Genomic DNA, 144,179 nt, shown 5'->3' with positions numbered 1-144,179 from the left:
GGGTTCCTATTTTTGGTGCCCCAATTCTGCTTCTCTGACCAGTGCAGCACATTTCTGGAGTTTAGAACCAGGCAGGCTTTTCATCAGCTGAAACATAAGTTCTGTTATCTTGCCCAACAATATCTGGGCACACTGATTGCTCTGATTATGTGTATGGATGCTGGGAAGCAGTCTGATGATGTGGGATGAAAACTACTGGCCTAATTTAAGAATGAAATCAAAACTTGTATCTTTGTTTGTCCTTGCTGTGTGTGTACTGGAAGATCTTAGGCATGGAGACCCAGATCAGGGCAGGATTTGAGGAGATGGCAGCAGTTCCCTTCAGTGAATTGCCACCCACCCTCTCTGACATGGGAAGCTAAGCAGCAGTGCTGGAAGCAGGGACTGCACAAGTGCCCCAGTCAAGACTTGGGTGAGGGAGTAGCCACCTCTGTCCTTGCTCTGTGGTCTCCTTGATACAGCTCTGGTCTCACAGGTTTCCCTGGAGAGGCATGGCTCATTTCACCTGCTGTGATGTTCTTCTTGAGCCATTCAGCATGGAAAAGTTGTAAACTGCTGAAGAAAAGCTTCTGGTGGCCATTTAGTTTTGATGGGCAATGATTAAAGAACACTTAAAGAAATAAATCCAGTTGGCAAATCCATTAATCCAATAAATCCAGTTGGTGCACAAAAGGCAGACATTGGTCTGCCAATGTCTGCTCCGCCTCCCCCCGCCCCATGCCTGCCTAACAAATACAGCCTTATATGGCAGTCTTTTTCAGTATCCTGATGACCAATTGTTAGTCCTTGAGGGTCATTTACTTCCTCCCAACACTCCTTTTTGTCCCAAAGATTGCAGTGGAACCAGGGACAATTGGAGAAGTCTCTCCGTGCTCAGATAAGGAAGACAAAGGGGACCATCTTGATGCGTTTGTGGTGTTCCGCTGTTGTTTCTTTTGCCTTGTTAAAGCAGCCCAGCCTTAGGAAGTCTTCCCATCTACAGTACTACATCACAACATCTAAGGGTTACTGTGGTGTTGCAAGTAAGCATTAACAGAATAATTTGTGTGATTACTTCTTCAAATCCATATTCTGATGTATTCCCCCATGGAGGATCAGAAAAAAACAAGGCTCACACTTGGCCTCTGCAATTATTTCCTGCCTTTTCTGCTGTGTCGCTGTAGTGCTGTAGGACAGTCTCCCTGTTGTCTTTTCCTGTAGTTAGTGAACATGAAAAGTATTGTTATGCTAATGACTCTTTGACCAGAATTTCTCTGAAGACTACATTTGCCAAAGGTGCCCTCCTGCTGCCTTCCTGGATGAATGAATTGCACCTTAAGACAAGAGCCACTTTCTCCCTCTGGTTGCCTGACTCACCCTTAAGTATTTCTAAGGCAACAGCGTAGTAATTATTCGCTTCATTTATTACCATAAAAATTGAACTTATTGAAAGAAACGTGATTAGTACCTCTTATTGAAAAGGCGAGAATTCTCCTAAGATGCTGTGCAAATGAAATTGTATATAAAAACATGTCAAAAAATGATAATCATATCAGAAATTGGCTCTGAGTGAATAGGAGTGATGAGATGAGGAAAGGATGCATGTGACAAACCTTGAGTCTCAGGGGAGATGTCTGTGTTGCACAGATAGCTTGGGCTGTCAGGCTAGTTTGTCATAAGCCCTGTGGCTGGAGTATGAGACACCTTAAAACCAGCAGGACTTCCCCATTCAGGGTCTGTTGCGAGGTCCGTGGTGTGGCCTCTTTCTCTGTGTCATTTGTCTCCGGAAAGGCTTCCTTGCCCCTTTCCCTTGAGGATTATCTGGGCTGCATGTAACTGAGGAGGACGTTTGGGCAGGCTGGAGGAGCCAGCAGAAGTGCTGCTGCATGTGTGAATGGGTGGGGAAGGGACTACAGTGCAGAGGTGCGCAGAGAGGAACCCAAGATGTGTGTCTGAGCCCACTGGTCACAGCCAGGCATGCACTGGCCTCCCTGCAGTGCTCTGTTGGAGCACCATGTGGAGCTGACTGGCTGCAGACCTATAAGGTTCAGTTTTACAGTTCTTTGTCAGATTTGTACTGATAGATTCTGAAAACATGTTCAAGGAAGGTATTTCGTAGGTGGAAATTTCTCCCCATGCCTTTGGTTATTGAGCTCATTATCTACATTCAATAAAGCCTTTAAATGTGCCAGGGAAAGAACTGCTGAGCTGCGAAGTGGAGCCGAATGAGATTTTTTTCCTTTGTGTTAGTGCTGCAAATAGAGGCTTGAAGAACAACAAACAAATGAACAAAAACTTCTAAACGAAACCTCTTCCCCTGGGCCATCCTCTGTCTTCTATCTGCTATTTCCTCACTGTAATCGCACTATTTCTGCCCATGCATAGTTCCATTGTATCCTTTGTCATATGGGGTGAGTCATTCTGGACCAAATTTTAAACTGTGTTCAGGCAACAGACCATGCAGCTACAGAGTGAACCAGGGTGCTACATGGGTGCAACCCCCACCTTGTTGTGAGGTAGGGTTTGTTATGCTGGGAACTGGTGGAGCATCATACTACTTTGGCAGGTCTTGTCTGTGTCTCTAGAGAGAGGTCTTTTTTTTCACATGTGGAGCTAAGTTGTTTATTTATGTAGGAACACACTTATATGTGCTGTGTAACAGCCAACTCTAAACTGCTGCGTCTAGCCTGTGATCTGTAAAGCTAAGAATTATGAGACAGTTCCCAGGGATTTGTAGACTTCTGAAAACCGAATCCCATTGTAGGAACTTAGTGAATTAAATTGCCCCAACACCTATGGTTTTGAGCATTTGTAAGCCTCCATTCTATGCAGAAAAATGACACACTAAGTAAAGAGAAATTCTGCACGCTGAAGCCAGCAGAGATTCTGCCGCGCTTTACCTATAGTTCTTCAAAAGGTGTTTGATCCTTAGATAAAACATTTGTTAATACTTTAAAGATTTCAGCTTAAGAACTTTAAAGGTTTTTCTCTTTTTCTCTGTTAGAAACCTAATAATATGGTATAATTTTACTTGAATATTAAATTCCTTTTCATATTTGGGGCTAACTATTCACTCTGGGCATCCAGGAACAGCAGTGTAACAGGGTGGAATGGGAAATCGGGGAGTGAAAGGAGGAAAGAAGGGTTGGGGAAATGAGATTGGAGGCTTAGCATCATTTCAGAGATTGGATTTAACTCTGAGGTCCCTGACTCTCTTCTAGCAACATGAAAAAGATAATCTTTTTATGTCATTGATAGGCAAATTGTGGGAAATGCTGAATGCAGGTCACAGAAACTAATTAGAAAAAGAATTAAAAGATGAAAATCTCCCTTCAGACACAAAATCATGTTATTGGATAAACTGAGGTTCTGATAGTCATATTCTCCCCTCCTCCCACCCCCCTTTTTTTCCCTATTTTTTTTATTTCTAAAATATGTTTGCAGGAAATGGAGCAAAGCAAACTGAAATGAGTGGCAGGGTGTTAATTGAGACTTGATAATTAAGGTGAAATATAGCAAAGGAACAGATATCCTATCTTTCAGGATGAAAATCATGACGGGTACCACCTATGGACTCTCAGCACTGTTGCAGTAACCCTGGGAGGCTGCCAGCAGGAGCCTTAGTGACGCACAGCTCTGTGCCTGAGAACAAACATTAGCAGGTGGGGAGTTTCATAAAACGGATTTTTTTAATTGATCATTTTCTCTTTTGCTTTTCTATCTTGGCGTCAGGGCTGTCGATGGCTATGAAATGGCAAGGATGTACTCCCTGGGCATTGACATGCGTGAGTGAACAAGTGGCAGTTGCAGGGTAATGACAGCGGTGCCTTGTGCCAGTCTCAGCTGAGTGCTGTGAGATTAAATAGATTAAATGAAAATAGATGCAAGCTAATTGAATTTAGGGATATAGGAGATGAAATCAGAGTTGTACAAAATTAGGCCCAAGACTGGAACTGCTCTTTTACTTCTTAGAGGCTCTCTCTTTGGATTGCTAGAGTTAGCAGCTCTTTCAGTCAATTAGAAATGAAAATAATACAACAAACATACACAGTAAGACAAGGAGCCTCTTTTCTTCAATCGCAATACAAGTTTGCAAAAGATTTAGTGTTTTGGAAAATTAATAGCTTGAGAACAATCTGAGATTGAAGTTGCTTGGGTTTTCTCAATTTTTTATTTGAAGATGACTTGGGAGTTTGAGTGTCTAAGGAGCTGTTATCCAGATTGATGGTAAGAGTCTCCTTTATGGAGTGGAGATGTTTAGAAGTGTAATGAAGTCTGTGAGACAATTTGACTGTGACTCACTCTGTGGATCTTGTTGTAGTCTCAAAGAGAGGTGGTGGATTAAACCCCCCTTCTATATACCTCACATCTAGACCTTGAAATGAGGGTATTTTACAGAAAGACCTAAATTATGGAGCTGATGAGCTTAATTTGCAGACAGCAAGAGAGAGCACTAATCTTAAGGAACAGTATAGAAAATAAAATAGACACAGAAGGGAGGAGAACATAATAGGAAGAAGGGAAGTTTTAAAATGAATAGAGCAAATTGAGTGCAAAGCTGTAGGTATGTGTTGTGTTTTTCTGGGCCTTGGATATAAAAGAAGAACTGTGAACTTGAAGCAGAGGATGAAGGGTTTGATTTGAATATGAATGTCTGGCAGGGTCTGAGCATCATGAAAAGGATAATTTTAGCAGTAGCTTTTTGAATATGCTGGTTGGATACAAGCTGAGATATAAGTAGGCTAGACAGGCTATAGCGAAGATCAAGAGCAAGGGGAAAAAACATGAAAGGCAGGTGAAATTCACCTATGTGCAAAGAAGTCTGGCAGAAGCATGTGAAACTTTCAGTAATACTGAATCCTGTTTTGTAAATTTAATTGGTGCACTAGGCCTCAGGGAGGCAAACAAAAACTTCACCCAGCGGGTCAGTGTATGTTATGTGGTTAATGCTTACATGCTAAGTACGCTGAGGTTTTTGGAGAGGGTCTGGAGTGGGGAGAAGGTTATCAGATTATGGATTCTGCTGAGATATCTGCCTAAATGGAGGGTGTGTTTGTAATAATGGACTTCAGCAGACTCAGAAGTACTGGTAGAGTACAACAAAAGAGTTAAATACATCTAGCATTGGAGTTAGCTAATGATAGATTTATGGCAAATACCTGGACATTCATTTTCAGAGTTAATCCCTTGTGTTGTTGAATGTCAAAACAAATGTAATATTTAGTGAACTAATGAAAAACGTAATAGTGTGCAGCACTTTTTTCCTCTTACTTTTGAAGCAAATGCTTTTTAAATTCCCCTGTGATGAACAGTACTAGGAAAAAGTACCATGCAAAGGAAAAGAATTTCACAGCTATAGGTGACCACTGGAAAAGGGAGTACACTGTAAGAAGTTTAAGTAATATTTTCAGACAGGCCATTTGGCAGAATATTCTTTCTGTCAGATCCTTTCGATTCCACTTGTTAGACATAACTTTAGGTCACCTTTGGTTTTTAAAAATAAAATTAAAATAAAAATCTTTTATTTTATTCCTGCTCTTTCTTTCATTGAGGAAAATATTGAATTTTGGCACTGACTTGCTAAATTCAGGAGTATACCTTAAACCACTTTGTCCAATTTAAATTGGACCATTTGCAAGGTTAACAATTGATATCTTTCTAGAATTTAAGGATTTTCTTTGTATGCAATGGAATCTATAAAATCCCACTGGAACCTTTATTTGACTTCATGTAGTATGTGGGTGTCATAGGATGGTTTTCATACTTATTAACCAAGTAATGAATGAAAATAGATTTATTTATTTATTTATTTATTTATTAAGAGGTTCAGTTAAGAATTAGAGAGGCTAAGTTCATTTATGGTGTAATGAAAGTCAAAATAATTACTTCAGGAATGTATTCTGTTCTTTTGAGGGCTGCTCCAGAAGAAATGCCTCCCCTTTTATCACATTGGCCCACAAAATCAGAGGCAGAAGTTGTTGGTGTGACAGAAGTTGAACTTTTCTGCCTTTGATTCTATTGTAATTTGTTGCCATGTGACAGATGGCAGCAGAGGGGCAGTCTGACATAATGGTGTATTGTATGGGAAATTGGTAATCACAGCCTGAACTTCTGATTAGTCAGCTGAGGCAAGTGTCAGGTCAGCTATGGGAGTACAGGTGAGAGTAATTTAGCTGCGCTCCCAGAAGGGGTGGAGCTTGACTCTACCTCCTCTAGGCCTCATTTAAGGGCTGACCACCACTAAGACAGCATCTCTTGGAGATTGATCCCTGGTGGAGATTGCCTCAGCAATTCCCAGCGAAGGCATCCATATTGGTGAGTTTTCCTTATAAATAACCTTTTGAATATCTGTCACCATCTTTGTTACCATCTTTGTATCATTCCACCTTGCAGTGTATATATGTTGTGCGCATGAAGCAAAGGTGTCTTTGAATTCCTCCAAGCAGGAAAAAATGGCACTCATTTACATTTATTAATGAATGTGAGCACTAAGTTTTCATTTTCTTCTTTCTTTGGGATTCAGATTGCTTGTAGTTTCAAAACTACAAGTTTCAAAACTTGTGGATGTGAGCAGAGTGAAGTGGAGGGTGGTGCATTTTAGCAGTGGTAACAGTGACAGTGCAGTGCTTCCACACTGGTGCAGATCTGTAGAAGCATGTCTGGCAAAAATGCCGAGCTAATGGTGGTGACTGCGTTGAAAAGAAGGGTTTTGTGACTGAGAATTTGTTCAATCGAATAGTGTTACTGTGTACTCTATTACAGCTTCCATGGAAAAAAACAGGAGGCATTACTTTCAGAGTATGTTCCCTTTAGATACCACTGACCTTAAGTGGATGTTTTTTCAAACTCTTCAGTGTACTGATCAATGAGTTTTACTGTGTTTCATGAGGTACTCCACAACTGATAATTTAAAGCGTGTTCTTTTATTTATATTACTTTATTGCCATGAAATAAATCATCACTGTCATCTGCTCTGTTGCTTAATAATACCAAATGATGCGTGCCATTCCGAAAGTGGATATCTGATTTCAGAATAGAGTAAAATGAATGAGATGAGCATGTTGAATCAGCAGCCCACTACAACTTATCTCCAAGAAATAGCCTTGAAACTAAGAATAGTTATCCTTCCCCACTAACAACAATGAATCTGATCTGAAACTTTCAGCTACAGTGAATTTTCAGTAAATAGGGAATAAAAAATGTTTAACTTGCAGCTTCTCTCTCCCCATTGCCTTTCAAATAATGCAAATAAAACTTTTCATTCACAGTTTGTTGCTTGTTTGCGTCAGAATGTTGAACAGATGACATCTGTAACACGTAAGTAACACGTAAGCTATTCTGAAGTCTGAAAGTCTGTTAGTAAATTCCATAGATTGGAACAATGGAATACTGAGCTATAACAAAAATCTGGCAAGAATTGTATGTGCCAAATACTTAGGAATCTGTCTGACAAAGTGTAGACATAGATTCATGAAAGCAAAAGGATATTTGAGAAGCACTGAGAAATCTTCCTCAGCATCACCCACCCCTTCACGTTTTCAGTATCTAATAGTCCAGCCTGTTCAAGACCACAAGCAAGCCAAAACAGCAGTTCTTTAAATTAAGCTTTGTACTGCGTGCTGTGCTAGGGTACTTTGTGAGTCATAATCAACAAGTAGCAAAACTTCTAAATCTCACCTCATCTCAAAGGATGACATAAATATGTAGAATATTTCAACTGTATCATCACAGCCTTGGGGAAGTGATGGAATCACACACAAATGCAGGTTGGATTTCTTTAGGGTTGAGATGGCTGTTACTTTCCTGCTTTGCAGAAGAAAGCTATCAATTTTGTGTTCTTCCTATTCCTCTAGAGAATGTTTAGTTACATAATACGTTCTCAGATTTTATTTATTTATTATTTTTTTGGTAGTCCTTAGTATGTGTAAATCTGATTACTATTTAGAATTATTTCTTATTTTTGTATTTCCTTTGAGTGACCTGCCATACTATGAGTGCTATGAGTATTCAGAATACAATTAAAGCTTTCTTTGCCTTGTAATTTGTTGCTGGTACTTCCATTAAGGAGTGTGCTATGTCTGACAAGATAGGAAATATGCTGTATTTAATACATAACTAAATGGTTCCACTGATTTACTTTCTTTAAGGTAGAGTTTCTGCATGCTTTAAAGAAACAAGAGGTGATGGTGGGATTCAAGTTCTTTAACCAATGCTGGGAAAAGCAGAAAGTACAAGATACTCATTTTTACTGACAAAATTGTTGATCAATTGTGCTGAGATCTGTCAGTCTTTTACTACCGAGGATGGTAAAATCTGTTTATTAGAGATATGCAAATTTGACTGTGCATGTCACCATTGCCTGTGTTCTTATTGAGAAACAGAAGTTTTGCTGCTCAAACAAAGCTTGTCCCTCTTCAGATCAGAGTAAAGATGAAACAGACAATCAGAGCTGGCTAGTAGTACAGTCCTCTAGGTACTGGAGAAGGAAAGCACGAACAAGGGAATAACTGGCTTTTTGGAAAGAGTTTGGTGTGACCTGCTCTTTGTAAGATTAATGAAGATGGCAAATGAAGATAAAGGAAGGCATCCAAGGAACTCTTATGAAAATTAAGATGACTGGATGCACGTTGTGAGAGCTGTGGTGTAAGCATGATTGTTTTAGGGTAGAAGGTGTGTATGAATGCGCCTTGGTAGGCTTCTGGAGAGAAACTGTAACAATTTGACATGTAGCAAACTGAGTGCTGAGGAGATTTCTCTGATGTCTGTTGCTGACTGAAAACTGATAGTTCTTATTGACGTCCATGGGATACTTAAATTTGGGTTTTCTCTTCATTTACATCAATGTAGACAGAGAACAAACCAGTTCCATTATCAAAGTTGTCCTTTAGACCTTATGTTATTGTGTTTCAATGATACCAGAAAGCACCTTGTATAAAAATGAAATCCGGAGATTAGAAGAAAATGTATTTGGTCATAAGTTTTACATTTCTATGGAAGACAAGTAACTAAAAAAAAACAAAACAAAACAAAAAAACAACAAAAACTGTTTTGAAACCAACTCCTGGGCTGTGTTCATCAGAGAACAGGAAATGCTTCTGAAAAGATAACAGCCTTAGAATGGAATTAATCATTCAGTTCCAGAGAAGGCTAAAATGCTGATGGAAACAGCTGTTCAGGTGAACAGTGCCTGCAAACCATTCTGTAGGATAACTCCATGAAACTGACGAGATCTCCTGTGGGTGCAATAAATTTCCAGCATTTGACAAAAGAGTGGTGGCCAGTAAATCACTGCTGTTCATGCTTTCTTTTGGCTTTGTGGCTGTGGCTCCAATTAAGCATCACTTGATAAAATCTGAATTCTTTTTTGTCTTTTCACCAACTTTCAATCAGCATTAGAAATTTTAAAAATGTGACTTTTTTAATGGTTATAATAAATAGGAAAGCATAATGATATGTAAAGTGCCTTGTGTTATGCAAATAACTGTGAAAAACAAGTATTTTCAGTTCACAGTAATGTTATTTCGTTTTAGTGTTCCAATCTTTTTAGACTTTCAGTCTTTTAAAAGTGAAAGGAGGGATCGTAGGTAAAAGGTAATAAATGTGTATCTTGAAATCATTTTAAGGGGCGAATTGTACTCATACAAAATCTTTTGTCATTCAGAGTTTGAGTTAAGGGTATGCAATTTTTGCAGTGATACATCTCTTAATAGAATTGTCATTCTGCATGATAAAAGGTGATACAGTCGGAAGGTGCACACACTATTGTTTACTAGCTGGAAATGTTCTTCTTCATCTCATAACTTGCAGTACTTGTTTGTAGCAAGAAAATGCACATTATTTTATTGTTTTGGAGCTCTGTTTTGTTCTTTGTACTTCTTTTGACATGGGGGGGTACTTATGTGACCCTGTGAAGAATCCACGGCATAAGCTGGAAAGAAGTTTTCCTGTTACTCTGTTCATTTTGCAGTTGGACTTCATAGATGTTAGTAGAAGAAAAATTGTTCATGCAGCCTATTTTAAGATTCACATAATTAATCACTTTTAGATGGCAAGTGTTAAGATATTGCAGAGATTGGGAGTGGCATAGATCCCCGGCAGTGTGTCAGACTGATATACTATTAGTGTGCAATATACTATTTTAATAGGTTCAGATTCTGTGCAAGATGATCTTGTATTGTAAAACGCGGCTAGTTACGTGTGCGGAAAGAAGGAATATTTCATTTTTTAAATCTACTCAGTTTTGGTAATTGGACGAGAGCTTTGCGACGGTTTTGTCTGATATTGCCATAATGTTAGTGGCTCTCTAACTTTGCTGTGGAATGAGAGTCAGGAAATCTGACTGCATGCATTGTTCCTTTTTGAGAGCCTAGATTTTAATTCTGCAGAAGTCCTGTAATGTTACTGTCTTTCAGCAATCTTATCATTAAACTCTGGCAGGGAGAAAAGGAATAGGAAAGAAACACAAAGGGCAATTGCGATCTGAAGATTTCCCTGGGGAAGATGAGCAAGGTACTGTTTGGGATGCCAAGAGGTGAAATCAGAAGAATGACTCTGTTCTAAGCATGTTGGGAATGATTTAATTCTGTCATCATCAGTCAGATGGGAAACATGCTGACAGGCTTTGAACTGCCACTAAAGGAATCAAAGGGCTCTGGGGTCACAGTGTGATTAGCTGGCACAACAAGGGCACCTGTGGTAACTAGCAGTGTGGCTAGTTTAGGGCATTAATTGGTGTGTGGAATGTTTTGATATTGGCTGCATGATATATATATCATATATAAAATGTACATATATACATATTTGTACATGGCTTTCTGCTAGAGTACTGTTTTTACTAATGTTGATTCGCTCTTTTCCGTACAGTATTTTGGGGTCACATTATGTTGTGCAGTCATCCAGATGGATGGAAGTACAGACAAGTGTTTGGTTCTTAATGCACAAAGAAAAGAGTGTCAGCAAAAATACTTGAATTCATGGTGTGTTCATCAGTGCTCCGGTACCGAGGGTTGCAAATATAATATTTTTGTGGGAAGGAGATTGTTTGTTTTCTGATGATATTTCAGATATTCTTGTTATTTTGTGAACTTTATTTGAGCTGCCCTAATACCAAGAGCTTCACCTTTTCCTCAGCCTATTGACACTTCAGGGAATATTCAGTTTCACAACAACGCATATGCCTCCCTGGCTGTACAGAGGAAGAAGCTGTGCGTTATGATCTCTTTTCAAGAAACAAGTCCACACATTTGATCGTGTAACGAGGTCAGCGTGTTCTTCACACGTACTTTTATGGTGTTATGTCCATGACCTGTTATGCCCTAGAAGAGATAAGCAGTTTGTTAACCATTTATTGGTTCTGTGTAGCAAGAGATTACAGTCAGTCAAGCTGTTATTAAAACAGTCTCAACAGGTAATTAAAGCATTTTATTTATGCACAAAACCAAGATGGGAACATTTTAGTTATCCTTCCTTAGAGATCCTCCTTGGGTACATCTCTTCTAGGAGGCAGCAGTGCTCTGGGTTTCGGCCCTTGGGCTCACATGTGTGATATTTCTGTATTTCAGGAGAATTTATCCTACCTTTCCTTACAGAAAGCTGGTTCAACTTTTTTGCCACCATTGTAATTTTGTTTAAATAATCCTTGAAATCCTATTCATAGTATCTGGAAGACGGTGAGGTCCTGATAGTCCCTTACTACAAAGTTTATTTATTTTTTTTTTTGTCAGATGGTATTCAGTCCTTGATGATTGGTTGCTAGCCATAAAAATGTGGTAAACTTCTAGCTAATTACAGACAGTAATAAAGTACTTTACATTTCAAATTTTACTTTTTCTATAATTCAACATAAACTGAACAAGTCATGGCTTCATTATGAGTCACCCTATAGAGTGTGCCACAATGTCAGTAATTAAAGGAGTGAAGTCTATAACCTCAACAAGAACTTGGAAATCTCTTCACAATCTCTTGGAATCTCTCTTCACAGAGAAAGCCAAGTATCAGAAATAAAGGATTTCAGAAGAGGCTACGTTTACATATATTACTGCACTGTTGACAGTAGGTCCAATTTAAGTAAATGTTTCCTGCTGCTTTGAGAATGTAGAATCATTTCAGATGCTTTATATTCAAAATCTTGAAGTGGTCTTATTGTAGGAGATAATGTAATAGAAAAAATGTTTTTGTTTTGATTATTTTTAAGAATATCAACTCATACATTGAAATGCTGCCATTTATATAGTTCAATCAGCACCACAGGAATAAATGCTTGCACTGGTTCTGCTAGTAACTGAATAATTTCACCCTCGGGGTCTGTGTTACTCAATGTTTCTTTAGGAGAAGCACACTGTAATCTACTAAAGTGCAAATCCGTAGAATTAGATTTTTCCAAAACGTGTCTCTTGGTTAAAAATAATCTAATTCAACAAGACTTTATCTTACTGAGACAACCATTGTCTTACCAGGTTCTGAAGGACAGGTTAAGCCTTAAAAGTACAATTGTGAGGAGTGAGCAACTATGCTGAATAGCATGATGCTTACGAATGTCTCACTGTAGAAAAGAAGTTTCATACACGGAAAAGTGAAATGTTTTCTGTGGCAAAAGTGACTTTGCAGTAGGAAGCTGGAATTTCTGCCTCCATGATGGACAAGTGCCTTCTCTGTGTCTTATTCTGCCAAGAGAGTGCTCTGGAGCAGACAAGAGGTCTCCCAACATGCAGCTGCTGGCCATTGGAATTTATGCTGTCAGTCTGTTTTAATAGAGTCTGCTTTCCAGGAAATGCATTGTAAAACTTCAAGCTTTTCTCTTTTTCCTTTTTCAAGCATGCAGGCTGTTGACAGTGTTATATTCATTGCAATTTTGCTGTCTTGGCAAAGAATTCAAAAATGTTTGCATGCTTCAGTGAACCACTGATAGACTAAATGATATGTAGCAACAGTAAATGTTTCTTTCTACACTGCAGTCATGTTTCATAGGTTTTGTGGTGGAAAATGAGATCAGTGCTTGAATCTACCTTGGTAGTTAGGTGCTGTTATGCTGCTTTTGAGGCCAGCAGCTCCTGCTTGTGGAGGTGGGAGCCAGGGGAAGGGCTTGGCAGGTTTAAGTGGCCACTGTTCAAGGGAATTTTTCTATTGACTGGAAAGATAGCTTGAGCTTTAACTGGAATGGCAGTCTCATTTGACAAGAGCTGTGTTCCAGTGTGCCGAGAGTGTCCAGCTCTGTTCCCTGGCTGTTGACAGCTCAGGTTCAGGTGACCCAATGTAATGATGTTGCAAATGCAGTGCAGAATGCTTCTGCTCTTTTGAAGAAATGGGGAGCCAAAATATGAGCTTATTCAGACCGGTTGGTGGATGTGAAATCATGTAATTATAAAATACAAAAAATGCCTTCTGAAAATTTGAGTAGCTTACAGAAAGATGTCAGAGATCAAACACTGGGTGAAGATCAGAGATATTGGTGTGAACTTTGTTTTCCATCTAAATTTGGTTCAGTTCATCTCTAACCAACTTAAGCCTTTGACCTCAACTGTAGGCAAAACCAAATCACATTCTAGGCTTAGCCCCATTTTATAACTACTGTACGTCTGCCATTGAAGGCCACAAATAGATTAGGGGTGGGAATATATTCTGCTTATGCCTCAGACTAAATCCTTGATCTTAAACACATGTGTTAATAATGTGTGTTAGACATGTGACAGCTCCACTGGAATCCCACTGATGGTGAGGGGCCTGAGACATCCCATGTTGCCTGTCTCCCTCGCTTTGGTCAGTCTGAGCTGTGTTCTCCCATGTTTCCATTTCAAGTTATGAGGAGAAATGGAGAACTGTAGCTGCAGAATGTGAGATATCCTCTGTAAGGGGACAATTCAGATATAAGCACTGTCTGTAGAGACAGTTAGATACCTCAGGAGAGTGAGGAGAGAACAACTGCTTAATTATAAGCACACTAGCAAACACATCTGCAGGGGAACATGGAATTCACTGCAGAGAATTGTTGCTATGATATAGTCTGCATACAAAAATTGCTAGATATTACTTTTAAATTAGGCAGAAGATCTAAACAAAATGCGGACATGTTGTGACCTTTTAATGGGAAACTGAAACCTATGACACGCTACAGAAAATTCTGACAAATACAATTTAGAAGTGATTTTGCTTCTCTGCAGCAATTCTTAATATCATTATTATTTTTAGGATGACTGCAAGGGAACTACAATCATAGTTTTTGATGTCCTGTTTTCAGAATTCCAAAATGCATGTGAGAACTATGATCATTGACATAAGCTGTTGTATGTGATGATTTTGAGGTTTTTTTTTTAGTGAAGAGATGATGTATTTAAATTTGTGTTCTTTCAGAATTTCCCTCTCATATGCTAACCTATACATAAACTATATCCCAAGTACAAAAAATATATATATATTAATAGATGCAGTGCTACTAGCAACAGGACATTTCCTCTAGTTTAAACTTCTGGATGTTTCTCAGATCTCATTTTGAAGAACATATGGTAATCATCCTACAACTAGCTATGCTTTTTGGGTATGAATTTCTAAAGAAAACAAAGTTGTCTGTTTGAAACTTGGTGAGGGTAGGGTGTGTTAAAGGAGAAGCAAAACATATAAGGAAACATAGCTATCAAAAGCATTGTGATCTGGCTTCTATAACTTCCTGTTCTAGATCATTCTTCTTTTAGTGACTTTGTGACATGATTGTGTGGGTCAGTAGGAGTGCTTCTCTAAAATCCACTAACGTTGCTGTTAACTGAATGCAGTCCAAACATGTTTAATCACCATTATTCTTTGGGATTTTCAGACTACTCAAGTTTTCTGTATGTGAAATTCATGTCTGAGAATTGGCATGTTCCTTATTTATATACAGGACCATGTACCTTGAACTGTTAGCTTCAAAATCTGCTATAGAAGGTTTAATGAAGATTAATAAATCACCTGCTACTTGCTTATAAACTGATACTGAAATTACAGTATCACTTACACCTTTCTTATCAAGATGATAGTAAATTAAACAGAACATCAACTTCTTTCTATACTGCGTCTCTTCTCTGATTCCAAAACATGCATATTAAAGAGAAATATCACATTTTTTTGATGTGATTGCATCAGAAGGAAAGATATGGTGTGATTGATGGCAGTGGGGACTGAGAAATAGCAACTCTACAGAAATTAGACAAAAATTTCCTTCCATATTTCCTCTCAACTGTTCTGCCACTTTGATGAAACGGTAATCTCTCTAATCCATTTCTCTAGCTATAAAAGTATTTCAGAAGCATACTCTTCCCTGCAGTTATTACTGTGATGGATCATTTATTATCCAGCAAATGAGGCATCACATTCTTTGACAATTCTCTTAAAAAAATCATAGGAATAACTGTCCTCTATTGTGCATATCAATTAAAATATCAGAAAATGTCTTGTATACCTGTACAAAATAATGCAAGCTGTTTCACTGATCAATATCAAGTGCAGAAATATTTCAGATCTTGTGTGGATGAAATTCTGTATTGTTCTGAGAGGTGACTTGACATTTCACTTATGTCCTAAGCCATCAAGGCTACAGATTGTAGAGCTGTGAATGATCATTTTCACATGTGTGAGTCCTGGTCAATTTTGCCTTGAAAAATGTATTAATGCACCAAATGATTATGGCTTCTGGACCTGTGTGTTCTGGGGCACTTGCAGATGAGTGAGAAACAGCTCAAAATATCTGCTGCAAAAATCATCTTAGACTTTCTACAGATTCAGCCCCTCTAAATATTTGTTTTTACAAAAGATAAATCAGAAGAACTGAGAACATATGGGAACTCTTAAGCTTAACAGAAAATATATTTAAAACATTTTGATGATCATCTTGGAGTTGAAACTGAAGACATTAATCAGAAAACAGCAAGAGAGATTAATTAGTTTTGTTTGTCCTGGTTTTGAATGTAATGGGGTTATTTGTTTCCTAAAATTGCTGAAGAGTAAAACAAGAAAATATTTGTTGAGAGGTGTGGGTTGTCTCTAATCTCATTTTACGTGTACCAGTTATATATCTGTATATGCTATATGTGAATACATTCAAGTGTATACTGGGTACTGTTTACTGTCTTTACTTCCTTCTTGGTTTCCTTACTGTACTATGTCCTTGTAGCCACGTTATATCTATCCCTTGCAAGTAGTTTCAATGTTGTATGATTTTGTGGCACTGTGTAGCAAAAGTAACCTTGTTGGATTAGTGTTCTCAGTGAAGGCTTTAAGTACAGTTGGCTATTTTAGAATAGTATCTTTTTTGAATAGTATTAAGTTTTCAAAAGTTATTTTAGTATATTTCCTTCCTTGCCATGGCTGATCTTTAAAAAGAAATGGTAACTATCCAGACAATACAAAAGCATGACTGTACAGTGAGAAAATGGAAATTTTTACATTTTTCTATTGTCTTTTCTCTAAGCTCAGAACAAATCTTTGTTTTCTTCCTTAGCTGGAGCAGTGGGATATGTGACTGTTTCCATTTTGCACTCTTTTTAAGAAATTCACTTTGCTGCTTCCTCAACCAGTAGGAACTGCCTTGCTTTTCTTAGTGGCTTATCTGATGGTTGTACAGAAGTACTCAGAGTATGCTGCAAGACCTGTTCCTAAGGAACTGTTTAATTCAAAGTTTGCCCAACTGGAGTTTTTTCCAGGTAGAGGAACTGATTTTGTGATTCATAAGTTGAGATTTCTTTGGCAAATTTTACTTGTTTACACACTATAGAATAAGTGACTTAAGAAAAACCTTCTGGGTCAAGAGTTCTCTGTCCTAATGGCATTTGTGAGAAAGGAACAAAACCTCAAATAATCAGTTTTGGATCACGTTTAGCTGATCATGCTCTGATATTTTTTATATAGTGGAAAACAAATCTGCCATTTCAATAGTCACCATAGTAACTCACTTTATGCTATATTGTTTATGGACATATTGCAACGTATTATTTGTAACACCTTGCTTCTTTCAGAGCAAGTGTTTCTGCTCATGCAACGTTTCCGTGGATGAATGAAAATGCCAGATATTCTCTCTTGCAGCAAGCCAACATTTCTATTCACTCCCAAAAATGTGGTTTGATGTGTTTTTTAAGATTGTGGGAAAAGTCATACTTCATCATAACTTATTCAGATAATTAGGGTAAACTAGGAGAGTAGTGTTTCTTTTATATGTTTATATCTGTATTTACTGTCTGTGCCATCTTCTGGGAGAGGAGGGAGTGTTGCTTGGTAGTCACAAGTAGTGTAGTTCAGATCTCCTGGTAAGAGATAGCCCTTCATTAAAGTCAAATAAAACCAATCCAACACCACAAATTAGATCCACTAAAAGGAAAGCAAGTACAAGATACTAACGTGTGTGCTAAGAAACAGCTGAAAGGCTCTAGACCAAGTGTTTGCCAGTACAGTGGTTTGGATGTATACATCCAAAATTTTCCCACTGTGCGTATTTTTGTGGGGAGGCAGGAATTCAAGGTAGGGAGAAGGATGTATTTTTGTCCATCTACTATCTGATCACTCAGTCTGACTCAGCTTCTCTCTCAGGAATTTTTATAATTGCTGAAATGGAGGGGGGAAATTCATTATTGTGTTGGGGGAATATTTGTTGATTTTTCACTGTTGGATAATACTGAAGTGAAAAGTTACACCGTGCATCTTCTCACAATTGCTATGTGGTTGTTTGTTTTTTTTTTCAACTGGAAATGTTTGTGCCTGAACAAATATGGTCTGGGTTCTGTGTATTTGGGTCTGGGATTGTGATTTGGGGGCTCATGTGTACACCATAGATCTCTAGTTGAAATGTTTTGAAATACGTTCTAGTAGAATTCCTGTGAAAAGTTTTCATTGCTGCACTGCTGTTTGTACTTTACTTTCTTTAATGTTTACTGTTCCTCCTATACCTTTGTTCTTTGAGGCAAAATGTCTTTGAAGCCACCTGGTCTGCTTCATAGTGTTTCTGAATCTGGGAATGCCTGTGTTTATTTGGAATATGTAGCTGGCAAGCAAAACTCTTGAGGCTTAAGAACCACCTTAGAGCATGGCTATTGCGAGATGGTGTCTGATTTATTTTTTCCTACATTGTTCAATGTTTCTTATTTTTAATATAGCTGCTTTCCACAGGATGTGGATAATATCACTGAATTTTTTTGAAAATTCTTCTCAATAACATGTTAAACATGGTGGGGAAAATAAAGTGGAAGGAAGAAATAAAAGAGGGGAAAGGAGAAGATGGCTGGCTGAATTGGAAGGAAATCCCTTTAGCCTCCAACTTATTAGTCTCAACACTTAACACCCTCCAAAATAAAAACAAAGACTGAAGTACTATGCTTATAATGCAATAAATGGAAATAAAGGTCAACTTGAACCAAAAACGGTGTTTATGGTTCTACATCTATATCAGTTTGTCTTTGATTTCTGACATCTTTGCTTCTACTCAAGAAGAAATATCTGCAGAATTTTTTTTATTATTTTTTTTAAACAAAAACAAAAAACAGTTAACTGGTAGTACTTGCACTTTTAAGTCATCCATAGGGACATGGGATTTTATTGTTGATTTTTGTGTGTTTGGATAGTCTTTTTCTTCTGGTGCTTGTTTTCTTTTGGTTTTGACATAATAATTACACCTCTTGTAGCATTCAGTCTTCAACCAGAATTGCTGAGCTTCACTGAAACATTGTTTTTAATTGATACTGTCCTCCTAACTGTAAGTAATAAATGGGGAATTATATCATTTCAATTTAACAAGTAAAGCTTAAAAGTAAAGTTGCTGAGCAAAACAAAGCATTACAATAGAACATACTGAGTTTAATGAGACTACAGTACCACTGTTCTAGTCCACTTCAATAACCAATTGGAGACACCTTAAGAGATGGAGGAAATCTTCCTGATGTCTCTTTGAAAATGCAGTTTCAGTTCTGTTTAAAGGACACTTATGCAAAGAAAGGCTGCAGATTGTGTTCAATAATGCACACGCAATCTGAAATGGATTTTTCTAGAATTACTCAGCAGCTGGTGTATAGTGTGAAAAAGATTCCTTCTTTTATTAGAAACACATAATGTTGTTATACCCATTGCTACCAGAAAAGGTTATGCCTGTATGAAGCAAAGAGAAGGAAGGAAAGAAGATAGCAAGTTTCTCAGCTTTCCACTTCTATGAGATAATGTAACTTAAACATAATTTATTTTCATTACATTACATAATGTATCTTATATATTTTGATCAATTTATTCCCTAAATAGATTGGAAGGTTTTGGACTTGTCAAGGTTTAGTTTTTCTTTCTATGGAGCTGACTGGCTCATCGAAATCAATTAGTGGAATGCTTGCCCATGGCTTTTCTTATGTTTGGGGCTGGGGTTGTAGAGGGGAACTAGTGAACCACAACTCAGCTTCTATGTTTAAATTTCATTTTAATTGCTTATGTAGTGCTGTCTTCATGTTCATCTTGACCTATTTGATGGGTGAAAGCAAGCATAGATTCACTGATCTCAACTTTGCAGTCTGCAAATCTGTTATCTAATACAAAGACTGAAGTTACAATAGGAAAGCATACAAGTGAAAAATATACATTTTAAATTCATATCGATATATATTTTTTATACTTTCTTAATTCTTCCTAGTTTTCTGTAGTCACCATGCCACTCAATAGATGAAGGTTGAAGTGTAGATCTTTGTTAATTAAATTAATTGTGTCTAATAGGGTATACACACTGAATAGATTTTTGTGTTAAATTTCTAGCTATGCCATTATAAAATCATGAAGAGTACTTCTAGGGAGGTGTTGTCTGTCCTATGCAGAACAGTTCATTTTAAGATCTTGATACTTAATGAGCAAACTGCAATACAGATAAAACCATGTTTATCTCATATTGACTCATTTTTCTTGGAGTAAATTAACCTCATTACCTTTGCCACACATTGTCCTTATGTCAGCTGAACTATTACCAACTGCCAGAGAGACGTGAAGATTACCACCAGTACCAACATTCCTAGGGATAAATCAAATTTACACAGGGAACTCCTTTATTCTCCTTCTGACACATGAAGGCAATCTATCCTTTTAGTGTGGGGCACGTAATCATGCTGTACTATGAAGACTTGAGGAGAAAGAGACAAAGGGTGAAGATGAAGAAAAAAGAGCCTGCTGTATTCCAGGAAGGCTGTGATCAGGAGTGAATAGAAAGCACAGCAAAGGCGTCCTTTCATGAAGTTTTTTGGCTACTTTCTGTACTCTGTTCAGGTAGGATTACGTGTACTCCTCTTAGACTCAGAATTAAACCTCAGAACTTGACACCTAATCTCTAAACAAGTTATTTGAAATACTGACACCATCTTAATTTGGCAGTGTACCTGTTTTGTTTTTTTTTTTACTTGCAGTCATCTTACAATCTGCTGTGAATAATGTTGTAGTTAAACTGGGCCCAGTTAATTCAAATACAGTTGTCTTTCTGTAGCTACTTAGATCCAACTTAGCTACATAAATAAGTGACTGTTAACATTAATGACTCAAATAATCAGCATCTTTTCAGGGTATCTAAATGTGGATGATGGGTAAAATCTTCCTTTCCAAAGGCAGGTAATTATTTTGGTCAGGAATGTAAAATTGCTAAGTCTTGTTGCCTTCGTTCATGCAATGAAACCAAGTTAGGGAGATGGGAGATTAAATTCTGTGACCTTTTAAAAGCAGGCAATTATAGCTGCAGGAAAATTAGCATACATGAATTTTTTGTACAGTCACGTAACTAAAACTGTGTGAATGGATTAACATTGATATTACCATTCCCCTGCATGTACGTTTAGCATGGATTAAATATATTACTAATCTTTTAAAAATGTTTTGGTAAATTTAAGTGTTAGTCTGGATATTTTTCATATTCTACTTTTAGTACATAAAATGAAGTGTCATGTTAAATAAAATAATAAACTATTTATTCTAAGTTGCTGGTGACAGCATCAGCAGTATATTAGGATGCAGACCCAGAAAGGACTGATTTCTGTCTCATCTACATTAATGTGAATCTGAAATAAGCTATTTAAAGGTAAGGGATAAGTTAATAGAGTTAAGTCAGTGTAAAATTGGCATGAAAAGCAGATGAAGATGTAATACTGAGTCACTGATTCACAGCAAAATACAAATTCTATTAAATGCAAAATTCATATTGCTGCTGCATCGCACCTGTTTCTAGATTCAAGTTATTCTCCTCTTCTGTTCTACCTGCCACTGGGATATCCTTGTGTTTTTATGCATCTTGAATATTCATGTCTGGGGACTGAAAATATCTGAGTGCTAGAAATTCAAAAGGGTTAGCTGTTCTTTGGAGTAATCTCAGGAGTTCTGAATGTCTATCTAAGCTTACTATGGTATTCCCAGTGTGTGCAAGTATATTTGGTTAGCTGACTACGTATTGTCCTCTAGACTAAGTGACATGGGAAAGAGTTAAATTATGGAATCATTAAGGTTGGAAAAGTCCTCTGAGATCATCCAGTTCAACTGTCCACCTATCAGTAATATTGCCTACTAAACTCTGTGCCTAAGTACTACATCTAACTTTTCCTTAAACACCTCCAGGGATGGTGCAAAGCCTGTTCCAATGCCTTGCCATTCTTTTAGAGAATAAATTTTTCCAAATAGCCAATCTGAACCTTTCCTGATAACACTTGAGGTCATTACCTCTAGTCCTATTGTTGTTACCTGGGAGGCCAGCCCCCACCTTCTTTCAGGTAGTTGTAAAGAGAGATAAGGTTTCCCTTTTGCCTTCTCTTCTGCACACTGAACAGTCCCTGTCTGTCACATGCTTTTCCAAGGATTTTTGTTCCAGGCTTTGTTGTCCAAGACCTCAATATCTTCCTGGTTGTTAGGGGCCCAAAACCTAACAGAATAACTGAGATGTGTCCTTACCTGAGCTGAGAGGTATTATCTCTGGTCCGGTTGAACCTGCAGTGGTCCAACCACAGGACCACTACGCTACTTCTGATGTAAGTCAGAATGTCATTCACCACCAGGGCATGTTGCTGCCAACAGTCCCAGATCCTTTTCCCCCATGCAGCTTTCCAGCCACTCTGCCGAAAAGCTGCAGCATTACTTGGGGTTGTTGTGAACAAAGTGCAGGACCTGGTGCTTGGTCTTGTTGAACTTCATCCTGTTGGTCTCAGCCCATGAATCCAACTCGTTCAGGTCCCTGTGTAGGGCCTTCCTACCCTCAGGAAGGTAGGGCCTTCCTACCCTCAGGCAAATCAACACTTTTCCCCAAGTTGGTGTTGTCTGCAAATGTTTTGAGGATGCACTCAATTCCCACATCCAGAACTCATTTTTACTGACTAAAAATATTAAGCAGGATTGGCCCTAGTACCTACCATTGGAGAATACCATTTGTGAACAAGCTGTTGTGGATGGACGCATGGATGAAGCTAAAAAACAGTAAGATATTAAATACATTAATCAGTTTTTGAGATGAGAAGGGGTAAACTTCAACACATCGGACTATATAACTAGTGCTTTTGGAACAGGGCTCTCAGGGAAGTGGTGGAGTGACCATCAGTAGAGGTTTACAAGAGAAAGGTAAATGTAGCACTTATGGTCATGGTTTAGTGGGTATGTTGGTGATGGGTTGATGGTTGGACTGGATGATCTTAGAGATCTTTTCCAAGATTTATGATTCAAGTCTTATTTAACTTGATTGTATGTTCATAGATACATCCAGTCAGTCAAGTACTGGTAGCAAAACCTCTGTTATAAGGCACTGTGTGACTTTTGCAAGTTCCTCTTGCTGCAGAGAACTGCCCTGCTTGTGTCTCTGGTTATAGGTCCTATTCAGTGCTGGCTTCTTGTCTGTGGGAGGTGGAGAGGCTGTGAACATACCCATACCTCCTGGCTCTGTCCTGCTGGTGGACGTTTGGACAATGGAGGAATCGGCTTCCTTAATCTCAAAATAGTTGCTACAGCTCCCAGGAACCACAGCCCAAATAGATACATTTACAGAGCATCTGTATACAGATTATCAGGTAGCCGTGCTGCTATTTGCCACATCCGTAACCTCATGCAGTCTGTACTCATTCCATGCTAATTTGTTAGCATCTGAAGAAGCTTGGACTTGATCTGCTGTTTGACTGCTGAAAACTATTTCATAACCATGTTGCGTAGCTCGCATCTTTGTTTCCTGTTTCAGCGCATCATGATTATGATTCTAATTAGTTTATTTTAACCACAGTCAATAAACCATGAGAAACACCATGCAGCTAATATGATTTATTACATATTCAGGGAATGTTTGTCTTAGATTTGGCGTTTCTGCTATCTATCTCCAGAATGCCCTGCCTGTTTGACAGCAGCCTGTCAGTACAGTTATGATTGCTGCATGTGGTGACTTTAACTGCCAGCTTTTCTTGCAGACTTGGAGAGTGATCGGTCTTCACTATAATTACAGCAACACAGAATAACTTAACGCCTGCCTATGGCCCTGTCAATTATGAAAGGGTATAGCTTCAATACATATTGCAGTTTGGCACTGTATCACCTACATATCGACACAGAAGACAAAAACGAAGCAGTGGTGACTGTCTTCACGAATGCTTTACTTTCTTCTGAAGCTTTTCTCTTATAAGCGATGTTTTACAAATAGCTCCACTGGAAGATCAAGAGCTGTCTTTATAACCTTAAGTATTCTTGAATGTACCGTAAGTACTGAAGTAGCGGTAAAGAACTCTGATAATACTGAGAATTTTCATAAACTGTTTCAAAACTGTGAAGGCAAAGGTCAGGTGTGGTTGCGGTTTGTTATTATTAATGAGTATAGGAACATGAGAAGTTATTAATGTTTCATTCAAAACACACAGTATTTTACAGCTGACTTTTAAGGCATCTTTTTCAGAACCTCTAGTATGGGTGACGTGACCCTGGTTTTATTGATTAAACTTTTATTCTTCCTCGATGAATAATTTAAGTTATGAGCAGTAGTCTGGCATGATTAGCAGGAGCATACAGGAGGTTTTAAACTAATACACTGTATGCTCTTCCTTCTTCATTGGCTTCTTCTGTGTTATGCCAAACTGATTAGTTTGAAAACTGTGGGCAGTGCAATAAATTGTTTAGCAATTCTCTTCCTTGAGATTCCCAATGAAGCACCAACATTTTTATTCTCCTCTAATGCCTGGAGAAGAGCTGTTGTGGAGTTGATTTTGGTTCCCTGCTTGCAAAAGCCTGTCTCCACCTTTGATGTAATTCATGGCCACAGTTTTACTGATCTTAACAGATGTTTATCAGGTATGTGACAGTAATGTGACCCTGAATATAATGTGTCCCTGTCAGGTGAGAAGGCCGAGACTCCTGGCTCATTCAGAACCCTGTTGTATTAGCTGTGTTTTATGACAGGGAGTTGTCATAGGTAACACGCAGATGTCACAAGTAACCTTGCATTTTAACCTGTAGAGTAAAAAAGAGCAATATTCTGACTTAAAATCTAGCCCTGACTTTGATTCTGGGATGCTGTGCTGGTGAACTGTTGATTTTATATTGTGTGTCATTGTCTTAATAGTGAAAATTTTGATCCTTTAATGCTCTTTCAGGTCATGCCGATGCACCATAGTGTTTGTCAGTGCTGAAGATAACTTCTAGCTTGCTAGTGACTGCATGACTGCAGTGTGTAAGAGACTGAAAGATATGTGTAGGTGGCATGGAGTAAAAATCAGTTTAACAAAGTACCAAATTGTAAATGACTGGGAAGAAAAGTCTGAAAAAAAGTAACAAACAAAACAAATAAACTGCCAGAAACTAGGAAAAGGGTCAAAATAATTGTACAAGATGATAGCATTTCTAACCGCAGTCTTGTACTAGTCAGCCTGATTCTAATAATCTCTATGTTGTGGTTCCACAAAGGGAATCCCTTAGTAGTGGCTTGCAATTCTTGTCTGCTATGTATCCTTACACAAAAGTACTCACCTCCTCAATCTGAATGCTATTTTCAGAATGTTACTTTTGATCTTGAAAGTTATGGAGGATAAACTCACAGGCTCATTCAGTCTTCCCCTTTTTAATCTACCCTTGACCTCTCACCTCTTAATGTGGCAGGTATGATCCTCTTTGGGAGACAAATGTTCCCGATTCCTGTGATAACAGAGCAGAATAAGTTATTGCTGTTGGTTAAATCAAAATGGAGCATGTTTCTGGTGGTGATGTTATTTGTGCTCAGGCACTCAGATGACAGAGCAAGGAAAACAAAGAGCATGATTTCCTGCTTCGGGGATGCTTTAGCCGCAGGAAAGAGGAGAAAAAGAAGAATAAATAATTATTGGGAGTTTAGTGTTGTTAGTAGAGGGGGCAACTCTTTGTCTTTTCCTCTTTTTGCTCTACGATTGCTTTTCTTAAAAATTTTGTGAATGTTTCATTAAGAAAAAAAATTGAAATCTTTAATCATATCATTTTTTAATGAAATGAAGTTATATATTTAATAAAAGCATGCATTTAATGAAAATATACCTTTTTTTTTTTCTTTTTTATTTTTTATTTTTTTTTTTCTTTTTTTCAGCAAGCTGTTTAATGCACTGACACATCTCAGGCTTTAGAACTTGGCGATTTCCAGATGGATTTAGTTTTAACTCAGTCTTAAGCAGCATCTTGCTAAATATTTTTAGACATGTTTAAATCTTGTAATTATTTTAGGCTAAAATGTGCTGTAGCACAAATTCATTTCAAAAGAAAGCTTTAATGGTAATCCCAATTTTAACGTTTCAGAATTGATCTGAAGATGGGGTCAGACAATGTGCTTCATTTTTTCCTATGAAGATGAAATGTCATTGATAAGGAGAAACAGTATCATGTGAAATTCAAGATAGGGTAATCCTACCACTATCCACCTAAAACTTAGGAGTCTACATTAAGAAAAAGCAATGGTATGTCTGTATCTCCAGAATGCTTTTAGTATCACCAGTACTCTCTTCATAAGGTTATCACTATTGAACAGATTTCAGAGAATAATGGGTGTCCATTTCTCATTATTCAAATATGAAAATTAAAATACAATCTCAGATGCTTTTATGTTGTTGTCTCAGATGATTAGACATAAATGCCAGGCAATGTGGGGGAAGGTGATTATGTCTTAGGGGGGTCATAACTAACATCAGGCATTAAAACAGAACTGACGGAACCCAAAGTTGCAGCTTTCTCAAAGCAGTGTGCTAGCCATACAGGTGCTAGTGATGCTTCATTAAATAGTTACCAGAGCATACAAGTTCAGTCCTTTTAGCAAGTTACAATTCACAGTTCAAGCCCTTAAACATTTTTTGATAGCTGAGGTTGGAGCTCTAAAATCCCTTGAAAACTATTATCCTTCACTAATTTTTGCAGAGGAAGAATGAACCTTTCCTATATTTCAGAGCAAGCCAATCCTGCATCTCAGCTGTGATGGATAAGTTTTGCATGCCTTTAAACTTGTGAAAATATGTAGTTTAACATTTCTTCTCACACTGTGGCAGACCAACAGAACAATTTATTAGCCATCTAGGAAAATAGCAGGAGCCCTTCTTTCATTTAGAAGCTAGCAGCTGTGAATTGATGTCCATTTTTATCAATGATCTGCAGTCACTGTGAAAGTGCTTAAAAAATAGAAAGTAAAATACCATGCAAAGAAAAAAGTGTGTCTTATAGATTGAATTTGCACTCATGATATTGGCTGTTATGTATATATTGATTTTTTTTTTCTTTTAATCTTTAATACTCCAATAGGCTATAAGTGATTTGTATGTTGAGGCTGTAAAAAATAAATCAATTTCTTCACAGTGATGTAGTATTTTATTACATCTACATCTATTCAGGCTGTAGAAAAGAAAAGGGAAGAAATTCTGTGTTAGTCCTAGTTAATGCAGTAGTAGTAGATGAGGCCGAGGAACAAACTCAGTTTAAATGCAATTCATTGGGAGCCCTTTCACTAGCAACAACATGGAAATGAAATAAAAATCTTAATTTCAGCTGCAGTTAACTTTACATTTTCTTCCAGACGTTTGAGTATTTGGATGCAAAAATAAAAGGGGAGCAGTTAAACTTTGAGGGTGAATGCAAATATCTAAAATGTGTTTATTTTTAAGAAAGAAATCAGCTCTGCTGTGGTGTTTCTAAATATTTGTGATAAAGGCACCACTTTCTAATTAAAATGCTTGAAGCTAAAAATATCAGCAATGCCTGTAGGTTCTCTACCGTGCCTGGGGACACGTTCTACTTCTGATAAACATATGAATTTCTGGCTGGTGTCATCTGATACAAGTGATCATTCTGCACTACAGCCTGTTTTTATTGGTGTTAATAGATTGTTTTTTTTTTCTCACGTTGGTCACTCAATATGAGGAAGTAGTGGAGTTTTCTTGGTTTTGAGAATTTTCAGCGTCCTTCATCTGAAATGTAGAGTTGTAGTGCAGCTTCTCGTTTCATCAAGGTAACAATTCAACTAACAAAGACTTGAAGAAGTTATGTATAAGATACGAAGTTTGGTTTCAGCTGTCGCCTATGATTTAAGGCTTTTTTTTTATATATATATGAAGTTTTTGTGTTACTTTGGGGATTTTTCTCTGGCTCTGTTACATGGAATTTGTCCCCTTTTCTTGCCACGGATGTCTATTCCCTTATAATTAGAAAAAATAGTGTATGAATAATTATTATTTTGGTTTTGTATTTTAATCATAAAATTAGTTAAATAATTTGATTATATTCATCATCATGATAAAATATAGTATGATATAATACAGTAAATTCTTGTCTGCTACAGCTGAGAAATCATTAAAGGCTAACCAGTTAAAGGACCCTCATGAATCCTGATTATAAATACATTAGCGTCAATTACACAACTGTGTTATTTTGCATTTAAGACATAACAGCACATGGAATAGTGGGACAGTTCTCTGCCAGCAAGTGTTGATCTGACAGGATTCAAATGTACCAGAGGAAAATGATAAATTTTTTGTAAGTGTGCTAAAGCTGAGATAGAGCATCATCCATGTTTTACTTTTTAAAATTTCACAGTATTGAGTCAGTTCTGCTCATTAAATGCTTGAGTATTCAGAAGCTTTTATTTCCCATTCTCACAAAATTAGCTTATTTGACTATTTCTTAGGCAAGACAGTTTGTTACAGTCTTTACACTTGTCACAATTCTTACACTAAGGCAAACCTTTTTCTCCTTTTAGTAAACAGTTCCTTTATACTATGAAAGAAAAGTTAGTTGACGTTCTGAGGTTAAAACTAGAAGTATTTTCATAAAGCGTTCCAGACAGAAAGTGACTTTGTGTTTTTCCTCATGTCAGAACTACCCTATATATGATCTAAGAGTAGCATTTGCAATTCCCTAGTCAGAAATTTGCTGGAAAGAATGGATTGATAAACATAACTACTTTTAACATCTTTGGTATAAGTAACTGATTATTACTGTTAAAACTGTGTCCCTTGATAGTCCCAGAGTGAGGTAATACTTACAGCTCTCTCTTGAGAATTATAAAAATCTTTATAGCTATGTGCATCTGTCAGGCTCTGCTGATCCAAAGCTCCTCTTTGCCCTTGGGTATCTTTGCTTTCTTTAACTAGTGATTCTTATATGCAGCAAACAAACAAACAAACAAAAAAAAAACATTTAAAAAAAAAATCTAGTTTTTTCAAGATAGGCTGTTTCTTGGGTTCACTTCCCGATGTTGATAGCTCTGCATCAAATATCTAAACTTGCAACATCTGTTGGTATTTTTGGGGAGGAGGTGAGCCATTATGGGAGATACAAATTAATTAATGGTCTCTCTAGTCTGTTTCAGATGCTCTCTGTCCTTGAAAATTCTTGAGATCTAATAGATATTTCTTCTGCTCACACCTGTGAACATTGTATATAATCACATAATACAAATCACATTTGAAAAACTCTGGAGATTGGACAGAGCCTCGTTAGAACTAAAAATGATGTACTACAATTAAGTTGTACAGTTAAACTCTAATTTCAGGAGTGATGACCAGTGTTGTCTGATCTATACTATTAAAGAGCAGAAGCAGCAATAAACAACTATTTGTAGTTTACATTTCATACTTGCTGCAGTGATGGAGTGTTCCATGTAGTAATGCATTATGAAGAACTGGAATTATGAGATCTGTAGAATCCTAGTATTTTAAGACATTTTAAAAGTGGAGCCAAATTTACTCAGACATTCTCACTTTCAAATAAACTGGCTTGAGAGATAAAATCTGCTAGTCTTAGCCATGTGTATAAAGGTGGCTTTATTAGAAGTTAATTCAGTGATGTAATACTCATGAAAACAGACAGAGGAATAAAAAGGGAATCTTGATTTCTTGCTGCACTGGATCAGTTTAATCTGCTGAGCTAGTCAATGAGGGTTTCTAATGTTAAATTGTCTATGATGACTTTGCTCTTCAGTCAGGATGTGGGTTATGTGTTAAGATGTTGCTGTACTGTGTAACTGAAGATCTCTTCTGCCATTCATGTTTGCCATGGTTCCTGCAGGCCACTGGAATTACATTAATTAGCGCAGTCTCATTTGAGTGACTGGGGCTCTGCCTTTTGTTTGATTTAACTTTCTTTTTGACGTGACTCCTTTGGGAAAAAAACTTTTGGGGGCTTTCCTGAGAGTTTTTTTTTTTGTTTTTTTTTTGGTTTTTTTTTTTGGTTAAATCATTTCAACAGCCAACAGGGTTCTGCAATGCTGATAATGCCCTTTGGGAATAGGTTTTTCTGCATTGTTTTTGTCTAGTTTTGTGAAATAGAATGGACAGGAATGAACAGAAACTGATTTTTCAGAGTTCTCTGATGTAATCATCAAGGTTTTTGTGAATTTTTGTAGAGGCATTTATGCTCTAGTAATGGAATAGCAATTTCAAAGACAATTGTATAAATATTCTTCAAGTATGATGTCATCTGAGGTAACAGTTGTTAAGGCAGGCTTCTGTTAGGCATAAAGTCATGAACGCATGAATCTACACTCTCTTTCTCTTTGCTTTATTTCCCCTTCTCTAAAATTCAGTGAAGAATAGCCATTTGTTTCATAGAAGAGTGGTAGGATAACTTTACTATTAGCACTTAAATGCAAATTTATGCTGTTATGTTAAGGACAAGTAATTGTTATATGCTGATATTTAAGAAATTCAAATGCAGATGATACTGTTAGAAGAAAGTAGTGGGTATAGCTTTTCAGAGCCAGAGATCAGTATCATCTAATGAGGAAACTGGTAGCAGTTGATGCTAGTGCACTCAGCTCTGTAAATTCCACTGTTATCCCTACTAGTCTAAATACTACCTAAAGATAGGGAATGATGAACTTAATATTGTTTAGTGCATAGATAAATGAGGAGGCTTGTGATTGGGATAGTTGTCTTAGTCTGCTACATCAAACAGTATTCATGATGTATTAAAGAATCTCAGCCAAAGAATTTGCTGGTTTCTGTGTTGTTAGGATATCATTGAAGCTTTCTAGATTATAGAGTGTTTGGTGTTGCACAGGGGTAGTTGGTATTTTTGGTAGTAAAAGAAGGTATGGTCTTTTCAATAGGAAAAATGTTGATGCTTCTCCAAATTCAGGGTGTGGATTGTTTTGTATTTAGATTATCAATGCTGTCTCATAACAAATGGTTTTGTTAGTTCCGAGCATGCTGTGTTGCGACTCAGTGGTTTAATTGCTGACATTGTTCTTAAGGAGTCAGGAAGATGGAGCTTCAAATGTCCTTGAAGCCAACCAGGGCTGTCTCTCTATTCCTCTTCGAACTCTGACCAAAAAAAAAAAAAAAAAAAGTTTTGGTAACTGGTAGGAGTGGCAGACATAGCTTGAACAGAATCTTTCACAGTTAATGAGTTATAAAGATACCAAATACCACAATCATTAGTAGGTTCAAATCTTTTTTTTAATGTAAAATGTAGAGTGTTTATCCTTACAGCGGATAAATCTAGTTTCATTAGCATTTAGAAATCAATGTGTAAGCTGATTCTCTGTTTTGCTGTGTTCTCTGTGATCGAAGTGGTTAATAAACATTCATTATATGGTATGAGAGGGTAATATAAGTATTTTTTTGTTCACTGAAGGATCATTTTCAGGGTTTTCTTTGAAGCAATAGCAACAAAGTTGTCCACTGTCTTTTGCATGAAACACCAATATGCTTTCCTTTCGGTCGCTTGTTTTGATTGAAGAGGAATTGCCGGCGCTGAGAGGGCATAATGAATGTTATTACAAAGATGGTTTTAAGCACAGAGAAAATAATAAAATCTAAAGTCCTTATATTAGCCCTTAGTACAGGAGGTCTGCCTATTACTTCTACAACAGCTGAGTGAGCATACATGAGAGCCATTTATAATGTGTATTGCCGTGTGTCTGCTCTGATTGCTTACTTTGATGAAAGGTTAATAGAACAGTGTCAAGGAGGGCAGTCCCGGTCATGTAAAGAAACTGACAGGATGATAGTAGCAGTCAGTACTTCATTACTTAGAAACAAAATCAGAAATCCTTCATCTTAAGGGTGGTAACTACTGAGCAGTTCAAGAGCAAACGGTTTAACGTGTGGCAGTTTATGAGGTAAAGAGTTTTTATGCTAATGCAGCTTCACTTAACCCTGTGGCAATGTCTCGCTCCTGATTCTTTAGTGTATTTGAACAGACAGACCAGTCCTGCTGTCACATGACAGGGGGATGTCTGCATGTACCATAAAACCAACCTGTTTTACTGTTCCTATATAAATACATTTATGGCTCAGTGTGCATAAAGGAAAATAGGTGTGGCTACAGTGTGCAGGGGTTCAGGCGCTTGCAGCAGGGGCAGCCATTGTGAGAGCATAGAAGGTTCTGGTGGGTGTTGGCTGGTTCCGGTGGGTTCCAGCCAGTTCTGCAGCTGCCCCTACAGGGCACACAGCTAAGACTGGCAGCTGAGCTTGGTGGCACTTCTGTGAAAGTGTATTTAAGAAAAAGAGTAAAAATGCTGGTCAGGCAGCGCAGGGTGAGGTAAAAAGAGTGAGAAACAGCCCTGTGATAACATCAGGTCAGAGAAGCAGAGGAGCAGAGATTTCCTCATAGGCTGTGGAGAGCCCACGCAGCAGCTAGTAATTCTGGAAGAAACTGCAGCCCAGGGAGGGCTGTGCTGGAGGAGGAAAGAAACTGTTCCACAGTGACTGTTACACACTGCCTACCTGCCCTGGGGAGGTGGAGGAATGTAGAAGAGATGGGAATGAAGGAGGCAAGTTCAGTCTGGGAAAGGAGGCGGGGAGGTGTTGCTTTAATTTTTGTCTTTGTATCTCACCATCTAAATCTGTGCTACTTGGAAGTAAATTAATTTTCCCCAATTAATTTTCCCCCAATAGAGTCTTGCAATATGCGATATCCGTATTTTGCACAAGGTTTTTCACCTTATTTACTCCTCCCACTAACTTGTGGGGAGTGACAGAGTGTCTGGCATGCAGCCCAGGCCATCCCTCCCTGCTGTGCTGTGCAGCTGCACCAGCTAATATGGGCAGTGTGTTGGACGGTTCATTTTCTCAAATCCTTCACCAAAAACTGCTTGTAGTCACAAGGAGGTAACAAATACCACTGGCTACTGCATTATTGCTTGACGCTTCTGTCTGGTTCAGTGATCATTGCATCAGTGGGATTTATTTCTTGTGATGGGCTTTGGTACTTTGTTCCACGCTCCTTGCATATACACACCATGGCCCTCTCTAGTCCTCCCTTTTCGTCCATCTGTTAGAAAAAAGAAAGAAATATGGGAAATGCCAGTGTCATATCCCGTGGGATAGTTTGGGCGTTATGTCTCTGTTTATCACCTCACCTGTAGACTAAGTTCACTAGCTGAGGAATATTTCCTATGATGTGTTTTCCTTCATGTAACATAATTACTGCTCTTCAGGGAATTTTTTTGCCTAATGAAAATATGAATTGCACAGATGACACATTTCAACAATTGTCATTTTCTCCTCCTCACTTTACAGGTATTTCATCGTTTTGGAAAAAAACATCAGTTCTCTTTGGGGATGTCCAGCGAACTGGGTATAACAGAAACACCCTGGTGCTGTCAGGCCAGGAATGGGTACTGTCATTATAGTACTTGAACGCTCAGCTGCTCTGTCTCAGATGCTCCCCAGCACAAAGAAAAAGTACCTGCCTTCCTGATCCTTCTGGCCATGGAAGCAGATCTGGCTACAAGGTAAAGTCAAAACAAGGGTATGCGATTATTATCCTGATTCAGTGGACATCATTGAATATGTCATTGGCATTCCTGTTACTGTTTTTTCTGTTTCTTGGCAAGTTTTTTACATCTCTACTTGCTCCCTTTCTTTGCCCTGGTCTCCTCCAAAAAACCCAGCACAGTGTATTGCTTCTTACCCCATAGTCTGTTTGTTATATTACTCAAGATTTGTGCTTCTGATACCAGATAACCTACCCAACCTTGATCTCATATAGTGTTATATGGTTATTCAAGTGCTCCTTGCCTTGTAACATTTTGTTCCCCAAAGTGTACACAGCTCTCTTTCAGTTACCTGTGAAATGCAGCCATTTCACACATTATACTCCCTAAATCACAAGTGAAATTCTGCCATCCCCATGGCACCAGCTGTAAATTTTGTCGGCTTCTCATCCTGTACTCTGTCATCTCTAGCAATTTCTGATGGCACTTCCAGTATATTTTCCCATCCATTTTGGTTACGTGCACCACTCGCACCCTGTCACCTGTGCTTAGCCATAACTGAACACCAGTTCAGGTGGTGCTCTCTGTTGCTGCTTATGTGTAAGGTATTATGCTTCTGTGTGTAAGACATTGGCCTCTTACAACTATCTCTAGCTTTCAAACCCATGTACAAGCATAGAAAAAGGAAGAGAGGTCACAGTATTTTAAAATATTTTTAATGACATAGGAAATTGGATGGATAGTCATGTTAGAGGATTTTTGGCACCGATGCCAACGTAAGTTTAGAAAATAAAATAAAAAGGAGGAAGGACAAACTATCTCAAATTCAGAGTTTCACGTGTTCAGCAAAATGAATAGGAACAAATTTTCAGAAGCAATGACCCATAGTTCTGTTATATAAATGGAAGGTCAAACTTCAAGATATACTTGGTCTCTAGGCACAAAGTTATTTTACAAATCTTACTACTTATTTTACTGCTTTCAGACGTGCTGAGTTCTTCTGAGAATATTGTGGAGCATCTTCTTTAATCCATAGGCTGTATAATGGAAAACTTTCAGACTTAAAGTTTGAAAAGGCTGCTTTTACTATCCTTTTCAGTAGTAGTGAATGTCAGTATTGAATCTTGGCTTCCTTTAGCTGGTCAGTGCCAGTTTCGTTTCTTATCAGCTTTTCTATTTTTATAACTTATTGGATTTGGATGAGTATTTAAGAGTACAAGTGAATTTTCCCATTTACCTTGCATTCAAGAAACCAAGCAATTTTTGTTACCTGGCCAGTTTTTAGTGACTTTTCATTGAAGCAGACTTTAGGAAACTGTAGCTCATGTAAAGACTTAAAGATGGCATAAATCAAATAAGAAGCAATATTAAAGACTTTGGAAAACTTAGATTTAACTCCCAAATGCCTCTATCCAGTGGCTGTTGGTGATGCTTTTTGCTTGCTTGTTTGTTTGTTTAAGATTAGATCTAATTTTAGATTTGAGGTCCAGATCTGAAAGATGCCTCCTGTAGCAGTCCCAAAATTTTCCATCCAAAGAGGATGGAAAGAGAAAGATAACAAACTTCTGGTGGTATTTGCTTAGGTTACTCATTACTCAACTACCACTGGTTACTACTGTTTATTTAATGAGTGGTGTTGGTGATGTTTGGAAGACAAAAGTAATCTATTTTGTCTTTGAAACTCAACATTTAACAAAGTTCCTTATGCTTTCTTTGCTTTCTGTAGTAATGAATTTCAAATACCTAATATTGATGTGAATGTCTTTCCAAATCTTTGATTTTTCTCTGTGCCCCATCAGTTTTGCAATAACCTTTCTTAGATGAAGTGACCAGGACAGTGTTTGAGGGGTTAGGTAAGTGTTGAAATATGTATTGAAATATTCTGAAGTTTTGTTATTGTATTCAGTCCCACTCTTTGATTATTCGAATGTTTCCTTCTTTTACAGTCTCCTTATACACTGGAGAAATATTTTCACTGAGCAGTAGCTCATGGTGTTACTTCTGTCCATTTCTTGTGTTGATTTTTTGTGACTAGTGTAAAATGAATTTGTTTTTTCTCTTCTTCTCTCACCCTGCATTTGTGGACTTGCAGATTTCACTTCCATCATGTCATCTTTCCCTGGAAAATGAATATTCTATGATATCAAAATATTTATCAAGATTACATAGATTGCATCAAAATATTTGATGGAAACCAGGTCTGTCAGGAAGGCTGCCCAGATTGCATAGATTCTAACCAGCCTTTTTTGGCTGTGACAGCGCCAGGTTAATGCGGGACCATGTTGCTCTTTTCAGGCTGTTTTGGTATGAGCACTTTTCCTTTGTGAGACTAAATATTGCATGTCTCTCAGGCTGTACATTTTGACCATTCCCGCTGCAAGCTGGGCTGCTCATGGATCCATGTCTTATGGTAGAGAGCAGCTGCCCAACATCATTGCCCACCAAGTACTTGTTTAGTATCTTGATGTCGTGGGTGAGGGCACTGAGTGCACCCTCAGTAAGTTTGTAGATAACACCAAGTTGAGAAAAGTGTCCAACTCCCTTGAGTTAGGAGGGGGCCCTACAGAGGGATACAGACAGGCTGGGTCGCAGACTCGAGGCCAATGGAATGAAGGTGGACAAGACCAAGTACCAGGTCCTGCACTTTGATCACACCAACCGTTTTAGTTTTATGATTTCTGTTGTTGGCATTCCACATCAGAATATCATGCAGAACACTGGCAGTTAAAGAGTTAATGTTCTGGTTCTGTGTAACCGGCATTTTGGGTTCCGGGAGGGGAGGGGCGGCATCCCTGGAGGACTTGGCGCAAGGAGGAAGCGGGTTGGGGACTCCGGACCGTACCCCAGCCGCTTTCTACCTCTGACCGTCTCAGCTCGCCGTGGAGAAAAGCGCGTGCTTCCCTCGCCCTGTCGTGGTTTGACTCCTACTTTCGGTACTCTTGTTCCGTTTGAGTCGGTTACGTTTAGTAAATTCCTGTTCCTCCTCAGATCGTTGCCATTCTGTTTTCTCTTTGTTAAAACGATCTGCTAACTCTTTGCCCTTTCCCCTCTACCGGAGCGCGTGGCTGGCGCTGGCCGGGTCGCGGCAAACCCCTTCCTTTTTTTTTTTTTTTTTTTTTTTTTCCTCCTTCGCTTCTTTCTCTCTCCTTTTTTTCTTTTCCCGGGGCCGGTGCCCCCCTTTCACGGGCTTGTATCTAGGGGTAACCCTGTGATACCAACCCCAGACAGTGCTGCAGGTTTGGGGCAGACTGTATGAAAGCCTGTGTAGGGGAAATGGAGGTGAGCATCCCTTTGTACTCAGCTTGGGTGAGGCTGCTTCTCGAGGATGGTGGCCAGTTTTGGGTCCCCTCAGTACAAGAAAGACATGGAGGCAGTGGAGTTACCGTACTTGGAACACACAAAACTGGTGAGGGGTCTTATAAGCCTTATACGGAGTGGTTGAGGGAGCTGGGATTGTTTAATCTGGAGAATAAGTGGCTCAGGGTAACCGTATTGCACTCTACAACTCCCTGAATGGAGGTTGTGGTGAGATGGGTTTCAGCCTTTTCTCCCATCTCCCATATAACTAGCAACAGGACTAGAAGAAATCATCTCCAGTTGTACCATGAGAGATTCAGATAGTAGGAAACATTTCTTCTCTGAAAAAGTGGTCAGGCACTGGAATGGGCTGCCCAGTGAGGTGGTTGAGTCACAAACCCCGGAGTTATTCAAGAAATACTTAGATATTGTGCTGAAGGACATGGTTTAGCAGGAAATATTGGTGATAGGTGGACAGTTGGACTGGATCAGAGTTCTTTTCCAGCCTTGATGATTCTGTGATATTTAAACATCTCTTATGTTGTATTGTTATTGATGTCAAATGTTAAGTTACTCTGTAACTTTACTGTTGTTTACTACTGTCATTTTTCACAATTGATTTTTCAGGGCTTTGGCCTATATGTATCCATTTACATAAAATATAAAAATATATCTTTATGTAAATATATATTTAAAGGCAAGAAGCAAGGAATCTGTTACACTTGACATTGAAAATTTTGTCTAGCGGTTTATATGTCAAATAGTTGTGTGACTAGATCTTATTGTTATCCAAACATCACATATTTTATTTGATTTGACTTTGTGGAGATAAATGCCTTGGGTTACAAATAGCACAAGTCATAACAACATAATGCAATTTTGTAAAGGATCTTTTGTAATTGCTTATCCCACATGTCTGTGCATGATAGATAGAAACAATAAAAGAATAAATGAAACTATTTAAACCAAGTAGTGTTATCGAAACAGTGTTTTGGCTGATTTGTCTGAAATGCTGATTACTTTTTTCCCCAATATGTCCTAATCTGAACACTCAGAAGGCATCAGTTTCTCTAGGAATGCATTAGGAACCATGAGATGGAATTGATGAAGAGTTTGCTTTCTGCAGATTTAAGATCAATAGCAGAGACTTCAGGGAAGACTGTTGGCTGCTGAATAGACTATAAGGTGCTCTTCGGAGTGCCTGGGGCAAGGTCATCATATCTAAAGAGTGAATTCTTACTGTGCATTGTTGCTTTTATGGAGTCAGTATAAGAAGAGCAGTTACAAAGCTTTTGGTCTACTTGGTGTGAATACAAAATCTATAAATTGTATTGCATAAGAATCAGGTGAATGATGAGAGACTAACTTGGAAAATATATATATTTACCTACATAAAACATAAGAATTTAAGATTAGTGCTTCAAAATCAAACTTCCATCTGTGCACCTGGATAGCTGCCCATGTGAGCTGCAAGTGGCTAGGCTGTAAGCTTTCATTCATTCCTAAAGACTAAGACCAAGCTATACAGATTAAACTACAGCTTCTCATTGTGTTCTGATTCCTTTGTGATCTGGCTTTTCTAATATCAGTAGTTTGCAGAATACCCTGTTCCATATGGACTGGCTTCTGCTTTTTGGAGCCTGTTGTAACAGAGACCCTATAATAAAATTGGTTGTTGGTAACTGTATTTTCATTTCATCTTGTTCCACCAAGTGCTGAGAAATCCCTCTTTCTCCTTTAAGACATCTGAGATACCAGGAGGTCAAAATTAGCTTAAAAAGTCATATAGAAGAAGCAGGAAAGTTCCATGCAGAGAGCCCTGTCACTTAGATGAAATCCCCATGACAGCCATGGATTCTTATGCACTGGTCATTATTTGCAGGAGATGCATCAGCCCAGTCTAGCAGAAACCTCAGTGAAACCAACAGATGCTATGCTGTGTTTTCTTTTCCTCTGCACTTTATAGGACAAGTGTGGAGTGATGAATATTCCAAAATGACTTGTCAACTGCTAGATCTTAACTGAGTAATATAACTAAGATCAGTACTAGTTCATATTAATCACAAGTTAATTCAACTGCCATTATTCTTGCACCAATGTTTTGTCTTTACCCCTGAATTACTAAAAGTAGGGAAGTAGGGAGTTTTAATATTATAGTTTTGTCTTTTTCTAGATGATCTGTTCATTAACTGATAAAAGAAGCAGATGTACCTGTGTAATGTTTTGTTGTTTCCTTGCTTACTGTGATATAAACTTTCATTTTCTTCATTTATTTATTTATTTATTTATTTATACAATGTAGATAATATTGCTCTTCCTTAACCACAAGGCAATTGTTCTCCTTTCCTCTGTCCTTTAGGAGGCTCTCAGGTTTTTGTGGCTGCTTTTGATCTTTTATTATTATTATATTTTTTGCTAAGCATCTGATCTTGAGATATTTTAAATCATGGCATCATTATATCACATGAAGTTAAAGGAAATGACCTCTTTAGACCCTTTCACCTGGCTTCCCATTTGGTTTAAGTAGATTTGACTATTTGCACTGTAAGAGCAGATACAGTATTTTTTTTTTCCCCCAATTCCATTTCCATTATTCCTGTTAATTTTATTGCTTTGGGCCACGTTAAATCTGCTTTTGCCAGGAATCATCTTTGAAATATCTCATTATGAACAGTGCATTCATTCTCTCAGCATGTCCTTTAGGACATTTCTAAATAGGCAATACTCCATTAATGTTTTAGGCTGTCACATATACGATTATATTATCATATAGCTGTAATACCGTTTTGGCTCTTTCTATCATCGTATATTTTACAACGATGTTGGTTTTGATATGTGTTACCTTTTGCATTTCTTTACAGATGTTCTGAAGTTTCATCTCCTGCTTTCTGAGACTGCTACAAACTGCTTAAAACAGGGTAAGTTTTACTTCTTTGTACGTTTAGGAAAATTGTTTTATTTCTTCTCTCTGATCTTACGTGTGACAAAATATTGGCCCAGAGTTTCAAAATATTGCTTCAGTCCTTATTTTCTCCATTTGACTGTACTTATTTCCTAGAAATAATTCTACTTTTTGTTACCATTTTTATTCAAGAACCATTTAGGTGGTTTTGTTTTTTTTTTGTTTTGTTTTTAAATCAACCCATATTTAAAGTGATGATGAAAATAAATTCCTGCTCCATTTCAGCAATATGAAAAACACAGTAGAGAGAAAAGCTCTGTAATTAAACAGAAAACAAAGGTGGAATGGAGACTAGCTCCCTTATGTTGTGCTCTTTATTCATTTCCTGAGAAACTATCCATTAGCCCTGTGGAATATTTTGCTCTGCGTGCCACAGGGCAGTCAGCTGGTGTGCCTTTAGCAGACATATATTTAAAATAATTTGTGTAATTACCACTTGCCATCACCAACTGCAATTTGAAGGACTCAGCATATAATTAACTTGTTTTCAGAATTATTGGTCTTGTAGATTCTTTGTTGTAACAATTAATATTTTGGTAGTACATATGTATTTTTTATGTCATTTTTTCAAGCATGATCTAGAAACTTGTCACTCAAGGCTAGTACACATATTTATTTTCCAGTCTGAAAAAGTCATTTAGATATATTTCATCTTTTCTGGAGCATTTTGGTGCTCTCTTTCTATTCAGAGTGCAACACACGAGTAGTTACATTTTATTGGACAGTATCACATGTGAGCTGTGTAATGTGCTGCCCATAGGTCTGCCAACTGGTAGGCTCTTGAGCAGATAGGCAGTTAACAAAGCCATTAGTCTGGTGGTTAAATGCAGTCCTTGAAATGACAACAGTTGATACTCTAATAGGACTATTACAATTGGTAGGCTTCACCAAGAGAGACAAAAGGAACTTTCTGCAATCCAAACCAAATAAGCTGTCCAAGAACCATTTGTTATATGAGAAATTTGGAATATTAATTTCGCCAAGCAAATGTTCTAACCTGTCAACTTTCCAGATAAATGATATATTGAGCTGGGGTACAGCAGGGTCTAGAAACACCTTTCAGTTTGCAGTTGACTTCAAAACTAGTGCCAGCTCTACAGGGCCCGTTTCAAATCCTGATCTGATGTAATCAATTACCCAAATCTTATGTGGTTGACAAAACACCAACTTAATCCCCTGTGAGTCATCTATTGGAGAGCTCATCTAACTCTTTTGGCTATCCACCAGAAAACTGAGGCAGGGAGAAATGTTCCTGCAGAGAAGTTAGAATCCTACTGGAGAGCTGAACTTTGCTGTTGTCGGCATCATCTCTTTATTCCTTTCTTTAAAATTTGTTTATATTAACCCCTTTTTAAACTCCATCTTCCATCATTAACATTTCTCCTGTCTCACTGTTCCTCTGCTGTCCTATTTCCCACTCTTTGCATTTTACCTTTAGCTTTTTCATTACTAATTGGTTAGTAAGACCATTTTAACTATTGCAAGTATCTGAATTTAGTTGAGTTTTTCAGAGTTTCATCTTGCTATCATCAACCTATAGACACGACACTTAAAATGAATTTCTAGAAAGTAGGTCCTCAGACTTCATGAAATGAAATTCCAAACCTTAGGAGGGTTTCTCTCTGTTGCTTTGCTTCTGACAAGTTATTTCTTTACATTTAACTTTCAGTATTTCTGCGCATCACTTTTTTAATTTACACTAGGTGTAAGCAGAGAAGAGGTTTCAAATATTATCAAAGTTAATTGCCAGATATAATTTTTTCTGGAATTCCAGAGAAGAACTGCAAAATCTGTGCCTTTTCTTTCAAAGTAGATACATAGCCAAATAAGAAAGCTATTTTCATATTCAAATGAACTTAATACAGTTGGGCACCAAGCCCTTCCTGTATTTTCAAAGAAAATGAGTTGCTATGTTACTGAAACTTCTTTAATGATACTGGTCACCTCATGCAGAGAAAATCCTGTAAAGTTATTTTATATTGTTCTACTCAGTTTTTGAGGGCAAAATGTTGTTATGACTTAAGTAAAGTGAAACTGAGCTCTTTGCCAGAATCTCCGTAGTGGCCCTTTTTAGTGACCTTGGTCAAGTTCATGACAGAAAATGGGAGTAAACTGAATTTCCTCTTACAAAGGAGAAAGAACCATGGCTGAATGCGTAAATGTTTATATACTCATTTGAAATACTTCAACAAAGATTTCTGGCAACCACAAAATGGCCTTGTTTATTGGAATGATTAAGACTAAATGATGAAGATGCTAACACTATTTACTCAATCTGCATACTTGTTAGTGTGACATAAACACAACATTCCCATCAAATATGCTCTTTCTGATATGAATCAAGCTCTTTTATAACAGAGTTCTACAGTATTCATCAATCTGCCTCTGGCCTTGACTGCCAAATACCAAATGCGTGCTGATTTTCAGGGATGTCACTTGACAGCAATCTGCTCTTGGTTTAGAGTAATAGACTCTCAGAAAAACATACACTAAAATAATTACAAGCATTTAGTACTGAATTCTGGGTATATTCTTCATGCCAGAAGTGCAGTTCTGGTACACACATCTGCAGTCAATGGGGTTTGCACTACTTGTATGCACACAATTCATACCTTATTCATCATTAAAGATAATTGAAATGTTTATAAAGAATCATGGTATAATGCCATCAGCGTCATTATCAGGCATAGCAGGGTCTGATTCACCTGAGGGTTTTCATTCATCCACAAACACTCCATGATATTTCTATTTTCTTTTTTTCTCTTTTTCTCTTCTTAAAAATGTAGAGTGCTTTGTGTAGACAGTCCTTACCAGTACAGTGAGTCATTATTACTAACAAGGTATAGATTTATATGGACTTTGATTCCAAGTGATTATCATACCGTATTGGAGACAATAATCAGTCCAGTTTGTAAATGTTTTTTGGCACTAATATAGGCTGTTGGGGGATTTTAGTACTGGGACCCATAGTCCTTAGCACTTAGCTATTTTTTTCTTTGGCTGAACTGTAGCTGAGAGTAAAACTAAAGCTGAAGCCTGCTGTTTCACTGGCTCGATTGCTGTCATCCTAGGATAATTAATCCACGTGTCAGTTCCATAATCTGATAAGGGATTATGTCCAGTGCTGCATGCTAGGTGTTGAGCAGTCAGTCACCTTCACATCATGTGAAAAGTCACACAAAGTGCATTATACCTAGGAGGTGCAAAGAGTCAAGATTTGAAGTAAAGAAACAGCTGTAAATATCACACGTTCTAAGGTGTTTCTTGATGATAGAACACCCGGTGTGTTTTAAGATTGCTGCTTACGAAAGTACAGTAGCCTGGAAGGTATTATGTTTATCTATATTAATAGAAGGTGCACTGTACTTGGATTATTAAAACAAATGTGAGAATCATCATCATTTCTGCTTGAACAGTAATTTCTTTATTTTTGAAGGTAATATTTCTTACTTGAATTAAATGTTGGCTCTTTTGATGTCCGAGATGGTAGATTCTTCTCTGTAACTAATGTTCAAGAAAAGGATGATCTTTTGGTTTTGGTTGCAAAGTTGAACTTGGAAGATGCATACTGAATTTCAACATTTCAGACACTTGCTGAATGGAGGAAAGGAGAGGGTACTGAATGACCAGGGAGGTGCCCAATTTTGGGCAAAGAGCAGATATTAAGGTTGTGCAGCATAAAAGTTACTCTTGCTCGGTGTGGAAACTGATCTTCTGATACTCGTTTGGAAAAGTTTGAGATGAATAGGTGACAAAATCAAGGACATCCATACAAATTCTGTACTTGTTTATATTCTTACATTGGTACAAACAAAACTTTTTAAGCGTTTTGTGGTCTGTCCATTTTTTGTCATTCCCCAATGGAGTAGGTACCTGAAGGGCTTGGTTTCAAAGCACCATTTAGGTGGGAATTATCAGATTGTAAGGTTGTAGGTTTTGTTTTTACTTTTTTCTTTGAAGGTGAGTACAGATGACAAATGGGAGAAAACCCTATTTTGTTCCAAAAGTAGCTGCTCTGCCTATCTGCTGCAAGTTCAATAGTTAACTCTGTGTTCATTTTATTATATATATTTCTATTTAATCACTGAGCTCACTTCTAATCTTTCATTGGTTCTTTTCCAGACAGTGCTTTGGAGCTGCTTATTAGCTCTATCCTTGTAATCCTAGATTTTTGCTGTTAAACTCTTAAATGGAAGTTTAGCTTTAAGACTTGTGGGAATTCATGCTGGCTACAACAGTGTTATCTGTACAGCTGGCTTTATACTATCCTTGATCCTACTGGAGAATTGAGAGTCAATTGAGGTGGATTAGGGGAGATGCTGGACAGAGACTGTTATTCACAGCTGGTAAAGTGAGCATTTCATTTTAAATGCCGTTCTAATGGCCACTGAGCATCTCTGATGTCAGGACAGCATGTGGAGGAGGTGACATGCAGCAGACAATGAAACTGTGGCTGGTGGATGGAGTTGGGCTTGTTTGGGGAATTTATTAACTTCTCGTTAATTTTTCTAGCACTGAATTGAGATCCCGCCGTAGTTCAGCTAGGATTTTATTTCAGCTTTCAAATGAAAATAATCCCACCTCCTTTAAAATTTAATGGAAAAAGAACTAAGTATTGGAAATTATAGTAGTGTGTTAAATAGATGAGTTCTCCTGGGAGGAAGGAAAGAATTATTCCCTAAGGGTTCCTATCAAAGGAAGCTATTAAAAGGGAAAAGGTGTGTTTATCGAGTGTATCTCATTGACTTTCAAGGTGACTCTGCCAAGTGCTGTTGGGAGACTGGTGGGAACCTTTTCAAAGTGTGTGCTCTAGAGAAGCAAAACAGTGCATCTTATTGTGATGCTCTTGAGATGCACACAGGAAGGTGACTAGTATAACCGGGGCAGCTTTCATCTCAGAGATAATGGGGTCCAGTTTTATTCCCTTAGCATTAAATGCGAACATGCTGGCACCAAACTGAACACCCCAACATACAAAGGCAGGAAGAACTGCAGTTGTTGAGAACCACATCAGTGAAGAAGCACTGTAGCTGCTACTTGTACTTACATGGAATTCAGATGCTGTTACCACTGCTGGCTTTGTTAAAAATGTTGACCTGATCTTTGAAGTATTCAGGCTTTTAATTGCTGTGCAGTTAGTTAAGTAGCTCTTGCTTTTCTACTGATTCTGTTTATTGTCTTTCCCAGTGATAAGGCAACTCTTGAAGCGTGGACTGCTAAAATGTGCTAAGGAGATTTTCTGCACAGTGGTACCCTGTGCTGGAGTGCAATCTTGTGTGGGTACAGAAACTGCTAAGAAACCTGGATTCTTCCAGTGTGATATTACGTAGTACAGGATAAATTTATCCCTACTGAATTGTATGTTGTCATGGATACACTGCTATTGATACCTGAACTAGCTAGTATAAAACTAGCTTAGATATGTTGGTGGTCTTGCAGTTTCTGCAAAATTTTTGGTATAGCTGGGAAATTAAGAAAATATGGCTCTTGTGTAGTATGCAAGTGTTAGCTCCAAAACAGCAGACAGTCCTCCTTTTCACCATACATTTCTCTGATACTACTGGTTTTGAGAAATGAGTGCAAAGAAATTTTATTGTAAAGCACTGTGGGGCAATCTTTGGGTGAGATCTTTCATAGTGGACATTTATTTGCATTGCATATTGGAGGATATTCTTGATTGAAGAATAGATTTCTAGTACCATATTCCCTGTGACCATCTTATTCTACCAAATTTCAACATAAACATTTGAGAGAAATATACTGTAAATATTTGTGTTTATTAATGCAAATGGAAATTGCATAACTAAATCCTCAAATGCTGGAATATATATTTACCCTGATACCCTTATAAGTGTGTTGAAGGACAGAAGAGTCATTCTCAATGTTCAGAAACAGTAAAAAATGCCATTCAGGAGTTGTGGATGTTTCTTCATTGACAGCAGGTAGTAGAAATGGAAACTATTATGAAAACTGATATTACAGTGGGTTCTGTGATGTAAGCATTCTCTGCCTTAATCTTTTAAAAGTAATTGTAATACTATTATTTGCTTGATTATCTATGAATACATATAACATCTAGGAAGCTGTTAAAAATCATATGTTAAAAAATACTCAGCTTACAGGATCAGACCCTTCTTGAAGAATTAACAGAATGAGGAGCTGGATGAACAAATATGTTGGGAAAGGAAGTGATGCAAAAGGAGACAGTGTTTTATCTTGTAAAGCTAGCTGGCTGAACCAGAAATGGACCTTTTGTTTTTCAGTCCAAATCTAGCAATATAGATCCGTACAGCCGTAGTTTAAACTGAAAGTGCTGAGCAACCACTCAGGTAGATCATACGAAGTCTCTCAAAATCTGAATCCCAATGGCACTAAGTCTTTTCCTTGACTCTGCTCCTGGATTCCCAAATGGTGCAGAAAGGCCCTTACCTCTCTCTTGCTCCAGATTTCTTTCTGAAACAAGGTCTGACAAATCTCAGTTGTCCCCTGTGTGAGCCAGGATGTATGTCAACAGGGGACTGGCTTTGAGCCGTGATGGAGCAGAGACTGACCTTCCCATCCACTGGAAAGGCACCCCTCACCTAGCATGTCAGCTTTGCAACCCAGAACAGGGTCTCCTGTAATAAGAACTTCTTTTCCTTTGGTGGTATTTTGTACATGACAGTGAGAGAAATATCATCAAACTTTCCCCATTTTGAGACCATAATTCCCTCAGTTATAGTCAATGCTACAGGCTGTACTAGCTTTTGAAGGAGTAAATCACTGCTCTTGTTTTTAAAAACAAATGGCATGTCTTTGCATATACCTTTACTAGCAGATGCCTGATGCAACATTAACATAAGCAGTGAAAAAATGACAAGTAATGACAAGATTTAAGTAGATTAAATATGAAATACCTTGCTGAGCTAGAACTCAGTAAAACCAAAATCCTGTCTGTGATATAATAAGCCAGAAAAATAATTTATAGTTTAGTTTTTATTTCCTTTTTTTGGGGGGGGGGACCTAGGAAGGCTAATACTTTTATAATAACTGTTTGTTGAATGTCTGACTTCATGATCCTGACCATGAAGCACTGATCCATAACGGCTGAACAGGAGACCGCTATGGAGAATTTATGCTTCAAACCAGAATAGTCTCTCAAACTATTATTGAGTTGTAGCACTACAGTATGGCTCACAATAAAGCCTGTAACAGCGTTGAGTTCTTTGCAGCTCTTTCTCTTTAAAATCTCCTGATACACTTTTAAATCAAGTTGTAAGGGGAAAGCCTGTTTTCCAGGACAGTAAATAAGATGTTTATGGAGAACAGAATCCTCTCATTCCCCACTGTGACTGAACAATCCAGGAATTACAGTAGGGTATTACTCCTTTTCTTCACCTTTCGGGGAGATGATGGCTTAGGATATGCTAAATGGTGGCCCTCACCGCTTCACAAATCTTTCCCCAGGCTAGATGACCCAGACTAAGAGGCTGCAGAAATATTTGTAACACTCAGACATGCCCGTAAATTCCATCTTGCAGTGTGCACTAGAGCTTTGTTTTGTGCCACCATGTGTAATTTTTCTTTTAGCTAAAAAAATAAAAGGAAGGTGATTTAATTAATACTTAAATTGATAGTTACAGCAAGTAGGTATTTTTTTTATACTGAACCAGTAGCTGATCTGTAATTTAAAAAATGTGGGGAAATTCATATTCAGCATCAATTTCTGTATTCTCCCTTTTAAATGCACAGTGGTGTTTAGTATCAGCTGTACCTGAAACAAAAAATAAAATCGTGCAGTACCTGTACATCTGCAGTAACATGATGTTAGTTTGTTAATAATGAGAATGGCTTGAAGCATTTGGAGAGGTAAATTGTATTTCTGGGAAAGTGAAAAGTGTCAGTATATATTTTCATTACTTGGTCTTTTCTGAATCAGGAAAAGCCTCTGATCTTATTTTAACAAGCTCAACTATGAATATAATCTAAGTTACATTTCTTATTCACTTAAGGTTCTCTCTCTGTAAGAGATTGAAAAGCCATGTTTCTCCTATATTATTATTCAGCAGCTGCTTACCAGGATTGTAACTTTGTGCTAAGCGTAAAGATAAATAAATTATAGTTAGGAAAGTTTGTCAGAGGAGAAAGTTTGCTCAGTACAGATTAAATGTTCAGGGTTTTAGTCATTCCTTTTTAAGACAGGGTGTAGATAATAACTGAAAGTCTTGCAGAGCAGTGAGGTCTTGTGGGTAAAACAGGGCATCCTACCTGTAATGCAGCCTCCTAAAAATCAAGTTGCCAATGAACTTTGCAAGGTCCTTCTCCAAATCATGAAGTTGTTAAACCTTCTCATGGTTTATTTGTTTTTTTTAACTTAAAACACTGCTTTCTTTGAACTGGATGAATTATTTTTCTAAAACTATTTTCAAAATGATGCTTGGAGGGAGTGTTCTCAGATATTTACAGTGTAGTAATATATACATATTACATATTAGTGTAGTACTACACTAGTACTACACTACTACTATTAGTGTAGTACTACCCTTTTATTACATATTAGTGTAGTAATATATACAGTGTAGTAATATATACAGTATAGTGTAGTATAATGAGAGCAACTGAAAGATAGTTACATTGAAAAGTGCTTTCTAATATTATATTTCTCATATATGTTGTTGTAAGGTGTATCTGTGTTGACAGTGATGTAAGAAGGAGATATAATTCTCTCATTCTTTCTCTCTTTAAAATAAACCCTTGACTGCCTCTTCAAATAGGATTTGTTTCATTTGCTTCTACAGGCAAACTTTTCTGGACTATCACGTTTTTGATTTAATGGACAAATTTCTGTTTAAAGAAATGAATTTCACTCTGGGATTTGAGTGAAAGCTCTGGCTCATTGTGTTCTGCAATAGTAGTATATTTGAGAGCTATGGGCTTTGATGGAGGGCAACCTGCCCTCTGCTCCAAAGAATGCCTCTCAGGGGAATGGGCACTGTAGTACTTTAGATGATAACCACTTTCAGAAAGCATAATGGATGACAAAGCAAATGGTGAGATAGTTTGACCCATGCCAGTTTGAAGGCTTTAAAACTGCTGACCTTACTATGAACTTACAGTTGTTTTTTTTTACTTCCCTATGTAGAAAGTGCAATGCAGGTGCACTGTGATTCTTACCAGAAAGACTTGCAACCATGTGTCCAGTAGCTTCTGTGATGTTTTCTCAGTTAGTATAATTTCCTATATGATACATTTTTCTGAAGACAAAAACATAGATCAGTGTCACAGAGTCGTTATGGGAGAGATTATGCGTTAGAGAAATAGTTCTTGTTTTGGCCAATTGTAAACTTCTGGCTTTCTTTACTATCTAGACATCCCAGAGTGACAGCAAACCTGAAGTGATGCCCTCCACTTTTGTAGGTATTTCAAAGTGGGCTTTCAAGTTTCTTGTTTGGAGCAACTTGTGTTGCGACAAGAAAAAGAACATGTAATGAAAGTCGCTCTAGGATGTGATTTTTCTTTTCTGCTGCCATGGCTCGTGTTGTCTCAGCTAGCAGCTCTGATATATCTTCTAAGCTGTAGATACAGAGGTGTCTGCATTGTTTGTATGTGTCTTGAGTTTTCCTTGGTGCACAATATATGGACAGAATTAAGCAAGGTTCATACATCTGCTTTGCAAACACTACTGTGAAATGTTGCTAATCTAGATGTAAAATATACTATCCTGTTGTTCAGTAAGATGCTAACATTTCATTAATGCATAAAAATACTATTTATAAAAGTAAGGAAGTCAAACTGCAATGTAGAGAAATATATGTCCATCTGCACTTGTATGAAATGTATTGCTTTTGTGACTTCTCATGTCAGCTTCAAGGGGGGGAAGATTATCAAGAAAGATTATCATCAATCAAATGTATCCTATTCTGCAAAACTTTCCTTTTATACTTTTTATTGGCACTGTGTAGACCTTCATAGTGCAGTAGACGTAACTCGCCTTTGGGCTGTACCACTCAGAATTAATGAAGTTGTTCTAAATTTGTGCCTATAAATCTTTATACTTCACACTGCAATACATGCTTTATATAGCATAAAGAAAGAGACGTATAGGCACACGTTTATCCAGCTTATTTCTTTATCTTTAGACTTACAGAGTATAAAGCGTAAGAATTTTTTCCTTTAATTCTTCGGTAATCCTAAAATGTCCGTAACTGTAAAGGTAAATGGCCTGTGAAATGACAAGCTTAGCATCTTTAAAGGAGTAATGTGTTTAGAGACCTGGTGAAATATGGGTAAATCTGTCAATGTAAGATCTAGTTTAGAGAATATGATAATTGCCATTTTTTCTAGAGAATAATAGGAGAGCTGTTATTCAGTTAGATAAAAAGACCATTGGAGGTATTAGAAGAAAGAGGAGGGGCACCAAATATGAATTGTAACTACTTGAATTCAAGAAAGACAGTGAGAAAAAAAATCCTGTTTGGCCAAGCCAGACGCTATTTGTTGTAATACAAATAATTAAGAAAACTCACCCAGCAATGAAAGTGAGTTAGAAATGCCAAGTGCTCCACTGTGAGAGTGATATAAAGGCTTATTGGAAAGAAAAAGAAAAAAAAAAAAAAATCATTCTGAGGGCTTTAAGTTTTCTTTTGTGTTTGATTTTATTGCTAAGCTCAAATGTATTTCAATGCATTAAAAACTGAAGGATCAGTGGGGGAGAATGAAATGTTTATGTTTGAACCAGCTGAGTACTTTGGGAGAAACTGCAAAAATAACAGTGGGTAAGACATCAGCATACATAGATATCTATGTATTCCAACAACAACAAAACCCTCAAAACTTATAGTAATTTGAATGGTAATATAGCAAACAGCAACAGCACACAAAATGTATTTTCCACAATAGAGACGGGAAGCTATCTAGTTCTTGAAAGCACTTTTGCCTGAGGCAGTTTCTGAGATGCAAATTTTGAAACCAGGGAAACGTTCTAGGAAAGTAACCTCTAGCTCTGCCTTGCTATTACAATTTTCCTTTGCCTCTGTTTGTTGGTCAGTGTCCAAGGCAGTACGAACTACGCAGACAACTTACCCACTTGCACTGTTGGGAGTATCAATCTCTAAGCTTTTGACCCATGTAATGATTTCAGAAAAACAACTAAACATGGAGTAAATCTACCACAGTAACTGTTACCCTTGCATAACATTAGGCATGATCTTAAATATCTCTGACAAAGCAAGGACACAAAGTACACTATTATATTATTAGAGTAGTAGACACCAGGTTGTGTGTTTTCAGCACAGGTTTTGGTACTTTTCATAAGCCACAAAAATAAGATATCATCCATTTTGGGCCAACTGGGGCAGATTTGTTTCTGTTAAGACTAATATTTCAGAATTAAATATCAGATCGAGTTCAGTAGTGTATTCAATTCCAAATATGAATGTATCCTTGGAGAGTGAAAATTGAGGGAAAGGCCAGATGATATCATTAGTGTTGCTAAGAACAGCTACAGGGTTTGAGAAGAGGGATGAAGAAAAGGAACACTGTTTGGACTAGAGCCAGATGGTGAAAAAAAATTCTTTGTTCTAAATACATTATTTCAATTTCCTTTTGATAGGGATCTTTGAGGACTGAATCAGCCACCTGCAAGGGTTAAAAATGTCAGTAGTCTTAATGTTCTTGTTTGTCCAGGTTTTGGTAGATAGAAATACTGGTCTGGGTCTTCACAAGTGGTAAGACTCATAAAGACGTGATCAAGTGATTAATCGAGATGTATGTTTGCTCTCATCCTTCATTAGAGGATGGAAATGTTTTAATAGGGTGTGTCTCTAATCATATATGCAGTCTTCAATTACGTAGTTGGATTTGTTGTTTCAGGTATATTTAGGTACCTTTTATGGTACTTCTTTGGTACAAGAAAACATATCAATGTCAAAATGTTTCGAACAAAGTGAGTTCAATTGAGATGCCGTGTCAAAGATTAAAAAACTAAATCTTGAAATTATTACAGTCATAAAGCATGCTATGTAAGAGAACTTAGAAGTATTTTAGAAAATGATTTAGCACCTTTGGTAGTCAGTGGAAGAAAGCAAATGAGATTGGTCCTAATGGGTTTTCTTTGAAAATCAAGGAAGACAACGTGAATTATGAAATCAATCTGAACAAAGTACATAACAGCCTTAAACATGTCCACTGTGCAATGCAGAGAAGTAAGCCCTTGAATGCAGTCACTCTGTGTTGGCATATCTCTGTTGGAGCTATCCAGCCCACTGAAAGGCACTGCATGTCAGCTGTCACATTTTTCTAAAGAAAGCAGTTAACTGCAGGACATCAGCTAATATTTCTGCAGGACTTAGCATGAACTCTGTGAACTCTGACTAGCTTGGAAGTCAAGACACACATGTTCAGCCTGCAGTTACAGATATCCCTTAGTTTCCAAGTTTTATACAAATCTCCAAAGCATAAAATATTATATATTTTCCATAGTGCTTATTTCATTTCACGTGGTGGCTTCCAGTACCCATGCTGCCATTTCTCTTCCCAGCTCTTAGTGAAAATGTGTAGCTTGCTCAATTACCATCTCTCATTATAATCCACAATTTATAAATAAAAGAAAATGACCATTTAAAAAAAAATCAAAGCACTTGGCTGACAATTGAGATGTGTTATTACACATCTCTTTGTTTGTCATGAAGAGCTCATCTTTTTCTTCCAAATGCTAGTCTGATTTCCATAATAACAGTTCTAGCTCACCTTTCCTTTTTTAAAACAGCATTAATTTAAAAAATGGATCTGTTCCAGCGGTCAAATCTGTTGGTAGCAAAACATACTCATTCTTAATGGGAGTATAACCTTGTTAAAGGCTGAGTGAAAGCTAAATGATGTCCTTGCAGAGAGAGAAACAATGCAGTTTGTTTCTAGCATAAATCGAGGGGAAGAGAAACAAGAGCCGTAAACAAATCTGTGCAATGGAGGCGAGCTTAGTGTCTAGCAGGGTAACTGTCTTGAACAAAGGTACGACTGCAAGAGTAGGGACTGATAGAAGTGAATGATTGGCAGATGAGAGGCTGCTGTGGTGACCCTTGAAAACATACGCTTTTCTTCTTTAGAATCTGTGTTCTTCAGTATCCTTGACTGAGGAAAAAAATCACTGCACAGTTCCTAAAATGTATAATAAGGGTTTCTCTAAATGGAAAGTCAGTATTTGGTAATTCCATGTGCACGGTAGGTAAAAGCTTTCTCTCGTTAGTAAATCACACACAGTTGGAAAATTTGCAAATCTGATTCTTAGGTAGGGGGAGATGGAGATTCACTGGAGCTGTGTTGAACTACACAGGCTGACAATCAACATTGTAACATCTGCAGCATTACAAGACAGTAATAGATGTGTCAAAAAACACTTGGTTGTCCCCCTGCAATTCTAAATAATTGTATTAACATCAATTTTTGTAAGTTGAGGCAAATACTTAAAACATGATCAAGATTAAAAAAAAAATTCCTATGAATTTTGAATGAAATTAGAATTTTGGTTTCAAAAGGAAAGGGAAATAATTGGATAGAATTATGTAAATGAATATTTGAATTCATATTTGTCTTTTTAAAGAGTAGAGAGAGAGTTTGGGGAAGTGTTAAAAATAAGATATGTGGACACTAGAATGGGTAACCGTAGCATTACAATGACAAGTCAAAATTAGCCAAATTGGAGAGGAATTCTAGCTCTGAGTTTTTCCTCACAAATATATTTTATTAATGGAGGTTAGCAGTAAATATATATATTGTTATTTATATATATATATATAAATATATATATTGTTTCTATAGATCTCCTTACTGAAATAGGTATGTATCCACTTTGCTGAAGGCATATAAGCAGGTCACAGTTACATGGTGGGATGGGAAGGGATGCCACCCCCTGTGCCAGTGGTGCAGCTTCTGACTGAGTGTTTGTTGATCAGGGTTTGAAACCGTGCTGCTGGACCACTCAGCAAGCAGCATCTAATCATGCTTCACTGTGGGAGAGTTTTGTGATGAATCTAGAGACTAGAAAATGTAGTAAAGAAGTAAATACCAAAAGAAACATTATTGTTTGTAAACTATGGTCAATCATACAGAAGCTCAGTGTTTGAAGGGACAGTTTCATCTGTAACTAAGGAAGTATTCAGTACAATAGCATGTAATAATTGCTATGGCAACATTTTTTTCTTTTCCTGATCAGTAGATGAAATGCTGGTTTTAAACTTATGCCTATAGCTTGTAAATAGATTTGTTTATCCTTGTTTTACTTACCCCATATTCTCAGTCACTACAGTGAAGCTTGTAAAGAGCCCTTGTAGAGCACAATACAAAAGCTGATTAAACATATGTGTTCAATGACTTGTATACTGACACAATTCAGTGAAAAACTAATTATTAATAATAGTAAAACAGTAACAGTTTGTCCTCTGTAGCTTCTTTCATCAGAGCAGCTCAAAGAGCTTTGCAAATATTAATTAAGCCTTAGAAGACCCTGATAAACATCTCTCTCTTCCTCTTTTTTTTTTTTTTTCCTTCTTCCACAACTAATATTAATTTTTGGATTACAGTGAATCAGAACAAAAATCGAGAAGAAATTGGAAGGTAAAAAACATCCTTGTCCTATGTAAGGGTGCCACAGAGTCACAGCCTGTATTATTGAAACCAAATGCTGGGTTTGATGCTATGCAGCATAATCTGTGCACCTGCCTGTACACTTTCATTTACATTAGGCATCTCTCAGGTCCACAGTGTGTGCAACCATGTAATCGGAATTTTTTTTTGTCAACATAACAATCCTTTCCTAAGCAGTAAGCTGTATTGATTGTTCTTACTGCTTGTTCTTACTTGCATTCTAATATGTAGATTTTAGATGAGATTTATTTATTTTTTTCATTATTCTTATTTTAAGGAAATTATTTTAAGAATAAAATTCCCTAAGCTTTTTATATGAAGAGTTCATAATTTTGAGCAGACAGAAGGTTGGTCTCTAGGATCTTGAGATCTAATTCTATTTGCAGATGGCTTGAATGTAGTCTCAGAAAAATATTTTAATCTCATTACTTCAATTTCCTGCTTTGGAGAAGAGATAAAATTATTTTCAGAGGTTCTAGAAGCATTATTTAATTGTTGTTTTAAAGATAGTGTAGCTAAGGGTTATATGCACTGCCTAAGAACAGAAATGAGGCAATAATCTTTTTATTGAGGCATTCATTTATTAATTCCTAATGTTACAAACTTGGCCGCACAGATGAGAGCGTTCCACAGTGCGTGAGGTTTTGATGAGTTCTTTTTTCTACACCTTGTCAACAGCTTCAGCTTTCTAGCCCCATTTTAATCAACTAGAAGAATGCAATAATCTTAATTATTTTCCGGAGTAAAGTCAGATCTAGTCAGGATTATAGCCTGACACAGTGTCATTTCGGAAATGCTGTTTTCTTTTGTTGGACTACCAGTTCCCATTTGGCATTGCTGTTCCTTCCTTCATCATCCCTTTGTACTTTTGGGCCAGCTACAGTTCCTCCAATCTGACATCTGAGCTGCTGCCTATAATCTTTCATGGTAGTTTTCCAAATGCCAAGTTGAGCTGTAACAATCTCTGCATCTTGATCTCATGAAAGGAAGAACATCCGAATCAAAGTTATTCACTGAAAGATTTTTATCTGGTTTATATTGTTATTTCAGGCAATCAAATGATTTCCACTCAACTAAAGACAACTATTTGTGCCAGCGGACAGGCTGTACGCACTTGTTCAGAGCTGTTTGAAAATCACTGATCTAGCAAACAATGCATCTTTCTTCAGTCACATCATTCTCATCTCCTGAGTTCCATGTAGAATTTCATCCTCAATCTAAACTTGAAGATCTTAAAGTAAAGCTCTCCCAAATGGGGAAAGAAAACATTAGTGAGAGGAAGAAGTTGGGTGAGCCGTGGGTAGCCTGTTTTCTGACAAATGTCACGTGATGTAAACTTGAACACAATTTAATATGAATTTTAAAACACAGTTTCCTACCAGGGTGCCTTCTGCAAGCTGGTTCTGTGGCACCGGCTCTGACCTAGTTATTTGCAGCAACTCTTGATAAGGAGAGCAATCATGTTCATCCTGGTTCTCCTGTGGACAATTACAGAGAAACGCAGTATTGCTTAATTCTAATGAATTATATTCAAATATTTGATTAGCCACTGCAGAATAAAATTGCAGATGATCTTTTTCCATCCAGAAGAACATTTGAAACTGTTTATCTACGTGTCCGTGAGCCCAGAATGGGAAGAATATTCAGGACAGATGCCCTCAGAGTGCCTGTGCATGGACAGTAGCTTCCTAAAATTTCTTACTACTATGGGCAATTAGGAGTTTGAGAAAAGCAGTTGAAGAAGACCTAAACTAGTTAGTGCACAAGTTAGCTAGGTGTTTAATGCATTGGGTTATGAATTCCTTAAAGGAATTTGGCTCTTTATAGTCCAAACTGTGTTTTGGAGAAATCTATCCTTACAGTACTATTTTGGGAAATTAGGCTCCCTGACCATGCTCTGAACTGCATGTAAACTCATTCTCTAAAGCAGATGGTCTGAATATGACTCTTGGGTCTAATTCTCTGCTTTCTACTAGCAAAGAGGAAATGTGATATAGGGAAAATCTAAACTGCTGTTGATTCTGTTTGGCAGGGTTGAAAACTAAAAGCTCTTCTTTCAGTGCTACGAGTCTCAATCAAGACTCGTCATAATATCAGAAAGGATTATTTAAGTCCTCAAATTACTGTCAAGAACAACAAAAAAGGCAAATAAAAGCTGTCAGAATCAATTTTCTAAAAGTAAGATTAATAAGCTAGATATTTTGTGTTGCTCTAGGTCCCGGAATTAAGAATAATTAACTTCTCAGATGGAAAGCTTAGTTCACTGAGACTACTCCTTTGTATAAGAAAGAAATGAAGGACTTCTGCAATTCTCTTGAAGTTTGCAGCCCAGTTCTGTGATATTAGCAATCTTTGGGCATTCATGCACATACTTGAAATTCTTCAGAAATATAACGAATAGTTCCAAACTGTCATTCACTGCTTTATGGATCCAAAGAGCAAATTTACAATTAAGTTCAGTCAAAGTTTGTATGCTTCTTTGTAATATCAGAAGTGGAAACTTGTATGACAGCTGTGTTCTCTTGACATGACTCCTGCAGTTTAGAAGTTTTTTAAGTGTTTGGAATTTCGGTGTAAATTAAGGAAAATTTACTTCATCAATTAAATTTATTGTAAAAAAAAAATCTTGCTTGCTGTTGCTGTTAAATCGTTAAATGACAAACACTATGTCAAAAGCTGTTTGTTTAACAGGCACTGGTTACAATATCCAGCTAATGATTTATTTATCCATTTCCTGTGGTTTTGTTGATTTGGCAGGATAACATAACACTTACTAGTAACACATAATATTTAGTGTTATGGCTGAAGTACCTTAGCTGAGCCTTTCTTAAGCATTTCTTTCAGGCTTTGGGTTCCATCACTTTTCTATTTGCATGGATTAATTAGCCTTTCCCAACAGAATGCTGGTGCTGGAATATGAATGAAGTCCTGTAGCATTCCTATTCAAGTGTGGGATCACCAGGTTAATCTCTACATGAAATAGTTTGGTTACTGAATGGAAGAGCTGCCATGTGGGTTGAGGCTGACGAAGTCAATATATTTTAAAAGATTTAGTAAGACACACTCTTCAGTAGTAGCTTCTGCAATGATTTAATAACTCTGAATTAGTTTTATAACTAATTGGAGTGCAGCTTTAATTTCCATCCTTTCCATTTACTGGATGACAAAGACCTGAAGTAATCAAGCATAATCCTTCTGGGCTGTCATCCTGGGAGCTGGCAGAGAGGGGAATGGCACTACTTCAATTTTTTTTTGCTACTACAGAAACATAAAATGAACCCTAAGCTATTCTCTGGCGTTGTTATCTTTCTTCTGACAAAGCACAGCATCCTGAGGCTGGGACCTGTGAGGCATCAGTAATGCCCCATTTTGGTTTGGAGCTGAGATGAACGTGTGGAGAAGTCTCCTGTCCCTTCCCAGCTACCAACTGGTGGTTCAGCCAGAGCTGTATGGTTGGCTTCTCTGTCTGAGTACTGTCATTTGCTTAGCTGTTCAGTTAAGATTTTGGATATCTACGGGTGTGCTCAGTTGCTATGTGTCAAGTGTGCTAACACATGGTCACCTGAGTGGCTTTACTTTGGTGAATGTCCCAGACTGGCAAAGAATGGGATGTTACAGAGCAGTAAGGGAGTGTTGATGGAAAAAAACACAAGTTGCTTGAGCATTTTCCTCAGGAGAGAGAGCAGCCTTGTTTAAAGCTTAACATGTGACTTTTGGCTGGAGTAAAAGCAGGCTTGACTGAAAGCTGAGGGAATGTGATCCACATTGTCAGAAGAAAGAAGAAAATTTCTCAGTGGGTAAAAATTCTTGCTTGCTATATGCTGTCTGTGAGAAATGAGTAGAACAGTTATTTTTGTTTACTTTTTTTTGTTAAATGGTCATTGGCCTACCCAGCTACATGGAACTATTATTACCAGGAGAAAATGCAGAGCGATTACTTAATTTTATTTAAATATGCTTTACTCATACTTGTCCACTCTGAAACAGTTGTTTAACAGGAGCAATTAAAGTGGATCAAACTTGTTTCCCCTGATTACCAAGTGAATTTAGCAAAGTGGATTCAAACACCTAACTCAAATACTCCTTACTTTACCTTCTTAGAGAAGGCCATGAAAGAGGAAGCACAGTTACAGAGAAAAGGAACGGCCTGTGAAATTGACAGTGATAGGGGATATAGAGGAGCCTGTGTTTTTATGCCTGTCTGCTTTGGGTCAGAACCTGATTACAGACTGCACAGATATCTCGGTCTCTACTGTCAATTACCTCACTTGATCATTTCATTTTTAAAATACAGAACTTCTGATACAGTGCTGATAACTGGATTTACCCACTGCTACGCAGGTTGAGAGCAACGCAAGTGATCTAGTGATTATTTTTTAACCAGAATACATTATTCTGCTTTTTTGGTGTTTAGAATTCAAGATAATGAACGACCGGTTCTTGGTTTGGTACTGGCTGGAAATACATACTACTAGCAAGGGAAAAGTTACTAGTAAACAGTAGATGTTATTATGTTCCTAGATCCAAACTTTGGTCTGTTCCTGTCCTGTGAGGCAGTTCCACGAAAGCACCCATTTTTGCTTGCTGAAAAGGGTTGATAAATTCTAATAGGGCTTGAGACACTTCCCCTCTGCTTCAGTGAATGCAAGCCAGCAGAAGAACAAGCCTTTGGTACCTGTGGCTTCAGGATGGTGAACATAGGCAACATCCTTATGCTTCAGAGCTGCAGGGCAGTCTTTTGAAGTGACATCTCTTCTCCACTCTTTCCTGTCTGCTCAATTCTGAAATGCAGGTGAATATGAGATGGCAGCCTGCTCTTCTGGAAGCAGGAGGGTAGGCTCCACTGAAGGACTGACTGGTTAGGCACAGTCAGTTACATAGTTTCTATGTTTTTACCTTTTTTCGCTCATTTATTACAGAGTAATGAAGATACATACAATGTCCTCAGATGCTTTACTGAGCCTTGACTCCTGTTCAGAGTAGTTTTCATGACACCTGAAACATTGCAATAGGTTTTTAAATTGTTTTTTTATTGAATATTTTCAGTTGTGCTGCTTGGATATCTAGAACATCTCTCTTTTTCCCTAGCATGGAATGAAAACCTCTTACTGTGTGGAATAGGCGCATAGGATCAATTAGTCTCTCTGTTCAGTATACAATGTAATTTAGCACCTCAACTACATGAATTTCACTTTCTGTAATTGTTTATGTCTGCATGGGGCTAGATATATGCTTTGGAGCTTAACCTCCATTTATATATTGTACTGCAGATGTACAGTGTTTGCATAATGTTTAGCCAGACTGGTGCAAATCTAAATATTTAGAAAGTCAAATTTGTTTTTCAACATCATTTTAAGTATCCGTAGAGTAGAACTTGAGGCTGTGCTATTCTTATTGGTTTGTAGGGAAGCTTCGAAGTCAAACTAAGTAGAGATTGTGGTTCTGGTTGTAATGTTGTTCTTGATTGTGCTGTGGTTCTTCCATCGTCTAACCAATGTTTTTAAAAAGTGTCAAGTCTGTAGTATATAGAGCTCTGGCCCTACCAGATCATGCAAACAGCAGTGTTAGTGTAGCTTTCTAGATTTTCTTTAGTTCCATGACAGGTACTGAAAGGAGTTAGTGGGTTTTAAATGTGAGGTGGTGGATAAAATAGTATAGTTGAAGAGACACAAGAGTTGCAACAAATTTGATTTGTGAAATAGGTATGATATATACAGCTTCCTATGGTAAACTACAGAGCATCAGCCAGTAGTCAAATGAATTTGCAGGTCTAGATCTACTGTGCTGGCAAAGAACATTCCTTGTGATGCTAAGATATGAAGAGTTTATGGTAGGAAACATTATTCTACTGTCAGTCAGCTGATACCATTGCAATAGTGCTCCTGTGTCTGCTGTTGGGGAATTAAATGAGATTATGTTATTATTCCTCTTCATCTTATGCCATGCTTCGGTCTGACTTAGAGAATTCAGCAAGAATAAGAACAAATGGATATTTTCTTCTACATTGCCAGGTTTCTGGGGGTATAACTTTTTTCCTGCTCTGGAGGTCCTCAAATCTAAACTTGATTATTAGCATTTTCATTGAGTGAAAATGCAGCTGACAGGGAAGATACTGTCTAAGGGAGAAGAAAAGAAGAAGAAAATAATTTTGAGGAAGAAAGACAAAATAATGAGTGAAAGGGAAAAACAGCAAAGCTCTGGTATGGCTACTTTCTGAAAATACTGATGTCGTATGTAGAAAGGAAATTATTATAGTATAATCTTCAAACATGTAATTTCCATGTACTGTTTTTATTCAAGAGCTTGAAGGGAGAGGAATTTTAAGACTTTTAATTCCCTTGGTAAAATAATTATATCAGCTGTTCACCTTTTTCTTTTTTCTTTTTTTTTCTCTAGAACTGTGTTTTGAATTTTTGTTTAAAAGTACCATGAGCACCACAACAGGGATGTATACCTTATTGTTTTTCCTATAATATTTGTCACAAGTCACCATTACAATAAGTTTGAGTGAAAATGCTGTCCACACAACATACTGTATTCTTCTAGAGGCAAGCGATATATGAATAATAGTGTAGCATGAAATGGAAATAAGTGAATTCTGGCTGAAAATAGCAGGCATTGTCTGCTGTACAAAGGAGTAGAGAATAGTTCTGAGGTTTCCAAAATCTCTTATCCGAAGCTCTGGCATTCTGGTCTGCTGAGGAGCCAAAAGAGGATCAAACCACAGGCACAGAAGAGATGATAGTCTTGCACACATTTCCTTTGATGATCTTCTGAGAGAATCATTTGGCTAAATTTCTGAAGCATACTGCATAAGGGCTAAACTCTGACTTCAAGGGGGCTGTCAGCCTATACAAGCAGTGTGCCTGGCTGTAACTGGCTTTTTCTAATTCTTCCAGAAGGCATTCAGTCTCTTCCAAATTTCAAGTCTCTATTTGGAACCAGATAAATTTCATGCACAGCGAAGAATAAAAAGACACTTCAAATGTATTACACTGTTTAAAGCCTTACTTAGGCCTTATGCTTTGCAAAAAGCAATGACCATTCTCTCCAGAGATTCAGTTCACTAATGACTTTATTAGACATTGCCTCTGTCTCTTACTGGGGCTACGAATTCAGTTATAAGACCTAGATGAACAGATGTGCATACAGAAAATTAAATATACAAAACAATTCTCAGTCATAGTGTTTGATTGAAATTTTTCTTGAAAGCATTTTTGTTATGTTTTTGTGATGGTGCTCTCCTTGTTCTCCCTCTGCCCCTCCAGCTTCTTAACTCCCTTTTTCATCTTGGCCTTGCTCTCAAGGCCTTGCGAAGGAAGCCGGAAACCAGCAGTACTGATAACAATCTTGCTAAAGCAGATTAATGACCATAAATCTGTCTCAAGCTAGGGGCTGAAAGATCTGATACCAGTGCCCTGGTTCAACAGCAGAGGACTGCTTGAACTTAGGCCTAAAAGGTGTGTGTGTGTGTTTAATCCTACTCTCTGTGCAGTCAATAAGTGTATCCAGCCATCTGAAGTCTTGTTAAGTCACTGTCTTATTTACAATTCAGCTTTGTTACATCACTGTGTTATATCTGTATTGTATCAATGTGTGTTCTAGCTTCTCTCCTTTGAGCACCGTATAATGTAGTTGTTTTCTATCCGTTATAATTTCACATCAATTCTTAGATGAGCAATCAAGAAAAGACAAAAAAACCCCAAAAAAACAAACAACAAAAAACAAAAGAACCCATGCTAAAATCAGCAGCACAACTAAGATTCCAATTTAGAGAGCTTTGTTAGAAACAAAAGTATTTCAGAATAAATTTCCCTCCTCGTGGAGAGACGTCACTGTAGTCTTGTTATAGAAACAGTAGTATGGACACAATCCATCAGTCTGACATAACTACTCGTCTGTAACCACTGAATGATCCTCTGAAGTCAACTACTTCATAGTGAAATGTGTTTGATACAGACTGTGGGTTGACACCTCAGTGTATGGCTCTGCATATCAGGGAGAAGACATCGGGTGTACGTGTATAATGCAGATGATTTCTTGCTTCATGGAACTGAATAATCTGGAAAAATGCAGTGTGTCAAGAGAGATAAAAAAGAAACAAAAGTGATTCTATTTGCTACATGTGCCATGTATAATGTCATATAAATAACCCTTTTTTTTAAATGTTAGTGATGTTCTCTGGATTTCTGGCTGAGCAGGCACTTTTTCTCTGACTGCTGGAATATTGTGGTAATATTTAAGTTTTCTGGTTTGTAGCAAGAAAAACTATAGCACAAAGACTTCATGGAAGCTATAAAATAGTTTTCATTTCTTTCTTTTGAAAAGGCTGTTCATCATTAAATATCTTCCTAGGACTCTACAGCAGAAATATCAGGACATGAAACATAAGGCTTTAAGATGATATTGCTGTACTGTTGAAAGTCTTTGTAAAAGTGCAGGTGTAAGAAAAGTTTGATCTGTGATTAGCCTAACCAGTCACATTTGTCTGCTAGCTTTAAAGCTTCTTTTAATCACAGGAATACAGCCTTTGATGTGCATGGCTACCTTTCATCCCTTTTCCAAAACTCTCTTCTCTGCCTTCCTTACATGCCAAGAACAAAATTCTCAGTCTTATTAAAATGTGTGCATCAGGTATTTTTATTTATGTACAATTTTAACTTTTCTATTCTTGTCTAAATATAAGTTGTGATTGAATCCTTGCTTTTATCTTTTGCCTGTAAAAATATTCTTATCTATCCTTAGGGTCTGTTTTTGTTGCTGATTGATTAATCTTCTCATTATAATTCCAAGAAAGGTAGAAAAATCTTTTAATGAATTGTTAATACATTTCAAAACTTTACAGTGGACATGTATGTGGATTAAATTCTGCCATTTGGACTAGTATGCTGTGGGTAAACCTGCTGTGGCACTGATTGCTTCTCTTCTTCTTGTCAGGTTTCCATCTATCTTAGCAGACAGTTATGCATATTGCTCGGATTTTCCTGGAAAGACTTTTAGAGTAGTATATTAGCCTGTGTGATCCCATTCCTTGCTATCTAAGAGTTTGTCCAGGTGGCAAATGGAGCATGTCCACAAGAAATGAGCATTAGGGGGCTTGAAGGCTGTGTCATACCTGCTGGGGTTGGCTTGACTTGGTTCTGGAGTATATGGCATAAAGTGCAACAGGTGAGATAGTGTATATGTAATAAAACATGCTTATTTCCCCTGCAGTTTTTGTGACTTGCTTCTGCTTTGATTCAGGCTTTTCTCCAGGTCTTACTTTCTGATCTCCTGGCCCTGAATCCCAGTTCTTGCAATTTTCTCTATGGACTTGGCTGTGCTAGCATTGCTCTTTGTGCCCTCTGCACTTGCAGCAATATTAGGAAGAGAGTAGTGTAAATAAGCACCTGGAGCACAGCTGTCCAGGACCCTTTGGCATTACTGTCACCGCTGCTGCACACAGAAAGCTGTGCTGCTCTTCCTTTTACATTTATTTTTAGATGAGTTTTTAATTCATTGTAGGGTATGAACCTGCTGAGGGACTATTAGACTTAAAAATTGAGTCTTTGGTCTGCCAGACCATACCATCTAGTGATTAATCCTTACTTTGTAATCAGTCTGAACAACAGGGGCCTTACACAGTAACCATCCATTAAGCGTTTATTGCAACAGAGTAAAAGTTATGCATTTCATTACAAGTATTAAAACCTGGGCCTAAGTTTGGAAAATGTACCTGCACTGTGGATGTCTGATTCATTGTCAGAAGCATTTGGTGTCTGGGATCAACTGCTGGAAATCAGAGAAACAATAAGTGGCTCTGAGCTTTCATTTCCCTTTTTCTACCCAGTTGACAGCAAAATCCTACAATAATAGAGTGAGTTACAATGGCATCTAATGATTTTCTGGGAAGCAGGGAATATACTTTGGCAGGGAACCAGGAGCTTTGTCAGGCTGAGGCTTAATGTGTTGAAGTTTAAAACCTCAGGCTTTGGCAGCGAGAGACTAAGGTGTATCGAGGAAGAAATGGATAACCCTGCCATATTCACCACCTCGCTTTTTACAGAAATGTATTATGTCCTAAATTCAAATTGCTGAAAAATAATATGGAACTGTAGAGCAATTTACAGTAATTATAATCCAAATGAGGATTGCAGCCTGACTCTGTGTCAGACATCTTTGGCTTTTCAATATAGACAAATTTCCTGGGATGTTGTTATCAACAGTTTTAAATAAAAAAAATACATAGTCTTTCTAAAGCAGTACTTTAATCAAAGTACATCATTCTGCATAACTAATTGCCAAACTATGGATGAGCAGAGCAGGGAGTTTGCAGCCTTTCCTGGGAAACCAAGGCTGGGTCTGGCTGTGCCTTCATTACAGTGTAGCTGTGGAGTGTTTTCTTTTGCCTTCATTTTGTATCTCCTGGGTTTATATAAAGCATATAGCTATAAAAAGTTTCTGTGTGCGTGCAGTTCCAGAAACAAAAGCTTTCTTTTAATTAAAGTTTATTTATGCATGTTCTGTTAAACACAGGTGTAAAGTAACTAGGTACTTTTCATATGTTGAATTTGGAGGGTTTTTTTTTGTTTGTTTGTTTTTTGTATACTTGTTTGTTTTTGTGCTGTGGCAATTGGATTTATAAGTTTTAAGTGTTTTAAATATCTGCCTACAGCAAGAATTTGTTCTCTTAAAACATTCCTTTTGTATTTGTGATTATACTCTGTATTAATTATCTTTTTTATGAAGTTTGAGATATGGAAATAGCCATATTTTAATGCAAATAATACCCCAAAACAAACAAAAAAGAAAGGCCAACAACTCCAACTGGTGATTTTACATTTGTTTGGCTGTTCCATGAAATGTACCTTCTCAAGCTTTGAGAAGAAGGACTTGGGATTCTGTGTTGAGGTCTACATACATATGACTGATTTCTGAATTTTTTTATATTCTTATGGGTATTGAATCATTTTGGTGTGCTGGCATTCGTGTGCATAACTCCTTATATATGATGATATATGATGATAATATACCCCTAACATTTTTAGTGACAGATGGATTGCTCAGATTGATCCAATTTGGATGATGATGTGCTAATTTGAAATAAAACAAAAACATGACAGGTGTGCTTCGTGTGTGATGCAGAAAGGGTATGTTATATTTGATACTAGAGAGGAAGCAGTCTTGTGGTGTCTCAGATACTTGTCTTACACAAGAGTGTAATTTGTGAGGTGCAAACCTGCAGAAATAACAGTGTTTTGGTATGAGGAGTTGTGTCAATAAATTTTACGTCTCTTATGTGCATCATGGGTAGGCAATGCTTTTGTCTTTTTTTCTTTATTTGCAAATAATGTATTGATTATCCAGTTGGATTTAATAAGAAGGGCCCAATGCAAACTGTTTTCGAATACCTTGCAAACAAATGAAATATAATGCATGGGCTTTTTGAAGTGGATAAATCACGTCATTGAATTTAGTAATTTCTAGCTAAATTAATTTTATTCCTGTATAGATTTTAGTAGCTTTTGTCAGTAGTGGGTCTACCCATTAGTTTGAAGAAACACAGCATTGCTTAATGCTTAAATGTCTAGCAGCGGCATAAAAACCCCAGAGTGGAAAGAGCCATAGTAACCCCTAGGAAGTAGCTGAGGAATGTACCTGAAAGGTGAGAGACCTGTGTTATCTGATTTTGTTATTCCACTGAGTCCTGGTAGGCACCTCCTTGCAGCTATTCTGCTTCTCAAGTTTTCTCTAGTCTCTCAGGCATCAAACAGCTGCCTTCACCTCCACTGAATTTTATTTCATTCTAGAGGACAGAAAATAAAAATCTCAATTTTCTGTACAAATGGGGAAGATACTGCAGATCCTCTCAGAAATAAGTTGTCATAAAGTTCTCATTCTTTGGTTGGGGTTAGCACATACTCTTTGTTTCAGGATTGTTGCTCGTGGTATTGGAACAAAATGTCGGTTTTACTTGATCTATCTTAGATGTTTCTTGGTTCATAATTGCAGACGTGTAGGTAAAGGGATAAAGTTTATCTTGAAATATCTGTGCACACTTCAGGAGTGTGTATTAAAGCTATCTAGAACATTAATGAAGGAAGTGTGAATTTGAGGATATGCATGTTTGTAAATTGAGAAATCACCGGAGGTTTTATAGTGATAGTTCTTATTCTTATTTTATTTTATTTTATTTTATTTTATTTTATTTTATTTTATTTTATTTTATTTTATTTTATTTTATTTTATTTTATTTTATTTTATTTTGTTTTATTTCGTTTTATTTTATTTTATTTTATTTCATTTATTTTTGCAGATAACAAAGGGGCAATAAAAAAAAATAAAATCTATCTGAATGATAGGAATGACTGTGAATAAATAGTACACAGAAATTGGAAATAATTTTATAAACAAATACCAAACTAGAAATCAAGTTAGAAGTTGATGCACATCCGCTGTAATCTGCTTAAAAGCAGTGAACTAGTAAAAGTAACCTTTTTCTTAAAGAATAAGGTATACTTAGGTGCCTCTTCTCTTAATTTCTTTGAAAGTTTATGAAGAAATTTAAAGTTCCATGTCAGATACCTGGAAAAATGGACATAAACCTTGAACATAACATCAGAGATGCTGCATTGCTGTACATAGGATTTCTCCTTTGTCATACAGTGATGTTTTTTTCAAGTATCAATGGATTTCAGTTGACAACTGAAATGTTTTAAGTTGTTAAATAAATAAAAAGAATCACAAAGAGATAGATACCCACAAATGTACATACATACAATGCCCTTTCAAGTTACTGAAATGCAGACAGGAGGGGGAAAAATGCTATGGGAAATCCAGTTTTCAAGTATTACAAATAGCTGATTAGCTTATGTGGTTACTACATTGGTTTACCACAGCTAAGATGGGATTTAAAACTCTGTTAGAGCAGAAAAATGAAAACTTTTAATTTGCTCATCAAAATTCTTATGCATGGTAGTACAGGCGAGTAACTCCAACACCCTACGAGTGTCAGGTGAAGTGTATTTTCAGAGCTGTGTGGAATGTCTTTACTTACAGTGTAATGTTTGCTACCTTGGCTGATCACAGAAATGTTCATTTATGGGGGGAAAAAATGAGAAAAATGGTACTCTTGAACAGAATTGGCATAGTGTACCTAGCAAGATTAGGCATTTTTCTCTCTTGAAGGATAGAATGATTCTCTTGGATAATTTCAAAAGATGGCTGTAAGTCAGAAATAAAAGGAAACATTGCAGCCGATTTGGTTTGGTCTTTATTTGTATTGCATGTTTGTTAGCTTTGTAGTAGATATTCTGCAGAAAATTATTCAGTCTGAATGGAAATAGGCTGTATCACATATGGGCCTGGTGTGTCTAAAAGAAGAATGTAATAGTGTTATCTGAGAGTGTATTACTGAGTGAAAGGATGCTTCTGATCCTACTGAAATAAATGACCTTTGACTTGGAACAGCACAGATCTTATTCTATGATTGTGGGCTCTGCCCAGTGCACCTTTCTCCCTTTTGTGAGGTCAGAGTGGACAAACTCCATTTATTAATACGGGTAGAAGGCAGTGGTGCAATTGTAAATATGATTACTCGGAGCATCAAGTAATTTATTTCAAAATTCATTAGATCCAATAGTTATCCTCCTAGCATTTGAAAATCTTGGGACTAGGTGAGAGGTAAAGTTTTTGGTTAAGTGGCAGACATATTATTTAACATTTTGTAAAATAAAGATTAAAAAAATAATATTCTGGTAATATGTGAGTTTTAAAAGTGTTCAGTTGGCGTGACTGGGGATAAAAGAGAGTTGGCCCTTTATTTTAGTGAGTACAAAATGGATTATATTCTAGTAATGTGCATGCCTCCATTCTTGGGATTCAGTATGAAGCTTCTCCGAATTGCTTGATCTAAAATACAAAAACAAACTAATGTAACTCCTGAAGTAATTTTCCATTAATTTCAAATTATCCGTAACCTTATAATCCCTGTTGTATGACTGCTGTGCCCAATTACTGTTGTAGGTGTGAAGTCTATCTCCTTTCTTCATTTCAGTTATACAATAATAAAAATATGATTAATCTAGATACACTGATCAATCAGTTTTATAGATATATCTTATTTTACTGGAAGCTTTAAAAATATTTTTGAAGTTATCCAATAAGAATTTCTCCACTGTTTTCAGCATCATTTTGGTGTTAATACCTGGTTAATCATTAAGGCTTTGTTATTTGAACTAATACTGCCACTGCCATGGATTTATTTTCCTGTAACTGTACAGAGGTGGGCTAAAATGATTAACCGAATGGCTTAAACAGAATATAATGCAGAATGCAATTGTTTTCCTTTTTTTGTCTAATCTTTCAGATTTGAATACAAACAGGATTTTTTTGCACTTGAAAGAAGGATTGACGAGTAGATTCAATGTGGTGAGATGCTGGTCAGAATAGTAATTGTTGCTCTAGTATTGTATTGCACAGGCTGGTTTCTAGTTTCCAGCATGATAGGAGGAGAAATCTGTTCTTTATTTTATTTTATTTTATTTTATTTTATTTTATTTTATTTTATTTTATTTTATTTTATTTTATTTTATTTTTATTAACGACAATTAAAGAAGCTTATTTTTCAAGCTTCTCTGTGTAAAGGCATCGAGCATTTTTAAATGTTAGTGGGTCTTAAGAGGGGTAGTTTGATACACCTTTTGTGTCATTTCCTTGAAAATTAACTCGTTGAGTTCTGCTGATTAGGTATGTCATTCAGTTCGGAAAGTTACCTATAATGAGCATAATTCATTTCTTCATATGCTTCTAAGCAGTTTCTCTGATACAGACTTAAATCAACATCCTTTTCTGGTGAAGTAAATTAATTTCTGTGCACTATAGAAATGGAATTTGTTGTGGTCACACATTGTTTTTTAATTCCTTTGTTATTTGATAGATTGATCACCTTTCAGAGGACAAATATGCAAATTCTGCACTTGCTTCATCAATTAGAACCTTAAGAACATCTGATCTTGTGTTCTTTCTCCAATTGGGTGTAATTCTAAGCAGACTTGTCAGATTCCCTGTCGATGTTTTCGAGAGTTAGAATAGACTTGTGTTTTTTATCAAGGAGAATACTATTCATATGTATAAGAATACACATACATGAATACATATGCATATCAAACTCACATAAGCTGTCTCTTCCATTGCAAAGCATGTTTTTTTGAGGAAAATGGAAAAAAACCAAAAAACATGTTAAAGGCTTCTAATGTTTTTTTCTTCTATCTCTGGCAGTATATTTATGGATGCATACTTCTGAGCATTTGCTATCACATGAAGTGTTAGCATTTGAAAAGATATTGCAAGTTTAATTGTGTTTTCATGTAGGATGTGGAAATAGGAAAATGTGTTTACTTAAAATGTTTTAACTTCACGTAAAAAAGGTCTGTATAACGTTGCAAATGCAGAACAAATTCAATAAGAAATGTAAAATGATAACATAAAAGATTTGAAAACATTCTCATGTTGCACATTGTGATGTTAAATCATATTACGTAATGGGAGAGTAATACAGTGATAATTGCAGGTGATCTGCTTTGGTGTAGGTGATTTGGGAACAAATATTGACACAACAGTCTTGTCAATCTATTAAGATCCTATTACCTGCACTGATAAGAAAATATAAGCCAGTTTTAATGTGTACATGACTGCTGTTTGATAAAGAATCTTTCTGGAATCATGCATGATACCAACCTTAGATGTTACACTTATGGATATGATGAAACTGCTGCAGGAAATTATGGATTGAAAGTGTTGCTGTATTACTACTACAAGATTTGTTTTTCCTATCCATTAGAATGACTAAAGTTGTTTCTACAGATTGTAAGGATCTAGATTTGAAAAGTGTAAGCAAGCAGTATAGGGACAAAGAAGAACTTAACTCCAACGTGTTATTTTTCAAATATAAAAAGTAGAAATGAATATTTTGGGCCCCTTACTACAAGAAAGACATTGAGGCCCTCCTCCTGTTCAGAGGAGGGCAACAAAGCTGGTGAGGGGTCTGGAGAACAGGCCGGATGAGGAGAGGCTGAAGGAGCTGGGAATGTTCAGCCTGGAGAAGAGGAGGCTTAGGGGAGACATCATTGCTCTCTATATATATCTCTATAATTTCCTGAAGCGAGGTTGTAGTGAGCTGGGAGTTGGCCTCTTTTCTCATATCATTAGTGATAGGACCAGAGGGAACGGCAGGGGAGATTCAAGCTGAACATCAGGAAGTATTACTTCTCAGAAAGGGTGGCCAGGCACTGGAATGGACTTCTCAGGGAGGTGGTGGAGTCACCGACCCTGGGGGTGTTCAAGGAACGACTGGATGTTGTGTTGAGGGACATGGTTTAGTGGGAGTTATTGGTAATAGGTGAATGGTTGGACTGAATGATCTTTTAGGTCTTTTCCATCCTTAGTGATTCTATGATTCTATGAATAATATATAATAGAAAGTAATTTGTTTTTAATTACTTGAGTTGTTCTAACTATGTACATTGTTTTTAACCTTTTCCCTCCCTCTGCCAGTCCCATTAATTTACTCAGTATCACATTTGAACTTTGTGTCTGAACATATCTTTCTTCTTCAGTCTTTAAATGTTTAACTGTAGTTGTATGTGTCTGTTATATTATATATATGCTTATGCAGAGAGGATGATGGCTGAATGCGACTGAAACTTCTTTAAGTGAAATTAAACTATTTTAAGAAAATGTGTTGAATTACCTTAGTCAACTTGGATTCAAGCTGACTATGAAACTGTGCCTTATTGGTATTGCTCTTTTGCTCTTTGTTTTGTTTGGTGTGTTTTTTTCTTTCATTTATTTGTTTTCAGTTGTACTGAGCTGTGCTACTCTAAGAGAAAATAAGTTTCAATATTGAGCAGCTATGTTTGTACCAGTCAGTTCTATGGCAACAGCGGTGTGAGAATCTTATGTATTGTGTAGTATCTTTGACTTCTCATGTTCACACATTACTGCTTTACTAACATAAACTTTACTTTGGGCTTAGTTCAGCTGTTCTGAATGAAACTACTTCTAGGATCAAAAAAACCCAACAAAAAGTACTTAAAAAAGAAAAGATTCAGGTGGGAGTTGCAGGATGAACTTAGGCTGAAGCAGGGAAATTTGGGTTCTCATTTAAAGTTTGATGTTGCTCATACTCTGAAAATGCCATAGAAAATCATTAATGAGCATGGAATTCTATGTCTTTCATTTGGTACTTTTTCCAGCAGTAGAGCCTTCGCACTGCACAGAGCACTTTACCTGTTCCTGCTGAAGGACAACCAGCTGCTTGGCTCTTGGAGCACAGAGAACAGCAATCTTCTTGGTTGAGACATGATATCCTGTGCTTTTCTTCATAGGGATGATATAAATGAGAGAAAAAAACTATAGATGGGGATGGAGAAGCAACTTTAAAATACAGATGTACAAGCTGAGATGGATTGGGCTGAGAAGTAATGCAGCAAAAAGCAGATATGTTGTAGAAAGTGCTAATTCTTGAGTATATGGAAGAGATATCAATTTAAAATTAGGCAGAATTATAAAATAATACTAAGCTTTTGTAAAGCTTTAAATAGATTATTTTTCTCAATTTCTGACTCCCTGAAAACTGCAGTCTGTACAACAGACAGATTCCTGGATTGACCTGCTATTATTTCCTTAGGAGCCTTTTATTTGAACACAGCATCCTTCAACTATTCAACAGAAGACCTTGAACTTTGCTTCTGCTCCTAGCAGAGGTTTTTCTGAGAATATTTTTTAACAAGACTTCTTTTCTTTTATAGATGCTTCTAGAATACATATGATACTAGTTTCCTTGGAGACTGACATGCAGTCAGTACAATGGCCTTATAGCACCTGTAAATCAAACTTTGAAAGAAGACACTGTTCTTGTTAGTAGGAATGATATTTATGCATGGTGGTGAAAGAAAAGTGCTTTACTTCCTGCCTGTCTTCTGGTGAATGGGATGACAGTAGTCCCACATAGAGCCTGGAGGTGTATCATGGGACTGTGTCGAGTAGTGAAAGCTAAGTGGACTGCCTGCCTAGCAGAGTTCAGGACACTGGGATTTATCAAAATATAACATAGGGATGCATTTAACTTGTAGAATTAAGGTCTTGTATTGCTAATGATTTTGTGGCTGAAATAGTTACTGAGTCAACAGTATAAGCATCGCAAAATTTTAAATGCAAAAAGACATTTTAGTAATTCTGATCAGCTTGAACATTCTTTTAGCAACCTTTGTTCGTGCTGTCACAGATCTTGTCATCTTCAATTATTCCTTTTTGTTTCCTCATCCTGTGTGCATAGATAGGACACATGCACCATGATAAGATGAGTTTGGATTTGTTTTCTGAAACTCAAATACTTCATTTTTCTCTTCTTTCACAGCATGATTATGGGACATGCCCTGATGCTTTCCTAGACTTTTTAACTTTTGTCTACATTTGAAGATGTTTTTAGATTTGGCAGTTAGAAATTTCGTCAACATTTAGATTCCCAGATCTTATCTCACATAGAAACAAGATGAAAAGATATATTTGCTTTTAGATTAACTACAGATTCAACAAGGGCTGAAACTAAATAATTGGAGACTCAGCTGTGAAGCAGGTGATGTAGTATGAGTGAAAAAGGCTTCACATTAAAACAGACGTGAGAATTCAGCAGTCTAACAGCACTTGAGCAAATAACAATTACACATAAAATCCATATATTTTATGCTTTAATACTAGTTCTGTTCCTGCCAATGTCAACACCCAAGTTTTCTGTGACTAAGTTTTAGGGAAAAGTTACCTGGAATAGACAACAGCTAAAAGTTTCCAACTGTAGATCGAACAATTTAACAAACGTATCTAATACCCTTCGCAATCGGAGAAATTGTAAGGCTGCGGTGCTCAAAGGTTTGATTAAAGTCACCAAACTGTGGGCTAATTGCCTGAGTTAATAAGGGAATCCTTTTGACTCCCTCCTCCCCCACTCCCCACTCCCCACCCCCCGTTTTTTGTTTTTGTTTTTTTTTTCTTTTAAGGGAAATGGGCAAGGGAAACCCATCATTGAGAAAGAAAATGGTTGTTTCAGCTTATCATGGCACTTCCAAGTGAAAAGGAAGCTATCACCTTCTGTATTAGTTTATTATCAACAACTTCAGGGTTTGTACTGTTGACATCTACAATTAGAAAAGCTTCATTTGAATGAGATTTGATCAGGTCTTGTGTTCCCATAGGGCAACCCTACTTCTTGTCACTTTGTGCTTTCCTTTGTAATATGATGTTTCTACTACACTGCTACTTTTTTTCATAGGTCACTTTTGTTGCAGTTGCTACTTAAGCAACTATTTGGCCAGATAGCAGTGCCTCTCGTGAATTATGTGAAGCTCATTGTAATTTGTAATGTACTGCTAAATAAGGGTCAAAGAACTTGTGGGGAACTACAGACTTCTCTGACTTCACTTCCAGGGAAGGTTATGAAGCAGATCATTTTGAGTGAGATCACATGGCAGGTGTACAACTGAGGAATAGCCTCCAGTTCCTTCAATAGAGATTCAGGTAGGACGTTGGGAAATACTGCTCCAAAAGGGTGGTCAGGCACTGGGATGGTCCACCCAGGGAGGTGGTTGAGTCACTGTCCCTGGAATTCAAGAAACACTTAGATGTTGTACTATGGGATGTAGTTTATTGGGAAGTATTGATGACAGGTGAATGGTCAGAATGGATGACCTTAGATGTCTTTTCCAACCTTGGTGATTCTGTGATTCTAACCACACTGCAGGCCAAAAATGGGATGACAAAATATGGGATGCAAGTCAGATGAATTGCTTTTTAGACTAATTTCAAATTTCTTATCCATAGCACTCTAGTTTCACAAAAACAGACCTACAAAGCACATTTCTGGTCCTACTGAGTCAAGCTGTTCCTTCTCAATTATTCTCTGGTTGACATCCAGGCCTACATATTTATTTCCATTGTCATTTCATTTTTATCAACACAACACAAACAACACATCCACTGTTGCTAGAAACTCTGGCATGTGGCACTTAATAGGATACAGTATTCTACAAGAAAAAACTAAAGTTGTCCATCAAAAGATGAAATGTTTAAAAGTCATTGATGTAGGCTGAAAGCATAGACCCCAAAACACAGTGTGTCTGTTAGATGGAAACAAGACATATTTGAAGTTTTGAAGAACTTTGAGTGTTGTACTGTACTATGTGTGAATTTGTAGCTATTTGACTATGAACTATTTATGAATTTACATGTACAGTCCTTTTTATTTTATAGTCAGAATGACAATTTCATTGTCCTCTCCTAGTTTTTAAGTTGTTAGGTATCAAAGTAATTAGCACATTAGAGTATATATCAAGCTCCTTAAGGATCTGTAATTTAATGTTCAACATGAAATGACTTGGCCTTGCCTTGATGTACAGACTAAGCTTCCATTAGATCTTATGTGTCTTCAATGAAAAGAAAATTGGACCACAGTTTGGGAGAGGATTGAATTAATGTTTCATGATTACAAATAAGATTTACATTAATAGAAGTTATAAATCTCTGGAAAACAAGGATAGATTTCATATTTGCACTTCTACTAAGTAAACATGTTAAGTGAATTACTTAGATAAGAATAATAGGTTCTTTCCATTTTTTCAAGTTTTTATATATTTATGTATTTTGTAATATAGATTTTACATATATGGAGTTTTTCTTAATATTTGGTGCTGCATCAACATATAATGAAATTACTGCCCCAGAGATATTGTATCCTTACCTTATAACCTGAGCAGTTCCTAAAGATATCTACAACACTGAGCTTCTACATAAGTTGAGTATTTCTTATTGATTCCTTATGAGTTTCAATGAAACGTTAAATTAACTACTTCTTGGACTGATTATAAGGGTTAATCACTATCATTTATCCCTGTTTGTTAATTAGTATTATTAATGTCTCTCTGGATAATCATGTATAGAGGAAATATCATCTATCACTTAGCACAAGGATTGCATTAGTTATTAAAATTTTAAATTGACAGAATAAATCAAGTTATTCTAATTGTTAGTTAAATATATATTTTTATTCTTTCAATTTTTCAATACTGTCCTACCAGAAAAACTAAAAAGAAAAAACACAAAAGCATCAGATTGAATTAATATCTAGCTGCATGTGATTAATTTGCAGTTATTTACCCAGTATTTGCTGAGTACAAGGAGTTCACATAACATTGCTGATTTACAACCAGATTAGGTATTTTTTGCATCTTGTGTATGCTATTAATCCTGACAATAATGAATGGAACTGCAAAATTATATTGATGTTATTGTAAGTGAGATTTTTCCATCAGATGCAGAGCTCGGTGTTGTGAGCCTTGGCCATTATTATTTCTTTTTTTTGCCTATTTCATCAGGTGACTTGCATATTTATTTAGCACCTTATTTCTTTGTTTGTTTTAATAGATTTTTGAAAAGTAAAGTGCAAATATACAGAGCTATTTATATTTTTTTTAGTAAGAAATGTATTGACGTTACAAGTAAGAGGGATATGAAGATTTCAGTGCCATATAGTTAATGTGTGTACATAGATGCCAGTTTTCAGCATAGCTATTGAAACCAAAGCTTACTAACAGACCTGCTTGTAAGAACTGGAAGTACTGGTTGCTTTAAAAAGCCAACACTTTGAAGACTGACTGAAAGAATGCACAGAAAGCATTTTAAAAACATTTTTTTTAGCAAATAGATTCATAATCAGAGTTTCTACAGAGACCATTTATACTTCTACATACAGTAGGACATAAATAATAGTTCTGAGCAAAATGAGATTGAAATTAAACAAACCAAAAAAGTGGGGGAGGGAGGGGGGAAGGAACTGATTTGGAGTCAGGGAAAACTATTATCTAATCTTGATGCTGTAGGATAGCTACTGGAACAGTCAGTGTGGTTTTTACCCTATAAGCAGCGATTGCAGAGTTAATTAGTCTCCAGTGTTAGCAAGTGGGTGGCATTTACTTGAACAATAATAGAGCTGTCTCTGAAATGGAAGCGGCACAGATCGTGACTGTGTACCTTACCTTTCGAGGCAAGAACAGTAAAGACTATGTGAATGAGTTGGAAAGGAAAATTAACTAAAACCATTTTGCTGTGTCCCAAGCATGTCATTTGTTCTAATTATGGAATGGCAAATATCAAGAAGAAATGATGCTATGCTGGGGTGGTGATGGTGACTCAGTGTTCACTGTAGAGCAGGCTGTCAAAAAGCATTTCTTTTTAATCATACTCTGGTGCTACTTTTCTGACTCATTGAGTCTTGTAAATGAAGAAAGGAACATGAGCTGTAGTCATAAGTGCCATGTTATTTAATTCCAGCAATGTCTGCAGTATTTACTGCTATTGGGCCCTCTAAAGTGTTAGTTTCTTGCTTTGTAGTAATGCATAACAAAGTTGCTTGTGTTTTAAATGTAACTGAGGGAGTGAGACGCTTGAGCAATAGTAATTATAATAGAAACGGCAAAGCTAGTAGTTACAATAATGGAAGTGAAATCTTACCTGTAGCTCCTTTGTATGTCTTTAAAACAAATGAAGAAGCACATACGCCAAATTAAAAGGAGTTTCATAGAAGACTGACCATACAAATCATTTTGATCTTGTTCCAATGTGAATGCTTGGCCTAACTGAACAGGAAAAACGGAAATTGTTGCATAGTGAGCCAACATTAAGTATTACTCTGTTTGAGGAATACCAGTTGTTTCAGGAACAACATTGGTGGTTTTCTAAAGAGATTTGATTGTTATCTCATTTCCTTTTCATATTAAAAATGAGAACTATGAGAGTCGTGTATTGGATGTGGAGTGGACTGCCTGCCATGTGACTTAGGCTTCATGTATGAGCAGTTCTATTTGTGGCTGTAATTTCAGTGTTTGCTCACACCTTGGGGTTGCTGAGTGAGCCACTCATTGTCCACGCAGAACAGAGGGAGGATTGAACTCCCTCTGAAGAGAGGGTCTTCTCACATGAGAGCAGCTTTCCAATTGGTTCACAGAGTTCTACCTAAAGTAACAGGGAACCTTTTTTTTTGTTTGTTACAATTTCAGAAACTACTGATCATCTTCCTACCGGTTTTTAAGGATTTATGAGCTGAATTATACTTAATTCAGCTTTGGAAAACTGAATAGTTTGTATATTCAGGTTTCAAACAGAACAGTTTAGCAAACTAATTGTACATTGCCTTAAGGAGACAGACTAATAGCTGAGACATAATTGATAGGTGTTTCTTTAGAACTTTGCCTTGAGAACCCTATTCATTCTTATTAATAGCATTTTTTTTTTCTTTCCCCCTCATGCAAACGAACCCTTTCACTTTCAAGTAAAATGTAAACAAATCTTTGCCCAAATTTTATTCTGTTGTTCGTTATAGCCAATATGTTGGAAGATCTCTTTGAAAGAGCTGTTGGAACAAATTTGTAAGCTATTTATTTCGTTTTGTAAATTGAGCATATAGATGGGAACTGCAGAACAGATGGAAGAAATGTTATTACAGATTTGTAAACAGTACAGTCAAAGACAGCTACTTAGTGCCTGGCAGGATTTTGGCTGTGTTTTTTTGTCACTTGTAAGATCTCTTGCTAAAGATAGGTGAACTGATTTTAAAAGAAAGAGAAGAACTGGCGTGTGTAAGACTCTTTGTAATTGCTCTTAAATTATTTTTGTGTTTTGTCACCTAGTTTCCATTGTCTTCTGTTGAAACTCACTGTAGTGGTTTGGTAATAGGCAGCAGCATGCCAAAACAGAAGCCAGCTCAATGAATGGAATCATTTAGCAGAGCTGTGTTTATTGTAACTAGGATTCCACTGTGAGGATCTTTAGTCTGTTTTCTGTTTACTTTATTATTCCTCTGGTTATGAACTTGGCTTCAGAATGTGCAATCTCAATCTTTTGAGTCTCCCCATTTGCACTATGGACAGTTGGATTTTGTTTGTTTCCTGGTTTTGTTCCCCACTCACTGCAAACAAATCAATTTAGATATGGCTAATGCATATACATATGGGCCTTTATCCATAGCTATTTATATAAAAAACAAACCAAAGCAGTTGGGACTAGGTCATCCAGCTTCCATAGGGAACATACTTAATTTATAGTTAAAGCACATTTTTAGTTTTTAGCTTCCAGGTTCTTTGAGTTACTTTAGGACAATTTTTTTTTTTATCTGTATTACTTCGCTTTATAATCATCACTTCCCTGCTTAGCAGTGGAGCTATCCTGCCTTCTGGTCTCAGTTACCTGTGTTCTCTTACATGAAAAAGAGCAGATGTACTTAAGAGAGATTTAGGAAAAATAACAGTACGGGTCACAAACAGATATACAAAGAAGGTAGCTCTCAGCACCATTGATTCTACAAACTTAAAAGCAAGAATACTTAGCAGCAATGAGCAGTATCAGACTGAAAAAGCAACTGGCAGATAAGGGGTTCATCCTAAATCCTAAGGATCTCGGGGAAAGGATAACAGCAACTCATGGATCGAGGAAGAGAGCAAATGATTTTATATGAGCAGGTAACTTGCTGTGCTTCAGTTTCAAAACAGAGGCTTGATCATTGGACACACTATTTGTTAGTGTTTTGAAATAATGCTTTGTACACTATCATCCTAACAAGCACGTTTCATAATGCTGTGTATTTTTTTGTTTGTTTATTTTGCCTAAGAGAAAGTTGCAGTACATTTATTGTGTGTATTTTAATGCTGCAGTGTTGTGTGGTTAGCATGTTTTGATTGTGTGATATAAGTGGATTTTATTTGTGTGGATTTTTTTTTCCAGCAGTACTTGCACTTCACTGTTTGTTTGCTTGTTATTGTGTTGAAAAGAACAATAAACTGGGCAATAAAAAACATTTAATGATGGTTCTACCATAGGATGATAAACTGGATGCTACTACTGCAATATGCCTGAAGAACGAGTTTGGGCAGGGATAGCCAAGCAATTTGAGAAATACTGCAGGTCCAATGCATTTATGTATGTGCAACCTGCCTGTTCTGGTTGGTTGGTTGGTTGTTTTTTCAAAATGAATTGTGACCACAGTGTACATTAAGTGAATGTCTGTTTGTTGCTTAAAATTTTTCTTCCTATACAGGTAGAAAAATAGCTGAAGTTCAGTTAAAAAATAACAACAACAAACTACTTTTATAGGCAGATTCAGGATCGTAGAATTGTGACATATAGGATACACATCCAGTATGTACAGAAGAAGCAGCAGGCTTTTTTCTCATCTCTGTTTGGAACAATTAACTATAGTCTGGAGCTTCTCTGTATGACCTACAAGCTTTTCTTGTTCAGAGTGGAATTTCATCATGAAAAAATGAATGCTCATGAAAAAAGTTATGGCAGTTTGAAATGCAGTCCAGATTGGAAAGGTGGCTGTTCTTTACAGTTTCTTTTATGAGTTATTGTTACAATGTGAATAACTCTAATTTGAAAATAGGCTCTGCTTCCTATGGAGATCTGATTTAGAATCTTCTACTAGTTTTAGCTAAATGCTATTATCCGTTGTTTATAGTGGTTTCATAAGGGAGTCTGAAAGCAGTAGTGGTATCTTTTGGAAGAAGGACTTAGAGCAGAAAGCATGAGTTTGAATAGGTAGAATCAAACTCTGTTTTTGAGAAAAGCACAGCGCTTACAGAAAAATATCTACTGGATTTTTTTCAAAGGGATAAAATATCACCTGTTTAACATTACTTGTAGTGAAGAGCTGATTATGGCTTTTGGAATACAGCCATTGTATTTCAGAAATACATCACATGTTCCAAAGAAGAACAAGCGAAACAAGTTTCTATCTTTTATTTTTTATTTTTAGCAATTTGCTGTCTTTCATTGTTCAGCTCATTCCAGAATGGCAGCGTGTTGTAAATAAAGGGTGTTAGTCTGTGTAGTATGTGAAATCTGTTTGCTTTCGCTAATTTTGGTAATTGACTTGTGTTCTCTGATAGTAGTAGTTCCTCTATTCTCTTCCTGGGTAATAGAGACTTATTATGGAAGATAAAATATACTTCATCTTTACACTTGTAGACTTCTAATCATATATTAAATTTTACTAACTTTTGTCTAGTTATACAAATACAAATCAGCAGTCAGACCCAGATAAATGCAGATCACTAGTCAGATCTAAATAATAAAAACAATCTGCACTTTTATTCATTAAAATATTGACAGGTTATCCTTTTATCTCACATAGATAGTAATCACTAATGCTAGACAACTGAAGTAATGCACATATTCTCAAAGACTGAGGAAGGTTTATAGTTTACATCTCTTCTTAAATTTTTCTCTTGGCTTTCAGTATCCAGACTTAGCAAGTCTTTGCCTATGACTCCAAAAATACGAGTAGCAGGCACAGTACTACTCATGGCGAGTCATTAATTATGATTGATGATAGTCCTCCTCAGTAAGATGAAGTTACAGAGAAGTTCCTGAGTGATTTATGTGCTTTATGAGAGACAACTGTATAGAACCAGGAAAAATGACAGGCAGTAAAGTGCTAAGTATGGCATAAGGAAACAGAAGAAATGGATATCTAAATGATGCAGATGTCTACTTTGATCTCTTCTAATGCTGTGTATTTTTGTGAGGATAAAAAGTAAATTAAAAAATTATTGACTTTTTAGGTACATGTTTCTCCATGAAATTCTGTGGAGTCATAAACCAGATTTTGTTTTCCTTTGCTGTATGTAGCATGGAGACAAAATAGATAAGATGAACTGGCTGAAATTCAGATTTAGATTCTCTTGGTTCTCTTACTTTGAAAAATTCCCAGACTACTGCTCAATCAAACAAACTCTGCAGTGCTGTGCATCTCCATGGCTTTAAAAGGGAATATGTGTTCACATCATCTAAACCCCTCTAATGTACTTTGGTCCATCATTTGTTTTTTCGGATGTTGCAAGTTCAGCTGGAATTGGCCTCAAAGAACTTGCAATTACAGCAGGGGGAAAAAGAAAAAAGCAGGAAAAAATCACATTAAAAAAAACAAAACAAAACTGGAGGAAGTGGTAGGGTAAGAAAGAAATAGCGACAGTAAAACTAGGAGTTCGTTTTCTGCTCCTTTGAAAATGGTGTTTGAATTTTGAGTTCCTGCTTGCACTGTTCATAACTTACCATTTGTATTTATCAACCACTCAACTATCTTCAAGATTTCAAATATCCCTGAGTATTAGTGGGGCATGGCATACCTTGCGGTGGTATTTTCACAGGGGATAAGAGGTTTTGTGGTAGCAAGTATATGTTGTCTTTTTTGTGGCATCCATCAATAATTTACTGCAGAGCAGAAAAATAATTTACTGGGCTGCGCTACGGTGTGTTCAGCTCAGCAGGGATTACAGGAGGTGCTTGGAGCATTTAAAGATCAGGGACATTAGATGGGATAAGGTGTTCCCCTCTCTCAGAGATGTTTGTGCCCAGCCCTGCCTGCCAGGTTACAACACAGCCACACTCTGTCTTCTATCTTCAGTTCTTCTATCCAGGAAAAAAAAAAAAAAAAAGGAAAAATTTTAATATTTTGACTTGAACAGGAGGTGGGAAAGTGGACTCAAGGAATCCAGCATAATTCACTCTTGTTATTGTGCCCTATGTATTCGACCCAGTTCTTCTCTTACATCTAGATTTGCACTTGCTACTTTTTGAAAAAGCAGCATCTCTGCATGCTGTGTGCATCAAAAAGGTATATATAAGATGATATAGATAATATATATCATAAGCAGCTCTGTGAATTCTCCTGTCACACTGCTTACTTATTTTTGTGAAAACTATTCCAATTCTGTGGTAACTGGATAAAATCTTTCAAGATATTAAAATCGTATCAATGTAAGCATATTGTACAACATGTATTTTCCAGCATGTCCTTTATCTCCATTTTGTTTTGTTGCACAGTTTCTTTGTAGAAGAAACATTTTTCAAGTCTAGGCTCAGGTATTAACACATGTCACTTAGTGAACAGTTCTGGTATTTAAACATGCCTCATCCAGAGACTGGCAGTGCTGAGGAGGGAAAGACAGCAAAATACATGGACATATTTATAGGTGAAGCTGAATGACCAGGGCCAGGCTTCCAGGAAAGGGAAGTTAAAGGAAATACAAAAGGGTAATTGAATGGTGGATCTTTCCAAAACTGCGCTTAGAAATTCATGCACCTGATTTGCTCTGAAGCTGACATGGTTGCCATGGGTGGCAACGTGCTACAGGACTGTTGTTGTAGGCATTAACAAGGCAGAACCCTTTTGTATTTGGGAGGGAGGAGATGTTGTAGGCATTAAGGAGGATTCGGGCTGTGACATTGTTAGTACCTCCCCTGTTCAGTCCCTTACCTTGTGATGTGTCTTTGGGCGCGCATTTCAAACGTACACCCTAGGGGGTGTAGACGAAGTGATTAAGGTATATAAGGTGCTAATTACTCCTAATAAACACCATTTTTCCATCTTTCTTGCTGAGTCACGGTGGCTTCTTGGCCCTAGTGGGGGTGGCGTTGGGGCCTGGGACAAAGGGGGTTTGGACCACGGGCGCACACGGCAACATATGGTGCCCCGTGTGAGGATCGAACTCACGACCTTCAGACAACAACTGTGAAGCCTGGAGACTTCAGCACTGCCTTTAGTGCTGCATATATGCCAATACCTTCCCTGGTACACTGGTGCGGATTTTAATAGGTTTACTCCCAGACACTTGGAGTCATTGCTAGGCCATTTATAAGCAGCTCCTCCTTGCCCATGATGGCATTATGCTGAATGTTGCAGCTTGTAAGTGTCAGGCTGAGGACGTGCTGCTTTATTTCCTAGAAAGCATGCACAAATTGTTTTCCTAACATTTAATATGAATGGTTTTATTACAGAGAGTGTGAAAGTTAAAGTTTCTGTTTACTATCCAAACCGTTGCTTTGTTTCCCCAGCTTTACTTAGAGGAAAAACCTTTAAGTGTTATTTTTGCAAATGTCAGTGGTATAAATTACATGTATATATCTACTGATTCTATCTCATAATTTTCAAGATAAGTCTCTTAAACAGAATCCCAGAGGATGCATTTCTGCTTTTATCTCTGAGTAATCAAAGAAAAATATGTGTTTTGCAGGCTTACACAGACACTTGTGTAGATTAAACTATAATTTGCATGTACCTTTGCATGTTTCTTCTGAAACTACTGACTTAATGGTTTTATACTACCATTTCATTGTGTTTGGAGTCGTACCAAGATGAAGTGGATGGTATATAGTTTTCTAGTACTCTGCCAATATAACTTTTTCACTTTATGATAATGAGAATTGACCTCGGTATTTCTGAGGAAAAAGAAATAAAAACGCAGGCTTTACTATTGTCTTTTTCTAAAGTTCTTTTCAGAGTTTTAGTCTGGGCCATCTTGTGTGATCATTAGAGTCCCACTGATTTCAGCTTGGCTGACCTGGCTTGCACTTCCTACAGAAATGCATTGCTTATTACAAATTTTCACTGGAAGGTAGTTCAGTCCTTCATGAGTCTTGCTAGTCTTCCTTTTGAATCAATATTTATGTCGAAATATATTGCGTGAATGGGAGGAGACGTGAATGTAAATGTACCTCATCTCCTTAGAACTGTATATTCTGTCAATAAAATTTTATCATTGTATTGCATTTAATAGCCATGATCACACTTATATTTTTCCTTTTATGTTCTTGCTTGACAATCTGATTGAATAATGGGGAGATTTGATTTAACCACTGTTTAAATTCTGTATCTGAAAAAGGTACGAATTATTGCAATCGCAAATACGCATTTGCTGGAATTATCATGTAACTTTCATTGAATGAAGCATTCAGTCTCACCTTGAGAAGCACCCAACAAGTTGTGTTGTTTGGATAAACAAAGCTTTGTGAAAGAATATATGAAATAATAGACCATGCAGACATACATGCATTTTTTCCTTTATGAAAACATACCAGGTGTACCTCTGAAAGCTGGTGTTGCTATAAGCATATGGATTTTGATTCCCCTTGTGATGATGCTGACAGCCTGCAGTAATTCTGCTGGCAGAACACTGGACTGCTGTTTCAGCAGCAGACTTCAGTTCCACAGCTGCTTGCAGCTGGAGTGGCAAAACATGATTTTATCCAAAGGTAAACTAAGGCAGAAAGCTAACATCTATCTTAGCTCCTCACCACGAGTACCGAAGGTTTGTATTACCATGCTAAGTGCTCACATGTTCTCAAGTAAAAAATTGTAGTTTTTAATTTATTTCAGCAGGTCTTTATTTTTATTCATTCATTCGTTTATTGCCCCTTGGCTTTGAAAGCTTTGTCCATTTCTTCTGTAATTTATAGAAATTTGGGAGGGAAACGTTCATATCTGCAAAGAAATACAATTGATTTTAAATATTACACCACAGTTCTTTGTAAGAGCACGTTAGGATTTTGATGCTAACATTTTGAATATAATGAACTTCAAACAGACTTTTTTTTTTGCTCTTGGATTGATGCCTGGTTCTAGGTATCCAGTAGGGCAGAAAATAACTTATCAGCATTCATTTGATAAGTGAAACTCTCTAGAATATTCCTGTTGCCTATGAAAGTTGCTTTCTGAACTTGGAAACATGTGAAAGGAGAGAAGGCAAAACAGAATTGTAATTGGATAAGAAGCCTTTCTCTTAGGGGCTATTAGTTATCAAAAGATATTCTTGCAGGATGGCTGACTGCTGTTCTGAATCTAATACTCTGTGTGGGTGATCTCATCACTGCTTCTTATTTCATAATTTAACATCTGCCATATCCCTTAGTTTTGAAACAGCTACCACTGGTGGGACCTTGGTTGCTTCTTTGTGTGTGTTTGTGGAGGATGGATAGGTGGGCAGGTTGTTGCTGTTTGTTTCACTTGTGGTTTCTTGTTTGTTTGAGATGTTGTTTGTTTGTTTGTGATTTGGTTGCTTTCTTTTCTTTTGCAGATATTTCACCAATGAAAAAAAAGTTTTCAGGACTGTATATTTAGATTTAGACTCCTTTTCCTCTAAAGTTTATGAGGACTAGATTGCAGAGCATAACAGCCCTAAGAGGATGAGCAAAGAGTCTCTTCTGTTTTTAATATCCTAATACTCATTAGCAGTTTCACATCAATTTATGGTTTGTTTCAGGGATGTTGTAAGGTGAACTTCTACCCCTCCCTTTAGTCCCCTATTGTAATTCACGCAACTTGTGGTGGTGTTGGTTAGTTGATGTCAGAATGGATTTTTTCACTTTGCAGTCCCATTGGTGTGAGCTTTACCTTTTCTTCCTCACTCTCCTCTAATAGCACCGAGGCAAAACTAAATTGATGACCTGCACCCACATAAAACTATTAGTCATTCAGAATGAAGAACAACTGAAATAAACCAGAGCCAGAGCTCTGTCTGACTTAACATTTCATTTTCAGAAGCTGGTCTGTGATGCACCCTTTCTTATAAATCCAAACTAAGAATTTTTTTTCACAAGGATTACTTCAGGGTCTGGAGAAAGGAAATATTGTTTTATAACAGTATGAAACATTTGCTGTAATATTTCTTGTAACTTGTAAGCATCCAGAGAATAGCATCTGCATGCTCTGTAACTCATCTCAAGTCTTTTCCTTGACAACTAAACTTGACCCTCATGTCTATCTTTGAAGAACGCAAGTCTGATAGATTTGAAGAAGGCATGTCATTATTCTGCAGGATACAATTTCAGTAATAGTTAAATAAGATTTTCTATATCGATCTGTGCATGAAAACAAACACTGAGATGGCTTTGTTAATACAATGTATGAATTTAGCGTATGAATTCAATTAACAATGTGATAAAGAGGCAGGGAATTTGTATTTCTGTCATTTCTAAGTCACAGATGTCAAGAGTGAATGCAAAGGACCTAAGGCGTGACTAGGTTTTGCCCTTGCCATACTCATACTGTGAAATATAGGGAGTTTACTGTATCTGAATTTCTGAAATAGCAGTATTTGTAGGGGATTTTGGAGTTCTGTCTATTTTGAGAGCTCTAAGCCTCAGAAATGAATTATAAAGTCTTAATTTTCCTCTCTACTGGTGATTTTTCTAAACTGGTAATTTTATTTTTTTTTAAATTTCTTTTTTTAATGGAAACTTAATAAATTGAAAAATATATAATCATCACAGTGATGAAACTGGCATGATACATTGGTATTGATTCTTAAAGTGAATGGGGAGAAGGTTTAGATTGAATGTCAGGGGGAAGTTCTTCAGAGGGAGTGGCGAGTTGCTGGCATAGGCTGCCCAGAGAGCCTGTGGATGCTCTGTCCCCTTTGGGGTGTTCAAGGCCAGATTGGATGGAAGCCTGGGCAAGCTGGTCTGGTACCAGATCTAGAGGTTGGTGGGGGGGTTGGACCTTGATGATCCTTGGGATCCCTTCCAACCCAAGCCATTCTGTGATTCTATGAATGCCATAATTTAAACTTACTATGATTGTTAGATTTTATTTATGTACTAGAGACCGCAAGCTGCTAGATTTTTCGTGGTTTTCATATGGGAAATTCTCTGAAGTTGTGGTTACTTTTCATAAATATGGATTTTAGAATTATTTTGACTTCCTGGACTGAAATGGTCATTACAGAATGTGATGCATTATTTCAGACAATTTTAGGAAAGCACAGAAGCAAATCGATGATCATACAATCTTCACATAAAGAAAGATTTTCTTTCTGTCTTTTAATACATGTAAACCTCTGTTCATCACATGTGTTAGTTTCCATGGCTCCGGTTCCTTGTATTGAGAGGGTTTATCTAAAGAGAAAATTTCTGCTTGAAGTGTTTTCTGATGTCAGGGATCATTGTTTAGTTAACTTGCTGTTCAAGAAATCTTGAAGCATACTCATGAATTCAATTATAATTGAATTTAAGAGAACTAGAATTATTTTAGTATAGTGATTTACAAAGTAATACATTTTGATTTTATTATTTTGTATAGAGGCAATATTAGTGATTTTAGCAGAACAAAATATGGGCTAATGCAAGATGTCTGAGGAATATTGAGATGCTGGCTGCAATGACATGCATTTGCATATAGCTAATACAAAGAAAGAGAAAATGATCGTGAATATCAATGTAATTCATAAATATATGCAAATAATTTTCATAAATGAAAATGTGAATCATGAAACTGAAATGGTTGTATCAGTAAATCTGTGTCTAATCAGGTAAAGAAATATGGGAGAAAATTTTCTGAAAGGAGGATGAGGAACAAGATGGAGGACCCCAGACCTAATCAATATCTGTCTGTTAAAGGGTTTAATATATCTCAAATCATAGCATTCCTGTTTAGAAACACGAGAACATTAGTATCAAGGTACATGACTTATCTCTATTATCCATTCACATGCCTTTCCAGTTAACAGTAGCATCGTCAACTGTGATGATGTTGTAGGACACTAAGATATTTGCTGCCATGCAAGAGGTACAGATTTGCTAGTTAAAGTAGTTAAAGTCCTATTGTAATTCTTTGGGATTGGTTTTCTTTGTGCTTTTTCACCTTCAAGGATTTAGTTTTATATTTTATTGCACTATCCAGTGTGGCTGTATTGTAATTTCACTAATGGTAATAAATATTTGGCAAAGAAGTGTCCCTTCTTTGATCCAAATGAAATTGTCCCTATTATCTGTTTATCTACCACCTAAGTTACAGTGAAGAGAACCACTCCCTTACTGAAGATGATCTTTGACATAGCAAAACAATACCTGATATACAGGTAACCAACCAAAATGAATAAACGAAGAGCAAAAGAAAGTTTGCAATTAGGCACTGTCCCCTTGTCCCTTGGAACTATGGTTTTGATTGACTAAATGCAATCAAATGGTAGAAATATTTCCATATCCTTGTTTTCACTGCTGATGCCTTCTTGTTTTATTGGCTCTTATGTTATTACCTGCATTTATAACACAGTCTCAATCCAGAAGACGACACCTCTTTTTCTTTTGGTTGTTCTCCCAATATTTTTGTTTTTGCTGCACATTAATAAGCTGGCTATAATAACATTTAACTCTCCAGGGTGTTTACAGCATAGTTACTTTGGGACAAAACAACATATAAAAGTAGATAAAAATTATTGCTTCCCAGATGCATTACCTTGTCTCTCTACTGTTTTCTCACTCACCCGTATTTACTTGGTGACAAAATACAAACTGTCATCTGAAATTAAGTCACAAGAGAATAATTTGTTGCTAGTATATTTTCAGCTCTGGAAACTGTATCACTGTGTGAAGGTAAAGGAGGAGTTAAACTGTATCATTGTCCTCGCACTATATTCTCAGGTATTTAATTTCTTAAAGCTTATTTCTTCTTGCAAGAAAAGATTAAAAACAGAAATAATTTTAGAAGGGGAGAGCTAAAACTCAACCAGTAGTAATACATATTCTTCTTTCTACCTGAAAAGATTTAACCTATTTTACTATCTAGCATCAGGGCTTGTAAATCACACCTTTCTCCACTTTTTTTTCCTTTTCATTATATTGGCCAACTTCTGGTTTCTCCAAAATGCTATATTCTTTACTGTGTTATGCTTAATAATGTTATAATTTTTAAAAAGTCTTTAATAACACCAAGCTTCTTGTACAGAGGACGTGAATCCCATATTAATGTGAAAAATAAAGTCAAATTAATATTGTTGAACCATAGTCTGCCCTGGTCTCAGCTTCTGCATAGACACTAAATAGGCAGTGAAGCAATGAGAGTAGTCAAAGATCTCTTCAAAATAAGTGGTAGAGTTTAAGAATGTCTGCTGTAGTCAGTGAATTGAGTAAATATCTGAGCACGCAGTTCCTGCTGTAATCTGGACTCTGCAGTTCTTTTCTCCAGGTGTGAAATCACTGTTAGCTCAGGGATCCTAAACATTTAGCTGCCTGTTGTACACTTGTGATTAAACCCTACAGTGCATCACAGAGAGTTGCAGTCAGTAAACACCTTTACTCCAGTTGACTGATTAGCTGTTGTGATGTTGATGGTTTTGGAGCTTAAAGTCATGTTTATTTCAGGATACATAGCAAGATGCATTTAACGTGTCTTCCCTTCCTCCTTTTCTATTCTTTGGTGTTTTCTTTTTTTTTTGATGTGCTTGAAGAAGTGAATGTGGGTATCTCGTACTGTTAAGTGGTTATTGTTAGAAAAGAAAAAAAGCTTCTCATGCCCATAGTGTGATTCTTAATTTCTTCTGTTTTGAATACTTTTCATGTTATTTTATGATTGTTGGTGCTTCTCATGTGCATTATTTTATCTAAGGAATTTCAGTACTCCAAACCTTTTTTAGTGTCTATGCTGAAATGTTGAATCTTCATTTCACATCCAATTACTTCATCTAATAATATGATCCTTTAAAAGAATGTTTTATGACGTCAGAACTTCATTTCGTTTCAGAATACCTGAACTGCAATGTGCAAACTTACGAAATTTCTGTTTATCCCCTGTAATTTTGGATGACTAATTTCAGAGCCTTTTAAGGTGAGAATTTCCAAAATTACCAGTGTAAGATATTCAGGTTATTCTGGAAAGCACTGAGTATTACATCTGGGTACGTCATGTTATGTAAACTGTTATTACAATCAACAGAACATCACAAACTGCAAGCACACATTGTACACATTGGATTTGTTTTGGTTATAGACAGTTCTTGCTTACCTGTTATCACTATATGTGTTGCTGGCTACAAGCCAAAGGAAGACTTGATCTAAACCCTGCTTATTTAGCTGTATTGCATTTCTGTTCTGCCTATGCAGCTGAATACCCAGTCATGCAACACGGATTTGGTATGTGGTGCCTTCATCACATCTCATTAGGCTGAAGATTTATATTTAATCAAAAATGGAGAAATGAATAATGAAAATGGAAAAAAAAATGTAAAATTAGAGCAATAGTAACAACAGAAGAGATTACTAGGAAAATACAAAAGCTGAGAGATTGATGTAAATGTAGATAGTCTGGAAACTGGGAACAAAAAGCATTTTTAAGCAGGTTTTTGTGTGGTGTGATTTGAGAGGTTAGCTTTTATTTTATATTATTTATAATATCTTCCAGTTCATCTCAGAACTTCAGATCTGGTCTTCCCAAGCTTGATTGGTTCAAATAAATGGGAAGGTTAAATGCAGGAACTATAAAGGTGCTGCTGCTGCTGCCCATGTTGCTCAGTGTTTCTAGCCTGAAGATTTCACAGTGAACGTGTGAAAATATCACCTGTTTCCCAGACCTTTTCCACACTGAATGTAACACTTTTAAGTGAGTTAAAGTGTTTATGTTCTTAATGTGAATTATTATTTAGTGTGAAACTTGCCTCCCAGCTGTGACACTGTCTGCATCATTCTTCTTCATAGCAGTTACCACAGCTACTTAAAACTGGGCAAGGAGAGCAAACCCCAAACTAGAAAATATCAGAAATTTTCATCCATTTATTTATTTATTTATTTATTTATTTATTTGTCACTAAACAACCCTTTTCTTCAACAAGCTTTTCTGTAGAGGTGAAATTTTTAATATCTGATATGAGATCAAGCATTGGTAATCTTATGACAGCACAAGAGATTAGGAACAATGAAGAGATTAATTTGATGAGATTTGCTTGTATCTTTTCTCTAAAACCTTTTTCTGGGAAATTCTAAAGTTGTTTTTGTAATCCATGATTAAATTCCAATATATCTCCCACTGAGGTTCCATCCTCATATTCTCCCCTTACTGAAATAACATGTGTTTTATGTAATAGCTCTATTTCCATTTTCCATTTTTCCTTCAACAAAAATATTTCTGTATCATCACCACAGAGGTAAAATCTCCTTCAATGTTTTTTTCTGCTTATATTTCTTTAAAGCTTGATATTCTGAATTTTTTATTTTTTTTTTCTTTAACCGAAATTGTGGTGATGCTGACTGTCAGTGCTATCACTACAAATTGTGGATGAGTTCCACCAGCAGTATGGAACTAGTAGCTGCAGTTGGGTGAACCAAGCTCTAAGACTGTGATAGCTCTGTGCACTTACCATATTAAGACCTTCAAACTTCAAATGATCAGATTTATCAGTCAAGGAGTCTCTCCGTGTAAAATGTGCCCATACAGCCTTATTTCCAAGTGCTCTAGAAAAGCTGCACTGGCCCGCATGTGAGCTGCACATGATATTTGGGCATGCCGCAGTGGAGGTGAGTGCTCTGCAATCCCTTCACTTTTGGATCATCGTATGAAACCTTGCTTTCTGTGCAGCACTGTGCAGAGATGTGTATGTATTCATACACCCCAGGGGAAAAAAAAAAAAAAAAAAAAAGTAAATAATAAAAAAGAATAAGAAAACGTGTAATCAAATAGAAAAGATAAGTTGATCATTTAAAAATCTTTTTATTTTATTTTTTATTATTATTTTTATTGGTTATATGTCAGGAATGAATCCAAGTAATCAATGAAAAAAAAAAAAAAAGTTAAAAAAAAAATCTATTCCCCTTTTAGTATTTAATGTTGACATCTGCTGTACACCTTTGGACTACTGAGTAGATACCTATTTCTGTAGCATATCTAGAAAAACCATAATAACAATTAAATAGTTCTAAAATATACTTGTGGCATGTTACATTAGAGTTCTACACTTTTCCTTTTTTTTTCTTTTTCTTTGACGTGAAGTGATAGAAATCAAATGAAGTGTTTTGGTTTTTTTTTCTTACTAGGAATAGGAAAGAGCTATAACCAAAACCAGTAAATGAATGTTGTCAGTCCTCTGAAATGGGGAACAGGATGTGACATTAATAACATTCATGAATCTTAAAAGAATGAGTTGATTCAAACATCGCTTTGCAGAATGACATAGCAAAAGAGTCTGAAAACACTCCCCCAAAGGGATGGATAAACCTTCACTGGAGACTGCCACTGTGTCTACTAGAGAAAATGAGTGAGGGGGAGAAGGGGGAGAAGTAAGAGCAGTGTAATGGATGTTAAATGAAGTGTGACTTTCATGTGGCTGTGGCCTCTGGTCCTCTAGTGCTTAAGTGCAATACGTTTTTCTAGATGACAAATGTTAGAAAGTTGTTTATTGCCCAGGGTGTTTTAGGTGCCAAAAGGCTTGCAAATGAAAGATGGCAAAGAAAACATCAGAGTGAACATGAAAATATTAATGGAATCTCAGCACGTATGTGCAAGTATAGAAATAAAAACCAAGTTAAGTTAATATCTTCCCCAATATTTTCCCTGGAAATAGACCTTATCTCTTTGCTCTTCTTTACGCTTTAATTATATGCTTTTAAATAAAATAAAATAACAACCCTAAGCATACGTTATGACTAATGGTACTACTCTAATGTCATTTCTTCAGTAGCAATAATAACTGAATTGCTGATGCATTTTCAGTGAGGCCATAGTTCTCGTTCACTGGTTCTTGGGAAAAAGGACGGCATTGATTTACTGTAGTTGAAATGATTACTACAGCATTTTGTAGGTAATAACAGTGAGGAGTGGTGTAGGGAGTGGGGATATGCATTACATTTTTTTAAATGAGATTTTTCTCATTTAAATAGATAGAGGGAAGTTTTTTGGAAATCTCTTGTGTAACAATTTCTAACATTTAGTATCCAAAATTAAATGGTTACTCAAGTTTTCATGCATATCAAAGTTAGCATGAATGTTGGCATTTTTAAATTGACTACTATGTGTCTCTGCTTTTTTTCATGCATACAATTGCTGTATTTCCTAGAGTTTTATGCACTAGTAACAGTACTCAAAATGTTGATATGCGTGAAAGTATTAATAGTAAAATTATTTATAAGTATATATAAGTAGTATAATTATTAGTACAATTATTTCATGATAAATGGAGACTGTCAGACACCTTTTTAAATTCCTTTTAACCGTTGAGAATTAGCAAGGCCTCTCATTGCATAGCCATCTTATGCTGGTCTTAAACTGGAGAGAAAAGATGAGACACACAGCACCACCCTTTGTGGTGGGTTCTGCTTCCGAGGCTCTGTCCCACAGCACTCCCAGGGCACAGAGCAGCACGGCTGCCCTTCCTTGCTCCAGCATTCAGTCTGGCACTGTTGCTGCAGTGGTTGTTGGAGGCAGAAAGCAGTGTCCCATGGGGTGGGGCACACGTTGGGCATTGGAAGGTCAGAAGGCTGCATGTTGACAGACTTCCTTAACCTAACTGCGTGTTCTGCAGACAACCTGAACGATGAAGAATTAGAAAAAAATCTTACTTCCCCCCCTCCTGCTCCCAGAATTCATGTAGATTCATTGGTCATAATTCTAGTTTGTATAGTTTAAATTCCTTAATTTTTGTGGGTAGGGATATTTAACTGTCATGTCAGCATGATGAATGATGTATCTTTTTAGATGTTCAAGGAAGTACCAGAATGACTTAAGTTTGTACCACTGCTGCAGATGTCTATTCAGATGTTTTATTTGGCTTAAGGTTCTATGCAACAAGGCTGTGTAATGCTAAAGAAAACCAAAACAAACACTTTCTACTCTGTGCACTGGAAAAAAGACCAAATTTTATCTTACTGTACCTAGCCTCATAATTCTGAAAATAAAGATCGTTTTATTATTTAAATTTTATATGAAACATTGCTATTACGATATACGCTCAGTTTTGTAAAATCTCTCCTTTCACATCCTCTTATTTTCCATTATGCTCAAAGCCAAATGATTTTGTAGAGGAGAAACAAATGATACTTGATATGTAGATTACACATAACTAAAAAGAATAAGAAGCTATCTGAACCACTTGTGAACAACTCCATAACTCTTATAACTTTTCAGGTAGTTTCTTAGCCCTTGCAGCATTTGCACCAGGGTATGTGACTTGATCTTTTAGATTCTCAGTTGCGGTGATGTGGAGTCAAACTGTAGCTCCTTTGTTCTGAATTTAACAGTTTAACTATTACCTTTCAAGGCTCTCACTTCTCTATAAATATAACCCTGACTAAATGCAATGATTCTTTAAGAAATCACTATTAGCTTGCATTAGGACGATTAGCATAGCACAACAAATTTAACTAATAAAGTTGAAAACAGCTAATAAATCTGCATGTTTTTATTGTCAATTAAAATCTGTATACATACTATGACATTCATTAAAAATTAAGCAGATGGATACAATCGGAGATAATCATGCATGCCACTTATTACCAAGAATATGATGCATAGTTAATTCATAGGAACTGAAAGCCTAATTACTTCTATCACTGTAATTGATGGGCTTTGTACGTACTGCTTCATCATATAAATTAATGTGTAGCAGAATTTTCTCTAATTTATTGGCACTTCTGAAATAAAAGATTACTAGTTAAATATGCAGGAATCTGCAAATGTATATTATGGGAAAATTCAGTATTCTTTTTTTCAGTCTTTTGTAAGCTTGTATTGAGCTTAGATATTTAAGTATATGGTAATTAATCCACTATTGAATTAGCTAATATGTTATTGGCAGCGTAACCAAATTAACTTTTCATTGTTAAATATGTTCTATTACCAGAAGCTCTGTATTTGAGATATGAAGAGGTTCATGGTATTAAATCAAACTTTAGTAACTTAAACACTTTATAAAACACACACAGTGAAGGATATATTAGTATTTAAATATTAAGTTTGTTGCACTTATGATGTTTTTGTCTAAGAAATGTCTTCCTTTACTTCCTGCCAGGCACACTGAAGCTAAGAATATACCGTTCTTTGCTAGATGTATCCATTTTCTCACATTACTGCAAATTCAACATTATGCAAATTATTTTGATGCTAGCATGATTGGTGCAATCCCACTCTGTTGATACTGTGTACATGGAATACAATTTGGGTGAACTTACTGAAAATAGTGTGTTTGGAAGTAGTGTTTTATTTTAGTCTCAGATCAGCGCTGTAGATTTTTTTTGTGTGTGTTTTTATACTCTCCTTGAGCCAAAAATTTGCTATTGTGGAAGAAATGAACAATGTACTGTCTTTCCTGGCAGCTATATCATCATGTGAAAGATATTGGTGCTCCTCTGTATGTTGTGGACTCTGCAACCATTGCTATTTCTGTTGTATGAAAAGTAAATAACTAGGTGATAAGACTCTGATTAGGTTTCTTTGCTGAATAACTTGAAAACTGTCTCTTCTTCTTTCTCCCATTTTCTCTGACCTCCAAACTGATCATTCAGAAAATAAGCATTTATTTATTCAGATTTTACAGTTATCTTGAAGGAGGTATTGTTACAGGCAGCAAAACTGATGGTTGGAAATAAGACACCTCACTGAGGTGAAAAATGAAAAGTTGATTTTCTACAAGCAGAGTTCTAATGTAAAGTATTTTCTCTGCTCAAACTAGGCCATAAGACATGCAGCATGCTATAACCCTGACCAAAAAAAATGTTATGCTTCCTCCGTAGCTCAAACTTTGAACCTTTGCTGGAACCTTTGTGAAAGCTTTTCTAAGCTTTTCTAATATTCTAGAAATTTAGTAGGTGGAGATCCTAATTTGCTGGTCAATCCTGTAACTATTGCTAGGTCTCAAGATAGTAAGAACGCTGTGTAGGTAAGTATGCACCTTGGAGAGCTATTTCGTCTATTTCACCAATATCTGTGTTTCCCCATGATAATGATATATCTGGCTTTTTATTTTTTTAATGCCTAATTTGTTATTAATATGTAGTAAAATGCAGTATCTTCTCTTTTGCTGTGAAATATTTTCTCAGAACCTCTGGCTGCCTCATGGGGTGAGATTTTTTATTTAAATGTTGTATCCCCTCATTTAGTACACTGCAGTGCCAGATATTTCTTCTTGTTTTCATGGTTCTCTTTTAAGTTTCCTCTCAGAGCTCTTCTTGGGACTCAGTTGATGAGATCCATAAATCTGTATGTAGTTGTGTGACAAAGGATTTGTTCTTCGGGCCTATGACTCTTCAAAGTATTACCTGGATAAAAGTAATTTATTTGTATTTACTTAGTTTGTCACTCTTCCTTGACAAGAATACTAAACAGACAGAATTGCTGTGGTTTTATGTACAAAACCAATGACTATATGCTAATTTTTGTCCATTAATTGAAAGTCAGTACCTTTAAAGTTGAGGCTGAAGATTAAAAACGATTCCCAAGAGTCCTTCACATCTTTCTGCAAGTCAATATATTTTTCTTTATTGTCATTCTGGAATATTCATCTTCATAACTAATGATTTTCCTCATTTTTTTGTTGTTGTTGTTCCTGAAAATATTGCTGAAAGATAATAGTATGCTTCAAGCTGTTGCTTAAAAGATTTTTATTTTCTCCTAATTATCATTGGTAATTGAATAAAGTATGGACCAGTATCAGGCCTAATCACAGCAGTAGGTATTTTACAGCAGTGTGAAAATAGTAACATTGAATACAGATAACCTAACTGAGGATGTAAATTCTGAAATATTTATTGAGTGGCTCTAATTCGTGTTTACATATTTTCATATGTGTTGTTTTTAGAGTCGTTCACTGGTAAGTGTTGTAAGACTTTGCCACATGGTGTATGTGAAAAAGAGATCTTGATCAAGATGAGTCCTAAAGACCAGTGAAGGAGAACCAGGATCAAAAATAGATTTTTCACCTTGAAAGAACACCAGGATGAGCTTGAGAAAGTATTATGAAGCAATATATGCATTTCCCTGATTACCAGAAATGGCATGGCTTTATCACATGCAAATGTGGGAGATTTAGCTTGATAAAAGTTTGTCACGTTTGCTGATTAGTATGCAGGGAGAACCCAGGAGTAGCACAGGAGTCATTGCCATGAATTGCAGCTGGAATGGAAAATGAGTCCAGCATTGGAAAGGGCATAATACAAGGTTGTTCATTTCTACATTGTGGCTGTGTTGTAGACTTTTCATAGAGCATTGCAAAATTGTGGTGTATGCTATGCATACAGCGAGTCATAGAGAGCTGAGGTTCACGCTGACAGAAAATCTTACAGATTACTTGTTGGTTCTCAGTGGAATATTTCTTCTCATCTATTGGTTGAGGGATGATATAAAAGGACTTCTATATATAGACCAACTATACAGAGGAGAAAGGTAAAATTATGTTTTGGGATTAAGAGATTTTTCATGGAAAATATTGAAAAATTGAGATTCTTACTGATATGAAGTATTTATATGGATTTTCATACTGGATCTAATCCTAAATTTCAGTTCCATTCTTCATAGTACCTACGTAACAGGTCAACTCCTAATATTATTCCAATTGGGAAATCCATGATGCTAATTCAAACATTTTAAGCATTATCAAGATGGGGTAATATTGGCTTGCTCAAAATCAGAATTGATTAATTTCAAAAGCATGACAGTAGTCTAAACTAAAGTATTAGTGTTGATGTACTTTGTTTAAAGTTATGGCCGACCCACATTCTGTTACTGGGTATTGAATGCGCAATTTACATCCACAAAGAGCTACAGACAGGCATGTCTGATGACAGGATGCATTGGAAATATCTTCTCTGAATGCGTTAAGTGAATCTGATATTTTCAGATATTTTTCTTATATTGCTGATTGTTATAGTGGCATTAGTGTCTTCCTTTCCTTCTTTGGAATTTGTTTATTTAGTTTTATCTTTATAGAAATTTAACTAGTTTTATGTTTCATTGCCTGAGATTTACATGTTTGTAGTTAACCTGTTGATGCATAGAGTAGGAAGTAAAACAGAAGGGCTTTTCTTGTGTTGAGCTGGTTTCTGCTTTACCAAGCAGCCTGCCTATTTTATGATATTGGTTACAGTTTTCTTAGCAGAACTCTTAGGGATGTTCTTTCCCTTAGGAATAGGAGAGAAACCAAGTACATTTTAAACTAATTCCCATTTTGTAGATTGTAAACAAAAGGAAGGGCCAAGAAGGGAGGAGAGAAAAGGGTCCACATAGGCTAAACAGCTGTCTTTGTAGAGTCTGCTTGCTTCTGATAATGTATCTGAGCCTTCCTACACTTTCCCAAGTGTCCTAACACTTTCAGAAGGAGGACATGGGCTGGGCTGCCAGGTGTCTCCCAGAGGAGTGGAGGTCTCTCTCTGTGTCCTGATGGGCAGCAGAAAGTTGCTGCCACTGGCCTCTCGTGCTGTCCTGTCTGGATTCAGAGACTTACCTAAGGCTGTCTTGTTAAGAGAAGACAAAATGCCCATTTCTTCCCACTTGGACAAAGTGGAAACAGTGGTGAAATTGTGGCCCAATCCATGTAATTAATGGCCTGTGTGGAGGGAAGAATATCTACTGATATTCTCAGCAGTTTGAGGCATGAAATAGAAGAAAGGACTATGCAGCCAGCTTCTCTCACACTTCCTTCCCATTATAAAGTTTAGTGGGCAAAATGTACTTTTCTTTTGGGTATGATGTGGGTCTGTGAATCTGAGCTCTGTGAAAAATTTCTAGCAAGTTCTTCATGTCAGCTTCACGTGTACATGTGCTTTGTTGCTGTGTTAGCAAAATACGTATGGATCTTGCATCTGTTTAACACCCTAACTTCATTAGCTATGGATAATTAAACCATAGATTATTGATGTACATATTTTAAATGCTTGTCTGCTACTGTGTAGAAATCAGCCCCCAACATGAGTGCTTCACACACGTGTTAATGTGACTATGGGCAAAGTACAGCTTCAACTGTGCTTTTGTAATTTTCACCTATAATCTGTAGTCCCTTTTGCCTTGAGGCATGGAAAGAATTTAATATAATAGTCAGTTTGGGCTTTGGAGAATAAATTAATCTCTAATATCATGCATTAAACATGAGTCACCATACTGTTCCTTCTCAAAACACAAACACACAATCTCCTCTGTACTAATTGCATGTTAACTATGCCTGAATATTAGTACCGGAGTTTGGCGTAGAACTAATTTAAAGATGGTTCCACTTTTTATTATCTGTCACTTATTCAGAAAGCAAAATTCATCTCTCAGTAGAATAAAATCCCTGAATATGAAAATAAGTAAGAAATACTTAAATATCCAGTAATTCGGCAGGGAATTACATTGACTTTGGGCTGAGTCTGACAAGGGAAAATGTGACATACTGCGATATTAAAAACTGTAACTATTGTTTCTGTGGTAGATAAAAATCTTTTTCCAAGTCTCAAAGATAGTTGAACATTTTTGAATATTTTTGTAAATAATTGTAGCTTACAATTAGTAATTAGTTTTTCTCATAGTATTTTGTTACAGATTTGGACTATGACAGTATGTAGGAAATTTTGAATATCAAAATATTGACTAGGAAAAAAAAAGGCTACTACAGTTTATAGAGACTCAGAAAAGAGAGAATTCAATTTTGATTGATTTAGACTTTTAGTTTTGACTTGTCCTGTTGTTCTTTATTTGCTTTTTTTCAGTTAATTACATGTGTTCTGTATATCTTGAATTACAGTTACATGATCATAAAAAATGATTAGAAGCATGTATTTAGCATGAGCAAGAAAAATATTTAGAAATAAAGCAGACAAAACTAGCTTTACATGATACAGATAAGAGGTGTTCTCTACATTGCCTATGTTGGATTTGTTTTCCCCTTATTCTAACAATGTAATGCATAGTAGTGAACAATTAAAGTGTAATTATCAGTTGGATCATGTTTCAGGAAGCATATAAATGTATTTCCTGATTTTCAGTTGGATCTCATTTTTCCACTACTTAAGCCAAAATGAATTTTCCCATTTACTTCTGTGGAAACAAAATTAAGCCAGGAATTTTAGGCATATTAAATACTTTTAGAAAAAAGAATTGAGGATGAGGCACCAGGTGCCATCTGTGCTAGTCAGCGTAGAAAAATAATATTATTTAAAGATTTGGAGTGCAGAGCCATTTGAATCTATTTAGTCAGTATAAACACTGATTTAATATCAAGTACTCCAGGGCTTGGAACTGCCAAAACCAGGGACACAACCTTAAAATATCGCAGTTTTTCTACCTGTTCCATGTGTCTGTGTAATGATAGTGTCTCTATTTGCATGTATATAAAATTTTTCCCCAAAAGACCCTCATTCATTATTTTATTGTATGACTAAGGTATAAAAAGACCTGTGGATTTCTATATTGCAGGTCTTTAAAATTCATTTTAGAAGTTGATATCAGCTTTTGAACTCAGCCAAGGTAACTTGGACCACTTGTGATCTGGACAGGGGGGACTGAGTGCACCCTCAGGAAGTTTGTGGATGACACTTAGTGGGGGGAAGCGTTGATCTGCCTGAGTGTAGGAAGGCCCTACAGAGGGACCTGGACAGGTTGGATCGATGGGCTGAGGCCAATGGGATGAAGTTCAGCAGGACCCTGAGCTGGATCCTGCTCTTTGGTCATATCAACCCCAGGCAATGCTGCATGCCTAGGACAGAATGGCTGGAAGTACAACTTGAAACTTTTGAGTAATCTGTGCAGAACTGGTGACTGTATTTTAGGGAGACAGGTCTGTTAATGTTGGAAATAAAAACTGTATTTACTACTACTTGAGCCAAAATGATTTGTTTTGGATGTATATTTAGGAATTTTTTATTAATTTTAATATATGCACAGACTCATCCAGCATGAATTTTGGATTAACAAAATAAAAAGATTTGAAAACCCCCAGGAGTTTATTTGCACACAAGCTTTCCCCCTTTCATTCTGTTTGACCAAGTACAACAATAATAATAATTACTGTACATTTCATTTTCCAAACTAACAGAAGCCAAAGACCCATCATATCCCTGCCCAGGTCTCAAAGTAACTATTTGGCTACAATATGTAAACTAACTTTAATGTTATCTAATACTTTCGAAACTTGTATATTCAATATATAAAACATAATGATATAGAACTATTACTTTTTCTTCCAGTTTTAAAACCATTGTGAAAGCAAATGGAAAAATTTCCTACATTTTTCTTTCAATAAATTGCACCATTTTTATTTTGTTAACAAGAAGTCCAGTACCTGGCTTAGATTCAGTGTAATGCTATAATAATTTAAAACTACATTCTACAGCTTATTCATAGTGCATTGTTCTGATATGCTATGTGTAGATTTAATTTATGTGCATGGCATGTGGAAGTATATATAGGTATGCAGGTTTGTTTTCCACAGTTCATACATAGCTGGAAAAAAAAGATAACAAAAGGATGTTTGGAAGCAGGAAAAAAAGCAATAGTTGTGTGCTGGATTTTTATTCTTATCTACCTTTGCACCCAAAATTTAGTAATACAGCAATACTGAATTCTGTGTGCAAGCCTATGGAAACGTCCCCTTTTCTTTCTTGATTGTTTATGGGTATGTGCATATGTATATGGGAAAAATAATGTAATCACAAAAAACATGAACCAGTTTCTAAACCTTTCAGCTTTCTTTTAACAACCCGGGGAAGTATTCATTCATTATAATGGTCTCTTTTTCTCCATTTTTGTTGTTGTGCTTCAGTATCTTTTGCCACACTTCATTTTTCTAATTTTTTTTTTTTTTTTTTTTTTTTTTTTTTTTAGCTGCACATTTCAGCCTTTCACGTCCTGTTCCTGCAGTCTCTTTTTGCATGTAGTAAATGCCTTGGCCCCTTGGTAAAAGCAATTGTGTGCAAAAGAGAAATGAAACATTTCTATCTTAGTTTAGTGGGAATATAAGTTTTTTTTTCCCCATGGTTGGGGTTTTTGTTTGTTTGTTTTTCAGCTACATATGAAGATGCTCTGATTTACTACAGTGCGTAGGCTCTTATACCTTTTCAGTACAAAATTTGGAAATCAGTTAAAATTTAGAGGCCTGTGTACTTTGCATCTGGCTGAGTGGAGGCAGCAGAAAGATAAACAGTAACTGTTTGTATACTGCTCCACAAATTTGTTTAGTAGCAATACAAACAATGACAGTAACAGCAAACTGTGTTGCTTTGTGAAATGAAATATTCTAAAAATACAGTGTGATGAGACATAAGGTAATCTGTGGGTTTTTTCAGATTAGCTGCTATGTCTAAGCACTGTGTACCTGTGCTGTGTTGTATTGACATCCATGGCTTGAAAAAAGCTTTATTGTAGATTATGACTTTCAGAGATATGATGACAATCAATTGAACTCATCCTGCCTGATCAATACCAGAGTATTGTGCTCTGGAATAAATAATTGATGCAAATAGTACATCAGAAGGAGCTAATGGTATACTTTTTAACTGCAGGAATGATTCCTTTTACAAGTTGCTCAGAAGTGTGTATTTGTGCACAAATGTTTACATATCAAAAGGCAGTCTTTCATTACAAGGAGAGCTGCTATCAGAATGAATGAAATTCAGTCCTGATGTTTCTGACAGCTGGTGCAAGATTCAATTCTTTCATGACATTTTTATCCCATAATGACCTGCCATCATTGTTCCTCAATGGCTGATAACAAAAACGATCCCCTTTGAGAAAAGCTTAAATATGTGAAGCCCCTATTTACACATTTGAAATGCTTGATTTTTCGTCATAGATATTTTAAAGTTAACAAACCCTCCACTGCCATGTGCTGTGTCTGCCAACAGACACCATCATTGTAAGGAAGCATTCAGCTTTTTATATAATTTTGTCAGGATTTATTATTGATGATGGGTGGAATAGAAAGGGAAATAGATATTAAGTATAATTTGTCTGTGATATTGATGCTATAAAATAGGACTGTTACAGAACTTCATTAAAATTCTTTGACAATAAACAAAGCTTATGCATATCCTAGAATTCTGGTAGCTAAAACTGATTTCCTACTTTGTATGATCTGGATGATATGAATTCTTACCTTTTAAGCAACAATAACTTTCTAAAAAATAACCACCTTTTTTCTTCTGTTTTTACTTATTAATATGAGCTAAAATTAAATTGTTAAACTTTCAGCTTAGAGTTAGATGAAAAAAAGTCAGAATTGTTGTTCATCCAAATGCCAACTCTTTCCAACACAGCATTGTGCTTGATAAGATTTGATGTCTGTCTGGAAGGCTTTTCTTAACTTGGAAAATGTGATGAATCCTTCAGTTTGGAAAAATGTAGGCCAGTCTCCAGTACTAGAAAGGAGTAAATGCATTCCTAGTGGTTTCTCTGTGATTTTCCCACAGAAAACCACTCCTATTGTGACTTTTCATTGATATTTTGCATTAATTTAAAATTCAGTATATACTTTTTCACTCCTGCTTCTTTATCATATTGATGGTTGGCATGTCTGTCCTTTTACTGTCAGCATTTTCTGGGAGTGCTTCAAGCAAATTTAGATACAGTTGACACCTCTTTCCTCCTAAATATTTTATATCCTATTTTGTAAAGGACAATTTGAATTGAGTTTACTGTTAATCATATAAATCCTGCTAAATGTAGCTCCTTTTAAGCTCATAAGCAAGGAAGTAAAATCTTTGCAGTCATCAGGGGATGATTCATTAATACTGAAAGCACTGTTTGCTGTGTCCTCCTTCCATGCATCTTTGGGTCATGTCACCTGTGTCAAATATGATGTAGACCACTTGGTTTTTATTAAAAGTGTAAATGTACAGCTCTTTGTTTTCTTATAACGATGTTATGAGTTTGAAAGAACTACTTGTCTGAAGCTGTATGCTCATTGTGGTTTGTGGCAATTAAACCAATAGTTATTTGAATTAAACTCTGAGTTTGTTCTAAAATATATATTGTTTTGGTGCATATACAGCTGCATTGCCAAATAGAAAATATAGATAGAATAAAAAAGCCAGATGCCAGAAAGTCTCATTCAAAGGTAAGGTTATTTGGAGAACAATTAATTTTTCATGTTGTGTCTTCTACAACCAAATCAGGAAATATCACTGAGAGTTGAATGCAAAGAAGAGGAGTTTTACATCCAAAGTCTACTAATATATTGGAGGCCCCTGAGGGAGTTGGGTTTGTTCAGCCTGGAGAAGAGAAGGTTGCGGGGTGACCTCATTGCAGCCTTTCAATACCTGAAGGGAACTTACTCCCAGGAAGGGAGTAAACTCTTTGAAAGGGCTGATAATAGCAGGACTAGGGGAAATGGTTTTAAGTTGAAGGAGGGAAGATTTAGGTTGGATGTTAGGGGAAAGTTCTTTACTAGAAGAGTGGTTAGGTCCTGGAACAGGCTGCCCAGTGAGGTTGTGGATGCCCCGTCCTTGGAGGTGTTCAAGGCCAGGTTGGACGGGGCCCTGGGCAACCTGATCTAGTAAAGGTGTATGTTTGGTGGCCCTGCTAGGCAGGGGGGTTGGAACTACATGATCCTTGAGGTCCCTTCCAACCCGGGTAATTCTGTGATTCTGTGATTCTGTGAATATTAGTGTTACAGAATGCACATATAAATGTATTTTGAATTGGAAGATACCACACTGTTCCTAAAATGGAAATTAAAAAAATTGTGAGAGCTAGTCTTTGAAAGAGCATTAAACAGGTTATTCCATGACATGATATGACTCAAAGGATTTTCTTGGCTGGGATATTCTCTGTATGAAAACTGCTTTAGTACAGTTTATCATTTATGTGTTTTTTCAGATGTAATTACTTATTCTTGCTTATCCTATAACACTGAAGTACTAAAAACATTACCTTAAGCAGGCCTTAGCTATACTTTTTTATATTGGTATATTTCAGTTAAGTATACTGTATTCTATGGAATCTTCACTAAGAAAGGGCAAAGTGAGTTATTTCAGTTATGGTTATGGATACTGCCTCTCTGATGGTGGTCCCGACTTGATTATAAAAATGTAACAATGTCATTTATAATCCTAATTAGATAATTTAAATTGATTCCTGTCAAGGAATTAAACATTATTTATTATAACATTCTAGGGAATTAATTACCCACTGCATATAGGCATCACTATATTTTTGATGGTCAGTGCTCTGTGAGGAACTCATCAGTAGCACAAACAATTTTAATCACCTGCAAAGAGTAATAACCTTCAGAAATACATTGTCAGTAATGTCTTACTAGTAAATGGAATTTTTTTTAACAGATCCATACAGATGGACTAGCAAATTATCTATACAAAGTGTACCACATTAGTAAGGCTGACAAGAAATATTTAGTTAAATACAGAAGTCATCTCATAGCTTAAGCAATTGCACCACTGTATGATTTTCTAAAATATGCATGTTAAGTTAAAATGGCTCATAGTTTCTTCTTTTGAATCTCTGTTATACTCTTCTACGTTAATGAAGATTTTATACTTTGCTATTTTACTTGTTGACATTTTTAATTGCTGCTGCTTCTTGTTTGCTGCACCTTTCTAAAGAATCAATTACTGTTGTTAAAGCTAAAAGAGGAGCGTATTCCCTCTTTTTACCCTCTGTATATTTTTGGACTATTTTGTTGCTATCTGGCCGGTGTAAGTACAGAAATTTGTAAATAGATGTTTGTCCTTAAACACATAAACAGCAATGTTTTTGATATTTGTGTGTGATTAGCTCTTGAAAAATTCATCAAATGTCCTGAGATCTGCACTGCTTTTTAAAAATTCATAAAAAGTTTTGAAGAGTGAAAACGGTTTGACGAGTAGGCAGGCCACAAAGAAACTGACACATCAAGGGAAGAAGATCAAACAGGAATATAGCAGGCATATTCATACTGTAGGCTGTAGAGGCTGGCTGCACTCCAAGCAGGTTGAAAGAGCAAGCAGACATAAAATATAGAGGAAGAATAGAGACAGGAATCTAAAGGTGGGGAAATGAAAGACCATTTGACATTCAAAAATGATTTTTTAAACGTTTTTGACATGCAGTCAATAAATTCACCCGTTTTGTTTATTTAACTAGATGCAGAAGTTTTCTTACAGTGGTAAAATACACTGTATGAAATTTTCAGGGAAACATCTCTCATTTCAGAAGGACGTCCTTTAGAGATTTGGAAAGGTTTGCAGAATAATCACTGTGGGCTTCATACTGGATTGTGCTTTGAACAGGTTCTATGGTTAATTTATTCCTGATAACTGATTTGACCTTAAACTTCTAATGCTTTAGTTCTACAATACTAAACATGAGTCGTGTCATTTAAATACTTGGTTATTAAATGATACTGGGTTTTTTTGTTTGTTTGTTTTTTCTCATGTTATTTAATAAAATGCGCTGCTGCCATATTTAAGCAGTGAAAGTAAACTAGTTATATATGTATGAGTATCTTTAAACTTGAATGGGAAATTGGAAAGAATAAGCTTCATTATTAACATTTAATTTACTTTTTTTATTAATTAAGCAATCATTTAGCAATGTGTCACACAAGGAATACTTATGTCACTGTAATGTATTTAACACTGTTTAACAGTGCTCTAATCAGTGGCTGTAGCTGTACTGTTACGAGGATGTGAATTCATTTGTAAGTTAGCCATACGTGTCTTATGAGTAGGGCAAAAAAAGTAGGTTTTTTTGCTTTCCACTCTCACCTGCTATGTATTTGTTATGCCACTGATGCCATCCATCAAGGAATTTCAAAGGACAATTGGTAAAAGAAAACATAAGACATTCATCTCAAGAGGCCCGATTCTGTTTTATTAGATTCTCCCTGGGTTTTCCCAAGCTTTGAAGCAGAGGTAGCAGCAAGGGATCAAGCAGTAAAAGCCCTTTAAAACTTCTGCCTGTTCTCCAGCTGGGTTTCAAATAATTTTTTCCCCCCATCTGGGTAAGATGAGTGTAAGATTTACTGCAGTAACAAAAAACAGCTAAAAATTAGCTCCTCTTTTCTCATCCCGGGGACTTTTTACTGGGGCAGCACAGCAGAGAAAGCACTGATGAAACAACAAGTGTAATCCCACTTGTTTTGGTTTGATGAATTTTATTTGGGGAGCTGGAAGAATATTCAAAACCTTTTCTTCATGGAGATGAATTCCCTCCTCATTTTTTGAGTTTCTGATGCTGTAGTAAACACTCTGTGTGCTGAGCAATTCCCTTTGCATACACCAGGATCAGAATTAACGATCTACTCCATTTGATAGCTCCAAGAGTCCTATTAGAAAATGCTTTTAAAGTTTATTTTGAAGATCTGGATGAGTCAGAAAATATAGAAAATTCTCACAAATTTGGATGAAGCTTTAATTTTGAGTTCTTTTCCTTCTAAATCTCTGTGGTACTGCTATAGAAAATAAGTTAGCCTGTGCTCCCAGAAGTTATTTGCTGAAGAAATGTAGTCTGTGGTTCTGACAATAACAAAACAATAAAGTGTTGTGTCTTGAATACTTTAATCTGTTTTAGTAAGTTGTTTCCAAGTAAAAATGATTAGAAGGCCAAATTTGTATTTTTCCTCCTTTCTGTAGAACAGCTGAGATTTCTTCTGGATGTGCAGGCATGAACTTTGCCTTGACTAATAGGTTGCTAATACTCAGCTTAAGTTATATCTTAGCTGATTTTAGTTTTGTCTCAAATATACAGAAGGCACACTAGTTTTGTAAATTAATTCATGGCTGAAGCAGAGAGGGAGTGAGATTGGCTCACCTTTGTGTTCTCCTGCCTCTCCAGGTGCAATTAATCCCACTGCTTAATTGCTTGCAGCTGGGGGGCAGTGCTGGAACCTTCTTTACAAGAGTTATTGCCTGAGTAGGGGAGTGGTGTGAACAATGTCTGATGCTACTTGCTATGAGTTTCTTTTGTGTCTTTATTTCAGTAATTTTATATATATAATATAACACACGTGCAGATCTCCTCACTTGTGTTGCTAGCTTCTAGCTGGCCTTACATCTTTTCATGAGTCTGTCCACAAGAACAACAAGAATTTTTCAGCTGCCTGTGTGCTAATAGAACAGTGCTATGGTAAGTTCAAGGATTAAACTCCTAAAATCTTGTTTTCTGAAGAGGATGAATTTCAGTTTTTTTATAATTCTCCAGACTTCACTAAAGTGGTGTTTATTTGTTTGTTTAATATTTTTCATAAATTTGGTAGTAATTTTTGATACAAGAGCTCCCCAGAGAGGCCACGATCTCTTGGGTCTTATACTGTTAGATACCAGGCTGCGGCTTTGGAGCTGTTGGTCTTGGGCCACATGCTCTCTGCAGCTGAGCTGCGTGCTGTGTTTCTGGCTTGAGCGGGAAGGGGGGAGTTTGAAAGTTTGAAGCTGTTCTGTTTGTTGTTCTTAGTGGGTTTTTTTATATTCCTGTTCTTGGAGGAGAATGGTCTGGGTATTTTCTGTGAGCATTATAATGCACAGCTGCTCTGGGCTTTTAATCCTCATTCTTCCTGCAAATTTTAACATCTTCTAATGGGTCACTGGTAGCCGCTTTCAAGATCTGAATCCCACAAGGCCAGCTTAGCTGCAGGAACCCTTTCATAGTGATTTACCCAGCCGTATGGTATTTCCTTTTTTTTTTTTTTTTTTTTTTTTTTTTTTTTTGTTATTAGGATCTGATAGTTGGTAAAGTGTTGTAGGATGCAATATATTTATAACTTATAATTAGTTTTTCTTTGAAGTGGTGGTCATGTTTTGTAAGTTATTTCTAGCTGGAACAATATAATGCTGTTCTATAGTGCAGTTATTTATCACAGTTACATGCATGCATATTATATACTTCTAGCCTTTGTCATGTATGCTGTGTGTCATAAAATACTACAGGAGAGTGTTTAATACACGAGTGCATAGCAGGTGATGCAGTTTCCCTTGTAAAGTTTATAAATCACTGCTTTAAGGCTGCAGTTGTACAAGTGCATATGCTACTTCATATTCTCTTTTTATGGGTTCCAGGTGAGCTACTGCCTGCACTTGCTCAAGCTGTTGCTTCCTTGGAGATGAAATACTCTTTTTTTGATAAATAAAGAAGAGTTGAATTTTTGTACTGTTTGAAAACAAATATAGGGGAAAAAGAAAAGGGAGGTTTTTGAAGCGTAGTGCTGACTGTGTATTGTTTTAGATCTAAATTAAACATATGTCTTCTGATGTTTATTCTTAGTTATGGCCAGTTTGTCCTGGCACTCGAATGTAAGTATGCACTGACGTTTGGTGCTTGTAGTACATGATGTAAATTTTTGCCTTTGGCCTTGGCTTGTTGAACCAACCCTACATATTAAAGTGATGGTATGCAAGGCAGTTACCAAGCAGGATACATCTCACTGCTTTAATTCTTATACTATTCTTAATATTAAGTAAAATCTGTTCGATCTGTTGGGTAAAAAACAAACAATCAAACAAAAAACCAACAACTGTTGACAAGAGTGCAGAATTGCTTCATAAATGTTGGTTATATAAAAACTAACGTGATTTCTTGTTGGTATAAGTTTGCCATATTTCTAGTGTTAACTTTTTGAAAAGGTCAAATTCTCTGACCAAATCAGCAGGATACGTTGCAGCCTCTTATTCTTGAGATGACCTTATTTTTTATGGCATCTTTTTGTCTAAAGATTATTATCTGTTGTTCTTGTTTGAGTTTCTTACTTTCTTTTGGTGGGTTTTTCCAGATGAAACTCCTTTCTTATTTATTGTGACCTTTTCTATTTCGGTTTGCTTGTTTACCAATTTCCATTCTTCTCATGTGGAAATGTCTCTTCTCCACTGTTGCCTTATTTTGCTGTCACTGATTACAGAATTTCTTCCGCTTGTCAATATATACCGTACCTGTTATATCCTTCTGACCGAGTGCGACTGTCACTTACTAAATCTTTTTTCTAATGGTGATGACTCTGTGATTGTAATCATATTGCTTGATTTACTGTTGTTACTCAGAGATCAGACTATACTTGAAACTTGGCTTCTTCCCTTTGAGCTCAGGAACTGAATTTATTTTAGGGAATTTGTATCTTCTTATGGTGTGTGCTACAAAAAATATTATCCTTAACCTGCAGTCAGTGCAGTGAAGGTGTTTCAGAAGATATATGTATATATGTATTTTTATAATATATATATTTTGACTTTTCTAAAGTTACATTTTATTGAGTTTGTTGCTTCATGATGGTTTAGAAAGAATCAGTATAGGATTGTGTTGTGTCTATTATGTGAAACATAAAACTAAACTCAAAATGCTTTACTAATTTTACATTGTTTTGGTAGGTAATCACTAAATGAGATCAGAATAATATGAGTGAATTGTCATTCTTTTTCTCTATAATATTTTCAAAATTATCAACATAGAGTAAGATTTGTTCTAGATGTTCTCTTGCATGTGGTGGGATTTCTCATTTATTTATGTATTTTATGTATCATATTTTTTTAACATATTTCTGTATTTTAAAATGTGCGGTATAACTGGTGTATAGAAAATAATGCATTGGGCCTCAAAGGGAAAGAAGGGGATATTGTTGATGACTTCTGTGAGGTCATGTTCTCTACTCTTTTACAGAGGGTACTATTAGAATGATTATCTTAAGATACCACCATAAAAGAGAACTGGAATTAATTTACTCTTGAAGCAAGTCTTTACTAACAGAAAATAGATAGCGTAGAAAATTTTTCTGTGTTGGTAACAGTAATACTTTTTCCACATGACTAACCTTCATCAGTGCTCCATGCATCCCACATACGACAACTTTTTGGGTCAACATTTAATAATTCATATTGCAGAGGACAATCAGAGGCTCAGATCACTGTCTGTATGAAAAACTGAGGTCAGGTCATGGTCAGAAATGTATGTTTAGTCAGCATTTATATTTAGAATCATTGCCACCTCAAATATGTTTTCTGAGTATATTCAAAGATTTTGTGTTATTACTTTCTTATTCCTCAATATTGGACTTACTGCAAGTACAGACTCTACTCATCTACAGGCTGAAAACAGATGCCCTGCCTTTTAAATATGATGTGCAAGAAGATGATTGGCGAAGTACTTATCTTGCTAAGTGTAAAATTACTGAGGCCTAGATTAGGAATGGAGGTATTTTTCAGTATCAGATTTATTGGATTTTAAATGCTGTAGGTGTTTATTCTCCTCTCAGTAGCCGTTGGATGAGAGTTAGTGATAAATAACACAAAGTAAAATGTTTATTTGGAACCAAGCTAAATATATACATATATATTCATATTCATCTTGAGTCTTGGTCAATAGTGAATATTGTCCTGTGCTATCACATGGGAATTCTGATGGATTGTGCTCTTCTCCCCCACCCCAGAGTAACTCCTGCAGCTTTTCAAATCTGTGGCCACAAGAGAGAAATACTGTGTCTTAGACTGTTAAATCTTACTGTATTTATTAAAGTGTAAGGTTTTAACTTTGAAGTTATGGTTCACTGTCCTTGTAATATTATCTTATCGTATTTTCTCACAACTTGTGCTGGAAAATAAAATTTTACAGTAAAAATTCAAAGGCTGTTTCTGAGAGAGATAACGGTGCTGTTGTTTGTGAGTTAGCGAATACAGTAACACTGCTAACCTAATGCTACTCTGTAGAGGTAGTCCTTACAGTCTGCGTTATTAGAGACAAGCTGTGTTTGTAGTAATGCTTTTATGAAGAACACTTTAGTCTCACACAGTGAATAAATAACATTCCCACTAATTTTAATGATGTATTTATCTTAACAGTTTAGATGGTAATAAGTAATCTGACCATCACTGACACAGAATTCTGAATCATTTAGTAATATGTAGTTGTTGTCCTGTTCGTATGATGCTGTTTTAGTTTCTTACACTGTAAAGTTCATAAAGAAGAGCCTTTGTATCGAGGTTTCTAAGTGCTCTTGCATCATTTACCCATTCTGGTTATTAGATTTTTTAAAAATTTTTTCTTCTCTCCATCAAATTTGAGGCACAGTACAGGGCGATCATACAGTGACATTAAGCAGTGTGCCCCAAATGTGCTATATTATGACTTTTTTCATTGTTAAAGAATCTTTACTGTAGGTCAAAGATTGTGTTACTCTGTCTCAGTTAATGGTTAGCTAGTCAATTTTTGACAGCAAAAACGATTAGCTACACCAGAGGTCAATAGTACAAAGGTATTATAGATCATATTGCCCTGTCTTAATCAACTGAACCACACTGGACAATTCAAGGTTTTAATAACACTTTACTCAAGCATGCTTAGGATGTAAAGAAAGTGGAATTTGGGAACTGAGCTGCATAAGTGATAGGACAGATTATTCTGCATTTTATTCCAGGGTGTCAAGAATGTATAAGTAGGCTGGCCACTGTGTCACACAGTTGAAGAAAGAACCAAAGGTATTCATCAAAGCCTGACAACCCTGTCAATATGTCAGTGAATCACCACTGACTGCAGTGAAATTCCTATTAATTTGCACTGATGTGAATAAAAGGGAGTTTGACCCTGAGTTTTTGGTTAGTTAACTGGACAGTTATTTAAATTCAGTTTCTGCTCTGCTGAAATCATCGCTACTGCACAACAATAAGCATTGCTGTTCTATCATTCCTGCAAGTCTTTAATTACTAGTTGCTTAATACTGCTGTTTTGTGTTAATCTACAGTAAGCTCCAGTTAACTTTGTAGCTGCCAAGGTAGAAATACTGTTTGCAAAAATAACTTCACGGAGTTTATGAATGAACAGACAATCACTTCATATAAATTGGTTTAAATCTACTACTTTTACTGGAACTATATCAATTTACTTTAGTTGACAATTTGACCTATTTTTTTTTTTTATTTGTGTGATGGTATACAATCAGAATCAGTGCTGCCATTCTGTGTTACAAGGACTGTCACAACCACAAGGAAGTTGCATGCAGTATTCCTTAAAATACTTAAGATTATCACTTGTGTTCAGTTCTTCAAGAAACGTGCTTCAGAGAGCTCTCTAAACTTTTAAATCACAGCATATGGACAAATCTCACAGTGCTGGTGTTACCTGGTATTTGTGCATTAAAGTTACTTAGAGCGTATGAAAATAAGTAGAGAGGTTTCTTGTTTAAGAGCAATATTATTTCTCAGAATCCTTTATCGCTTCTAATACAGTTTCTGTTATACTGCTTATCTATTATAGCTGATGCCTGTTGATAGCTTGCTGCAGACATATGTAGATTATCTAAACTTGGGTTTTTTGTGTGTTTTTTTGTTTTTTTTGGTTTTTTTTGTCCAGCTAGTATTTTCTCATGGCTTTTTACATTCTCTGCAAAGTCTGACTTGGATTCTAATTCTAGTAATTACTAGCATCAAGGAAGTCATAAGCTGACTGCCAGTTTTATGTGTGTGTTTGTTGAGGCTCATTCTCAAAATGAAAAAAATGAAACCCGACTTTTTGATTATCTTTTGCTGAGAAGTAGAAATAGATGCCCTGTTCAGAAATGAAATAGCTTCTGAGTCTGGTCTGGCTTTACAGAACATGAAGATTCTTTAGGCAAGTGGAATAACTTAAGTAAATGTGACTTCTGTGAATGGGTAAATGGAAGTTATTTGATGTAGTAAGTTTCATAAAGGGGCATGGATCTTTGTGTATTACTTTGAATTATAAGTTAAGTATATTAAAAGAGAATCATTACTCACAGAAATTAGCAACACTCTTATGTTTAAGTCTGCCATAATTGTGTGCAGAGTCTGATTTTCTTGATTTGAGTCTACTTCAGTGTGGACTGGCAGTGGAGTAATAAGTGTGAACTCATATTATGGGATGGATGGGAACTGCAGATTATTGTTTTATGTACTAACGGAATCTCCTTTTCTTGTTGTTGTTGTTGTTGTTGTATTTTTTAGAAGGATTAGGCGTAACACAGGCAAATGCAGACTATGCTAGCATGTACATTAGGAACCCATTTACTGAGTCACTGTCATTTTAACAGCAGGGATCTTTACTCCCCAGGAGACTCTAAAGCATTTCAAGCTCACTGAGTAAGAACTAAATAGTACCCAGCTGGTAAGAACAAACACCTGTCAGATAATCCAGCTAATAGCTGGTTTAGTTATCAGTGCTCTTCTCTACCTGTCCCCTGTCTCCCCTACCTTTCTGAATGTAGGATGCATATCCAACAACATCTTGTTTTAAAGCTTCTATAATCCTGTAATAGCATATGATGGAGATTGCTTATGTGTTGATTTTCTTTTGCTTTGCTTTCTGGAATACAGTGAAAGTTTGTATGATGAAATATTGCTTAAACTTTTTTATTTTTAAATTTAATATACAGATCTATTTCAGATGTTATTTCTGCTGTTTGGAGTAGCATAATTCTGAGAGTCAAATGTAACATAATTGCTTCAGTATCAAATGTAATCTTTTTCCTCAGTGGGAACACAACTGCACAAAACTGATAAATATGGGTTCTCTAGTGGGTGTCCCATTTATTCCTGAAAGGTAATTATGTATTTTAAAAAGTCAATGAATAAAATGTGAATGAGAATGAATGTGCTTCTATACATAACTTATTATATTTTCAATTGTATGGCATTCTTGGAAGGAGGTGTGGGGTTTTTTTTTGGTGTTTGTTTGTTTTTTTTAAATTTATTCTGTATTTTCCTTGTCCCATTTTGTTGCTTGGTGTTCTTGGAAATTTGAAATTAATAACAGTCTGTGTTGCCCTGGAAGGCATCACTGATACTAAATTCCACATAACTTCCTGTAATATCTAAATTTTCAAATAACTGATGTTATAATACAATGTGACATGGCTCTGTATTGTAAAAGGTGATGAGATGCAATGCTTTCCAAACAATATAATTTTTGAAATCTTTAGCAGACTTCTTTGCTTTTCTTCCTTTTCCCAGAAGGGATGCGAGTCTGCCTGAATGTGCCATGACAAAACACAGAGAACACAATTTGTAGGTAGCAACACTAGGATACGGACAAGTTTTAGATACGTTTAAGGTAATATTTTCTTCCTTGTGCCTCATTATTTCTGTTAATTATTTATTTATTTTTTTAAGCCTGAGGTATGTGATGGTCTTAATTTACCAGCTGGTACTTTAGGTCTGAGACTGGCAAATCAGACTGCAATTGCTGCAGCCTTTTGTGTAGATTTCTGGGTAACATTCAGTTCTAGATCCTCAGTGTTGAAGTGAGGGTTGGTTTTGTTTTTCTGTTCTGTAAAAATATTTTAAAGGACTTTTTGACCGCCAGTGAAACTGGAGTAACCCAATCAATGTTGAGTATTTGTGGTTAATCGGATTATTTATTCCACCGGTTGAACAGTTTTCCTTCTTATGTCATAATAATAATTGTAATTGTTAACATCCACTATCTGCCCAATCCTAAAGGTAAATTAAGGCTACTGTGACTAAATTAATTTCTAAGCTTGCTTTTGGAATTTGGGGTGACTGTGTGTACTTGTCCATGCCCAGGTCACTGGCCAAACATCTGCTGATCAGCTTTTGTTGTTTTTCATGGCATTTTATTTACTTATTTATTTCAAGTTAACTCTTACTTATGCTTTCTGGGTATGCAGGCAGCTCTAATTCTGCTTTTTACCAAGAGTTTCCAAGCTTCCTGCTGTCCTAGAATTGTTCTGTGAAAAACACATTTATCTTCTCAATATACTTTTTGTATTTTCTCCTGTTTTATCCAAATTACATTATCTAATCTGGAACTGTCAAGACTGAGTATGGATCAAATCAACATAGTTAATCCCAAAGTAAGGTGATGTCTCTGCTCTATTGTGCTAAGATATTACGTGTAGTTCTTGAATTTTGTGTCTAATTTGCAGCGCAAAGTGGCCATGAACACACTATAGGCAAATCCACACAGTGATGGTAGGGAAGGAGTACCTCAGTGTCATTCTCTAGAAATACTCTGGGAAATGAGAAAGTTACATCACTAGGTTCCAAGAGACATGATCAAACCGTATTGTTTTACTGGCAGGAAGGAGACAGCAGTAAGGAAAGATCAAACAGTGGGTGTAAGTTACAACGTATCACATGACATTTGTCAGAGTGGAAGACATATGTTACAGACTCGCAGAAGCAAAGACTAGAGGGGAAAAAAGCAGACAGGAATCCATTGTCTTCGTATACAGTATGCCAGCAACCTGTGATGATAAACATTGAAATGCTTCATGAACCTTCTGTACAAGTCTTCTCTTGTAGCTTTTACTGATTCCTTATCAGAAGCATGTCTCTTTCTTCCCTGGCAGCTTTCAGCCTTTCTGACCCTATGAGGTTTTTGCTGCCTGGTCTCTTCATAGATGGATTCTAGCTAAACCCGGTCTTGGCTAATGCTTGTTGATTATGCCTCATTTCCACAGGTATGTAGGTATCTAACCTGCAGCTGGATTCTGTTCCATATCTTTTCCTTCAAGTACAGGTCAGGAAGAGGTTTTATATGGCTGTGTCTTTTTCCATTACCTACTTTTATATTTAAATCCTCCACAGTGACTTTTTCTGTAACAGTAAGACAGGAAAAAAATAAGCACAACTCGATGGCAATCTGAAATTTGGTAGGTAATCTCCTGGAAAAATGGCTTATTAGTGCTTTTGGAATGAAATGCTGTGTTTACTGTGACAGAGCTGTGAACCTAACTTTATAAGCTGAAACCAGCTGAGTTGATAGGATCTGAAAATTTTATTTCATTACTCATGGTGACAGAGGAAATCAAAGTGAGCTGCATGCCATTGTTAATAAAACAACCTAAAAACTGCAGCCTGCCGGAAATGAGGCTGATAGGAAAACTGACTTTCATCTCCAGGGTCATGGGGAATCTAACTGGACAGTCTGGACAAAATCAGCCAGATGTACCTATGATTGTCTGCGGACACTGCACTGCTCTGGAGTTAGAATATTTTAGTCTGTTGGTAGTAAAGTAAAAAGAGAAGCATGGGATGGCTTATTTGTTGTTGTAGGGCATGTACTTTGCTCTGGATCTAGTTTTTTAACTATTTCTTTGGTATATTAACAATGCAAAACCTTTGATTTGTCATCTGTTGTCTTCAGGATATAAAGATTATTAGTGAATCCTAGGCTACAGAAGAGGAGAGTTTGGAAGATGCAACCTCTGTTAAACTTGATATTTGGTTGGCAATGCTCTACCTAAGATTCAGTACCAAATAAGATTGGTGCTTTGGTTATTGATCACAGCTTGTCTTGAACTACGACTGTGCTTTTGAAATAATCACCTTTGAAGTGCAACATTCCCTATTGTGCTCAAGAAACAGACCAAGAATTGAGAAGAGTTGCACAACTCTGAGCTACCTAATAATACTGCTGCAGAAAAGCAGTGGGAAGGCTCTGAGGGTTGTTATGTATCAGGAGCAGCTTGCTTCCTGAGTGCTGTGTTGGGGGTTGTCTTATACCAAATGGTAATTGTGTTAAACTTTACCTAGATCATAGTGATAAGAAATAGAAGTATACTCCTGCTAGTAATTGCTTTGCGTGTAAGTACAGGTGCTGGTGCCCACTCAGTTTCAGGATGATATGTCATCATGCCTTCTTTGAGGTTTGCCACATAGTTTCTCATTGTTCTCTTGTTTTGTTTTCCAGATAGCTGGATTTTCTTGTTTCAGCTCAGACTGTTATGGTGCTTTAGAATTAGTAGAAGAATTAAGATGCAAAAATTGAATCAGTGAGTCCTTTCCCATTAGGAACAGCAGTTTATTGGTTTAGTTACAAATGATTTTTCAAGGAGATAAATCTGCAGCACTCATTTTGCAGTGGGGGTAGAAACCCATGTAGATGGCTCTCATTTCACCCTGCTTTACTACTAACTGCAGGATAACTTTGTAAGCTTCAACTTCTCCTTGCACTTTCTGTAATCTCACATCAAAGTCTATTTCCAGCTGTGCTAAATAATGCTTTGTTTTATCCAGATATGAATCAGGCTTATTCATTGCCCCCATCCTCTATTCTTTCTTGACCCGTTTGAATTTTAGTCAGCAGCAGAATTATTACCTACATGCTGATAGCTCAGTTGTCATATTTTGTCAGTGACATTTTATAATTTTAACTAAGAAGACCCTAATCTTTTGTACTAAATTACATTTGGAAGCTTTGGCGACTTTCCACAGGCCTTTGTGAGATTGCTGTGAAGCGTTTATCTTATGAGTTACACACCCAAACTAAGGTCTAGTGTTTTGGGGTCTGCTTCTACAGTGATATGTGCACAGATGCACACCAATTCACTGTATCGCTTTTATAACTGTTAAGTGTACAAAGAGAGAGCAGTGTACTTTAGTTTTCAGTACTGTGTGTCTTTCAGATTCAAAAATAGTATTTAAATGCCCTCATACCACTGGTGACGTGAACATGCACTAGGAAATCTAATTTAGCTGTTAGCAGATTCCTTGGATGTACAGAGCCTGGCATAAGAGAACAAAATAGTGTAACTTGCTCCACCATTACAGAACATAAGTCTTTTTATGAGCTCCCTCTTCCTTGCAGTGTGCTTTGAAGAGCTGAATGCAATCAGATCTACTTTCAGGATTAGATTTCCTGCAGGCATTTCTAATCTGGGGACATTTTCCTTTCAAACTATTGAAAAATTAGACTCTTGATACCAGAGCACTTTCTTCATATGCAGTAGTAGGGACTGCAACATAAACAGTAGTTTTTCACCTTTGTAATTGAAAGCAGAGTGGCACTGCTCTCAACAGTTTCTAAAAGAAGCCAAAAGTTAAATGCTGAGAGACAAGTAGCTTTGAAGATAAGACTTGAAGACATAGTTGGTTTGCTAAATATTTTGGATTTGAGGGATGATTATTTTTCCTGTTACAAGTAGAGGTCTGTATGTAGGAATCTTGCAGTACAAGACAGCGGGAACTGTGTGAGCTGTTTGTGTTTTTCCTGTGTGCATCTAACTTGTGCACATGGCCTCCTCAGTTGTGGTTTCAGCTGTGCAAATACCAGGCTGGGAAGAGGCCTTCAGCACTGTTGTATTGTGGTCCTGGGAGTGGCCACGCAATGACAGCCCACCAGCCCAGCATCAGCTGAGGCTTTTGTGCATCCACCACACTGTGGCTGGGATCCAAAGGGGGAGGGAAGCAGAGCAGTGTAGAAAAATATGGAAAGAGCCTTCTCCCCTCTGCGTAGCCCAGACTGAGCAAAAAGAGGTGTGTTTTTTTTCCCAACTTCTGCCTTAGTCAATTGGGAATGGTCTGCTGTAGAGCCTGGGGTACTAGGATATCTTTGCAATGAGGCTTTTCTTTGTAATTAAATTTTATGGACTAGCAACCAATATTTAACTCTATTTTGAGTTCCCTTTTTGTCCATAATAAGTTTATTTACTTCAGAAACTCATTTGTAATTGAAGAATGCAGAAGTAATAATAGAAAAAGAAACCACACAGCTGAATTCTGCCAAAACTTAATAGGACTGTCTTGATCAGCTATGGATACGGACTGCCTTGGTTAACTTTTTGCACATCTTTACTCTTTCGACATCACAACCAGTGTTTTAACTGACTTATTTCTTCTCATTAATCACCCAATTATTTTCGAGTTCATAATAGAGATGGTTTGTAATTGTTTGTCTTTTCCTTCTGTGAGATAAGCTCGATACAGTTTACTAGTTTTCATTTAAGAGAAGAGTAGCAGCACTCTATTCTGTCTCCTTCGGCTTGTGAAATATGCTTGAAGAACGCAGATCTTTTCATTGTTCATTAAAATTTTATAATTAGGCATATTCAAAAATATCTTTATTTCATGTGTAAGTATGGAGGCATAGATTCACAGAGGAGTGTTAGCATTTCTGTTAAACTAAAACTTTTTTAACCCCAAACCCAGAATGATTTTTGGAGGATTTAAAGATTTGGATTATCTGAATACAAAAGGATGAAAGACAGGGCAATAAATACAAAGGATAATCATAAAGAACTGCCATTTTAGCTTTCTCATCCAAGACTGTTTTTAAGTACCTTATACATACTGCTGTGAAACAGATACCGCTGGTGTATAATAATAGGCATATTTAAAGAAAGACTTGCATGCTTTTCTTTTGCTCTCTATTGAAACATTGAAAGGTATCTGCATTTTAAAAAATATTGTTATATGAATTTTGAGTGAGCTGCTGAGAGAGAAATATTACAAAAGGTGCTCAAGTCTTGAAACGTGGTGTCACACCATATAGGCAAATCCTTTAAACCAAGGCCAGATTTCTTTGCAGAAGAGAAGTTAGAGGAAAACTTTAAGTAGGCAGTCTGAAAGGACTTTCAGCCTTCATGGCACCCTATTTGCCTTTTGCTCACATGTGCATATGGAGAGTAGCCCTACAAAGCATCTAACGGTGAAATGTTTTTTATTGGAAAATATTTGTTACTGAGTATGCTGGCCTTGGGATTTGCTCACGTGGAGTATATCCCTTGCGTTCAATACATGTTTGCCTGCCATGCAGAGATGTGGTAAGACAAGTGTCATGTCAGTCTTGTGATTTTTTTAATTTTTTTTTTAAACTTAAAAAAATCACTACTCAGTTGGGAAATATAGCGTTTTATGGATGATCTCATGTGTTGCTTTTATTTTGATTGCATCAGTGATTATGAATCTTATAAATGTATTTTTGTGGGTAACAGCAGCACAGTGCATGTCTTGTTACCCTATATTGTCTCAGTATCTTCAATCTATAGCTAAGCATATAAAAACAAACAAATGGAAAACTGTAGGAGAGCTAATGTCTATGACATTAAGGCACTGTGTAGTAATGGTATAATGTTGAAACTTCATGGTGAGGTCTGTGAACGAGGAGGGCAAAACTTCTGATGGCAAAATGTGGAAAAATAAGGGCAAAACACAATCCAAAGTGAAGCTTCCTGCAGTACAAACTATTGTTCAATTAATGTCTGAGTAAATTGAACAAATCAGTTTGTCAAGCCAAGAATACCTATGTTGGGCTTGTTATCAGAAAACAAATAAGTGTGTTCTGATTAACTGCGTGCACTTCAGTATATATTCTGTTGATTAGAAAAGCTTTCTGGAAGGCTGTTTTTGTCCTGTGTTGCCACTCTGAAGTGAGTGACAGATATCCTGGTATTTTTGTTACTTTTTGTATTTTCTTTCTCTTTTTAGTTTGAACGGTCCATGTCAGCCTTTATTAGCTCCTAGCTTTCTCTAATGACTGAGAACACAAGCTATGCTTGTTACTGACCCCTAAGAAATATATATGAATTATGTTTAGTACGGCTGATGTACGCATTTATAAAGGCTGGAGAAATGGGCTAATATCAGTCCCACTAAGCTCAACAACCAAAGTCCTGCATGTGGCAGGAGCAGGCCCTGGCATCAGTATGCCCTGGGTACTGCTCAAGTGGACAGCAGCTCTGCAGGAAAGGAACTGTGTGGTTCTGGGCAACATCAGATTGAATGTGGATCAGCCAAGTATTCTTGCTAGAATAAGGCTAATGGTGTCCTAGACTGCATTAGGCCAAGTACTGTCAGCAGGTCCATAGTAGTGACGCTTCCCTTTCATTCAGCTCTGGTGAAGCCACACTGTGTCCAGACCTGGAATCTACAGGGCAAGAGACCTGGAGCTACTGGAGAGACTATAGCAAAAAGCTGTGGAAATGGTTAAGGGACCATGACATTTATCTTAGAGAAATTCAGAGAGCTGTGACTCTTGAACTGTTAAACAGTGTGAGCTTGTCAAAGGTTTCCCTTCATATTTAACTTATGAAAATTTGTGACTATTTTTCTAAATATTCTAATCAAATATTACTTGACATTAACATTCAATGTAAATTCCTGCAAGGATTATTAATTCTCAGTGCATGTATCTGGCTCAGGTTATGACTGCGTATATTTTTAGTTTCCAAATAAATGCTATTTGTACTGCAAATACAGATCTTTTCTTTAGATATTTGTGATAGTGTCTGTATCTCTGGTTGATAGCTATGGTCTCAGGTTCCCCAGGGAAAGCTATGCAAGTCTTACGAGATGTGAGAAGTAATAAATGTTCCTAATACATGCAAATTAGCTGGAAAAGCTGAAAAAAGTCACACAGAGTATTCCTGCCTGCTTTCATCTGAGAAGACTGGTTGCAGCTCCTTATATATACCCAGGTCAGATTTAATTGTATGAAATGAACATACAATACATTTGTCGCAGCACTGGGAGCTCTCTGCACAATTTAAGACCCTGACAAAGTATTTGAATGCTTAATCTTTGGTTCCAGCTGTTCAGACTAAAATGGTATTGCAAGTTTAAGTGGCAAAAGTAGTTTGCATCAATTCAATTAGAGTGTATGTGTTGTAGCAGCACTGTCCTCTGTACACCCTGCACATTAGGTTTTCAGTCACCTTGAACTCCTGGCTGGACTCTGGCTGATGAACTTGCAGCTCGAAATAATCTGGAGGGATCTTGTACAGTAAATGGATTGAAAAAGACATTTAGGATCCAAGGTCTAAAATGATCTTGAAATCAGGAGGAAATCCCAGTGTTGCTTTTCATCCCAGTTGTCCTCTGCCAAAACTGCAGCAATTCCTTTCTTAATTAAGGTATATTTCTTATAGAAAAGAATCAACGGAGAAAAGTGAAGCAGTAGTTTCCAGACTTATCAGCTTTCAAGACGGTTTGAAGAATCAGAGAAATAGTTGGTTTAAAGCTTTGCATTGGGCAGAGCATGGTATCTCGGCATTAACAGGTTGTGGAATAGCTGCAAAGTAGGTTTAGGATTAGTTGCAAGTAAATTAAATTCTACTAGGAGTAAACAATGACCCTGAAATTTCCCCTTAAGCTATGTTTTTTGGTTGTGTTCACCTGTAAGATTTAAGCAATTAAGGAAAAAAAATATTACTCTAAACAAAATTATATCGCTTAGAAATGTATTTTCATAGAAGGATTTTTCTGTTGCCTTTGATTTGAAAAGTCTGGAGGGAAACAGTGGTCTACTAGAGCTTCAAGGTAAACCCAGTTAAATATTTAGATGAAAGTTTTAGTTTATGTACTTCTTTATGAACAACAAGTGCAAGCAACCTTACTCTAGTTTAGACACTGAACATTTAACCATGAAGTAAGGATCCTTTGGGGAGAGGGGTATCTGCGTGTTTTGGTTACTAAATGGGGCTTTTGCCATTTCCATAGGTTTGTATTTTTGTGGCTGGCAGCCCCAGAACTGTGTGCAAGACCCATGCCCTGGGATCACTGGGATCCATTTGGATAGAGGCAGTGCAATGATTAAAAATACATGTTGACAGATAAACTCTCTGTGGCCCATATGTAGCTGGAAGGGGTTTTCCCCAGCAGCTTCGCTTGAGGGAGACTGTAGCTCTCAACCCTTGAGCCCACGGGGTGTAGAAAGGTGCATCAGAGCACAAGATGATGTAGTTGTTAGGAATTTTTTTGCATAATATTTTGTTGTATTAGTAATGAGAATTTAATATGAGTAAAGAGGTTTAATTATTGTAATGAGGTTGTAGTTTGGGCTGATTTTCTGTTGAAACATTGGACTATGTCACCTGTGTTGACCATTGCATGCCTCTGAGAGTAACTGTACACAAGATATATGCAACAACATACATGGAAGAATTGTTTCTGTCTTGTACTCAGTAGAGCTTAATCTTTGTGACCAATTCTTAGTAGTATTTACAGGGGTGCATGGAATAGCTAGTCCAGACTTAGGAGGTCACTCTATCCCTTTTGCCACATGTATTTTTAAATTGAAGAAATAATTTGTTGTCTATTCTTTTTATTTAGGTTGGAAAATGAAAGCTTATATCCCATTTGTTTTTCTGTTTAAAAAACATCATGAGAAAAATACTTTTTTTATAGTTAGAAGTTCCTGGTGGTGTAGGGAACCTGCTTTGTCAGGGGGGTTGGACTTGATGATCTCTAGAGGTCCCTTCCAATCCCTACAATTCTGTGATACTGTGAAGTAATTTATAACATTTGTTCAGTGTCAGTAAGTATGTTTCATGTTAAAAGTTTAGTTCACTTGACTTTCTATTTTCTAATAATTACAGCTTTGTTTCCTACTCAGTAGGAAGATGTAAATGCAAGAAATGAGCCACGTTTCAAACTTGATTTTAAGCTTTCAGTGGGAAATTAATCTCACTAAAGCAATTCTTTTTCTTGCTACTCTGATCAAAGAAAAGATGTATGTCAGAATAATAATATAAATATAAATTTGGTCATCTATCAGTGTAATACTAAAATATGTGCTGATTTTTATGGCAATAGGGTGATGTAGTAAACTTGCAGAATAGATGTTTACCTAAACTTTTAGTACTTCATATAAAGGAAAAAAAAAGATAAGTATTGAAGCACTACATGAGCAATGACTGGGCTACTCATAAACTATCACATTTAATAGGTTGTAAAGATCATGTTATGAAAAATAATGGAAGTTCTGCCACTTTATATTACCGCTAGTTCTTCTCATCTGAGTAGCACCTTACAGTCATGGCTTCCAGTACTGTTTGCAAATGACAGTAAAAGAACAGAATCAATCTCTTACTCTACTTTAACCTTTACAGCTTATTTATTTGGAGTAGGCAACCATACCATTTCTATCTTGCTCTCAGAATATTGAGGCTAAGGAGGAAATAAATGACCAACAACTAAAATTTGAAAACTTTGAAAAGGTCAAAGTATGGTGGTTTAGGACTGTTTGCATGTCTTAGTTTTATCAGATGGCATGCAATTAAATAACAATAAATAATAAGTCCTCCATATAAATATATATGTATAAAATCAGTAGTGTTTGAACAATCAACTAAAACAACAGTTGTTCTGTTGAGTTTACATGACAATACCACAAAATTATCACATTTAATAAAAGCATTTAGATTTATTATTTTTAATATTTCTTCTCTTGGACATATATGTACATATGTAACAAGTATGGTGTTATAGAAAAGACTTCTGTGTTTACTCTTAACAAAATCTGTGAAGTTCATTTAGTAGAAAACAGTGGAACTTTGCTTTTTCCTTACCAAACTTTGATAATCGTAATGACAAATGATCTTCAAGTTCCTTGCCTATTCAGATATTGTACTACAGTTAGATGCATTGATCCATTTGGAATATGCACTTACTGTACACATTCAACTGAGCAGTATTTTCAGTATTTTCACCCTATAACATCTGAGGCTTAGGGTGCTATGACCTCAGAAGATGATCTGTTTGATTACTTAGATGTTATTAAAAGTGATTTTTGTTTTGATATTTTATCTCTTTTTTTTTTTGTAATTTTGGAATCCTTCACATTCCTTCCGGGTGGTCTGCAGGAACAGTGTTTTTCTTTTACATTGGGAGTTATATTTTTGTCTTGCTTCACCATAACCTGATCTCCTTTAATTGAAGTCTGTCCTAAGGTTGGATATGCTTTTTTTCTAATGATTAAGTGTGATCTCTCCAAACTATAGAATCTGAAACTTTGAACTCAAATCTAAGTATGTGTTCCAACTTTCTTGTCTTATTAATGAAAGAACACCTTCAGGAGGCATTTGGTTTCTCTAGTCTGTGCATTGGCTGCAGAGTTGAGCTAAAATGAAAAGTACTGGGTTCTTACTCCTTTTTGGATGGTAATACTTATGTGAGAGGGATTTCTGTGATATAGGTGGATTTATTTGAAGGTGATGTAGAAGAAAGGAAAGTAAGGTGTTTTCAGACCCCTTAAAGCTATTGACTTAATATACATTTGTAGGCCTTTATTTGCTATTCCTCTAGATTATTTAAAACCTAGTAGCCTGCAACAATAATTAATTACTGAATGTTCCTCCTTTACATGTCCCTTTGCTGAAAGACCTCAGAAGCATAATATGCTGTAATTAGTTCTATGCCACTTAATCAGTTTACTGCACAGCATATCTTGGGAAGAGGTTTATTGCTCTCCGTGTTTACCAGAGCAGTCCTCTGACAATGTGAGTGTCTCTGATGCATGAAGAATTAATGCATTTTTCCCAGTGAACTGTATCCAACCCTGCTAAACTGCTGACTTTATTTTTGAAGCGTGAGCTTTTACCTTCTTTGGTGTCTGTTCGCTTCACCATTGAGATGGGCAAGAACAAAGCCTAAATAAGAGGTCGTTACATGCAGATGATTTTCTATTTTAGTACAAACATCTGAGATGATAACCCAGCTCTTAGTGAGGGAAGTGGAATTGTCAGAGAAGGTTGCCCTGGCAACAGGGTCACCTGGCAGGTCCTGCGATGAGGAGCCAGGCTGGGGCAGCGGGTGGCGTGAGCACAGTGATGATGAGGAAGGTGCAGGAGGTCAGTGAGTCCCTCAAGCTTCTCTGTGGCTTCCGTCAGCTCAAGGTGAATTCCTTTAGGAGTTTCAGAAACCTGGCTTTCTGAATACAAATGGCCTGTATGAATTGCCAAGGGCACAGCGGAACAGAGGAGAAGGCATTATGTTTAGAAAAGTATTTTTATCAAAAGCTTTATTAGTTACCTGTTTTGAGAAGAGTAGACATTCCTTGTGTAGCCTATCTATGGCTGCTTTCTTGTTCACGTTTTTCCTGAACAACGGAACTGTTTGTTGTTGAAGAGATGGGAGACTCGGGGTGCAGCACCACTGTGCTGGGACTTCACAGAGAGTCTAGATCTTAGCTATTGCTGCTACACAGATGGCCTTTAGAAACACTTCTAGCAGCTTTGAGTTAGAGTATGGTGCTTGATAGTGAGCTCATGACTAAACAGAAGTGTGCTTGATCAATTTATCAAATTCCCACAGAAGATTCTGGAGCTAGAGGAAACATGAATGCCCTTGAGGTTAGTCACTGTGGGCCCCAAGGCAAAGAAATGCAAATGCTTGGAAAAAACTGCTCAGCACCATTGGCAGACCTGAATCTGATTCCTCATAAAGATTACAGGTTTAAAAGAGATGCGCTGTATAATGTAGTGCTTAAGGATGTAAGGGAGAATGAAAATGAAAAGGGAGGAATCCATGTAAGGAAAATAAGGAGAGAAGCACAAAAAGAGGTGTGAGGTGTAAGTTGAAGTGTGGTTTGGAAACAACAGTTCATGTTCTTCTATCTCTTCTTCCCTCCCTTTCCACCCCTCCTCCCCTCCAAGAAAAATTAAATATGGAAATTTGAAAGCAATCTACTTAAAGCAGATAAAGTAAATAAAGTAATGTAATTAGCAGGTAGATATTAATCACTCCCTATGTTTATCTCTTGTCTGTTTTCATTTTCTTCACTAAGCTATTAGATTTCACTATTGCTGTTTGCTGGGGCTTGTAAGAAATTCACTGCACTTTGCCATCCTGAAGGCATTTTTTTCTTGATTCAGGATTGTCAGTGAGTTGTTGCATTCTGTCTCCTCATAATTAGTGTGCCTGCTAACCATGTCTGCTGTCTAAACTAAATTGCTCAGTTGGAAGCAAATGAGAAAATGTAGTGATGCTATTCTGTATTCAGTGCTCTCGTCCAGGACTGGTGGTTTTTTGTGTGTGTGTGGTTTTGTGTGTTTTTTTTTTTTCTCCAAAGAATTACCAGCTTTTTCCAAAGCACCATTCTAACATTCTGTAAATGTCTACATGACAACTTCCTCCTCTCTCACATTGTGCAAGACTGTGCATCAAGCTGCAATGGAGAGAGAATTGAACTTGTGACTTCGTTAGTGAGAAAATGGTGTTCTTGATACTTTTCTCAGTTTTGCCTGAGGTAAGGGGTGAGGACTAAACTCCTCCTCAATCCTTTTGTGAAATGGAGATACAGCAGATATACATTAGTTTAACACAATAGTGTTAGTGCTTGATAACAGTAAAAGAAACACAGTTCAGGAGCTGCAAAATCATTCCGAACTACTCTTAACTAAGGTCTGCTTCTCTTTTGTGCTAGAAGTAGTGGTATAGCTAGAAGTCTCCTTCCAAGATTTATTTTTTTCTTCACTTGTGCCAGGAAATTTTATCTTTTTCAAGAATATCTCAAAAATGACCTCAGATGTGTTTGAAGCTGTCTGTATTGTCTTAAAGGTTTGTACCTCTGCTCTATTTTACAGAATCTTGCCAAAGGAGTTAACTGATATTTGTTAACTTTATTCACTGAATGGTTTTACCCAAGCGTATATTATCTTAGGTTTCCTTAAGGAAAAAATGTAGCTTAAGATTCAATGGTACTTGTTTTGTATGCAAATCAGATGGTCCAGGTTACTGTAAATGTGCTGCTGGGGCCATTGGTAAACTAGAAATCAGTGAGGAGATCTATGAAATTCACAAAGGAAAAGCAAATACTGGAAGCTCTATAAGGACAGTTATTACTAGCAGGAAGTATGAATTCATGCTCAGGTACCCAAGGTTTTCCTTTTTTGAGCTTCTTCCTCACCTTCTTTATTTGTACACAGTAGCCTGTTAAAGAGCTTGGGTTATTGGCATATTTAATAGAATACAAAAAAGAACTAAAATTTCAGCTATTCAGTTATTAACAATCAGCTAAGAGTTCTTATAAGAAGAAAGAGGAATGATAAGAGTGGGCATAATCCTAACTCTCAGATGTGCTTTCTGCAATACCATTTGCCACCCTGAACATTCAAGAGATCAAAGCAGCAAATACTGTCTAGGTACTGTAACATGGTCTCATGAAAGTAATATCCACTACTCTGCTTGTGCAAAGAGGAAAAGTTTATGAATCATGGAATTTTGTATGAAAAACATTAGTTGCAGTTTAAAAGATAATGAACTACAATTTAAGACATGACTGGCTCTCAAACGTGAGTGTAGCAGTAGACTGCTCTTTCTCCAAGTGAGCTGCCACTGTTATCCTGGTGATAAAGATGGCAATCTTTTAAATTGCACTTAACAAAAGTTCTATAGCATGATAATAAGATAGCAATCTATTGCTAGAAATGCTAAATGATATTTTGAAAAGCTATAACTTCCTTGCATAAGTACTCTTGTCAAATGCTAATTAAATACATAGACATTCTGTTGCCAATTTAATAACTTGCATCATTTTTGCTCCTCAAGTTTTTGTAATTGCTTGGCTGTGTTCTTCAATATTCTATTCAAGCAAAGTATTTAACTTTCTAATAATCAATTGCTACATTCCTCTGCGGTGAGACTAATGAAAGCATTGCATCTGGGGTTTTGCATGTGTGCCCAGAACATACTATTTAGTAACACACCTTAACTGCAGTCAAAAGTAGTATGCTTAGTTATCTACCACCGACTGTAGGCTGCCTGATAATCATTCCAAAATTGCAACTAGAAAATTTTCATTTGGGCAGGAATGAGTAATATTGTTTCAAAGTAAAAGTATTTAACGAGGTCCAGCATCTCTCATCTAGAACTAGAAGTTTTTTAGAAGCTTCTTCACAGAGTCTGTGCTGGAGTGCTAATAAGAATGACTCATGATTTTCCATTCACACCACTGCCCTTAGTTTGACAGCAACTCAGACTGGAGGCATTTACACCACACTTATGAAGTTGGTATATTTTACAGACAGGTAGCTCGTAGCTCGTGCTTCATCTGTCCGTACCGTTTGGGTTGATGGAGCTGAATTTGTGCTGAAATGCCAGATTGCTTGTGCAACTACCTTCTTAACACTTGCTTTGGGGCTTGAGTATTGTTTGGTATGTTTCAAGTCAGGATCAACTTTCGTAGACTGATGTGTCTGGCAAATCTGATGCTTTTAAAGTGATTAGGATAGTGCAAAAAAGACAAACGTTTTTAGTTGTAATGCATTGGAAAAGTAAAAATCAACGAGAGTTAAATTTTTCTATTGTGCCCTTCTTGATGCTCAAACCAAACTGTTTCATGCTCGTCTCTGAGCTTGAAATTGCTATGAAGGAGGACTAGTGCAGAAATGTTTGAAAGCTGGGTAATAAGGGCAATTATTACTTTAAACAAAAAATGTAACTATGAATTCAGTGTTGCAATTCATTGTATTTTGGGGATTTCTGTATAGAAACACATTAACTAGTTACTTTTTGATTATGAAATTATTTAATAAAACACTAATATTTGAAAGAAACTGACTGAAAATCTGTATTTATAATGACTGTGTAATAGCTGAGGAGGTGTCGCTGAATTATTAAACACTGTTAGACTCCTGTCTTTAGTAATGGCAACTTATGATGTTACACGACACTTCTACTTAAATTAGTAGCTTCTTATGGCAGATACATATTAAATGCAACTGTACTACTTGGATTTTTTGAAAGTAGTTGCAATTACAAGGTACCTAAATCATTCTTAGTGCATAGTTGCATAAAACAAATTGAAGCTTTAAGCGTTCGTTAAACAACTTTGGAATAGGAGAGAGTAGTAGGATTTGGTCATTTGAAGAAAAAGCATTACTTGTAGGCAACTTTTTTTTATTTGAGCTGCCATTAGTTACGCTTCTTGTTTTTTTTTTCAACCCCATTAGCATGCCCCATTATCTGAACTCTAGGTGTGAATGCTGGTTAAGGAGTAAAAAAAACTCACTTTACCTGCACTCGGAGTAATATCTCACCTGTTCACAGCGAATTACTGTTGAGTCATTCAAGAGTGTTCTTTTCCCTGTTGTGGAGTAGAGTAATGCCGCCTTTTTTCATCTTCACCCTTAAACTCCTCCTGTTTAGGGACAAGTCTGTGGCTCTTTGGAATTTCTTGTGTCTTTCTGACTTTCCTCTAGAGCTCTGAAAACCCCTCAATCCCTGCAATGAAGCCGCTATGGTCTCTCAGAAGTCAGCAACATAGCTTTTGGCTATCTGCATAGTCTCTGGCTATGTGCTGTTTGAGATCATGTTTTTAGTTGCCCTCTTATCCTCGAGTAAAATACTCTAATTCTGTTTCAGTGTATCTAGAGCCACATTTATCTGTTCAGAATGTCATCTTTTTGTTTATCTCTAATACATTTTTTATTTTATTTGAATCACAGTTTGGTGAAGACTTGGCCTTTAGATGATTAAAACCATTTGAACACAGCATTATATCTACTTTTACTCTACTATGCATGATTCCAGGCCGTGATTGGTAGCAGAAACAATTACATTTATTTTAACTGGAAGCTATTTTACCTATTCTTTCCCAGTTATTAAGCAGGAAGGTTACTGATCCTAATATAATTGCATGGAACGGAGCAATATTTTTTCATTATGAATGAGCTAACCAAGAGAATTAAGTAGTTACTTACACTGTTTAGAATGTATTTAAGTTTGAGGGTAAAATAAGATACTAATAATGAAAATAAATGGATGTGTATGCAGATAGCCTTTGCAGAATGTCTAATTAAAACAACATTTCTGTGATCTGTATACATGAAGCGTTATTCTCCTGTGGTTAAATAATGGTGGAAAAATCTCAAAATTTACAAAAATGAACCCATAAACTTATTCTAGAGCTCTGTATATTCCTGGCCTATGCCTTAAGTTAAATTCTCAAGTAACATCTACAGAATTCAGATTATAATTCACTAAAAGGCAGCTTGATGTTTTCAGTATCTACAGAGCAGTGTTTCTGCCCATTGTCTATCTACAGCTTTGTCACATTTTTTATTTTCTTTTTTTATTTGTAGAACTGGAAACTAACACTGCAAATCTCAAAGCTAAAAGTAGTGTTTAGGTGAGTTTAACAATAGCTAGATGTAGAGTTGATGGGGGGAGAGGGGGAAATTTATATGAGTAAGAACTTTAATCTCTAACAGCAGTTAGAGGGGACAGGGAACTTTACAGTTAACTAATACTGCAATACTTTCAGTGGAGAACTTAAGTCCTGTTTAGCTTGCCAAACATTATTTCATCCATGTGGGTGAGATCAGAAACGTTTTCAGTATTAGCCTCTAGAACATATTCCAAGCCAAACTTAGCTGTCTGTCTTGTTTTGTTTTATAAATATAATGGTCATTGTTTTCACAATAAAATTATGGAGTTACACTATTATGAGCCATTTTTATGTCTTCAAAAAACATCTGTCTCTTGAGATCATGGGGGCTAGAATTATTACAAATCAGTTCTCTTTGAAATAGGTCTTAAACTCATCAATGTCACAGGGTATCTAATACTGAGACATGTGGGATAGATGTTAGAAATATAGAACACCGTATGCACCTGTTCTGTGCATTTCATTTCCTGAAGCAGCAGTTCACTCTGCCTGTGCTTTGACTTCTGCTGAGCTGTTATTTCTCTTTCTCTGCTTCGTGCATCAAGCCCACAGTAACCCCTCCAGAATAGCTTTCAGTTAAGTGCTTGCAGTAAAGTGAGAGGAACTTTGGGCACAGATGTGAAAAACTGTCCAGTAGGAACCTCTCAATAAGGTCATCTATCTGAGCACAACTAGAAAATGTTTGCCATTTGTTTAACTAAAACTTAGTTTTTGCTGTTAGGCTCTTAGGCTGAACTGATTGTCTAGTCTGAAGCAACTGTGTTTGCACTCCGACCGTTGGGGAAGAAAAAAAAGCAGCAGTGGGGACAGAGAGTGGGGTGCTGTTGAAACAGTTAGATGAATTTGAAGCAAGACTGACTCTAATATTTACAGCTTGTGAATGATCATGATTATTTTGTTTTGATTCAGCTAATTGCATTTCCAGATAGCATAACTAATGATCAATACATTGGATTTTCTCTGACTGAATGTTAACTGCCTTATGAATTTCAGATTTCTGGCAGTACTTATCCTCTTCTTCATCCATGATGTATTTACTAAGAGGGAAATTTGAACTAACTGTTTGTCAGGCCAAACTTTAGAATGTATTGGAATATTTTTGCTTAAAGTGATAATAGTTTTAGAAGCAGTAAATGATTGTGTAAAATTCAAGCAGCTTATCACTTAGAATCTGCATGTGATAACCCTATGCTTCCAAAAGTAAGGTCATTTGAAAGCATCAAAGCAGTCCATTTGAAAACCAGCATTCAAAAAATGACCAGTCAAACAAAGCAAAATGTAGTCAAATGAGCAAATGAAAAAACATGTCACTCTCTCCTCCACTGGAATGCAGTAGTTCAGGACCATTAGAGAAATTATCTATTAATAAAAATCAGGTCAACAAAATTGGTTTTCTTTTAATTGCTCTGGATTTCTTTAAGGTGTCCTGGCATCCTAGAAACTTTTTAAGCAACAGACACAAACTGAAATGCTATGAATGTTCATGTGATTTCCAGGAGAGAGTAACAAATGAGATCTAAAAGTTCAAGGCATTATGTTTTTGCCACTTTAACTATGAACTCTCTATTGCTTTATACCTAGAAGCTGACACTTTGGAAGTGTAGTTTGAGCCTGAAATGTCAGTGGCAGTATTGTTAACAGACCAATCTCAACCAGCTTTCTGCTGCATGGGTATACAGACCAGGTCTTGATTCTTAAAGCAGAAATGAGTGCAAAAGTTATAAATTACATTGGAGTTCTTACCAAAGTAATTTTGTCTTTAGTCCAGCTGAATTTCATTGTGGAGCCATCCCTCTGAGTTCTGTGAAAAGTTTATAGTGTGTTTAAACAAAGCTCTTGGTCTGTCAAGTCTGTACCTGTTTACAGGAAAACAATATTATATTTAGAAATTTATATTCTGCAACTGGGATATATTGAAAGAGAAAAGGCAGCGGCTTTTTAGACTAAATTATAACTTGGAATATTAATTTATTTTTTTAAATTATTTCAGGCAGTGAAATAATTCAGCAAAACTGAGAGGTTAAGTCCTCTTCAGTTGAGGAATAACTCATACCTTACTTATGAGAAAAAACAGATAGCTAACTAGAAGACTATTCAGCTTGGATTGAATATTTGATCTGTGGTGTATATTAGAACAGGTTAAGGTTTCTAGTAGAGGAATCGCAGTGAAATTATGGCCAGAAATTCATAAATTTGATTATATTGAAATGTCATACAAAGTAAGTCTCTGTAAATTCTCTCCTTATGTCAGTAATAAATATTTTTGTCAGTTGTGCCATAAATCATATTTGACTGTCTCTAGAAGGGAATTGTGCTTCTTGTTACCATTTAGATATCTGCACACCAAAAAACAGCAATAGTGAATTACCAAGATCATCTATTAAGACAATGAAAGCAATAGTTTGTCCATATCAGTCTTAATTCTTCCTCTGGTATGCCATATCCATATGTGAAGGGCAAGTGGTTGCACTAGCCTCAGTCTGTTCTTTTTCTGGAATTGAACAAGGAAAAGAGCAGAGCCTTCACGACATGAGTACGTAACATGCAAAATGAGATTCTCTTCCAAATGCTCCTATCCAAAAACTGACCCACTGCTGTGTGCCAGCAAAAGTATAAGCTGTACAACTTCTGGCAGTTGCAATGCTCTTCTAAGAAGAGATGGTGTTTGGCTCTGAGCATGTTCTCACTGCCAGACTCCCAGCTGCTCAAGTGCTGTTCTTGGTGTTTGCCATTGGTAGAGATAAGAACAAGAATTAAACCTGACCTGTTAGTTAAAGGGCTGCTTTTAATACTGCTTATTAAAATAATAGTCGTTTTTTCTCTTTAAATGTATCATTGGACTTCTCTTCCTGGTGCTGTTTTAGGGGACGTCGAATGTCTTTACTTGATGCAAATAAGAACATCTTACTTAATCATACAGCCTAAAAGAGGTATTTCTGTAAGAACTGTGCATCTCTGATTATGAACAAATGCTGTTCAAATGGTTGAGATATTATTCTCCCTGTTGCACTTCCGTATCATTCTGGATGGACATCAGGCAATTAGTCTTCATATGGATGGCCTGGATTTCACATGCTGTGTATGAATGTCAGTGCTTTTCGGTTGTATGGAAGTACTGTCATATTTAAAACCGGAAAGCCAGTAGCTCACCTATCTTAAAATAAAGAGATTTAATATGATGCATTCAAGATAAATATGTTCATGTATATTAATAAAGTGTAAGTGGTTGAGGTATGAATACTAGCTGTTGTGCTTCTGAGAAATTACAGTTAAGCAAATAATTTGAAGTGGATTATCCATGCGATGAATTTTGTTCTTTTCCTATTAGCAAATCTGCTGTGGAAGCTTAATATATATCAGATATAGTTAATGTGTTAATTGATCTTTTGTATTCTTTAAGGTTGTTGCTTTTGATCTGTGAATTGCTTGCAGATGATTTGTGTTTAGGATGTACTGATAAGTCATCATTAAACTTTGACTTCATGTTATAGAGGAGGATAATTTTTTGATGTCCAGATAGAGTTGAAATTAGTTTCTGGTATGGCCACAGTTTTATTGTGTGTTTTGTCTTTTTAGTGTGTGGAAAGGGTAGAAATGTGTGTGAAATGCTTGAAACCACTGTAATTAATAGCATAAACAATGCACATTTGCATTCATTTTTGCTTTATTTGATTGCTGTCAACTGTTTCTAATCTTCACATAAGATAAATGTTTAGGGTGAAAGGAGCAAAAGTCTACTCTACCTTTCTGGAAGAATTATTCTTGGGGATTTTCTCTGGTCTGTAGAGGGAAGCCCAAGTGATGTGGGGGTCATGCTTTTTCCTTAGAGATATAGCATCATAAAAATACCATGTACAGGTATGAAGCTTGTTATATTTGTCTGGAAGAGCTTGGCTCTCTTTTTTGCTTTCTATCAAATCTTGGAGGCACTACTGAATTGGTCCTTAGCCTGTTCTGCACAAAATTAAGTAAGCTGGGCTCCCTCATCCTCTGCTTGTAGGCCACATGGTGTAGACTCCTGTTCAAATTGGTAGTCCTCCAATTTATGCTGTGAAGTTTCTGAGCATCGTTTCTATACTGGCCCACCCAGGTAGTAGGTACTGTATTCCAGGTGCTATCTCACCAGGGCTCAGTTTGGCCAAGGCTGGGTTGGGTGATGGGGTGAGGTCCTTCCAGCTTTCATTACTTTGCTGTGGTCCTGTGTAGCTAAACAGGGGGCCCACTATTCTTTTTGCACTCAGCACTATTTAATGGGGCTGGAGCTCTGTTTCTGTTTAAACTGATGGAAACAAACTGTTTCCCAGACTTCACATGATGAAACATGAAGGTGGGCAAAGAACTGTCAAATGCCTTTCTCTATGTACTTTGTGTAGTTTGCGATGGTGGATGCAGTTGTTTATTATCTGTGCATCATGTAAAGGGAGGCTTGACACTTTGTGAAGCAGGAGGAAGCTGCAGCTTTCCCTAGAAAGCTTATCGTGTAGGATCTGATGTAAAATACTGAGTGGGTAAGTGCAAAGTGAAGCGAGAATGAAGCAGGACTGCAAATAACATCCCAGGAATACTTTAAATGAATTCTGTATCTGTCTCAAAAGATCTTTTAAAAACAGTGCTTCCATAACACATTTTGCAATAAACCCCAAATATCATTGCTTGTATGGGAGGCACTAAGAGCAGTGTCACAGCACAGTTTTGGAGGATAAATGAGTGAAGATGAAAACTCACATTTAGTTGGTAGGTGTTTTCTTATGAGAATGCTTTGGACTGACAAATGACATCTGGTTTCAGAGGTAACAGTAGAGAGTGAGATTTCACTATTTAACAGGGCAGTTTTTAAAGGCAAGGGTGAATTCCAAAACTGCTGGAACGAAATATAGTAAGGGTTACACATAAAGCAGGTAGGAGGGGAGAATACTGCAGCAACCTGTGTCTGGAAGGTATGGAGAAGAATGTGGTGAATAATTGCATAGGTAAACATTTAAAAAGAAATTCTGGGAGCTCTGGTAGCTTGGGTAAATTGCAATTGCCTCCAGACTGCTAGAAGGAATGAATGGAGTTCTCAGTTCATCCCCCAGAAAGATAAAATCGACTATTTTCTATTCGGTGTTTCCCAAGGGCTAGAACTTTCTGATATGGTAACTTGTATCAGGGCAGTCAGAATATTTTCAGCTGTCCCTAGTGTGGCTGTTAGAGGAAGAGGTGGTCAGCGATGGAGACATTACAAAGTTGCCAGGTTTTTGAAGGCGATAAGGTTTGTGGTGACCACTTGTATGGCATTTCTTAAATGATTTGTTCTGAGCCTTCCGTTGTCGTGTGTTATGATGGTGAATACAGAGAAAGCTGTAAGTGTATCTGAGCTGTAAATGAAGAGCAAGACCATCCTTAACTCAAACCTTCTGTTCTCTAGTTATGTTTCTTACATGTTCTTAAACAATATTTTTGGGTACAGTGTATGACTTCTTATTAACTGCACTTCCTTACCACCTGCAACCCTTTTCTGACTAATTTACACCCACCCATAACAGTTCCTTACCACAATAAATTGCTTAAAGACCTTCTTTTGGGTCGACCTCTCTTTTAAAAGCAACCAGTAGTCTGATTTTCTACATAATAGTCACAAAGCACAAGTGGAATGAGAATAATTTGTTTTTCTCATGCTGAACAAAAGTAGTGTTTGTTCAGGAACTTGTTATTAAAAAAGTACATGCCAAGGAATATGTAGCAGTAAGAAAGCACATGCCTTGAGGAACTTAGTGCAGCACATGCTTTAGAAAATACTTTATTTTTGTATTTCGTTTTGAAAAGAAATGTCAAAATACAAAAAGCTAACAGGGAACTGTCACTAATGCACCAAGCAGGTTCCATTTGCATGTATTGCCTTCTAGTAAAAAAATAAATACATAAAAAACCAACTGAAACCATAATTAATGCTCTATATTACTAGTACGTATATGTAAATTTTAGCAGTTTAAGAATGTTGAAAACAAATTGGGATAGGCATAAAAATGGACAGTTGGAATCCAGACCTACAAACAGTTGTAAACTGTAAAATGTTCCCGTATGCATATCCTAACTTATACTGCATTGCAGGTATGGGACCCAGGTATGCAGATCAGTTGGTTTTGTTGCTCCCAGGTGTGTGTCTGCCTGCTTAGGAATAAATGTCCTCAATCTTAGAAAAATTATATCATCTTTAATGGCAGAAAATAAAATCTACTTGTTTGAAATAGTTTCAGTCACCTTCCAGATATTTTGAAGTTGCTGCATCTCATGATCTGATGGTCATAGGCAAGAAGTCCAGATCTTTTTTACTATGTTAATTTTGCTCTCTGAGCTGTCTCTAAATCCTGAAGTAATGGTTTAGATGAACCACGTTCAACTCCCATGACCTTCAATATATTTTTGGCACAAGCAAAAATCTAACTGTGTTTGTTAAGAAATTCATCAGATAGAAGTAAATCTTTGCTCCAGTGCAGTGAATATAAATCATTTGCATGTATAGTATGTCTCATTTGCTTTGTAAAATAGGAAGTCTATACGTAGAGGGGCATAGTCACCATTTATTGGTTTTGGTTTTTGCTACTGATCAGCTACTCTGTTTGGGGACATGCTGATGGTTTATTGTTAGGTGTTGCTGCTTGCCCTTCCTGCCCTTTGCTCTGCTGGCAGTGATGGACAGGTTGTTGATATCACCCAAGGTAGTCACTCATCTCAACTGATGAGTTGTGGGCTGTGCTACCTTGGCCATGAGGCTCTCCTATATGATTTTGTCTTCAAACCTGGCCAGGCTTACCTGGTCTGCAGTGCCTTGAAAGGCTCTTGGATACCTGTTGAGAGCTCAAGAGTTAAAATTTGCCTTTGAATTTTTGTGCCAACTTATAGGAGAGATTTCAAAGCAATACAAATAGGAAAGTAGCATGTTTAAATAACTGCAGTTTTCTTGTCTAACTCAGGTCTTACCCAGAATGACTTTACAATAAAAGAGCTCTTTGTAAATACTTCAGAGTGCCTGATGTACTCAGGCCTCTGCGGGAGCATCTGAAAAGTTTTGTAATGTAGGTGATGTGCATTAACATAAGTATGATGCTATTTTACTTCTACAGATCACGTTCTGTAAGGATAACACAGTTTTTTAGTTGTACTGATTTCAGATACGAAAGAAAGAATTTGTGTTACTCCAAAATATTTGTTACTACTCATACAAAGAGGCATTTTTTTCCCCCAGCATTGGGAAAGGTTCCCTTTTCTTTTGAAAATCAGTTTAATTAAAATGTCTCCCAAAATCCTGTAGATTTTAAACAGCTTAACTGTTAAATTACAACATCAATTGTTACATTATGTCTTAGTTTAACTAATTTTTGAGCTACTTTTCTTCCCCTATTTTTTTTTCCACGCTGATCTTTATAAATCATTGTGTGTTGAATCATTGTGTGTGTGGCCATTCTGTAGGTGAGCAAGAAATGTGAGTTTTCAGATGCCTTTTCCCCTCTGACTGGTCACTGTAGCTGTCTGCAGTTATATTTTAAAATATATTTTTTCCTTTTCACATTTGTTCTTAATGGTGTCAAATGCAGTAGATACGATTGTTTGTTGAAACCTTCATAATGCCCAAGGTCTGTAAGCGTAGAATTAAGATTTAATTGAGATTTTCTGCAACATGATGAAGTTTACATCATAAATGAAGTACTTGAATGAGCAATCTCTTTGAATTAAGTTAGCTATTTAGAAGTTTAAACACCAACTTGTTCAAATACAGTAACATTTTATAGACTGTGAACAATTACAAACTGCTCAGGATTCACATTGTTAATTATAGTTATGCAATATTTAACAATCTTACCCTAATATTCTCTCGTTTATTTGTATCTTCTCCTTTTCACCATTTCAAATTTTACTTAATTACAGAAGCAAGTTTTTGTGGAATACAAGTTTTCTTATGGTGAAAGTTGGAAAAGAGGAGGTAGATGTAACTTCTTGGGAGATTTTACCGCATTTCTTTCCCTTCTGTCATTTTCATTTCCCTCTTATTTTCCGATTTCAGACTAGCTGGACCTGGTTCAAACACTCGTGCTATTTTGACGATATTTATGGATCAGAAGAATATGATTTCCATGGCAACTGCTCCAGGTTTTGAGCAAATATCAGCTTTGAAGGTGATTTCTCTTTCTGGGCTTGTATTTTGTGGTTATTTGATTAACCCCAGGAGGGATTTAGATCTTGTTTATAAACAGAGGACTTAATTTGAAGAAGAAAAGCAAAGTTCAAAATAGAGTGGAATGTTCTAAATATTAGATCCAGCGGTGGAGTTCTGTTAGATTCTTGCTTGTCCTTGAGTACGATAGATCGTACAGCTGTTAAAAAGTAATCTTTTTGCTCATAAGTTACCATATTGCATAGAATCATGTTATTTCATAGTTTCTAAGTAAGTGTGCTGAAAGACTTATAGTTTTGTGGGCCACTGGCTGTCCATTTGGTGATGATATACATGCTGTGGGCAGACTAAGTGGTGACAGTATAGCTGCTAAGCTGAATTGTAGAAGTTCTGAAATTGGTGGGTTACTTTTGTAGGTTTTTTTCCAAATATTACTTTTCAAGTAAGGAATTGCTATAGCTATCACAGATATTATTGTCTGTGAGAGCAACCAAGGTGTTGCATATTGTCAAAAATAAGACTGGAGTATAAATGTTATCATTCATTTTGAAGTACTTGTTGTACTGCGCAGAAGTTCTAAGAATCCAACTTAAGCAAAAGTGATCTGAATATATTCAGGTGACTTGTCGTGTTGCGATGTGGATAGTACAGGCTGAAAGAGGGGTGCAAGTACCAATGATGTAGATGGAGGCTGTGCTATAGAGCCTATGGGCAGGGAGGACAGGATGCATCAAAACATCCTGCTGAGAAGTGGGCGCTTCTTGTGCCTGGCAGCTGTTAGGCAAAAACCTTGATGGCAGCTGTTTGCTGTTACTTACTGTTTCTGTTAGAAGATCCAAGTGATGGGTCTTTCAATTATGAGCCAAAACTTGCTCTGTAAAAGCTGATGATTAATGATAAATGTTTTAGGACCAAAGAATTCCATTTCTAATGCCTAATTTGCCTGTGTTTTTGGCTCCTATCACTTGTAGACCTTAATCTTGAAGCAGCTGTAACAGACTTGTACACTGCACTTGATAATTCCCAAGCAGTTGATATTTATTGCTTGCCATTACATAAAAGAGTATTAAATTTAGAGATTCATGAAGAAGTGCATATCAAAGTTTGATAAGTGTTTCATGAATTGTTCAAAAATTGACTAGATTAAAAAATAATGAATTCATTACCTAAAACATGGAATAATTCCTGCTGAGGCCCTGCTTTCCTGACTGTTGTTCAGCAGGCAGCAACCAGTGCTGCTGATGCGTGTGCATGTGCTTATGTGCATGTGAGCTGTTGTGGGAATTACCTACATTTGTTGGTATAACATTCATTCTTCATGGTGCTCCTGTCTCAGGGAATGGGTCAGGGGACTTGTAGGGTACAGCATCATGTGTTTACCTAGTGAGTGAATTTTAAATGTGTCTTAGTACATACTCATAGGAAGGCAAAAAGAGTCTGCATGCATTTTCTAGTTTTGGTTTGTTTGTTTTATGTACACAAAATGTATTTTTGAGGGAAAATACTGAAGTTAGTTATAAACAGAAACACCTCTCCATGTCTTAATGTTAGAAACCTTAATTATGACTTTTCAACATCCTGGCTTACGGAAGTAGCTACACTAGATGGGATATATTCTAGAGATAAAGAGCTAAAATCTACTTAGTTATAGAAAAGGGAAGAGGGATCCCACTGTGGACCAGTTCAGTGTCAACTGAACTCAAGACTCTTTCCCTCCTCATTACTCCCAAAATCTGTAAGACAAAGCAGCATCCATGGACAAATAACCCACGAGATTTGGGGGTCAGTGTGCAGAATTAAGAGATACGTATTCTTGTGGGGATGGAATTCTGAGCGCCCATGCAGTTGTTAGGGAGCTGCCTTCTAACAGCCACTGTTCCATCACACGTCCTGCATTATGCTGCCACAATCAGCATCTTGTCACTGGCCGTCACAGTGACAGCAGCCTGTAAAACCGTATGACTTGCCTTCTTTTGCTGTTGAGCTTGTTCTTTGTGTTTCTTCATTTTCCACTACGTATTGGTCAGAGCACCCACTGATGCAGTCAGCGGGCACTGAGCTGTATTATTCTAACTGGTTTTGATTAAGTGCTGATCATAACTTGTGAAAGCTCAGTGGTAAAGCAAAGACATACGGACAGGTTTTTGGTCTCTTTGGGGAGCCTTTCTTTATAAATTTCCTGGTTAGGTAGTTAGGGAGAAAGTGTTGGCTAATTTTGATCTCTAGCTTTTAATTAAATGCAGTATGTGGTGGTGCTTCATGGGATGTTAGGATAAAAAGGAAAAAAAAAACAACACAACTTTAAATTAACTTAGTATAAAATACTTCATGTTTTTCTAACTCCCACACCGTCAGCTGCTGTCATATTTTTCTGGCTATGATACTGTTATTCATTGAAGAAAATAACAGAGCAAGGTATCTTTGACTATTCACGTTCTCTGTAGTCTTGAGCTTGCGCCTTATTTTGCGGTAACTCATGACTGGAAAAGTTCTGGATGATAAAACTACTGTTCTTTTGGAAGTTATCCAATAAAAGGTGTTTCCAGTCTTGTTTTCTAATTTTATTTATCAATTTGATTCTCAAGGATCTAGAGCATAACTCTATTTACAATGTATTCAATTTCTTTCACCTATAATGAAATGAAAATGTTGACAAAGGGTGCAGATTTTTCCTACTTTTTTTTAAATGTTATGAGGTATGAGGAAACCAGGGCAGTGTCCTGTGGAGTTCTCCTGTACTAAAACTGTATTTTACCTATGCTGGAACTAGATGCTGCTTTTACTGTGGTTGATTTACAGGTACTCTTTGTAGGAATGAATACTGATATTAAGTAGATCAGGAAAAACTGACCACAGTGTTTTGCTTGGGATTGTTTCTTTGCAGCTCTTGAGTTCTGAGTATTGAATTGAAAAAGAATCAAATAATGCTTTCCAAGTGGTATTACTTCAGGATCTGTGTGTTAAAGTACAGATTCCACTGAGTATTTTATGATCCCAAATCACGCAAACACGCTAATCAAATAAACATTCTAGTTTGGTGTATTCTCTCCCTTCAAAAATGTTTTGCATGTTTGTTTTTTCCCAGTTCTTCAGTGATAAGCATGTTGCAAGGCTCTGAACAGTTAAAAACAAACACTTTGGTTTCAGGCTCCCATATGAACGTTTCTCAGAATTCTAGCTGTGAAATATTTCTGGCCTATTTGAGAAGTTCACTGCTTTTGTAAAATTTTAACCACAATGGGTTTTAAGGAGGTTTTTAGGGTGGCTTGTTTAGTAATGTCTTTAATATTTGAGAATTTTAATTCAAATTATACATAGACTTATCTGATTGCTTGGTCTGTATGTTTTGCATACTAAATTTATCCTCCTAGACCTATATCTAATTTGATTGAGTTACCTTTGGTGTGTTTATGAGAATGTTACAGAAAAAAAAACTGCTACTCTGCAACTCTGGAGCTGGCTGATCAGCAAAGGCCTCTGCTTTGTGTTGCTGTGCAGCTCCATTGGGGGTAAGAGAGCATCACAGGTGCACATCAGTCAGCTCAAGGACAGCCTGGTGTGCTGATGTTGTTAGTGTAAAACCTGAGTTTTCTGTCTCCTTGCTAATAAGAAATAGTTTTTGGTCTTGGCAAGAATATCCTGACATTTTCTTTTAAAACATATATGAACATCTCGTTTTCAGAAATAAACTAGCAAAGAATGTGCTTGCAAATTCCTCTTTTGCAGTGCTGTACTATTTCTACTGAACAGTAAATAGTGTTTGAGTTCCATGTACAACCAAGTTAGCTTCTAACAAGTGGGATGCTTTGACTTCAGGAGAGATAATAGGATACAGAGACTTTAACCTTTAGGTCATTTCACTGAATGCTGCCCAATTTGCCATAGATCAAAAGTCATTTGTTTGTGATGGCTTCAGTGGCCTGTGTAAAATGAGTTAATGCCTTCAGCTTGCTTCACAGAGAGCTATGTATGTTGCAAGAAGCGAGAGCTGTGGATGACTCTTTGAACAGAGATGTTACAGTTTGAAGGTGAGCATAGGCAGATGTCTTCTGTGCAGGGACAATGCAGATGAAGGGGAGTAGAGATAATCATGCTGCCGCAGTCTGGTCCCTGCAAACATGAGCAAAACAAGTGTTGTCTCACTATCCAGACAAAAATACCTCTTATTTAAATCTGACAGAAGGAAAAATAGCGACTAAACAGAATGAAACATAAACCATGACTAAAGAGTGTGAGCTAAGTTCTAGCCTGTGCTGAACCTGTGTTTTGCTGCTGTAGGGCCCTCTGGACCCATGAAACCAAATATCCTATGGACTGAGAAGGACTACACGGACTCAAAATGTCTGTGGCCCCAGTCAGCATCCTGTCTTTGCTAGCATTTCCTTTTCCTGATGCCATTTCCCCACCTCTTCCCTACAGCATGGTGGGTGTGAGCTGGGCCACAGTCTGGTTGAGCTTGCTGTGCTGCTTGGTGGTAGGAAGCTGCCGGATGCTTCTCACTGGTTTCTGGCTTTCATAAACATTACATCACAATTAGTTCTCCTGTCTAAAAAGCTGTCTCCCTCTGTTCTGTTTGCTGTTGAGAAACCACCATTTGCTCATGCAGAATCACAGTGGAAAATGTCAAGTCATTTTGAATTTGCCAGGATCTGGGAAGGAAGGCAGAAAGCAGTGTGCCCCACAACATAAATAACTTTTATGAGGGTGAGCCAAGCCAAGCATCTAACTCCTCTTCATCATATGCTTACCTTATGTAACACTTAACATGCAGAAGAGAAAGACAGGTGGCAGTCAAAGAGCAAGAGAGGACACCAGCGGGAACAAGGCTTTGTGGTCCACAGGCACTGGAGAGGAATATGGGGGCAGGAACACAGGGCTGACCCAAATGTGAGATTGTGAGCTG

The 144,179-nt window shown here is 36.7% G+C and overlaps 1 long non-coding RNA gene across 1 annotated transcript; it reads left to right on the top strand.

Annotated features, from left to right (window-relative positions):
• The first annotated feature begins 32,915 nt into the window (after positions 1–32,915).
• On the top strand, positions 32,916–139,277 carry LOC107317083 (uncharacterized). Its single transcript, XR_001556731.2, has 3 exons — positions 32,916–33,130; positions 39,271–39,327; positions 139,166–139,277. It is a non-coding gene; the product is annotated as an uncharacterized LOC107317083 (long non-coding RNA).
• The last annotated feature ends 4,902 nt before the right edge of the window (positions 139,278–144,179 follow it).

This window comes from Coturnix japonica, chromosome 11, assembly GCF_054131305.1.
Source record: "Coturnix japonica strain WE chromosome 11, WE-NBRP24, whole genome shotgun sequence".
NCBI classification, from domain to species: Eukaryota; Metazoa; Chordata; class Aves; order Galliformes; family Phasianidae; genus Coturnix; species Coturnix japonica.
This window is presented reverse-complemented; position numbering and strand designations above follow the sequence as displayed.